Genomic DNA, 144,179 nt, shown 5'->3' with positions numbered 1-144,179 from the left:
GTATTGAGATTCTCCATCACAAGACACAGCAGTGTTAATAAAATCTGTGAAAACTGGTGTGGTGTCTGAATAAATGCGAGATTTCTCGGCCATTAAGAAGTACAGTTCTACTTATTTTAGTTTGTGTTGCCGCTAATGATGATGCATAATGCTATATACCATACATGAGAGTGTGCAGTAAAGAAAACATAATTTAAGTTTGAAACCTAAAGTCAATACATATAAAAGGGCAAGCATCGGGGCACTGCACTAGTCTAACAACGATTGTGGTCATTTTAATTTGCATGGAAACAAGTGTGTGTTTCCTGGTGGAAGATAAGGTGCTGATATTGTGTGTAAGTGGTGGTGATAATGTAACCTGGCTGAGTGCTGGTGTGGGTGAGCTGTTAGCTGGGAGAGGCCGGGATGGGAAGTCTGGGAAAGTCTTAATGACAGACTAGTGGCGAGACGAGACACAGAGCCATAACCATGAATCACATGGTAATTAATGACCAGGTTCCCATGGCCGGGGCTTGTTTGATGGTAAAAAAAAAGCTATCTGGACAACGCAGGCGTTATTTACACACACATTAGACAGATTAAGATAGGGGGAGGTGGGGAGAGGGGAGGGGGGCAAGGTTAAAGAGTGCAGTTTACGTGGTGTTTGCGATAAGAGGAGGGTAGTAACGTGACCAGCAGGTAACGTGGAGATGAGATGGACTGGAGCTAATGAGGGAGTGCAGGACCAGCTGGCTGCCCTGCTGCAGAGTGAAGGGGAGGGCCAAAGGTCCCGCTAATGATAGCCTCTGCCCCTCCAAACTACACCGGGGTCACACAGAGGGGCAATAAAGCAGAGCCCGCCTGCATGAAGACACTAAACACACTGAAAATCATGTGGTCGCTGCATGACTGTTTGTGAATTAACAGTCACCTCTCACTCATTTTCTCACCTTCAAAACAATGAGTCATGAAGTTAACAGAAGGGAGAAATCTGTGATAGAAATGATGAAGCCAAAGATCTTTTAAGTGAAGGATTATGGGGTAATATTAGTGTTGCAATAAAAACAAAACATGGTTATAAATGGCTAATGACACTTTCGATAAAATCCTAAAGTGATGAATTTTTATATTACGAACAGATTTGTACTTATAACGGCATAAAATACCTTTCTGACGCTTGGTGTATTTTAGCCCTCTTGTGCTGCGTTCACACCGGACGCGATGCGAATATTCGCTTCGCTCTAATCGCATCGCTCTAAATGCTCGAGTTTCACCACGGCTGTCAGCTGTTTACTCGCATCATTCAAACAAGACTCGCTGGCCAGTAGGCTACAACTACAACAAAATGAACATATTTTACCATGATTAAATTGTAATACACATTTCTAAATTATGCCGAAGTAACAACATACTGATACCGGTTAGTAAAAAACATTAATTATTGCTTTGACAAGTCTGCAGACAAGACGGCAGGCGAAAAACCTTTTAAAATGCGTGTTTTCTGAATGGAGATTGGGTCGACCAGGCTAAGCTAACGTTGTATATGCTCTGTCCACACTCATAACAACGGCCTACAGACATAAATAAACCAGCGACTGTATTCGCCATGACACAGACAGTCTGTGGTACTTGTTTAGCTTTTGTCCAGTTTCTGAACAGATATGAGTGCTAACAGCTAACGAATGATGTTTTGGTTTTGTGGTTCTACGTCAGTGACAGCAGGCTGAGATCCTCACCGCTGATTGGCTACCGCGATATCGCGTCACGCGAATTTGACGCTCGAGTTGTTTGTCGCGGCCCCCTCCAATCGCCTCATTCGCGCCGCGGCATTCGCATCAATCGCTTCATGCGCGCCGTCGGAGCGAATTCGCGCCTGTCCGCATCTCTGCATTGACTTTACATGTAATCGCGCCGCCCCCACACATCGCATCTCGTCCGGTGTGAACACAGCATTACAATGATTAGCCAAGACTTTTCACCACTGGTTACTGTTATGGATATCAGAAAATGTGCAAGTAAAAGCAAGAACTGAGACCTTTTTATTTTGTGTCCAATACTCTGGTTTATAATTGTATACCCATTACACTTAGTTGTACATTGTGTATAGTGTTATTTGATGTATTTGAGTGGCAAATATTAACATGCTGAGACACTAACAATTAGCAAGATTTAAGCGTGTTAGCATGCTAACGTTATAATTTAGCTACAGGAACTACTAGTACTATGGTCCCAATGCATTTGAACTATTATGGCTATTTGTCAAACAAATAATATTGAGAAGGATGAGTAAATAGATAAAAGTAAAACAATAAAGGTAGGCGATTGTTATTTTCCGTGTAAAAGTAAAATCAAGCCATGCTGCACGATTATGTAATGCAGGGGTGGGGAACCTCCGGCCTCCGGGCCGTATACGGACTGCGAGACCATTTGGTACCTGTGTGTAATTTATAAACACACGCAAAAAAGAAAAAAATTAAAGAAATCTAGACCGCAAAAGAATTAAACAAGCGAGTGCCTGTTTTTCCTGGCCAAGGTCAGGGTCCTTGAACACAACACGAGCCTAAAGGCCCTGACACGAGAAGGGTCTAGCTGCGGCCGCGGACAGTACACGACGGTACACGATGGTACACGACACGCCCACCTGACACGACACTACGGTGGCTGAGAAGGGTCTAGCTGCGGCCGCGAAAGTTGTACTTCCAAATATGGTCAGAAGAGAGCACGCCCAACACGTGAGACGCTGACGCAAGGATATTTAAGGAGACATGGAGGTTTACAGACAACAGACAACAAACAATATGGCGCACCGAGTACAGGTAATTATTAAACGTATTGTGGTTTTAGATATAATTACATACTATTTAGGTTCTCGTTTGTTTGTCGATGTGGCAGTTTAGCGCAGTGTAATTGTGTTTATTTTGCTATTATATATATATATATATATATATATATATATATATATAGGCGCTATATATATCTTATTAATACATCATTGGAACGGTACCTCCAGTATGCCTACATGACAAGCATTTTTATAATATACAGTAAACATATCTTTGACTTATTGCAAAATTATAAAATTAAATTCACCCCTGCTGTCATTCTGGCTTTCACTGTTCAAATGAGATGTCAACCATCAAAATGGGATAAGGGGTTCCAAGGGGTTCTCAAACGGATAGGTTATTAATTTATTTGCCTAATAGTTGCTTAAAATGCTACAATAACATGCCATGTACGGTCTCTCAGCCACCGTAGGCGGTGTAGTAGGGGGTGTGTCGTGTCGTCAATTCGCTTTTCATCTGCCATGCCTCTGCCATGCCTCTCAGCCACCGTAGTGTCGTGTCAGGTGGGCGTGTCGTGTACCGTCGTGTACCTTCGTGTACTGTCCGCGGCCGCAGCTAGACCATATTGCCTGACACACCAAGCAGTCACCAGAGAACTCGCCGACGCCGACTGTTGCGTCGCCGTGTTCTCCTGCGTCTTGGTCATGTGTCGCACTGGAACCTGGAACACACCGCAAAGACTTCAGCCGAGCACGTACGAACTGCGCATGCGTGAGTGGCAATAACTCTCCTTACCAGCAGGCGGTGGTAGTGTGTATTCGTCATTCAAAACAGGCAACAACAGGAAGACAGAGAAGAAGAACAGACAGCGTGATATAAACAAACAACAAATAGCGTGTGCGTTCCATTTTCACTCTCGTCCATCGAAAACATGTTTCATGCGGTAGGCCTACTGGAGCTATCAGCCAGCAACAGTCTCTCAAGAGGCGGAAGTGATCAGAGTGATTTCTTTGGCCGACTGCATGGATGTATAATAAGAACTGGATACAGCGTGGGAGGCGGGGCCTCATGCATTCCTATGAGAGTTGCTCATTAGCGCATGATGATAAAATGGCCCAACTTTTGAGAGAGCGAAACGTCACAGATTACCCGGCATGCCTGAGAAGTACCCGTATGTGCGCTCATAGCGCATGCGCAACTTTAACCAAAATGCTCGTTCACATCAAGCACGTCAATTCGCGTACATGTAACAGCACCGCACGTTCATGACAGCATGGTACTGGATTGTTATTATGATGGATTTGATATGAACGAGGCGGCAGTTAGCAGCTAGCGGCTAGCTAGTAATTATGCTAATTTACACATCATTCGTTATGTACTTTTATATTACGCTGTAACAGGATCTAGTGATATCCAAGCAACAGAGCTTCATTTAGCATGAAATAATTATTGCACTGTATATATATATATATATATATATATATATGTATATATATATACAGTGCAATAAGCTTCTTAGTGCAATAAGAAGCTACAGGGACGTTAATCTACGTCGGTAATATTAACTTTATTTAATACAACATTTAAGGTACAAGATTTAATCATACAGCCCATGAAGTATAATATTTTACAAATGATGAATTACAGCAAACATGTGCAATATATCCATTAGTACAGCTCCGTGGGATGGCAGTAAGGCGATATGGGTCCGTTCTTATTGTGCATCCATGGGTAAAGATAAACTCATGTAGTACTGAACACGTCACATGAACGTGCCGGGCGGCGCGGTCCCGTGGGTTAGATGCGCGTTCATAATGCAGAGGAAAATAACTCTCAGAATAACGTTATTAGCACATTTTTACAACTTGAGGAACGAATGTTTTTAATAAGGGCTATACAAGTGTTCATACTGGGTCGTTTATTTAGTTTAAAAAAAATTATCCAACGATTTACAGACCACTCTTTCCCCATGTAAGTCAAAGGGAAAAAGTGTTTCCGGGCCTGGCAACCAAACGGAAGTGGAGTACCGCCGTTTGGCCACCACGAATATTTTCCTCTGAGTCCGGCGCACTGTGGCCGTCAGCCATGAAAGGCCAAATAAGGCGTGTCACGGCCGACGGTGCGGGACACACCAAATTGAGTTTGGGCGACAGGGCACGCTTCGTCGTCCGACTAACAAAAACGGCTGATATCAGCCTGGTGTGTCAGGGCCTTAACGTGTCATCAAGTGGTATATGTTTCGTCTGACAGGGGTGTAGTGCTTACGGAGAGCACTAGTATGCCGCTCCGGCACTTACGGTACCCATAAGGAGTCGTACACATGCCGCAGTTTTTGCGTGGCTGTGTCTTTAGTTGTAACTAAGCCCAGTGGTGATCTGTTCATCTGTCATACTGATCATACAGTCAATCACTATGTTGTTATTAGCATCTGGTTAGCTAGCTATGCTAACGAATATAAGAAGCTTTTTCTACAACCAGTGAGGTACAGTAAAGGCACACCTTTATATGATCATAATAGTTATCAAAAAATAAGAGAATAAAGCAAACAGGTATAAAATACTATATGACAGTAAAACAAAGTTGTTATTAATAAACAAGAATACAGTTTGAAAGGGGAGTGATTTGTAAAATATCCATAAAGAAAAAGAAAATCTGCTTCTTTTCTGTTTCATATGGATGTTGATGTATCCATAGAGCTCCTAATGTTTCTCAAAGTGCACCAGATTGATGCTTTTAACTTCAACATTTAAAATCTTCCCGGGGCAGCATGCCCCCCGGACCCCCCACACTTAAATCATGTTCACATGGATAGGAAACTAAATACATTTGTACACATCTTGTGTCCATATCTTTCTGTTTTGGTGGTCATGCCACAACCGTGCACGTGCCTGCATGCGCGAGTCATGGTAAGATATCTGGATTAAGAGGTTGCTTTTTCTTTGCACAGAATGAAAGAAAGGCGAAATTAATGGGCTGTAATTTTTGTATTTTTAAGCAGAGGTCAATAATTTGTACGGCCCTCAGAGGATGTTGAAAACATTTAAATGGCCCTTGAGAGGAAAAAGGTTTCCCACCCCTGATGTAATGCATCATAAACCAAATACTTAAAAACACAAGTGTAATTTATTATTCTGTAAATAAACCTGCACCTACAAAGATCTCTGTAGATAATTATAACTCTTTACTTACAGTAGGCTACAGTGTCTTGGTTACCCACAAATGTCAAACTATCCTCTGTCTTACTCACCACCACACTGTGCACAAACACTTACACCGCCTTTTACCATAACATACACCACACACTGTTCATAAAACACGTTTCACAGTGTGTAATGTAAAACAATAAGACACAGGCCAATTAAAGGGGCGGCACAATTAAAGGGAAGGACGTGTTGGCTGCAGTGACAGCGAATGGGCTGTCAGCCGCGCAGAGGGCGGGGCCAGCTGGGCGTGAGCAGGAAGTTCTGACAGCCGTGAGAACAGAAAGATGAAAGACTGGGGGGAGTTTGGATCATGCAGTACAACACCCACACACACGCACGCACGCACACACAGACACACACACACACACACACACACACACACACACACACACACACACAGACAAACTTTCTCACGCTTTAGCAACAATGCTAATCATACTGCTGCTAACTGTAAAACCGCTCTGTGGTGTTCTGTGTTGTGTAAATACACTTTACACCCACACAGGCTTTCATAATAGATAGATGCAGTGCTACTGTTGTTCACATGCTGAAGATATAATTTGTACGTCTTTTATACATGAATATGTGTCCCCGGTGTGTCAGGGAACTCACCAAGTGTCAGAAAACACAACCTTCTCTCTTTTCCTCCATACCCAACATCTCTAAAAACGGGACTACAACGGATCTGATACAGACTGATACAGATTTGAAAATAGTCTGACGTCAGTGAGGAGGAGCTCCGCCTATATGGCCAACTCTCCACCAATCAGGGGAATGAGAGGTTGCCGTGGCATGGTAACAGCATGGTAACATGATGCTGTAACTCGGCCCCCTCCTTTTGAGGGGGGGCGTGGTCAGCTGCAGCGCATGCAAAGACAGGGGTGGAGGAGAGCGAAATGAGGCATGGCTAAAATGCATGATCTGTTTGGCATTTTGAAAAAGAAAACGTATAAATATACCTTGTATAGGTATGGCCCTACAATATATTATTCAAATATAGCATGATAGGTCTCCTTTAAAGGAAAAGTCTACCCTACATTTTTCACACTGGTTAAAAAATGGTGAAGGTGGATGTTCTTAACCTGTTTGTATTTGTTATGTTTAGTTGTGTGTGTTTCCATGGGCAATCACATTCGACCTGTTATCTATTTGTATATTTTCAGCAAATTAATGGAAAAACTTAATTTAAATATCAACAGTGATTACTAAGTGTTGGTGTCAGTTCTTCAAAATCTGAGAATTGAAAACAAAAAATATCCTAAATTCTCAGTTTTACACCATGTGCTAGACAAATATTGTTCATTTGTGCTGTTTTCAGTGCTTATTGAGACTAAAATATCCACAGAGTAGCTTCAATCAACAACAACCTAACTTTACCCACGTACGGCCCACAGCTGAGAATGAGCTTCAACACTTGATGATATCAAAGAGAATTAGTGGGAGGAATTTTCCTTTAAGAGAAGTACCTCCCATGGCGGCGCTCTTGTCACATCCCACTGCCTCACACCGTTTCTCTCTGAGCCACAATCAGCTGTGAGAGCCCGGACACTTCACACAACGAGGAGATGGAGCTATTTTCAGCCAGCGTCAGAGGGGAGATCTCTGGAAAACGTATATTGTGTGTTATGTCTGTGTGTGTATCAGGGGAGTATAGCCCTGAAGGAATGTGTGTGCATACAAATATGTGCATGCATGTGTTTGTGCATGGATGTGCGAATGCATACAGTACGTGTGTGACTTCTGTGTGTGTGCCAAAATTATTGTATTGTGGAGCATGTGTTTGTGCAGGTTAAACCAACTCAATAAAGACCTCAAGGGTTTGAGACAGCAACGACTTCCGATTTGTGCATTAAAACCTTCTTTTTTTTACTAAATAAGAAAATGGTTTATTAATTATGACACACCAGTGTTGGTAAATCAGCTCCCCTGCCTCATGATTTAAAAGCGTTATTGTCATTTGCACAAGAGGTACAGCGTAGTTGTTGGCAATGAAAATCTTAAGGCCCATGCTCCGCCAACAGTGCAACATACAGTATAATAATCTTTGAATGAGCCATGTCCTGACAAGATATGGTGAATATTTAACAAAATACTGAAGGTCCAAGGAAACAAATCTTGCACAAAAAAACAAAATGCGACAAACAAATAAATATACATTTATTGTCAAAGGCATCTGAAACATAGACACATCTGTTAGCTCTGATAAAACTTCCAAGCACATTTTGCAACAACTGTTAGTGTAAACTGAATGAACTTTCATGCTTATTAACAAAAAACACATTGCACTGCTGCCATTGATTTTTTTATTTCCTGTACCAATTCCCGTTGGTTCCATATTTATTCCGTCACAAATGACCATTGTAGCTCTGATTCTGACGAGTTGTATGGCTATTCATATCTTTAGAAAACATTATAACGATGGTGTGTAATGAAACAAAACAAAATGTGGACACCAATGAGCACACTTTTTCCGAAAACAAGGATATTAAAGGTTCCCCCTGTGATTTTGAGCTAAATAGCTGGTGTGAAGCCAGGTCAGCAAGTGCTAACACGCTCACCGTAGCAGCAGCTAACCAGCTACTCTGCAGAAAGCCCCCCCAGTGGCTCTGCTATCAGCAACATCAGCCTGGACGGATCACTACCAGCAGGCAACGGGAGAAATTAACCGTGACAGGGGGAGAAACAAATGCGGTTACTATGACGCTGCCAAACGCACTTCAAGTTTACGTGAAGATCTGCTCGCAAAGTTGTGTTTCCACATGTGGTGTTGTTCAGATGTTGTTTGTCTGTGTGCCGGTAATTGCGTGCATGAATGCATGAATGTGTGAATCAGCTTGTGTTTGGCTCTGCACCATCTGCATCCAAACAAACGGAGGAAGCGCTCCCATCATTCGTTCATCGAGGCGAAGGAACAAACATACACAAACAGCTGCTCCCACATGTCCTAATAAGAGAGTGGCTGACTGGCACAACATCCTTTCCTCTCCGACGCAGATTCGATTTCACTCCTTCAAGGATCCTGACCTTGGCTGGCATCGTCTCGTCATCTGACTTGGCCATTTACTTTGTATTACTATACAGCAACTGCTGCTGCTACTTAATGGTTAAAGGTATACTTAACTGAAAGTCCTTCTATTGTGTTAAAAAAAACACCTGTTCTAGTATGAGTTATGTCCTGTGTTTCTCTCCTATTCTGTTGCTGCTCTAACACCTGAATTTCTCTACAGGGAACATTAAAAGGTCTATTGTATCCTATCTTGTCTTTTGTAAAGATTGTAGCTTGGGAACGGCAGATGTAATCTGCATGTAGTCTGAATTAATAGTTGTAACCACTGATTCTAAAAATGCATGCTCTAAACTTTCAGTGTGTTCTAAACAATTGTAATTAGATAGTAAATTGTCAAATGTACCACAGGTTGAACGTTAATAGATAATAGGAGGCAACCAGGGTTTAAAACAATCAACAAAAAGGTATTTATTAACTATTTGCTGGCAACTGACAAAATCGATGAATAAAACTAAACTCAAGGATTAAAAAAGTATTTCCGGAAAAAAAATTATGAAAACAAGGACGCAACTAAACTCCGTTTTTTTATTGGTTTCTGATACAATTGATTATATACCGTGTCATAATATGCACAAGTATATCATCTCAGATTGCAAATTGCAAAAACTTAACCTCACATAGTTTCAAAGGCAGTAGGTGGAGATGATCTAAGCCCAGGCCTGACTTCTTAAGTCTTCATGCCAACAGCAAGACAAATATCCTCCAAAGATTTCCGAAGAAAAACTGAGTAATTCTTCTGAGGAAATCCTGCATATCTGGATGGGAACCGATCAACAGAAACCCACAGCAGGAATTACTGAGCATTTTGAGCTTTCAATGCTAGAGGGAACATGAAAGAGAGATTAATGGTTTAATACTGTTTAATATTTACAATTAGAACTGAAAGGCATTGATTTAATTAGCAGAAGCCTGAAATACAAATGTACAAATAATACAAATGACGACACCTGTTTGCTCATACGGTGTCTGGTGGGTTGTACAGAGATAATGTTATGTATGTCATACACTGTAAAACTGTCAGTCCCTGCTTTTAAAACTATTTGTAACCGCAATGTTGTTATGCCAGAGACAGATGATATGTTGTCAATGTAATGGACAATAAAGTTGTCAGATTAGCAGGATGGACAAGTGTTTTTTAGAGAACATAGGTGTGTGATGGATTGGAAATGTGGTCCAGCCACATGTTTTTTGGAAAAATAAATAAGAGTGGTATTGATGTATTTTCTTACTGTCAATAATAGGTAAGTAAAATGCTTAGTTATCCAAACGTGACCTTTTACTTTAAAAATCACTCAAAAATCTCTATAACAAACTCAATCAAAGTACTTAGTTTCTAATTCTTTATTTCTAATTCTTGTTTCTTGGAAATACCCAACATTTCCCAACCTAATATTATGAACACTTACAGATAAAAGAGAGTTCATCTAATAACGGCCCGTCCACACAGCGGCGTGCGTTGACGCTTCACCATTCACTTTGAATGGGGTGACGTCACTTTTCGCCGAACTGCATTGTGGGAAGCGACGCGGAGCGTTGCTGGCGTGGCTCGCTGCAAAAGTTGAGCAATGTTCAACTTTTTACGCCTCGGCAGAAGCGTCAGCCAATCGAATCATATGCCAGTACAAGCTCTAGCCAATCAAACCGCTGCTTGTGAGTCAGGGGCGGGAGATTAATGTGATTGGTTGTTGGTCGAGTTTCAGACACGCCCGCCGGCAAACGACAACGCACGCCGCTGTGTGGACGGCCGGAGCCTACACACGGCGGCGTGCGTTGCCGCTTGGCGGTGGGCGTGTCTTGAGCTTGGGGAGTCAACGTGAGCAACGCGACCAACAACCAATCATATGAATGTCCCGCCCCGGACATACAAAGCAAAGCTCATGCTACATCCATGCTGGCTAAATATACTGTCTATGCTTGCTAGCTGTCCATTCAAACGAAGTACACTGGATATAAACTCCCCAAACAGGCGAAAACCTACCAGTTTCACCCACTGTCTCTGCCACCTCCCCCCCATGCCTGGCTCCTCCGGTTTGTATCCCTGTATGTAAAGAGGGACTGGTCATATAGTACCGGGTGATTCCCTACCGCCACGATAATTTTCTCCTCCATTTTTTGACATATGGGAAATAACTGCGGTCTGGCTCTCCCAACATACACGCGGTTTGATTGGCTAGCGCTTGTACTGTCAGATTTGCATACGCGGGATTTGATTGGCTGACGCCTCCGTCGAGGCGGCAAAAGTAGAACATTGCTCTACTTTTGCAGCGAGCACCGCGAGAGAAGCTACAGTGCAGTTCGGCGAATCGTGACGTCACCCCATTCAAAGTGAATGGGCAAAAGCATTGAAGCGGCAACGCACGCCGCCGTGTGTAGGGGCCAGACCCAATTTCTAACAGCAAGGAAATGAAAAGAAAAGAAAAAAAATTCTAGGAAATAGATAATAGTATTATTTTGGTCTTTGGCCTGAAGGCCTAGCTTTGATGGACAATATGACTGAAAATGTCTTGCCATAAGGAATTAACATGCCAACCTCTGTGAAATTCCCAGTATTGCACATATATTTTCCTGCCAAAAATGCATCACATCTTTTGCCATATTCCATCACTGTCTCACTTAAACCTGACGGAAGAAACACATTTTACAAGAAGCTTAAACATTGACAACAAGAAGTTAATTTGCACAATTTTCAACTACTAAGAGTTTAAATTGCCTGAAATAGGATCATCAAGGATCATCTGCCACCATGACAGACTCACAAAAGATGTTAAGCATCAAAGATGTTATTCAAGAGGATGGGAAGCGTTTAGCCAATGCCAATCCTGTGTCAGCGAGCGTAGTATTGATCAGCAGAATAATGGCGCATTTCCACTGCAGCGGGTAGCCCCGTTTAAGCGTCCTTAATCGTCCTCAAGCGGCCAGGCCAGTTTTTGGTGGCCTTTCCATATAGCGTAGCGCCGGCTAGCGGGTACTTTTTCCCTCTTTTTCCGGCCCCATAAAATCGTGGTTCTATCAGGCCAGGGCCAGGGCTGAACTAGTGACGTCAACACTCGCGACTGCTGATTGGTCAGAGAGAATCGTCACAAGATCGCGCGCGAGTTCATCCCTAGCGTCGCATATATATCTAGAAGCAAGCTTGCAGCATTTTTATACACAGCATTTGTGTAAACGGAGGAGCTACAAAAATGGCAACGTCAAAGAAAAGCACACCGTGGTCGACCAAGGAGGTGACAACGTTCCTACATCTCATTGGGGATGATAAAATCCAGCGGGAGCTCGACGGAACAACTCGAAATGTGAAGCCGATCGCCCCGCCTACACTGCGTTGCTACCCCAGGTCCTAAACTGTAATGGAAATGCGCCACGGCCTCGGACGGCCAGCGAGGCAGCCCGAGGCCTGAGCGAGGACGCTTACGGCCCGTCTACACTACAGGCATCGAAAAAGCTTGAAGCTGGGCGTGTCTGAAGCTTGGCGATTTTTTGCGAGCAACGCGACCAACAACCAATCACATGAATCTCCCGCCCCCGACATACAAAGCAATAGCCATGTTAAAACGAAGTAAACTGGATATAAAATCCCCAAACTGTCTCTGCCACCTCCCTCCATGCATGGTTCCTCCGGTTTGTATCCCGGTAAATAGTTCTGGTCGTAAAGAACCGGGTGATTTGCTACCGTAATTTCTCATTTGGAATATGAGGAAATGAACTGCGGTCTGGCTCTCCCAGCTTGCACACGGTTTGATTGGCTAGCGCTTGTACTGGCGGGAATTGCAAAAACGGGATTTGATTGGCCAGCTTCGAGCAAGCATCGAGCCTCAAAAGTTGAACATTGTTCAACTTTTGACGCCGATAGACGCTCGCGATGCTTGCAACGCCTTGCCATGCTACCCACAATGCAGTTCGGCGAAGTTTGAAAATATCCTACGTCACCCCATTCAAATGAATGGGCGAAGCGTTGAAAGCATTTTTTGACGCCTGTAGTGTAGACGGGCCGTGAGGGACGCTTAAACGGGGCTACCCCACTGCATGTGCCATTAGTGTTTTTACTTCAATCTTCAACAAGCGCAGACTCTCGCTCTGTTGCAGTGCAGGAACAAGTTTTCCCTGCCAGCATGCTGCTAACTACTACCCAGGTCAGGAGGACGGTGGATGTGTGTCACCTCTCTGGAGGGTGCTTTTCGGGAGGGTGGGGTCTTGGGTTTTGTTGATGTGCTGTTGACAGTGTGTTCGGGACAGAGGCAGCTGGGAATGCAGAGCCAGCGCTCCTCTGTGTCTCGCTAATCAGGCCTGTCCTGCTGTTAGCCAGTACTGCCACACACACTTTTTATTGGCTTTTGCTACCTCTTTTTCTATTTATTTTATCTTGTCATCTGCTGCCAAAACATGATTTGTGAGTGGCTGGAAACAAGGAAGGATCATTTACCCATCAATGAAAATGTACTAAATGTTAGCCTCTTGAAGTTTCAAAAGGTCGATTTCAACCATTGAAAACGTTATAAATGCGTGTCCCTGATCAGTCAGCTCTTTGACACGCATGCAAGGTCTTTATACGCTACTGAGAAATGTACACATTGCAGATTTTAATTGAGAGTGACTAAACAATCCAAAATAGTGTAAAGAAGGACCACTAATAGTAAAACAACCAATAAGACAATATGTCCTCAGGCCCTTCAAAATAGGGATTTATCCAAAAACGTTTGGTGGTTACTAATGCAGCCATACATATATTAACAGTAGTTACTACAGTGTATGTAGAAAATTCTCTCATTGCCTGTGAATGCAAATGTATGATTCTTCTAATGTCTTTCATATCTCTTGCATAGATACCTATTTGTTACTTGATACAGTACAGAATAATCCTAACCACAACATTTTGCACATTACTAAATAAAGACATACTAACAGAAATGGCACCAATGCATTAATAAGCAAGCCCTTACTGGCCTACATTGTGTTAGAATAAAAATGATGTTAGGGTAAAACATTAAACATGTAACACCAAGGTGCAGCTGAACATGTGATGAGCTCCTACAGTGGAGTTCTTCCATGGTAATTAGTCTGGCTTATAAAAGATCTTAGCTAATGTTCCCAGCAGACACTGCAGTGATTGTTGTACCCAAAAGGCAAAACACAACACAGGTGAACAAACAGGGCTGAACCTCTCCAAAGCACCTTGAGTGCAGAGATATTTTTTTGTTTCGTTCTAAGCCAACGTCAAACATGATCTCGGTGCTTAGAGACCAAAACCAAACACAGTAGTTTCAGAGGGGAGCAGAAGAAGAGAGAAGCTCTCACATACCCACACCTCCATCTGTCTTCATTAATGCATTACAGGGCTATTTATCTTGACGTATCAAGAACAAATTTGTTCTTACTTACAGATATGGGCTGTGGGGTTGGATGAAGAGGAGGCAGGAGATGAAACTGTGAGAAAAAAACAAGTAATTACAGCAACCAAAATAAAAGTACTTTGAGTATGTGCACCAATAAAGAAAAATGTACGATAGCCAAAAATTAATATATAATAAACGATAAAACAACTTGATGAAACAGTTCTAATGTAGTGTTTCTATGAACTTCATATGAAACACTTTACTGTATAAAGTAAGTTTAATAAGGATATGAATAAGATTACATCGATGGATTTTTGTTTTGCACATAGAAGTTACAACTTTAGGCTTTGTTTGAGGATAGTAAACCAAAAAGGTCAATTTCATGGAAAAGAAAAAGTCAGAGGATCAACAAGGTTATTAGGGTTCATTATCTGGGGACCCTGAAGGCCTAAATGATATGCCAATCTCCCCTATAGATATGTATATCACATCCAAAATGGTGGACTGACGGATTGACCATCTGACATTGCCATAATAGAGATAGTATGGCTAAAATAAACAACAATGAACAAGGTCACAAAATATGTTTGTAAGATGTTTATGCAATGGGCCCTTTTCAGGGTTTGAGCCACCGTCCCTTGAATAACAGCCCTTCTGGTTCAAATATGGCCAAGATCATGTGTTAGACGTCTCGTTCCTCTTATTTCCCGTCACTTTTGCACTTAAGTTACACACTAGAATACTACATTTGTATCATTTAACTAGTCTGTAAAAGCCAAAAGGATGGCGAAAAAAGTTGTTGTCTATTGTGTTTGGCCTTAAAATGATTTATTTAAAAAAGAGTGAGACTGGTTGGAAACAATATCAGCATAGAGAGGAAGTACATAATGAAATACTGTGTTTAATAATAGTATATCACCGAACCCACAAGTGGAGTGAACACTCAAAGTTCGCCCACATGTTGACATGGACTGCGATTGAATAGAAAATAGAATAAGTGGCACTGGGAGGAACCTCCTTCTGATGTGTATTTCCTGGTTTATATAAGGGTCCTCCATGTCTCATAATTCTATTAATACTCCGCCACCAATATGAATGCATCGGGTCCTTCAAATGCACCACTCTCCCTGCAATTCAACACAACACAGGCTGTGGTGCACGTACACACAAGGGCTTTATGCGGTTGTTTGTTATCAGCAGGAACCCGGGTCTACATGAGGGAGGAAATGTTACTTGTTCCCACCATAACTCAGTACAGGCCTAATCATTTATGGTAGCTTGATGAATGGACGGCTACAGTACACACGGCATTTGTCGCGAGCCGTAAACAATGAGTCAGACTGGTCTATCTGACAATTATAACCACCCTTCAAGGACTTCTTAACATATCCAAATGTGGTCTTAACCCCCCCTCTGTACACAAATTCCCCTCCTCCTTCCCTTTTTAGCGCCAGTCATGTGGTTTTGTGAAATGACAGGCTCCACGATCTCACACACAGTAAATCAGAAACACACACAGCAGTATATCACTGTTGGCGTTTACACTGTTTGACCTCCACCGGGCAAATGTCAGATTATAGAAAGCAGCGATGCAAAAAAACTACAAAGCAGAAAATGATAACCTCTGTGTTCTCACGCTTTGAACAGAACATTAAACATTGGTCAGGCCTGTTTGACCTACACCAACATCTCACAGAGAAACATTCTGGAGTCAGAGCAGGTCAAAAGCTTTCAAGCAGATACAATATAGTCAGTAGTTAAACCTAGGAGGCTAAGAAATGTGGGCTAAATTAGTTTAGAGTAAGCTAACCTGGGTAAAACAACTTGCCAAGACATAACTATTGTTAAGATATTGACTAAGATATCTGAACTCGCTAGCCAAGACGGTTAGCAAGCATGTGACATTAGTTACGGCTGTCACTTAACACTCATACAAAAAAATTGTTTTTTATTGGTTTTGTTGTTTTGTTTCACCCTTTTTAATTTTGTAGCACTTTGAGTTTTGTTTACGCAAATGAAAAGTGCGCTTATAAATAAAATATATTATTATTATTATTATTAACTTTAAAGTATGACAACTCAAAAGCGATGAATACATTTCTGCCAGCACTGTAACATACTGTACTGTATGTCAGTCTTAAATGTTAAGGTGCTTGATAGCTAATGTGGTTGTTAGTATACCAACTCCTGTTAATGTTAACATGTAGCATATTGGGCTTTATCACATTCAGTTGGTAATGCTAATCAAGCTAATAACTTAACTCTGTAAGCATTGCCACTTAAGGCTCAGGTCATGAAGAAAGAGCTACTTATTGCTTGGAGCACATTTATAAAGAAAAATATCTGTCAGGTGAGAACATCCTTAGAAATTGGAGAAAATTGGACTATAGCAAGAACATCGAATATTTTGATCCATAATGTGATATATTGAAATTCTGCACCACGTGAGACCTATTGAGGTTAAATAGATGCAGCAGTTGTTCATTTAAAAATACTTTAAATAGCCTATGGGATATACTTGCTTCAAGTTCATTTGGAACGGAACAGCCTTTAGAGTCTACAAGAAAATGAGCCTTCGGTGTAATTTCCGGGTGATTTTGGTTCTCCGTTTCTCTCTGCATAACAAATAAAAAATATTTCTCCATTACTAATCAGATTTCAGTGAAAAAGCTCTGAGGCATCAATAATAAATAGTTATTAAGACACACCTTAACTCAGCAACATACCTTTGACTTCAGAAGGATTTGTATTAGTCATGCCACAAATCTTTTTTGTATGTCTTTTTAATCTGTGTCTATTTTGTTGTCAGTGATATGATTTATCTTTTTCAATGCCTTGTGGTGTGCTGCAACCCATTTTCCCCTCGGAGACAAAGAAACGAATACTAATACTACTAAAATAGCATTTCCATAGGAATTGAAATTGGACTCCATGAAATACCTGTGTATTCTCTCTCCAGAGTTTAAAACTGGAATTAAATATAAAACGTTTTTACATTCTGAGACAGTTTTCTCATTGTAACCTGAACATATTACTGAAAAATGCTAAAAGCATTTGTTCTTCCCATTCAATTAGTTATGTGATGTTCCAAGGAACTGTCCATTTAAACATTTATCACCTAAAGCACTTTGGCATTAAAAGCACAGATCCAGATAAATGAAACCTCTGTTTCACTGCTTTGAAAGCAACAAGCATCAACACAGAGTGCTTTGTTTGATCTGTCCTGGTAGCTGATTTTAGTTCACTTAAAAAAAAATGTGTATCTTTGTTAAAAAAAAACTGCACTAGATACTTATTTATCAATTTGGACATTGACTTAAGGAACGGATGTCAGGTTTCAAGAGTTTTTAAGTGAAAATCCTAAAAACATGAAGAGAACAGAATAATATTATAGGTTTAAGATTGAGAACTCAAGTTGATATTGAATATGCCCACTGCTCCTAGTACTAGGATGGGTTTGCAGAGGTCACATTTCACTGTAAGTGCTGTGTAATAAAGAGGGTTTCATCCTCTGATACTATCTACTGCTGAGGTGAAAATAAACGTGCAGAATGATGATGGAAAGTAACAACCAAAATACTGAACTGCAAAATATGACTGTGGGTGTAATTTCCCTGTTTGGAAAGGAAATGGGAAGCTCATTCCCTAAATTGAAACTCAAGTACCTGAGCCTTAAACATTACCTTCTGTAAGTGCACTGCTTAAATAAAAATAATTTTCCTGGCAGGGAGGAGACAATGATATGGTCTGACTGTTATGTGGATTTGGAGGAGGCACTTTTCCCGAGTGCTGATTGAAGAAGATGATTTAGTATTTGGGTTTGTTTTTCTCAAATAAGAAGTCTACAATATAATAAGGACCCTTATGTTCCATGTCTTGTTAAAAAGTTATCTATCAGTGTGTGCAATCTTGTGAAAAAAGAAATGATTACTACAAACCACACAAAATACAAGTACTACAACCAGTGAATAAAAGTAGAAATAAAACATATGATGATAACCTAAAGGATACATTCAAAAGATTCCAAACAATCTTATTAACCATTAACATGCAACTTAAGACATATAAGACATACAACAATACAAATACTGCAAGAAGAAACAGAAATAAACTAGTGACAAGTAAGTAAAGTAAATGCAGAATTAAGTAAACATGTAAAACAGAAAAATATGGAATACATACAAATGAACACTGCTTATTGTAATAAAGAAATATTGTGTGCGCTGTAAGCAGATGAAACACACATGAAGGTGGAGTCTGTGTGACTCTGAGGTCGGGACAGAGACTTAGAGACAAAAGGGACAGATACGTGGTAGTTACTGTATTAGCCTCAGATAGTAAGGAGGGTGCTTTGCTTTGGTCTTCTCTTACCTGGAGTTTGGTGCCAGAGAGCATTGATAATGAGAGGGAGGAAAGGGTGTGTGTCAGTGTGAGTGGGCGCTCTAATGACAGTGAGCTGTGTGTACATGTGTGTGTGAGCGTCTGCATGCAAAGCTGTGATGCAGTTTGGTGAACACTGGTGGGGTCGATACATGTTTGAGGGTTCACATGTACACACAGGAACCCCTGTGTATACATTAGGTGTGTGTGTGTGTGTGTGTGTGTGTGTGTGTGTGTGTGTGTGTGTGTGTGTGTGTGTGTGTGTGTGTGTGTGTGTGTGTGTGTGTGTGTGTGTGTGTGTGTGTGTGTGTGTGTGTGTGTGTGTGTGTGTGTGTGTGTGTGTGTGTGTGTGTGGAAGATGGGAATGTCTAGCATTAGGAGACAGTCTTCAGTCTGCCACTCCCACAGACAGTCTGGAGCGCTACATCACTCGAGCACTTTTTCTTGGCAGGATGTTAAAAAAAATAAAAGGTTAAACAATCTATTGCAAGGCTTCACTGCTCGCAGTTTAGCTTCAGGGCATTACAGAAGGGTTGTTCAAATACTTATTACTAACCACAAATTAAACCAACCACAAATTGGAATTTGAGATTCACACAAAAGCTCCCCACCTACAGTACCTGCACAGAACAGTTTATGGCTATACCAAAAAGCAAACTGCGTCACAGGACATTCCTGATAAATTAACTCCTTCATAGTCATTGCTTCGTCATTTATTCTCCGATATCCCGTCTTATGATTGAAGGAGAAGCTCTTCTAAAATATCTGACTTACTTCACGGACTTTTTAAGTCAACATCTCAATTCCAAATATGTATTCACAAAAATGTTTACTGAAAAACGGGACTGACTGCTCCCTGCACAAGTGTAAATAGATTAGTGTTAGGCCTACTGTACAGTATATACAAAAAGACCAATAAAAAAGCCATTGCAGGATGCCAAAACTCCACTTTGTGTTCTTCTTGGTAGCTGGGTTGCGTTCCGATAATCCAAAAATCAGCTCCTAAATTCTAACCCTATCTCCTATTCCTTGACCTCTGAGTGAAACGTCACTCCCTCCTCTTCTCCTTGTACACAAACTCGCTCGGATCAGTCATTAGCCCGCATGGTTTTTCTTACCACTGCTACGCTGACGACACCCAATTAATTCTGTCCTTTCCCCGCTCAGAGACCCAGGTCGTCGCACGCATCTCTGCTTGTCTAGCTGACATCTCTCAGTGGATGTCTGCTCACCACCTCAAGCTCAACCTTGACAAGACTGAGCTGCTCTTCCTCCCGGGAAAAGATTGTCCAACTCTTGACCTGACAATCAACATCGGCACCTCAGTTGTTTCCCCGACTCAGACTGCAAGGAATCTGGGTGTGACCCTAGATAACAACCTGTCCTTCACTGCAAACATCGCTGCTACAACCCGCTGCTGCAGATACACGCTTTACAACATCAGGAAGATACGTCCCCAGCTGACTCAGAAAGCGACTCAGGTTCTGGTCCAGGCTCTCGTCATCTCACGCCTAGACTACTGCAACTCCCTCCTGGCTGGTCTACCTGCATGTGCCATCCGACCTCTGCAGCTCATCCAGAATGCAGCGGCTCGTCTGGTTTTCAACCTTCCTAAATTCTCCCACACCACTCCGCTCCTCCGCTCCCTTCACTGGCTTCCGGTAACTGCTAGAATCCACTTCAAGACACTGGTACTTGCTTACCGTGCTGCGAATGGATCTGGCCCTTCCTACATCCAGGACATGGTTAAACCGTACACCCCAGCGCGTGCACTACGCTCTGCATCAGCCAAACGACTCGTTGCGCCCCTCGCTGCGAGGGGGACCCAAGTTCCCATCGGCGAAAACACGTGGGTTTGCTATCCTGGCTCCAAGATGGTGGAATGAGCTCCCCATTGACATCAGGACGGCAGATAGCTTGCACATCTTCCGGCGCAAACTGAAAACTCATCTCTTTCGACTCCACTTCGAGCGTTAGAACTATTAACGAAGCACTTTTATACCAATAAAGGACTGGATTACCTAAAGCCAGTTGAGTAGCACTTGAAATGTTTGGCTCTATGAAACCTGATATACTTATATGATTCTGTTTTCTTCAAGGTTGTGTCTTCCTGGTCGAATGTACTTATTGTAAGTCGCTTTGGACAAAAGCGTCAGCTAAATGCAATGTAATGTAATGTAATGTAATGTCACGGGGTTAAGGGATAGTGGATAGGAGAATTCAAAAGGACTTAGGAGAAGAGACCGCGGTACTTTAGAGAATCCGAATGCACTTTCACTATCCGACGTGTTTATGATGCGCCAGCGGACGTCCTGAATGTGCGTCTGCTGCTGTGGGGAAACTATGGAAACTACAGTTTTCTATACAGCGGACTACAACATGGATGTTCAATAAGAACGAGGGACTACTGTAAACTCATCTAGAGACTCTGCACCGTGCTCTGATGCTTTATGCTTTATGAACGTGGACAACAGAGAAACATATTCTTCATGACCAAAGTTGGAATTGAAATAAAAAAGGAAAGTGAAACTTATGCTCCTCACCCTCTCCCTCCGGTCCACATTAATACAAATGATCCCAATACGTATGATTGTATGAAAATATCTTAAAATCAATACAAATGTATTTATTATAAACGTTAGTCCTTAACATCTATCACTGTGTATATCACCATTCAAACAACTTTTAAAAGTTGAACAAACCCCACACAGCTCAGTAAAGACTGTGAGATGTTGACTTTATTTGATCATTTCAGTAAAAACTAACGTTCATATTTCTCTTTGATTATAATACTGATGAACGTTCAGAAAAAAGCACTTTGGCAACTTACCACATACGTTTTAAAATGCTTAATAAGCACCGTAACTTTCATGATATCATTTCTCGGTCATAATCGGTTGTTTCCGTGAACGGCCGACTGTTGTGATGGCAAATGCTGCGGCTGCAATGCATTGTGGGGCAGCATTTTCTCCTCTCCTTTCGGTTAGGGAGGTCCAGTGGTTCCTAAGCTAAAGGAGGTTATAAAGGAAGTTTGAAACCTCCTTTCCTTTCATTTGGAGAATTGGAACGGCACTTATCATGGCTGCCAGTGACGTACTTCCGGGTCATTTCACTCTGTTAGGAAGGGTCCTAAGCTAAATGGACTATTGGAATGCAACCCAGCAATTATATGTTGTTAATCACTCAACGTTGGTTGTGGCAATCATTGACAAATTATGCCAGGATTGTCTGTTAAACTAAAAAGATAGATTAATCATTAACCTGCTAGGTTGTTTCCCAGTCTTCCATTTTGTGTTGGAGAGACATGTCACAACATGTGTATTTTCCCTTTTAGATGATGTTCAAGTGAAGCCGGTCATAAATTAGCATATTTATGACTTCCATAAATCCAATTTGTTTTAAATATAATATACACACTAAAATTAAACCTCTTTGCTTTTAATGTGTTGTCTTTAATTGACAGGTCCCTGGCTAAGGTGTGAAGATAATGTGCGCTTCTCATTTAGCTTTGTTTGTAAGGAATCTTTTGCCTGAACACTTAAAGTTAGAAGAGGTCATAGTACCCAATGGTTGCCACTGCTGCATCAAAACAGAAAGTACCATTTAACAAAGTAACTATGTACAATCCACTAAACACACAGAGTTATCGTGACTCTTTGTATAATTTCTCCTTTCCACCTTGAGATTGCTCTATTCACACAGTGCACTTCCAGTAAGTGTATTATATATTCCCTATCCTCAGGGAATGCATTAAACAATCAAAATGAAAAGCTGAGAAATAGGTTAAAGATGTTAGAGTGACCTTTAAACAGCCTCTTTGGATAATGTTTCGATACAAAAAACACAATGGCAAAGTGTTTCAAATAAGACAAGGTAAAATAACATAAACATCCAACATGTAGATAGAAATCTAAGGAAATAACAAATTAATACAATTATATTATAAGTTACATGATAGTATATATATCCAAACTTTTCCTCACTGTCAAAAAGTTCAATCACACAAATGTTTCAATTTCCTAAAACATTTTCCAGATGGCAGTTGTTTTCCAAAATGTCCTCACTTTTCAATTATGTCCTCATAAAAAATTAAATAAAAAATCTAGAATTTTCTAATTGTCTCCACTTCCAAGATGTATAATGACTGTTCTTACTTTTATTAGAGCCACCTTTATTTATTATGTCTTCATCCCTAAGGTCTATATTTCAAATAGGTCCTCACAAAGATAAGAGTACACAAATGCGCACACACACAGACACACACATACACACACACACATTTCCAAGCAGAACTACTGTATAATAATGTGGATGACATAACAACTTCTACACTAACACTTCCACACTTTTGCTGACACACACACACACACACACACACACACACACACTCACTCACTCACTCACACTCACACTCAACATGCAGAAACAAGTGGACACAGAGTTGCTGAAACATACTGTTCATATGAATAACTCAAGCACTCAAGGTTTCTGACATGGTATGACCCACCCACCCACCCACATACACACACACACCCACGTTTTATTCGACTCCCTCTGGCTCTGCGCCTGCTCCCAAATGTTTGTGAATAAAAAAAATGACAGAGTTTGAACAAATAGCATTAAGTGGTTTTCTAACACAATGCTTAGCAAATCCTTTAAAGCTTAGAGGTGTTGATTACCGAGCAAACCACCGGAAAAAGCAGACACTGCTCTCCACTTTATGTCGAAGAAGTGCCCATTCATTTTCTGAGTTAAACTAAAGACAACATGAGAGAACAAGGGAGGAAGAGGCCATTACAGAGCAGCCACAGCAGAGTGAGGCCTGGGTTGAATCCCCACTGCACAAAGGTGGGAACTGTTTCCTCTGAACCACACGACGGACTGACTTAATCCCTAAAAACAATCCTCATCCTCTGGGAACTTCTGTTCTGGACTGATGACAAGGAGACAGATACAAAAGTGGTTCTGAAAGTGTGATGTTTACCATCTAAACTGACATATATCACATTTTGTGTCAAAGTATAATTAAGCTGGCTAAACCATTTCTGGCCTCTATACCACAATTTAAACTTGGCAGCAGTGAAGTAGATCGTGTGGGGAAACTTCTCAATTGTTACATTTCAAAACGCAGAAAGAGGGCGCTGTTTTGTCAGTGTGAGCAGACCTACAATAAATAAATACTTTCTTCTAATGTCTCGTCAAATCAATCCCACAATATTATCTTAGTATTTAATGAAAATCTTAATATGGTTTCATGTGTTTACAGTAACTACCAGGGTTGCACAATTCATTTGAATGACTGACAATTAAAATCCTGCACATCACTCCATTAAAGTTTATCTGCAAAGTGTGAACATCTCAGCATGGATTCTCATTTTAACCTTAAAAGATGTGCCGATGAAAGAGATGCATTTTGTAAGCTGTCATAAAGATAAATCAAGATATCATAAAGGGAGCACAGATACTTTGAGTGGTGGTAAAACTAAATACTAAAGTTGAGATATACTTCTAAGAGGTGCCTCAATACACTAATCACAGTTAAGTACGAATTATTGAATCCTTCACACTATAATACTATTAATACTCTATTGCTTTGCCCGCTTAAATTCATGTTACACACCAGATGTTGGGTGGATTAGATAACTATGTCATATCATCAGACAGTGGAAGATGTTTTAATTCCAGATCCTAAAACAAATGTGGTTAAATGACAAGACTGTATTAGATTGAGCTGTATCAAAACCTACTTCTGGAACATAGTGACATCACTATGTAACACTAGTAGTGAACAACACGATTCTATTGGCTAGCAATTCAACACATTGTAATCCGTAAGCGGTTGACCAATCACAACAGAGCCGGTCAGCTGACCAATCAGAGCAGACTGGGCTCTGGAGGGTGAAAAGAGGTGCTGCAGCACAGGCAGTATGAGAAAAATAAAGAGCTTTCTGAACATTAAAGCATGGAAACATGTTACAGTAGAGGCACACAAAACAACTATGAACCTGAACATCAGTATAATAGAGCCCCTTTGTACTGATTTTGCACACAAAAACTCTACGGGGAAGTTCTCACTAACACTCTTTGTGCATATGTTATCTTCACCATAAGATAATCTTATGACTTTTCACAGTTGAAAGAAGTTAATCAATCAATCAATCAATCGATGTTTATTTATATAGCCCAATATCACAAATGTTACATTTGTCTCAGTGGACTTTACAGTTTGTACAAAATATCAGTATGACAATACGACACCCTCTGTCCTTAGACCCTCACATCGTACAAGGAAAAACTTCCGAAGAAAACCCACAGTTTAAAGGGAAAAATGGGAGAAACCTCAGGGAGAGCAACAGAGGAGGGATCCCTCTCCCAGGACGGACAGACGTGCAATAGATGCCGTGTGTAAATTGAAAAGATAATACATTTGCAACATAGGTAGTCCAAATGTTTGGAAATGCATGTGTGTATAATAGGAAGATGAATCCACGAGGATATCCATCCAGGACCTATGATCCAGGACCACAGCCACGACTCAAGATCCAGGGCTCGCGATCCAGGACAGAGGAGCGCAGGATCATCCATGACTCCGGATCCCGGCGTATATAGACACCAAAAAGAAAGAAATTTGGGGAAGCTGGGTTAATCGGAACATGAGAGTACACAGGTATAGACAGAGAGAAGGAAGAAGTTAGATGTCCCCCGACAAACTAAGCCTATATCAGCAAAACTAGGGGCTGAATCTAATCAGCCCTAACTATAAGCTTTATCAAAAAGGAAGGTCCTAAGCGCACTCTTAAAAACGGATAGGGTGTCTGCCGCCCGAACACAAACTGGAAGCTGATTCCACAAATGTGGAGCTTGATAAGAAAAGGCTCTGGCTCCCATTGTACTTTTAGAGACTCTAGGAACAACCAACAACCCTGCATTCTTGGAACGCAATGCCCTAGTAGGACAGTAGGGTATAATGAGTTCTTTAAGGTAAGATGGCGCCTGCCCATTAAGGGCTTTGTAGGCGAGAAGAAGAATTTTAAATTATATCCTGTGTTCTATAGGGAGCCAGTGTAAGGCAGCCAGAACAGGAGTAATGTGGTCCCTTTTCCTAACTCTGGTTAGTACACGAGCTGCAGCATTTTGAATCAGCTGAAGCGACTTGACTGACTTCTTGGTACACCCTGATAATAAAGAGTTACAATAATCCAGCCTTGAAGTAACAAATGCATGGACTAGTTTCTCTGCATCGTTTTGAGGCAAGATATGCCTGATTTTTTCAATGTTACGTAGATGGAAGTAGGCGGTCCTTGAAATTGATTTTATGTGGGCGTTAAAGGATAAATCCTGATCAAATATAACACCAAGATTCCTTACAGTCTCACTGGAGGCCAAATTAATGCCATCCATAGTTAGTATATCCTTAGATAATTTGTTTCGTAGATTCTTCGGGCCAAGTACAATAACTTCAGTTTTGGTCGTGTTTAACATCAAAAAGTTTAAGGTCATCCACGTTTTTAAGTCCTTAAGGCAGTCTTGAATTTTATTTAGATGATTAATTTCATCAGGCTTGATTGATAAATATAGTTGAGTATCATCCGCATAACAATGAAAATGTACAGAATGATTCCTTATAATATTGCCTAACGGAAGCATATAGAATGTGAACAAAATAGGTCTGAGCACTGAGCCCTGTGGCACTCCATGGCTAACTTTGGTTTGCGTGGAAGATTCATCATTGACACGTACAAACTGAGAGCGTTCAGATAGATAGGACCTAAACCAGCCTAAAGCAGTTCCCTGTATGCCAACTAAGTGCTCTAGTCTTTGCAATAAGATATCATGGTCGATAGTATCAAATGCAGCACTGAGATCGAGCAAAACAAGAATAGAGACACGTCCCTTGTCAGAGGCTATTAGAATGTCATTTGTGACTTTAACCAGAGCTGTCTCTGTGCTATGATGTGTTCTAAAGCCAGACTGAAAAGCTTCAAATAAATCATTGTTTTTTAAGTAATCACACATGTTAAATGTCCATGGGTCCACATACGCAAATACTATTGACATTTGTTGAATTATTTGACGCAATTCATCATCCAGGAAGATAGCATCTTCGGGAAAGTATTACAGGATTATGTGACCTCATTTGCCTATTATACAGCTAAAACTAAAGTCAAGGCAAAAGAAAGGTCAAAGCATTTAGAGCGCTGTTCTTTTCTTCTCTTCTGTGCAGTCTCAATTCCTGCAGGATCTTTACAGGAAGTTGCCAGGGAAACCTTCAGATAAGGGCGTGCCACCGGTAGCTTCTCCTTACCATCAAAGGCAAAGAGAAAAACCTAAATCGCCCACTCATGCATGTTCTCTTGTTGAGTCACTCAAACAGCTAAAAGGCCCCCGCGGCTATGTTTGAAAAGAGTTTATTCTGTGCCAAAGTATTTCACCCATCGCTGTATCACTCTCAACGCCTGCTGTTTGCCCAGACAAGCACAGGTAGGCTCAGCGAGGGTGGCGTGTTTAGGCAGGGAAGAGGGTTAAGCTAGCTGACAGTAATGTTCAAAAGAGCCACAAAGAAGTACCTCAGAGAATTAATCACTCGTAAGGCTCTATCACACTGAGTTGTCGTCCTCTTTCATTGAGGATAAGCCACCGAGAAAATAAGTGGTTTTGATTTCTGTGCTGTAGTCCATTGGCTGCAGTGGTTTGGTTAGCAGGTATTCAGGAGGTTAATCACCAGATTAATACAGACTCCATAATAATAAGAATATATGCAGCATCTCCCACGCATGCTTCAGTTGTTGACATTCTGGTCTATGTACGTGACAGAAAAAGATGTGACTGGTAGATTTCCAGACTTCTTTATGGCAAACTGACAAGTGTTTTTTTTCTCTTAGACTTTCTCCTAAACGTGCACTCTTTGTTAGGGACAATAGTGAACCTGTTGCATTTCTCTGTTTGGTTTCGGTTAGATGTTGTCCACACAGTCCCAATGCATTTGAAAAACAACATCAAATGAACCAAGAAGGATCAGGTTAGGGTTAGTCGTAAATTAGGGTTAGTCCAAATTCAATAAGGATTATTGTGATTATAGATTACATAGAAATCATGTACTTTTCCTGTCTTTTACATTAACTAAGTCCATAACAAAAGAATAACTTGATTTGAAGCACTGTGCTTTTCAGACAGAGCAATAAAACTGCACTTGCATCAGCTGGCTACCAGATAACCATTTATGTTCATATGTTTGTACCAATCGACGTTTCCATCAGATCGACTCTACCAAAAATGTAAATTCTCAATATCTGCAAATACTTATGTGCTTACAATCACAAACACATAACCTTACAAACTCTGCTGAGTGCAATGATAGAGGGTAACGGGGTACAGAGTCGCTTAGATAAGCGGGTGAGTGCATCTGACGAAGAGATAGGTTGTTGTGCTCCCTATCTCTGTTTCTTATCCTATATCTAATAGAACTGCTCGGGTCTTGATAGATTGAGTGGGGAAGTTCATGAGATCTTTCTAGAGGGTTATCAAGAATAACTTTTATCCAATGACCTTTTCCCTCTCTGTCTGTGTCTGTGTATTCTCTTGTTCCGATTAACCCAGCCAAATCTTTTTTCTTGTTTTCTATCTATATCTACGCCGGGATCCGGAGTCAAGGCTGATCCTCTTGCTGTAGTCCTGTGTCTTGGATCCTCTATCCTGAGTTCTGGATTAAGTCGTGGACTTCGGGTCGTGGCTGAACCTGTCTCTGCGGTCCTGCCTTGGGTCTCGTCATGCTGCTTCCCTGATGGCTTCCACAGGATTGTAGCTGACATCCTCGTGGATTCATCTTCTTATTACAGACACTGTAAAATGTATTATCTCTTCGATTTACACACGGCATCTATTGCACGTCTGTCCGTCCTGGGAGAGGGATCCCTCCTCTGTTGCTCTCCCTGAGATTTCTCCCATTTTTTCCCCTTAAACTGTGGGTTTTCTCTGGAAGTTTTTCCTTGTACGATGTGAGGGTCTAAGGACAGAGGGTGTCGTTTTTCTCATACTGATATTCTGAACAATCTGTGTTGTTGTATTTGCTGTAAAGTGTCTCTACTGTAGGCTATTTTTATTTTATGTACAGCACTTTGGCTCGACCAAAAATCGTTTATAAATGTGCTATATAAATCAAACTTGATTTGATTTGATTAGATGAAAAGGTATGAAAAGGGGTGTGGATTAAGTATAAAGGAGTTATATGACCTTTTTTTGTTATTGCCCACGCACTGCCACACCAGCTTTTTGCCTATACTCGCATCAAAAGCTGATGACGTAACGCTAAATTATAGACTCCTGGGGCGAGAACCCTGGCCAGAAAATGGCAAGGAACTTTTTCATAGAGCTGCTGGTCTTAAATAAATAATTTGAGCCATCAGCGTCCCCTGCCGCCCCAACTAAAACACGTTTTTCTCCTGTTGTTCCAAAGGATCAGTGGTGAATTACACCAAACTCTCACGATAGTGTTGGCAGTCCTCCAGCCTGTTAAAGGGTATCATTAGATCAAGAAGACGATCCATGGTAAAATAAAAAAATACGTCTCCCACGCAGTGGATCAGCTCTGTGTATTTGTGGTGTTGATGTTCCGGTCTGATATTATTTGTGAAGAAAGAATAATTGGTAGATGTAAAGAGACACATAACATTTGGTTTGTTGTTTAAAGATTGAAACTTGACTAATAGGGTCTCCCAAACAATCATTTGGTTTTGGTAAATTCCTTGATAAGGGTTGTGAAGTTTAGCCAGATTCCCCTTGGCAAATTACTGTTGTCTGGAAATGTAATACAGATCAGAAACTGGTTCCCACACAGACTATTGCCAAACGGTGCTTATCTCTGATGTTTTGTATGTTCAGACAACACTTATGAGTAATTAGTAGATAAACAAATGAGAACTTGTCAGAGTAATGACTGTTACCGATAAAAACATGTTCCCAATGACAAACTACGCAAAACTTCACAGTACAAAATAAATCGTGAGCTCATTAAAACGGTGGTTGAGTAGCTTTCTGGCTTGTGACTCTGTAATATGAATCAGTCAGAAATATAGATTATATTACTTATAATAAGCAATTCAATAACAGATGGAAACATCCATTGAACAAAAAAAATGAACATTTAAGATAGACTATGAATTAAAACTACTAGCTAGTGAACCTACTTTGTACACTGAGGAAACTGTATGGAATGGAGACTTAAGCAAACAGCAATGCATACAAACAAAAATTGTTTATAAAAACTGCACAGGGCTGATTTAACATACAAATTATTAACACTTGCCAACCACATCAGGACTGTTTTGGAACATTTTGTGCAAATCAAGTTAAAATCCTTCAGGCTAGGGTTAGGGTTGGCCTTAAGGTTAGTCACAAAATAATGGTTGTGTCTAAAAAAACGTGTTAACATCTAAGTTAAAGAAGTTTCTGAAGATGATCAGCAGATCTGGAGTCAGTGAAAATGTGCTCCGTCATGTTGCCGGGCTACAGATCCAAACAAGACAGACTAATCTGCTCTATGGGAAGTGTGATGTGAGATGGGATTAGTGATGATGCAGCTTTTTGGCATGTTAGCTTGGTTTACTGTATAAAAGGTCACAACACCAAGGTAACATCATAGTCTACAGTAAAGCTGTTTCACACTCATGTTTACTTTAAATTGCCTTTTTTATCCACTATGAACTCATTGCTTTACTTGCTTGTAAGCGCTTTGAGCACCAGGAAAAGCGCTTTATAAATGTAATGTATTATTATGATTATTAGTACGTTCGACTGCAGCCTTTTTCATTCAAGAACAAAGCAAGTTAAAGGTCCCATGTCATGGCCATTTCTAATGATCATAGTTCCATTGTTGAGGTCTACTGGAATAGATTTACATTGTGCAATTTTCCAAACTCATTGGTTTCTCATACAGCATCTCTGTATAGTATGTGTATTCACTCTGTCCTACACGGCTTGTTGGAGCTCCTGCCCACCCCCTCACTGTGAGCCCAGTGGCCGTCTGCGAGACAGCGAGACACAGCGAAACCCAGCCCGAAACACACACACACCCGCAGCCTGGCTGGGAGTTTGTGTTTGTGCTTAGGCTGAGTTCCGCGGTGTCTCGCTGTCTCGCCGACCGCACACCAGTGAGCCAGCTCACACTGTCCGCTCCTCGCAGCAGCGAGCCTCGCAACGTCCCGCCGAGTGTGTGTGTGTGTGTGTGAGGAAGTCCGCTGATTGGTCCGGCTCCGCGGCCGTTACGTCACTATACCCAAATACGTCACTATACCCAAGAAGAAAACAATAGAAAAATATCAATCTCCAACGAGGCGTTCTGGGGCAGCATAGATAGACAGGTATTTTCTGTGTTAGAGTTTTACTCGCTACAGGGTGTACTTTGAGGGTTTGTGACTCTGCAGACCGTTTACATGCAGAAAAAGCTACATAACACACAATGGGACGGGTAATAATAACCAGAAAAGCATGACATGGGACCTTTGAACACATTTTTATGAACAATGCTTTTTATTTTATTTATGGGGTTTGATGTCATGATTAGCATTCTTTTTTTTCTCCAAAAAAACATCTTGAAAACCCAACATTAGGTTGTCCTCAAATGCATCGTGCGTGTTCATTTAGGGTTCTTGCAATTCAAGTTTCACATCTCAGCACATCGTCCTCACATAAATATCAGTAGCATATTTACACATCATGTTCTTCTTTGAGTGTGTCCCACTCCCAGATATAAAACGTTCACCTTTTGGTAGACGTGTGTGATGATGTGATGAGTTGTGTCTCGTCTGTGTCTAGTGAGTCAGGTCAGTCAGACGTTTAAATGTTGTAACTACATGAATATCACCACAGCCTGTGCCATCACTACTTTGTTCTGGGATACAGATATACAGATATACAGATACACACACACACACACACGCACACACACCAGCTGCTACAGACCTCAAGCCCAGCCTCTGTTTTAACAGCACGAATAATCTGGCATGGTATCACACAAGCACATGTAATCAAGGTATCAACTTAAGTACAATTACAAGACAGTTATGAATCCATATTGTACAATTGCTGTGAGAACTGTCCAAGTAAAAAAGAAAATGCAATAATCCATCCATAATCCCGTTACTATGCGACTCTATCCTGTGCAGGTCAATGGGAATTGGAACTGTCCTTTGATTTCAGATAGAAGTACCCAAAAGCATCTTCAAATGTTGTCAGAAAACATCTATTTTGCAAACAGCAGGTGTTCAGATCGTGTACAAACTAAATTCCATCAATGCATTTTCAAACTGCCTTTACTGAATAAACACTGTCAATAATTAAATCAGTAGCAGCTTTCACTAGAGACTAGAGAAATACAAAGTCTGAGCAGTTTCGCTTAGATTTGTACAATTCCATCAAGTAAGAAACCAGAGATACAAGAAGATAAACAAAACGCCGATGTTAAAGGCCTTCCATCTTCCACATTGTCCCGTCCTTTAAGACACATTTTACACAGGTGTGTGTGTGGTGGTGTTGTGACAAAGTGTTGGTGACATATACACATGATCTATTTATATTCGAAACAAATATCTTGCCATGGTTATTCAAATGGTCCAAAGCTGAAGATACTCAAAAGACATGCTTACCAGGGTTATTGTTATCAAGATCATCAAAGGATCAGAAAACCCCTCATCACTTTATAGGAATTTTAGTATCCATCCTATCTGCCTAGCTTTAAATAAAAGTAAATATTTCCTGCGTGGTATAAATTAATAGTCTACGCAAATGTTTGCAAAAAACTAGAAGAAACTATATCAAGGTAAGCTTGCACCAAACACTTGTTTCAAATGCTTTGTTTTTTATTAAACTGCCCAGTAACACAGACACATTAACTCATCTTTACCAATTTAAAGTCTCTTTTGATATGAATGCTGACTAAAAGGACTGCAACCCCTAAATCTGCTCAAATCAGCTGTCAAAGCTCATCGCTGTAAGAACACAGGGGGAATGTAATTGGATCTGCTAAGAGAACTGTTGAGATCAAAGTTTGACACATTATATGATGTAAAAGGAAAGACAGATGATGACACTTGATGCTAACGCTAGGCCTCCAGCTGTTACAGCACCCAGCATCAGAAGAGGTATGCGGCCATCACTGCTTGTAATGTTTTCACTCCTCACCACATGGATCTGGTAGTTATTTCCTGTTTGACGGGATTCAAACATGCAACAATAAAACTTTGAGTTTAAGTCTGTGTGTCACTGAGGTCAGAGCCGTCTGAATCCGATGTATGGACAACCCAAATCCAAGCCAAAATGTATTTATATTAAGAATTACACTTGATATCACCAACTTTCACACGTCTATTTAACCTGTAACCTTTAGCCCTGAGCCTGTTTTTCAGGTCTCAGGCTAGAAAATGACATGCCCAGAACAAATGACTATATCTTCACTTCTAAAAGGGGTAAATTAATAATCTTTTTTCTCAAAGCAATGATACACCTGTGAGTTGGATGTAGAACAGTCAGAATCAATATAGATGTTTTTATTTTAAAGTAAATTCAGATTGAACATGGTAAAACAATTTAAATTATAGTTTCCGTCCAAAAAAAACCCATTACTTATAGTGAAAACCACCCTTCATTTTAAACAAACAGCATGGTCCAATGAATGATGTTAGCTAACATATCATCTTGAAATCATCTGGCCAAAAAAGCCTCAACAGTTGGTAAATATTTCCTCTAGTACCACCACGATAAATCACAGAAACAAGATTAAAGACTTATGCATTCTCTTTCAAATCAGCATCTAAGTATTGAACCGTAGTTTCAAGACAAATAAGAACCAATTCAGTACAACTATTAGCTTCAGGGGATGTCCCTGTTGCTTTCTGAATAAAAAGGCTTTGTTCAACTCCTCTAAAGCAGTAGTAGTTGCACTAGAAGAGCAGTAGTCCCTGGGCTCTCACAGGTCACAATGGTGTATGTGTTAGCTTAACCTATGACCTCAGGAAACCTTTAAATGTCCCTTATACTCTCATTCTAATTCTAGTGGATAAATAGAAATAAAATATAATAGACAGATAGCCCTTGCAGATAGGCGGATTGGACATTCTTGCTCCCAAGAGGATACACCATTTAGAGAAGACCATCTTTACTTTTCCCCACAACTGGTGAGATTGAATATCACTTACAGTACAGTCTCAGAGAAACGTTCCTGTTCAGAATGCCCCGACAATTTGGATTTTAAAAAAAGGGAGAGTTTTCCTAAAAGGGATCTAACATTCTTGCATGGGACGAGACAGGATTTGGACAATCTAACAGGTGTTTTATGATTTTTAGAGACTTTCAGTGTGCATGGAGAACTGCTTAGTTCCACTTTCCAAACCGCCAACATGAGATTCACATTCATTTTTAAAACATTAAACTCACGAGGGTTTTCCTTTTGCCCACCAAACAGTAACATTTTTGGAGCATTTGGTCATCTGCATCTTTGAAGTTTTGACTGACGAATTCCTGAAAAAAGGATTAGGCTTTGAAATAAAAGCCTTCATTTTTCCTCATGAGTGGATCCAGCCTCTCTCTGTTGTGGACGTTTCCCTGGGAGGATGAGCAGACCGACCTGCCAGTGATCATCACTGATGCAGCATGTGTGTGTAAACCAGAAGCAGGTGTGTGTCAGCCTGGCCAAAATAGAGCAGAGCTGGAGTCCAGCTGTATCTGGAAGGGGACAGTCAGGAAACCCGAGCTGCAGATGAACAATGTGCTCATATCAGATGGTGTTCAACAGGTTTTCTTGTTTGCCAAAGATGTCACTGAAAGTAGGGTGAAGCATTATTAAGGCACTAATCACCCAGAATATTGATGACAATCTTTTGGAATAAGAAATGGAGGCACCTGTTTATATTGGCCATGAAACCCAAGCTGGTTAAGTACAACAGTTTTTTGCATGATTGCTTTTACAAGTTAGAAAACAATCAGATACAACAATATCATTTGTAACATGATATGATGACGGGTTTCTTGTAAGGAAAATGCTTCATACATGCAAAAAAAGTTCAGGGGTATACTGTATTTGAGGGTCTAAATATGTCAAGGTCTAAAGGGTGTTATGTAACCACTACAGTAGGTGTTCAAGTATTTAGAAAATGCACGAGTGGGTGTCATACCACCTACGCATTTTAAATAATTCAAGGAAATGTGTTGGTGGGTGGCATGTTGTTTCAGGTATCCCCAAGATGATGAAATCAAATTATGAAAGACAGTGAGGGAAAAATATCCATTAGTTTGAGATCTTATCAGATGTTCAAGCACTGTGCAGTAGATTAATGCAGTGAGTGTATGTATAATGTGTTTATACACAACCCAGGTGCACCATCATAAATCATTAAACTCAAGATCAATCACTAAGTTTAATTTTAGTAAATCGCATAAACTTGATGAAATGGTCGGCTTATATTCACTAGTGATTTAACTGCATGTGTTGTTCCAGTAATTACTTTTAATTGATTGGATCTTTAGCCCTGTTTTCCAAATAGTTATTTAACAGACTGAAACTTGTTTGAGGTGTTTATTAGAACAACCATGACACCAACCAATCACGAATATGTATTTTCCAGACTCATGGCATGCATTATCATTAATTGTGGCATCATTTTCAGTATTTTTGGTCTTCACAACTTTTTTTTATGTTTTCCAACTAATACATACAACTTAGAGTGAAATGTAATAATCCATTTGGCAAAACAAGTTATTGATGTGGAGGCCAAATTTCCCATCTGCATACCTCTGCAGTGAGTGTTCCCTCCTCGTGTTACACGCTCTACATGTCTATCATGGTGTTAAAATAAGAGGAGGTGAGAAGAGTGTCTCGCACCTCGGAGACACTGGAGCGATAAGCAGGATCTGCCTGTCTTCTTCCTGTCTCTCTGTCTGTTTTCCAGGAGGGCAGTTATCTGAGATCCATCGGCTGGACTTCCACAAGAAGCATCTGGGACTCAACCCTCTATGCCGCCGTCAGACTTTGGTTAAAAGCTTTGAAGCACGGGCCAACACACCAACCTGCCTGCAATGGCCAGGCTGAGGTGTAGGATGGCTGCAGGGGGGTGGAGATCACACAGGAAGTACAGAAATATGCCCCGATTTACATACACTGGTGGGCTTTTTCCTTTTGCTTTGCCCATGTCCTGTTACACAGACTTTAGCTACTCTGCACGGGGAACATGGGGATGTTAGGGTTCCACATGTTTCCATGTTAAAGAAGTAAGGTGATTTATGATGATTTGTGATTTATGTCGAATGGATTCATTTATGGAAGGCAATCAAATCCATTACAGTTAAGAGTTGCATCCTAGGTATTTATTTGTGAAAGCAGAAGTGAAGTGCAGCATCATATAAAGTTAAAGGAGTCCTCTGGTATTAAATATGGTGTAAAAAAGTTGGTGCATGTAAATAAAATGTGATTCAACCCTGCCATAGATTTGTACACTTGCATTGTAGGTGAAGCCGGGACACAGAGTTAGTTATTAACAGGGCAATAGCAGAATGATCAAACATTTTGGAGGGTAGAGGTGGAAGAGAATACTATATCAGGCAAAAGATGGACCAAATATCCCCACATGATTCCCTTTAAATAAAGAAAAATCCTTGAAAATAACATACTTTATATTAAAAGATGACTGCCACCTTTCTATTAGGACTGAATAGAAAGTATAGAAAATTGAGTAAAAACTAAATTTTAAATGATAGAAATCCTTATATATGTTAGACTTGTGAGTTTCAATGGATGTTCGATAAACTCCACTCATGATTCTCTGAAATAAAGTTAATTATCTAAATTACATTTGGCTGATTTTGGGTTGAATTTGGTTAAAAGTGCAAACTTTAGTTATCCACCATTAGTTTTTAGTCGTTATCTTAAGTGTTGAAATTGGCTATGTTGTCTCAATTTGAAAAAACCGCTATTTGCCATTTTAAATGCATTCATGGGAAGATGTTGTCTTAGAGGGTTTACCATTCCTGTCTTTAAGAGAAAGGTATCATCTACCCCTCTGGTCTTTAAGAGGGTCGGGGGGTTTGTCTGTGTCACGGAGCTGATGTCTATCTTGAGATCTGACCTGGAAACTCAGAGGTGAAGTGGCCCATTAACCTCCGTCTGGACGTCTGAAGGCCTCTTCACAGGAGCCACTTAGCTGCTGTCCTCTCAGCTCAGCTCCCTCTGGAGAGCAGTGACCCTCTCTTTTCAGGACAAGTCATCCATCCCACCCTCCATCCATCCACCAGCAGCAGCAGTACGCAACAACACGCCTGCTAAGAGGTGTTCAGTTCAAAGGCTTTTTCCAAGTAGAGGTCAGCAGAAACCCGTCCTCGACCACCTCCCCAATATCCGCTCAGGTCTTTGGTTTCACTAGCAGGGTGGAAAAACACAGGTATTTTTGTTGTGGGACATCAAAGCCGAGGAACTGAAGAGAAGATGTATGTGCTGGACGTGTTCCCCTGTCAGGTTAATCCATGTTTATACACGACTTCTCTCTACTTTGACAGCTGCTGTGGTCAGAAGTATAGATTATACAATAGCTTGGCAAACCTACTGTAGAAGTGCGGATGCCATTTTAAATCCTCTCAGAATAAAAAAAACAAAGAGTCGAACCCCACCTTAGTGGTAGCTATTACCACTAATACCAACAATCCAATGAATCATCGGTTAAACTGATGAACAAACATGATGCTTTTCCTGTGGTGAAGATTACAAAGATAGTCTGGCAGACTCAACCTCAGCAATGACGTGTTCAATCATAACGAAGATACAAAATCACAGGACATTCAAGAGGTTTGCCAAACCCATCACCGATCAAACACCATGTTCATACCTGAGCGTCACCGAATCATCGGTACGATTCACCAAAGGTATCACCGAAGTTATGACATGTACGTACGTCTCCACTGCACTGCATTACACAGCGCCCAGTCTGCTCTGATTGGTTAGCTGACCGGCTCTGGTGTGATTGGCCCTATTATGCTTTTTAGGGTTTTCCCTCTGCTGTAGTGTGTTATACAGTAAAGGTGTGTGCATGAATATGGTCTGAAAAATACTAAAATCCCCTAGTTCCCTCTAGGAGTTTTCTCTCTAACACTCCCCCCCCCATAATGTAAATGATAGTTTCCGTCCAAAAAAACCCCATTACTTATAGTGAAAACCCAGTGGCGAACCGTCAGGGCCTTCAAGGTATTCAGAGAATACCCTGGAACACTCAGATAAAACAAACAAAAAATCGATTTAATTATATAAATAAAATGTATGAGATTGTATTGTAAAATGAATACATGAGAATCGTATCTGTGTTGTTGATCTGTAATATTACAGTGTTACGTTGATTTGTTTGTCCTTCTCGGACCATGCACTACGCATTTCAGTGGTTTTGTGTTAGAAAAAAAAAGCAACCAATCAGATCTTGTTCTGGGTAGAATATCCTTCAACCAAGGTATTCTACATCCTTGATAGAATACCCTGGCCGTTACACTGAATTAGAGCGTACATTAGGACCAGAGGTTGCGCTAGACTTTTTCACTGCCCGTCATTTTGTCGGACAGGATCGTAACATTTCCGTCAAAATTCAGTGTTACCCGTCGGCCTTTACACTCTGGGGGGGGAGAGAGAACGGTCGTGAACTGTTAAAGGGGGTGTGGGCGGGGGGAAACCACAGTCGTGAACAGAGGTCGCGTTAACCGAATATTTTCCTCTTTTTTTTAACAATGACGGAAAAATCTGAAAGCAGTCCATCATTTTGACGGATGAGAACAAACTCGGAACAGCGCCAAAGTTTCCCCGCAGCGAGGCTCCGGTGTTATGCATGCCTGCCAAAAAGGAAATGATACCGTTTCCAAACCCAACTTTGCCGTACAAATCATTGCAATGTCTGTGAGTTTTGGCTTTATGCTGTGTGCACTACTGCGAGGTGCAGTGCAGTGGGCCCCCCGGTTGACAGTTCTCTCTCTCTCCCCCCCAGAGTGTAAAGGCCGACGGGTAACACTGAATTTTGACGGAAATTTTACGATCCTGTCCAAAATGACGGGGAGTGAAAAAGTCTCTGGTCGTGAACTGTCAACGGGGGACGGGGCCCACTGCACCTCGCAGGAGTGCGCACAGCGTAAAGCCAAAACTCACAGACATTTCAATGATTTGTACGGCGAAGTTGGGTTTGGAAACGGTATAATTTCCTTTTTGGCAGGCATGCATAACACCGGAGCCTCGCTGCGGGGAAACTTTGGCGCTGTTCCGAGTTTGTTCTAATCGACTGCTTTCAGATTTTTCCGTCATTGTTAAAAAAAATCCGTCATAGACGGAAAATATTCGGTTAACGCGACCTCTGATTAGGACTGACAGTTTGATCAACCAATCATATATTGATTAGTAGGCAATGGGCGTATTCTTTGAGAGTTTCCCTCGGTTCCAGGGTACTCTAGAACAGGGGTTCCCAACCTTTATTGTGCCAAGGTGTGTGTGGTTAACACCTAGTAGCCTGCAGTCACTCGCTGTTCTGATGAAGGTAAACACAGCGAAGGCGGTGCGTAAAAAGGCACCGCTCTCGGCACGCTGGTGCTGCACTTCTCAGAGGCGGAGTATACGTCCCGCTGCCTGCTGATGCTGCAGCCATTTCATGAAGTGAAGGAGGTTTTCCTTCTATAAAACAGCTGCGGGCAGCAGATACCGTGAGAGTCCCGGACACGAATTCATAGATCAAGGCAGACTGGTTTACAGACTCTCCTGTTTTGCCAATCCGGTGCTTAAACAAATAGCTCTACACCCCTGGCCGACATGTCCTTAAAATGAAGTCTGAGTTTGAAATATATCTCAAATAATGTATGCACTGCCATTTCCCATGCACATAAACATAACAGTCTGCAATTAAACGGTTGTCTCCTGTGCGCTCCTCTTCCTACTTGGCGCACCGGTAACTTTCTCGTGCGCACGAGAGGCTGAGACCCTGAGCCGCCGAATCCCTCGGAACATCATAAAAGCCATTTTCAACGGTTTTCTGGTGAAAGATTAACCAGGCTACTGGATGAAATAATATGACTGGTATAGGTGCAAAAATTAAACACTTTTTGAAAAAAATATTATGATAAAATATATATAATTCTGCAAATATTACGATAAACTCACAGCTATTTCGCGGCCCGGCATTAACACCTCCGCGGACCGGTACCGGGCCGCGGACCGGAGGTTGGGAACCCCTGCTCTAGAAGGCCCGCTAGTTAACTGGCTCGAGACAGAGGAACTACAGTAGATGAATGTGACGAAGCAATTCATGCCGTTTTATTGTTTTTAACGTTGAAATGGCAAGTGCAACAGGTGAAGATGAAGTTGTTGCGGAATTGTTGCGAGTACAAGACGACAATTCAGTGAAAAGACCATAGGAAAAGACGGACATTATAACGGTGGGGGGGGGAATCCAAACTATAACATATAATAAGTACCCTGTATCAAGATTGATGCAAAACAAGTGAAATTACCTTTTTAGAAAGGTTTAGAAAAAAGAACCCACCTCTGGGGTCATTTGGGTGTATTTGCCATATCTCTGGAAACCATTGGTCGATTTTGGTGATTGACATCACTATTGAACTGTTAGAGCCAATAGAATCGAGGGGAAGTTCCTAAATCCACCTACACGTTACCATTGAGGAGTGAGAGTGATGCGCACGCAGTTTTCCCAAACCGAAAGCTATGTTACGCTCTGAAAACTAGGCTTATTGCCATAAATATGATGATGGATTATCAGTAATCATTTCAAAGGGACACAGAGACATTGGATTAACCTTCAGCAGTGTTTATATGTGTTTTAATGCCCTTGAACACAAATTTTGATCAGAAAACAGCAAAGGTAAGACGTATTTGCCGTTTTGGCTACGTAAAGTGAAGTTGTGTGTTGTGTTTGCTGGCTTTCGCTGCTGCGAGTTTTGGTCGCACAGTGATGATACTTATACCATTGGAATATGTGGAATCTCAGCTTTCATATGTTAACGAGTTTGTGCATATCCGATGAAGTATAACATATTTATACCGTGAGCTATGTGCTAAGTGCGTTAGCACTCTTTCGCTTAGTGCTCATTCAGAGGCTCGGCGTTAGACTTTTGTTTTGTTTTGGTAAAAATGGTTCATATCGTCAGGTAGCTGAGTTTCTTCCCGTTAAGTGGGTATGACACATTCATAGTTTGTTAAATGTTAACAAGCCCTCAGACGCTGTTTCTTGCAAGATGTTGCTTGTTGCCCCGGGGGCGGGGGCTCCCGGGCTTAACAGGTTAAGGGGCGGGACATCTCTAAGCGGGTAACTAATCACAACAGAGCTGGACAGCAAACCAAGCTTTTAAAGCAGTTAAAACATTAAAGCATGTAAACATGTCAAAGTAGAGGCACAAAATATAATTATGAACCTGAAAATAAGCATTATAGGGCCTCTTTAATACCTCCTGACACTGTACTGTGCTTAGCATGTTTTAGTACTACTCCACTGTGGGTATTAGTGTAGTACAGCATTGGGAGATCTGCCTGTGTGTCACAGATGGACAACAGAGGGACTGCATCTCATATGGTAATCATCGGAAACCTCATGTTTATCATAAAATAAATGTTTGTGTGTGTGTGTTGCATGTGTGCTGACAGTCACATCATGCATGCAAATGGTTAAGACCTCTGTATCATGCTCGGAGGCTTCAGTCAAATGGGATCAGAGAATAAACCTAAATAGAATTAAACATGTGCTGGTGATTAGAAAAATGCCTTTAAGTGTAATCCGGAAGAATCCTCATGTCTATCTTCTCTAGACCTCCTTGTAGTTGAATATACAATTTCTAAACCTGCAATCTGAAGACTTACTTTTGTATTGACAGCCAAACAGTAAAACTGTCAAATATTTGGAAAGAGCTATTAAAAAGGGCTTTACCAGGCCATGGGTTGTGACACTTCCTCAAACCAAAGATGAACTATTAATCCTTCAATTCAAGCAGAAGCATGCTAAAAATCATCAAAACTGCAGGGACAGTGTTGTCAGCTGACAGCGGCTATAAGGTAACTTTCCTCCATTAAAAACTCTCTTTGGTTTCTGTCGGCTCCCTGAAACAGACAGACCTCAACATATTTTATTTCAGCTACTCTAAAATCCCGAGAGTAGTGGAGGAGGATTTTGATGAATGGCCTGGTATCAAATAAATCCCTCACCCTTTCAATATATCAAACTATGGCACTTCAAACATCGCCTATGGAGTCAACTGACGGGTAGCATCAGGTGCTGAAAGTGAAATGTGCCCAGGGAGGAGAGGGCAGAATATAAAGTCTGTCACAAATTGAATCCTGCAGTTTTTGTGGAGAGAGATGGAATGTGAGTAAGTGTGATGTAAGTGTGAGTAAGACAAGAGTGGAGAAGAAGCACAGAAAGACACATCAGAGGCGACTGGTACTACAATCTCTGGGGCCATAGATCTCTGCCTCCGTTATGGGTTGTATAGCTTCATTGTTGTTGATTGTGTTCACCTGGTGCCCTGTGTTGTCTCCTCCCCCCTCACCTGTGTCTTGTTGGTTGATTGGTCTGTGGGTATTTAGGCTCTGTGTTTCCTGTTTGTGTGTGGGAGATCCTTGTTGCTGGTGACTGTGTTCACATGAGACAGTAAGATTGAGGCTGTGCCATGTACCACAAGGAGTAATAAATGCCCACACCGGGTTGTATTTGAACTCTCTGCCTCTGCCTCCTTGCTTGGTCGGGCCGCTCAACGGTCAGTCTCACATACCCCAAGAGGCAAATTCAGGAAGACACAGGCAAGTGTAGTGTTTCACTTTGGAGAAGATTCAATGAGATAAAAGAGAAGAAGCAACACCTCTGATGGGCAAAAAGACGAGACAAGCAGACAGGAAAACTGGTGGTAACAACAAAGTAAAAGATGCAAAGAGACTGAAAGCAGCAGCAGAGCCACTGTGTGAGTTCAAGGGGGGGGGATGCAGGGTTCAGTTTCTGAAAGGGAGCCGCGCTGCACTCACGATTGACATGCTCACTCATAATGAGAGCTGATTCGGGACTTAATCACGCATTAAAGCCTTATTGTTGCACCTCCGGCCGACTGATGACACAGGGCTCCATCACGCTGCCTCACCAAAAGCCTCCACCTCACAGCGTGCTGATGGCATGACGTGAGGCCTGACCCGTGTCGTGTGTGTGTGTGTGTGTGGGGGGGGGGGTCTGTCTGTGAGGGTCTGTGTGTCTGGATCTGTGTGCGTGTGATGTACAAGCTAAAAGAGAGGGGAGTTAAAGGTCAGAAAGTCAGATCTGGTTCACACTGCTGTTCTGAATAATAAATATACTTAAAATATATAATTTAATAATATTGGTATATATTGTATGTACATACACTGTAAATGTTCATACTCTTATAGATATTATTTGACTAATGTTTGACATGCCCATAGAATAATGTAAATGTTTATACTACTTTACCATTTTCTATATTTGTTGTCAATGTGTCAATTTCCTCTAAATACTTTTCATATATTGAAATACATAGATTATGAAATCTAAAGAGCTAAAACTGTTTTTAAAATGCGTTTCATTTGAAATGGTTGTATTAATTAGAAGTCTATATAAAAATAGTACTTAATTCTTTTGGGTTAAATATGTGCATGACATCCTGTAAAGTCAATCTGTATATGTTAAACACACATATACAATTTATATACAGTATAAATATACTAGTATCTCATATGCACATATTTAGTCAAATCTTTAAATCTTGTAAAAATTAACTCTGTTGTGTTTAAATTGCAGTATTTGATTTAGAATGCTTAAAATATAGTAAATATAGAAACCACAGCGAGATTTACGAGAAACAACCCCAGTAAAACCTCTTCTTTCCCTTCAGGCTATCTTTCTAACATAATGAAAAACGTACAGGCCGACATAATTTGATAAATTAAGTGTGTGGCACGCACGGTGTAAACTGTATGAACATAATGCGTTTTACAGCATCACAATGAGCTCCTTCCTGTATATGCGTCTCCACAGCTTTCATTAGGAGTGTGCAGTAAAACTCTGACACGATCCAGTCCATTTGTCGACATGAATGGGTGGATGATGTTGGGATTTACGGCGTTCCTCTCTCAGTTGAGGCTTGTCTATAAATGTGTAGCCTCAGGTGGTGTGCATGCGAGCCAGGTGTGCCGCATCAAACTCTTACGAATTCAAAAGGCAATGAAATGACTCAAAGTATTTCTCTGTATTCTGACTGAACACCATGTGCGTCTTAATGACTTGTTCCTATTGCTTACTTACACAAATATCTTCTGTCTCCATGTTTGGATCAAAAACAGAAGGAGGTCATCAAGGTCAAATCTTACTCTCTGTCTCCTGTTGGAAAACGTCCCTTTGATCAGACAAAAGGTGTGCTGGGCATGTGATTATGCAATAAATTAAATGTGATAACCCATATTTTCTATCAAGCAATTTCATTTTTCATTCTTTCCAAATGAAGAATCATTTTCAATTATTTGACATTACATGTGTTGCAATTAGAAAAAATAGCAATGTGCTGCAAGAAAATCACAATGCAACAAAACCATTTCCAAGGCCTTAGGTTCCTTGAAAGGTGCAGTATAAATGAAAAATATTATTATTGATCAAATGTATATAGGTTCCTTCATCTACATTACTTCCACATTGGTCTTGCAACATAATCTGCACTAATTTATTCTACTCTGTTTCTTCTTACACTATTTATTTTTCTTATTTGTTTTATGTCCTATGCATTGTTGGAGGAGCTCGGGACTTACGTTTTTCATTGCCATGTCTACACTGTAGTTACTGTGGATATTACAATAAAGCCTTTGAGAAGGTATGGTAGTAGAACATGAAAATGCTGCTTACATGTAAATGCATCAGTGACCATAATCTAATATTCTATATCCCACTGAAAGAAAATGACTTTTAGGCCCTACTAAACTTTGCACGCAGGACTTTTACATGTACATCTTTGAATTCACGTTGTGGTATTTTTACTTTTACTTGCAGAAATGAAAACTGTCAACACCACTCTCGTACCGTGTTGACATGAACAGGGAATCAATCACTCATCATGTGTATACAGTACAGTATGTACAGTGAAGCATGTATGGACAGTACAGTATGAATGAAACTGTTAGCAAAAGGATGCCGGTGTTTGCTCAAAGTGTGCGTTGGCCCTTTCTATTCTCTCTGATTACATACCCACAGGACATTAACATCAGCTATTCTGATGAGGCACCCAACTCACTTCTTACCCTCCTAAATCCTTGATTCCCTCTTTCTGCACTCTCACACACACCTTTCTCTCCTTCCCTCTGTGGAAGTGCTCATTGTTTTGAGTCCTCCTCCACACTTTGATGTGCAGGGGTCAGGCGGAGGTCCCTGGTCCCTGGGGAGCAGCGAACAGCAGAATATTCAGTGTCAGGAACATCTGGAAGAGCGGTCCGAAGCAGGGCTTACTTGGCAGGGCTTACTTGGCAGGCGGTTGGTGTTGACACCGACAACCATCCTACCGGGGGCCTTTCATCTCCGTTTGAACATGTGGACTCGGCCCTAACCCCGGGAGGAGGGCGCTCCGCCAGCTGAGAAGCCGAGGCGTGGTCGCTCCGTGGAGGAATCCGGCTCTCCTGCTGTCCTGAGGAGCTCCACAGAGCATTCCTGCCTCCTCCCTGTCTCCTGATCCATGTGCTAGTCCCCCCACCACCCTCCCCTCTTGAAACATGCTCCAGAACGACAGAGGCTTCAACAGCTTCCAACATGTCAGATTGGTTCAATAGGGTCCGGGTGATGAGGGTTTTCGCAAAGATTTATTCTTGTCAGAGTCGCAAATCATCTGCCAACTTCGGAAACCTGAGCAGGTTCAATTATCTAAGGGATAGCACTCCTTAAGGGCAGGTACAAATGTTTGGAGCAATATTGAGCCCACAGGTGCAATCCATTGGTGGATAATTGAGGTGAAAAATGTAATAAATCAAAGTCTTGAATGTCAGTAATGAACATAAAGGAACAGAGTGAAATATGTCAGAACAATATCAAAGCTCGCTTTAGTGCAAAATAAAAATAAAATACTTAAACCGACAGTATCATTTCAGTTTGTGGGGCTGGTAGACACTACAGATAGTCAAATGTGTGCACAAGTTATTCAGTTTATGTCATCATGCTATTACAACAATCATATGTGTGGACATAATCAAAGTACAGTACTGTAAAGATCTGAGTAACTCATATTAGCCACAATATTGCCTGGTACGGAAGCTGCACCGCCCTCAACCTTAAGTCTTTACAGAGGGTGGTGAAAGCTGCACAGCACATCACCAGGACGGAGCTGCCATCCATGGATGACCTTTACTCCCAGCGGCTCAGGAAGAAATCTCTCAGGATTACAAAAGACTCCAGCATCAAAATGTTCTGTCTGCTGCCGTCTGGCAGGCGCTACCGCAGCATCAGGACTAAAACCACCAGACTCAGGGACAGTTTCATCCCACAGGGATCAGGGATTACTTGTATATAGACTATTCTTGCACTATTTCTATTATATTCCGTTTTATTTGTATTTACTTGCACTATTGTATCTGTTTATTGTGTTGCACTGTGACCTAAGATTGTCATTGTCATAACTACACTGTAGCTATGTACAAATGACAATAAAATAACCTTGAAATCATCAACACTTTGATCTGATTCTAGCCTGACTTTATCAAAGAGAAAATGTCTCTGGTTCAGACTCTGAGTTTGTTTAGCATTAGGAAAAACTCGCTGCAGTTTAAAAGAAAACACAAATGTGCCAAAAGAACATGCACATAAAGAAACATCTTCACCAACTTGACAACCCATGCTAACTAAAAGTGCTAATTGAAATTACAATTGACTTTAAGTGGAAACATTATTTGGAGATGTGGTCTCTCCACAGACTCACAGGGAGCTGGACAGCAGCAGAGGTTGCAGCAGTATTTCATCATCGCTCGAGTGTGTGAGACTAAAGCTCACTGCTTGTGATCCAATGAAAACAGGTGTGTGTGGACTGAGGTCTGTGAGTGAGAGAAGCAGGAGGCTGCTGGGGATTCATTGAGCCTCCCAGCTTCATTATATCCTGGTCACTGCGTTTCAAATCTGAGCCGCGACACAGCAGCAGGTCGGGGCATTCCTCAGATTTCGAAAAGGCTATCACTGCTCGGATAGACTCCAACAGATCTATTTCAGTCTAATATTTTAGGTGTAATTATGATATTTGATTTACTCGTATCAAGTCGAGATGCAACAAGGAAAATAGTCAACTAGAAAACTGTTTTTATTCATTTGCAGGACATTTCCTGGTCTTTCTGAACATGTAAAATGATATTTCTGCACGCAAAACTGAAATTCTGGTTAAAGATAGACATTTTTTGTTTTTTAAAACAAACTTCATCTCAGTTTTATCTTACATGGGGTTGAGAAGCTAGTAAATGACTTTGTATTCCTATTTTTGTCTATAAAATAGGACAATAAGTAAGGTGATAGCTTCAGATTTACTATGCAGCCACCAGGATGTTGACCTTAAAAGTCCCTGCTCTGTGAGATCCATCTCAGTGTCTCTGCTCCTCTTACCTGGAACTGATGGCTCCACGGCTCCTGGAGACGGCGGCATGGCAGCCGTCCATCTTCAGCAGATTATCCGCCACAGTGCCTCGTCTGTTTGGAGCCAGAAGATGTGAGACTTTCTGTTAAACATCAAGCTAAACCATCGCATCACCGTGGAGACCGCATTGTGTTGGTCATTCAAATGATCCAAGAGGACGAACATCAAATGGACCGTGAAGCCGTGATGTTCTGTCATGAAGCTTTAGTGCTGTCCGAGCGGGCCGCTGGATTTATGATGGTGACATTTGACATATAGGCGACAGGATACTTAACTGAACAGATCGTAATGTTAAACGTTTGTCTCTAATGCTACACTGTGTTGTAAACTGTGACAAGTCTATTAATAAGACGCTGTGGCTTATTTTAAGCTTACATTGTGGAGTGTCCTTTGGCGGAAATCTTTTCTTTGTCTTTTATTATACCTATACTTAGTCTTTATGTCACATAAAACTCAACATTTTCCTTTACATTTATTATAATTTAGGTCTCAGAAAACAGCACAATCAAGTATTTGGCATCTATGATTTCTTGACAAGTTGAATATCAACAATGTTTACACAATCTTCAGTGTATGTCTGTAAATGATGACAAATACAACAGCAGTCCATCATCAATCAATTTACCTTCTTCATCTTTGGAGGTCAAATCTGCATTGTCTGAGTCCAGGTTTCCAGATGACCGCTACTAAACATTTCAGAAAGACACAAGAGTTGGACATGATTAACATGACTATACAATGAATTCAATTAAACAGTGTCAACAAAGCGGTAGTAGTGTGATTTTTACAGGTGTGTCTAATTCATAATCAAGCTTCACTAAGCTGATAATAAAACTTTAAGTCAATACAAATGGAATTACAAAAGTTTCAGCCAACAGTATCACACATGGACTTTATAAACACATGGCTAAATATAAAGCTTCACGCCAACACTCATCCTCCTTATCTGGAAAAAAATCTCACTACTTCATGCTCTCACACTGAGAAGTTTTCCATGTGGTGGCCTTTTAAAAACAACAAACTATTTGACATTGAAACTCCACCAAAAACTCACTAAAGTGCCGCTGCAGCTTCCTCCACATCTTAGGTGTTAATGCAACCCTCTGCTATGTTGTTTACATTTTTATTTTCGCAAAAAAATCAATAAAAAAGCCACTTCCTGAAAACGTCTCTTGAATGTCACCATTTGGAGAGTTTCTATGCTCATTGGCTAACCATGCCATGTGGCCTAGCCAATGAAAGATGGTGACAGGATTGATTGACAGCTAATGCAGCCAATGACTGACACAAGCATGAGCTAAATGCAGCTTTCAAATTGAGTTCTTGTTTTTTTTACACTCTGTGGCTTGAGACAGAAAGACTGATGGCCCTATTTCTTGTAAAGAATGATGAATTGTGTGTTTTTGCATTCCAACGTCTTGTTTAAAGGTCATGTCATGCTTATCCAGTTATAACCCGTCCCCTTGCGTGTTATGAAGGTGTTTATGCATGTAAACGGTCTGCAAAGTCACAAACTCTCAAAGTACACCTTGTAGCGAGTAAAACTCTAACACAGAAAATACCTGTCTATGCTGCCCCAGAACGCCTCGTTGGAGATTTCTCTTTTTTTTTTCCTCCACCAATCCGTGGAGCCACACACACACACACACACACACACACACACACACACACACACACACACACACACACACACACACACACACACACACACACACACACACACACACACACACTCTCTCTCCAGCGGCGAAACTGTGACGAGCTGGGGGGGGGGGGGGGGTGCTAGTGGAAATGAACCCAGCTCACACTGTCCGCTCCTCGCAGCAGCGAGCCGCGCAACGTCCCGCCAACAAGGCACCCAGACCCATGATGCAGCATTCTCATCTGTTTGTCATTACTGGTGTCATTTTCTGGTTGCTAACGCCATTGTAATGTCACATAATCTGATGTTCCGCTGTAACGGTGGTGGACTGATCAGGGGCCTCATTTATAAAGGGATATACGCTCAAAAAATGGCCTACGCCAGTTTCTACGCTATGTTTGCGATTTATAAAATACTAACTTGACGGGAAAATGTGCGGTCCTCCACGCAAACTCTAACCCATGCGTACGCACTAAGCACAACAACGGGAGAGACGAGAAACTGCGACACCGTTGGCAGAAGGAAGAATGGAGAGAAATATGTGGAAATAATAGGCTACCATAAATAAAACGTTACCTCTCATTTATCATATATGAAGAATTCATTTTCAAACATTGATTAAAGCCAATCTTAAAATGATTTAACAAACGCCTGTTTGAGACTCCTCAGTGCACACAAAAACATAACTTGGAGAAATAAATAAATACGGAAATGTTATTTAAAACCACCTCGAATATGTTGTGTTAATGTTATGAAATGTTTTCTCATAAATGATGCGGTAAGCAGGAGGACAGAATTACGTCTAAACTGACGCCGTTTTGCATTTCTATAGGTTACGAGCATGGTTATACTATCACGTTTAATCGTGTTTTATGCCGTTTGCCAAGACTTGATAAGTCGGTCGTAAAACACAGGAGGTACGGAAACTAAGAACACCATATGTGGTCAATTGTACAGCTAATATAACACAACACATAGTTGTATTTCCTTTAACTGGTGGATATAGAGTTGCTGCGGGGGGGCGGGGTTGAGATGCACAGGCATCCATGGGTGCAACAAGCAGTGAAGTGAAAAGTAATGTACACAATCTACAGAATAAAATATAGAATGAATTGAATGATGAATAAACAGTGAGGGGTATGAATACACTAGATATCAGCCTGTGAGCAGTATGAACAGTGTGTATGAATATGCTAAGATATATAAAGTATGAAAACGGTAAGCAATGCAAGTATAGTATAAAATATATAGATATTAATGTCATGATGATAAACATTGTGGAACAATGATGAAAAATGGGAATAGATGTGGCGACGTAAAACTGACACAAAACAACAACAAACTTTTGCTGAGCCAATTGGAGAGTTTCATCAGCAGCACGGGGTAAAAACCAGCTCGAGATACCAGCGAGTCGTTTCCATGGATGTATAATAAGAACTGGATACAGCGTGGGAGGCGGGGCCTCATTCATTCCTATGAGAGTTGCTCATTAGCCATGATGATAAAATGGCCCAACTTTTTAGAGAGCGAAACGTCACATATTACCCGGCATGCCTGAGAAGTACCCGTATGTGCGCTCATAGCGCATGCGCAACTTTAACCAAAATGCTCGTTCACATCAAGCACGTCAATTTGCGTACACGTAACAGCACCGCACGTTCATGACAGCATGGTAATGATTTGTTATTATGATGGATTTGATATTAACGAGGCGGCAGCTAGCGGCTAGCTAGTAATTATGCTAATGTACACATCAATCAATCAATCAATCAATGTTTATTTATATAGCCCAATATCACAAATGTTACATTTGTCTCATCAATCGTTATGTACTTATATTACGCTGTAACAGGATCTAGTGATATCCAACAGAGCTTCATTTAGCATGAAAGAATGATTGCACTGTATATATATATATATATATACTTATAATAATAAGTAATATTAACTTTATTTAATACAACATTTACGGTACAAGATTTTATCATACAGCCCATGTAGTATGATAATGAATTACAGCAAACATGTGCAATATATCCATTATTACAGCTCCGTGGGATGGCAGTAAGACGATATGGGTCCGTTCGTATTGTGCATCCATGGGTAAAGTTAAACGCAACTCACATTGGTTTCTCAAACAGCATCTCTGTAAACTACGTGTATTGTAGCCTATTCACTGAATTTCACTCTCTGCCTTTAACGGCTCGTTGTAGCTCCAATAGCTCCAGCCCCCACCCTCCCTGTGAGCACAGTGTGCTCTGATTGGTCGGGACACGTAACATGAACGTGCCGGGCGGCGCGGTCCCGTGGGTTAGATGCGCGTTCATAATGCAGAGGGAAATAACTCTCAGAATAACGTTATTAGCACATTATTACAACTTGAGGAACGAATGTTTTTAATAAGGGCTATACAAGTGTTCATACTGGGTAGTTTATTTAGTTTAAAAAAAATTATCCAACGATTTACAGACCACTCTTTCCCAATGTAAGTCAATGGGAAAAAGTGTTTCCGGGCCTGGCAACCAAACGGAAGTGTAGTACCGCCGTTTGGCCAGCACGAATATTTTCATCTGAGTCCGGCGCACTTCCTGGGGGCTTGGGTCGTTTCCCATCAAACATTTCGCTTCCGCAGCCCGTGGAGAGGAACTGCGCCGCCTCGCCACGCCTCGCCACGCCTCGCCACGCCTCGCCACGCCTCGCTCTCAAGGCTGCGGGCGTCTTTGTCCCGCGAAATTTCAACGTCTCATGTAGGCGAGCCTCCAGAGCAAGTCGGACAAAATGACTAACCATCATGCAACGCACTAGCAAGACGTTGATCGCAACTGAGCAGGTCTCGCTTGTCTCAAACAAGCCTACTGCCTGAGGAAGGCTATGTGTATTTTTTTTGTCATTAACCTTTTTCGGACCACTTATTTATTTATTTTGGTGACGATCCGACCTCCATGCTGCTACTCTGGTTCAAACTGCATCCACCAAACAATATGATTTATCTCAACCTCCCCAAAATAACCAAAATCTTGCATGGTGTGTCTTTTTTAGCTGTTCTGTCGTCATTTCCTGCTATCTTCTTCATAAAGTCAGTCAAAATGAATAAATGAATGGGCGTTTCGTGAAGCCCGCAAAAGCTGCACCGCATTTCGAGTCGATTGTGATTTATAAAGGGAAAACGGCGTAGGAAGTGCTGTACGCACTTTCCTCACCGGTACGCAATGTTTGGTGAATCGGAAAATGTCGGAACATTTCTGTACCTATTTTTTGGATTTCTACTACGTAAGCAACCTTCCCACGTGAATCCTATGCACAGCGTTATAAATGAGGCCCCAGAACAGTGGGCAAGCTGACCAATCAGAGCACAGTGAGGGGGGGCAGGAGCTCCAACAAGCGATGGGAGCGAACAACGAGCCCTGATAGATCTCGCGAGAATGTGTATAAATATAGATACATTTTCATAACAAAACAATGGGGTTGCTAAGCCGTTGCTAGGCCAATTGTTGGAGTTGCTATAGCAACTCCAAGCTACCCCCTGGCGCCACACAGTGTGTGGTTAACACGTAGCAGCCTGCAGTCACAAGCTGTTCTGATGAAGGTAAACACAGCGAAGGCGGTGCGTAAAAAGGCACATCTTTACCCGCTGGTGCTTTACTTCTCAGAGGCGGAGTTACACGTCCCGCTGCCTCCTGATGCTGCAGCCATTTCATGAAGTGAATGAGGTTTTCCTTCTATAAAACAGCTGCGGGCAGCAGATACAGTGAGAGTCCCGGACATGAATTCATAGATCAAGGCAGACTGGTTTACTCTCCTGTTTTGCCAATCCGGTGCTTAAACAGATAGCTCTACACCCCTGGCCGACATGTCCTTAAAATGAAGTCCGAGTTTGAAATATATCTCAAATAATGTATGCACTGCCATTTCCCATGCACATAAACATAACAGTCTGCAATTAAACAGTTGTCTCCTGTGCGCTCCTCTTCCTACTTGGCGCACCGGTAACTTTCTCGTGCGCACGAGAGGCTGAGACCCTAGGCTATACAGGATCCGCCGAATCCCTCGGAACATCATAAAAGCCATTTTTAACAGTTTTCTAGTGAAAGTTTAACCAGGCTACTGGATGAAATAATATGACTGGTATAGGTGCAAAAATTAAACGCTTTTTGAAAAAATATTATGATAAAATATTTGTATATATTTATAATTCTGCAAATATTACGATAAACTCACAGCTATTTCGCGGCCCGGCAGTAACACTTCCGCGGCCCGGTACCGGTCCGCGGACCGGGGGTTGGGAACCCCTGCTATACAGAGATGCTGTATGAGAAACGTGAGTTTGGAAAATTGCACAATATAAATATATTCTAGAGATTCTAGATCTCAACAATGGAATTATGATCAGTAGAAATGGCCATGACATTGGGACCTTTAAGAATCAAAGGTAGTCGACCACATGGGTTTAAATAAACGAAGATAAATACAACATAGGCCTATGTTGGTCATTCTGATGGACTGGTAAACACAACACAATTTGAGGCACCAAAAGACCGAAACTGATAACTCACCGACAGGTGAGTTATCAGTTTCTGTCAGAATATGTGTAGACTTTCTGCGCTCCTGATGTCAATGGGGAGCATTTCCCACCATTTTGGAGCCAGGGTAGCAAACTAGTATGTTTTTGTTGACGGAAAGTAATTTTAATAGTTTTCCGAGATTTCATTAAATTGAAGATGCCCCAATACAACATGGAGTTCTTCAAGTGTTCAGAATAAATGGAAATGGAAAGAACGGAAATTCTTTGACAATTGGTTTCACTTGATCTGCTGATGAAGATATTTTGAATTTCCTTCTAAGGTTCAGAATAGCTTCTACCGGAACTTCTATTTTAATGACAAAAAATAAACTTTTCAGACAATGTTTTGCAGCTTCTACTTTATCCAGGACTGTTTCATTGTAACGCTCAGATCCAAAGCCCCCCACACTCTGACCAGGGCTCGCAATTAACGATGTCCCGATGTCCCGGGGACCATAAAAATTCCTACTGGGACACAAATCTATTTTGTCTGGGACTATTTCGGGACAGTGAAAAAAAAATGAAAAGTAAACTTCAAAATGGGTGTTATTTGCAAAGTCATTGGGCTGTCAAATCATAGAATGCATTCTACGTCATCCACTCTGCTGCTGACTGCTGCTAGTAGGGGTGGGCGATACCACAAAATCTGGATTCGATCCGATACCAAGTATTTCAGGGCCAGTATCGCCGATACCGATATCGATACCGATACTTTTTTTTAATGAAAAGCGTCTTATGTACTTTCATATAGGGGAGAGCTGCATGACATGATTTTTGAGCTGAAATCATCATAAATAGACTAAATCTGAATTCATTTTCATGAATAAAGACAGGACAGTTTTTATAGACAAATACACGTTTTACTTTTGCAAATTTAAAGTGCAAACATGAAAAATAACAATACAAAGTGGCCAAAGTAGCGAACTGTCTTCTTGCACACATCACAGTTCGCTAAGTTTTAATTGCCAGTTGTGAAATTGCTCCACACAACGCTGCTCTTTCTCTCAGCCATCATGCGCGTGTGTGTGTTGCACTCGCGAGTCGCTGGCTGCTGCTGCCCTGCCCTGCTGGCTGCTGTCAGTCAGCTTGATAATCGGCGTTCAGGCAGGGAGCCTCGAGGAGAAGTGGAGAGAGAAGAAAAGAGCATATACTTGTGTTCGTCTGCACATAGTTTTTTTGAAGAAATTGACGAGTAGAGGAGACGAGAACAAAAGTATAACAGTATCGATCCTATTGGCTCTAGTATCGATATTTTGAAACGTAACGTAATATCGGAAAGTATCGATATTTTGGGATCGATCCGCCCACCCCTAGCTGCTAGACTCGCGCCAATGCAACGGTCACGACAGTTAAAAAAAGTAGAAAAAAATGCTGAGGTGGTTGAATAAACAGCCCCCTGATGCAAGCCCCAATTCTGTCGACTCCCGAAACAAAAACATCCCAAGTCCTGGTCATGATGCATCGTCTTCCACTGTGGTAAGTTAGTTGTCTTAAGTGTCAATGTTAGTTAGCGCTAACTAACGCTAGCAACTGAAGTGTCCCTTACAATGCATACAAACGTCCTAAAATGCGGTGTCATGTTCTTTTGAAGTTTGTGAAAATGATGTGAAATACAGTTGATCAGAATAAGAGGTGTAGCCGATCATTTTTGTATTTTCTTTGTCAGCCAGTCAGTGACCTGGCTAGAATCTTTAGCTGCAAAAACGTAAGGCATTTAGCTAATCATTTAGCTTTTCATCTTTTTTTAGTGTTTTAGTTTTTTTGGGTCAAGAACGTCAGTCAGATTGGGTGACGATTAGAAAGGGGGTCGCAAGGTAATTTAGTTTGTCAATCACAGGGCTCGACATTAACGACTGCCCGATTGCCCGGGGCCATCTAGTATTTAGCTCGGGCAATGAAGCCTCACCTGCTGGTTGCCCGATCGGGCAATCTATTATGCCAGTATCATGTAGCTCGCGGATCCATTAAGCCCGACAGTAAAACTAAACATATCTATAACTAGTGTAGGTAGTTTGAGAGGTAAGGGGGTGAATGAGTGAGAGCAAGATGATTGACATTCATGAATGAAAATAGAAGATCAATTTATATTCCTATAGTACTACTGACTTGTGAGGATGACTTGTAATTAGAACTGAAAACAGATACATTTATTAAACTGTATTATGGAACTTCTGTTTTTTTATTATCATTCATACCACTTGTATTGCCAGATAGAGGGTTCCGATCATAAAACACAGAGACCATACAGCCATACCATATTGAATTGAAAAATACAAATCAGAATTCTTCAATGTTGACATGACAATGATAAATTAGTCTGGATATTGAGAAACAATAGAAAAACATGTCTTAAAACAACTCTCTTCCCTTCTACTCTAGGAGAGGCAACAGATCAGACTAATATTCATATGTTTAAAAGAATAAGTATTTTAAACTTACATGGTGGACCAGAGTCTATGGTGTGATGATTAAGTGACAAAAAAGTATCAAATTATATGTATTCTGCATAATTGGGGGGGCGACGATACAAATTTAAATTTGGGACACTGCTGGTTATATCCGGGACAATACAAAGTAGAATTCGGGACAGTTGTGGGACACTGAGGAAACAAGTTAATCTCGAGCCCTAACTCTGACACTACGACATGAATCATGATGAAGCCCAACATGCAGCATGGACAACCAGCAGCCTTCACTATAAGCAGCTCCTGGAGGAATCTGGTTTCAGTTTACACGCTGCATTGTAGTATGACAAGCAACCATCATGCCACCATTGGCCCGTCCTCCTTCTACTATACCATCCTTCTCCTTCATTGTACTTCTCTCCAAGTAGGTCAGCAGTCGTGTGTTTTGTTAGTGCATGTGACCCGAGCGGCGATCCGTCCAGGATTCCAGACACGTTTCCAATTCTTCCCAAAACAACTGCCGGGTTAATGAACACACAGCACGGCACATAACGTCCCGCCAAGCATTATGGATGTCCGACACAGCTGCTGGAAGGCCTCCATGCAGAGCGGGCTAATGTTAATCATTTCCCACAGTGTCATTAGAGGGGCAGATGGAGGCCCGCCAAGGACTCACCTCATTGGACTGCCACTAAGCGAGGCGGGAGGCAGAGAGGTGGTGGAGGGGCTTTTAGAGAGTGTAAAGAGTGTTAAGACTACATTTTCAAACAGATACATCTCCATCTTAAAATACAAAAAATACATTATGATCAAATACTAATGAGACTTTTTAAATTTTTTACAAAAGCTGGATATCTCATTTCAAATCCAAAGCCTCTGATATAACGAGTGATTTTTGTGAACAAACATTTCTTAAATCAAACACTTCAAAGTTATCTTCTCTGCTCTTTATTAAATCTGACAGGACGTTGCCAGCCTTATTAGATAATCCTAAAAACCTTCTCTAATGTAAAAGTAATCTGTTGTGACACTACAAATGAACATAAACTAATCTTAGTACTTGTTCATCTAAATTACAATGTTTTCCTTTTTTATTTTCTAAATGCATGCTGAGTTATATCATGTATATGTAACAATTACATTTTTCCTGGGTTTTGATTTTCTTTCAAGTCAGCTGGAGTTTTCCAACACATTGTGGACTTAATGGTAATCATCTAGCGGGCTAACTGGCTATAGCGTACTAGAAAACTAGCTTAAATGTGACCATCTTTGTAGGAAAAAGGTGGTCACACATTTATAAAGATAAATCTGCCACAGTTATCATTGCCATCGGCAATGGCATACAAAGTTCTAGAGAAATCTTGGTCGGAATAGCAACAGTAACTAAGGGGGCGGGCTTTGTGAATGGTCAGTTGCTAAAGAAACATTGTTCTCAAATAAGTTAACACAAAAAACGAGACAAAGCTAAATGAACTTGGTATAAAATACTTTAATAAATAATAGGGTTGTTCTAAGAACAAACAAAAAAAAATTCCACTAACAAACCAAGACTTTTACCAAATTTTGTACAAAATAATTACAATGTTCTGCCCATTCAGAAGTTTTACCAACAGAAAATGAATTTGGGTTTTACGTGATTTGCATCAGATTTGTAACAAAATCATAAAACATAATATAGTGACAACATTTGACTTATTTTAATTTTTAAGTTTCTCTTCTCCTGTGTGTTCTTAGTGCAGAAACAGATTCTTTACAAACATAGGACGACAAGCACAACAGTCAACATCAACAACAACACAACTTGTTCCCTTCATTAAACCATAATACAAACAGAAGGAGAGGCGGGGCTTAACAGGGAGTAACATTAAGGATTCACACTCATCCACTGCGAGTCCATTCAAAACCTCACACCTTCTGATTTGTCAGTGATGGGGGTTCAGTGTCGTGCAATAGGGCACTTAAGTAGGGGGGGGGGGGGCGCGGCACAACAAGGGTTTTCATACTCACTAAACACCCCGCTGCCCTGCGTGGCATCTCCACTGTCAACAGACTGTAAAATAGTGAATTTATAACTGAAGTACGAGCAGGCTTAAGAAGAGAGAGACTGGCAGCAGTGCTTTTACGTTGTGTGGACCCTGTGACCCGTAAGAGTGGATTGAAAACAGAAATCAGATGCATCAGCGCCGGTTTAAGACCTGAATCTCCTGCACAGGGCTACTTTAGTGTTCTCGTGCCATTTGGAGTCCTAAAATGGAAACATGAAATGAAATATGCGACTTGAAGCAGCGCTCTAAGCTTTAAATGGGTGTTAAATGTGTCTCTTGAAAAAAAGAACCGCTTCACACAAAATCAAAAAACGTGTTTGAAATGTGTTCAATATATCACTATGGAACAGTTGGTGTCAAATAATTAAAGGAGGGAGTCATTTTGGACAAAGCTAGTCTCTTTACATCGTAGATTTGGACAAAAAAGTGCAGAAACAAACCAGTTCAATTTCTGCAATTAAGCATAATTTCAAAGCCAAAGAAATGATTGATATTCTACCCTTTTGGAAAGGCCGTTAGCGTTCTTCATTTTAAAATAAAAATAGTTAAAAGAGAACGTGAAATGTGGCCTGTTGGCTGCAGCTGGGTCTGGCTGTTGCTTTGAACCAGATGCTAACAGTGTGTTAATAATTATTTACACACAGTCATAGAATGTGAACATAGCTTGAAATGTGGAAAAGATCAACAGTATTTTCCAAAGAAATCTCAGTGGTAGCAGCTAAAGCATCATTTTTTGACCATTTGAAAAAACGTTGAAATTAGTGACATTTATATTACTTTCTGACGGTTTAATAAGAATGAAATGGTTTAAAGAGGTGGATTATTGCATGAAGGGTGGCCCATAAGACATTTGTAGTTGTAAGGATGATGAAGAAATAGAAAAGTGGATCCTGCAGTTTAAGGGGAATTCTGATTTAAGGGGTTAAAACAAGTTTCTAATGAATTGAAAGGAGTTTCCAAAAGTTGACTGACACCGAGCTTTATCAGCTCTTTAGTGAACCCCACTCAGATCCTGACAACCTCTCACATTGATAGTGACACGCTTAACAAACTCTGTATTTGTGTTCTCAACAGCTGTAACAAATAACCATAACACAGAGACAAACAATCATGATCTGTTTTCTTTTCAGACTGATGCTCTTGATTCAACGGGACCCTGGACACGGTCCGAAAATCTGTATAAAACCTTTCGTAGAGTCAACAGACACTCAGAAACGGAATGACATCATTAAAAAAACAACCACGGAAAAAAAAAAAAGTTAGAATAACTATGATACAAAGCATCACTTAAGTTACTGAATTCAAATATACACAGCCATTTCTTCATATTTACATATGTACATCGCAAAGAAATAACTTTGACTGCGTTAGAGAGTTGTAACTAGGACATCTTTCCCTTTATATGTATTTAAATTCTGCATAACATCTATAGGAGGGGAGAAAAGAAGAAAACAAATAGGGCTGAAGGCACTTTTCTACCAAAGCAAATCATGGAGACCGGCAGAAGCCAATGACATCATTATTAAAAAGGATATACGTAAGAAGTCTTAACAGGAAATGGAAAAGATGTTTATGAATGTAAACAAAGAAATGCTCATGCCAGGTATGATACAGTGGATTCTCTGTGCCAACTTTCAAGGACTTAAAAGTATATAAAATCTTTTTTTTCTTAGTTTTGTTTTATAAAAAGACAATGATATGAAGACAGTGTAGAAAAGGCCCGCAGGTGTGGGCTAAGGCAGACAGGAGCCGAAAGCACCAAACATTAAAACAATGTTAACAGCTGCCAGCCGATGGTCTGTTAAATCTCAGAGGTTTAAACCAAAGAAAAAGGGAAGCGTCACTTCTGATGAGTGGAAAACAGTTTTTCAACAAACAAACAAAATCAGGAGCTGTGAAAATAAAATTCTCCTTGATTCCAACACAGTGGTGACACAATCCAGAAGAAGCTGTGAGTCTTTTTTTGATGGTTTTTCTGTATTTTTTTGGTTTGTTTTTTGGTAAAATAAGCCTCCGTGCGGCAGACAAAGGAGTTAAATAAGGTGTGACAAACAAAAATAGAAAATTAAACATCTGTAATCTTCACTTTTGGTGCTTTTAAGAGTTTAAAAGTCTCTGAAGACATTGCAGTGTTTCCTGGTGTTCATACATAGTGGTCTTTAATGTCCTCGCTGAGCTGTGCTGCGTTCAGGTTTTTACAGCGGTTGTCTTTGGGGCTGTACACTGTCCGGTGCGGCGCCTTGACCGGAGCGCTGCGAGACGTGCAGACGACCCCTCCCTTACCCATCAGCCCCTTGTCCTGCGCCCCCGCTGTGGGGCATTTTAGAGCCGGACACTTCTCCCCCATGCCCAGCTCCTCGTCTTCCTCCTGCTCCCCCTCCTGCTCCCCTTCCTCCTCGCCCTCGGCCCCGTCGCACGGGCCCATCAGTTTCTTGCATTCGTACTGAATGTCTTTGTCGCGGTTGTCCTTGGGGGCGCTGCTCCGCGGCGGCTCCAGCCGGTTGTTGACCGTCGCGTCCTCGGATCGGGACGCTCTCTCGCGCTCTTTCTTCCTCTTGCGCGTCCACCAAACGCAAACAACGATGCAGAAGATCCAGAGGAGGCTGAAGACCACGCACAGCACCGGGACCCAGATAACCTGCAGGACGAAGTCAAAGGACACGTTAGAAGAATATTTCTCTGTAGGAAATAAAGAGTACTTGACCCTGTTTGTCTTCAACAGGCTTGAACACATGCAAACAAATTGCATTTACACCAAGAACCCTCCACCCTCTCTGCAAAGTATTAAAGAGGCACTATTGTGATTTGGGGGTTTCCCTTTCCTCTCGTGTGTTCTATAGGTTTTTGTGCATGTTAATGGTCTGCAAAGGCTAAAATCCCTGTGTTCCCTACAGAGGGAGTTTCTGAGACGCCTCCATTCGACTTATCTGTTTACTTCTGGGACATAGTGACATCAGTATGTAACACTTGGCTTTTATTAGCTAGAGCTCCAACACATTGTACGTGATAGGCAAAGAGGCGGGACATCTCTAAGCGGTTGACCAATCACAACAGAGCCGTCTAGCTAACCAATCAGAACAGACTAGGCTCTGGTTTCAGACAGAGGGTGAAAAGAGGTGCTGCAGCACAGGCAGTGTGAGAATAAATAAAGAGCTGTTTGAACATTAAAGGATGTAAACACGTCACTGTAGAGCAGGGGTGTCAAACTCAAACACACAGTGGGCCAAAATAAGAAAATGGGTACTAGTCGAGGGACTGGTTCAATGTTTATTGCAAAACGTATTGAAATGAACTTATTGCACATATTAAACCTGGGACTAACAAAGCTTAAATTATTGCCTATAAAAACAACATTAAATAATCAGTTGCATTCATTTCTTATGGCTCTATCTGCAGCTTTTCCCGAGTCATTTCTTATGATTACATTTTTCCACAGGCCAACAACAGCTTCAACAAAACTATTTCCCTCAAAGAAAACACCAAACATGCCCTGTTGTCGCAATAAAACAAAGTGCAGAAGGAAACATCCATTGAAACTCAGTGTGCTGCTCTGTGATGCACACTAAGCCAGATACTTGGCATCTCATCTTGGGTGCAAGTTCATCAATGTTTGGGGTCTGAGCTGAGGAGACCCTCAGGATGGAGTGAAGGTGTGCGTGCAATATACCGGAGGGCCAGATCTAATGGTGATTAGAAATTATCCTGCGGGCCGAAATTAAATCCACCAAGGGCCTGATTTGGCCCCCGGGCCTTGAGTTTGACACATGTGCAGTAGAGGCACAAAATGCAAATATGAACCTGGAAATTAGCATTATACGTTAACATTTTTTATTTAAATAATCTTCATATATAAATCAGGGATGTGTGACTCACCAACAGGCGGAGGCTCCACCGGCATCTCCACCTTGACCTCAACCACTGCCATCATGACGGTGCTGTTGTGGCGTTTGGAGAGGGCGCTGATGATGGAGCTGGCTGCCTTCTGGATCTGTCCACGATCAGCGTCACTGGACCGGCCGTCCTGCTCAAAGGACTGCAGAGACAGAAAGATAACGAGATGGAGGTCAGGAACCAATTTGTGTTGCACTGCATTCCACATGGTAAAAAAAAGCTGTTTTCACATTTCTGGGAGAATATGTAGGCAATGTTAATTTGGTGGTTTTGTAGGACCCATTAACATGCAACAAACAATTCTTTCGCTCAGATACACTGCTTGTTTTCAGTTAGTTTGGAGCATCTGATAGTTTGTTACAGTGTGCCACATGTTGCCCTAAAACTGTGTGGTTACTTAAAAAGAACATTTAGCAATAATAAAAAAAATGGCGATTGGGACTAGGTTCAGTGAAGAAACTGACGGCACAGATTGATCAGCTGACAGAAGGGAAAGAAAAAGAACGCCTATTTGCCAAATGGTCAGTGTTGCTTGAGGTTATGGAGAACAACAAGAGAGAGAGAGAAGGAGAAACACACATTCATCCGTCAGAATAAAAGAGATTCCCATCCTAACATCTGGCAGGCTGCGGACCCCCCCCCCCGCTGAGACCACAGAGGGTGGAGTTAATTGCCTAATAAGGTGCTGAGGGTGAGAGCAGGCAGGAGGTGGGGGGCAGAGGGGGATTAGCTGTATGCTGTGCAGTTCAATTAGGACAAACAATAGAGAACAGGCCAGCTGTGCTCCCCGCTCGGCCAGGGACAAACACTCCTCTTTTCTTCTCCTGAGAAAATCCGCAGCTCATTCACACACCTCTAGGCCCGCCCCCTGAGTGATTGACAGGCCACATCATGCTGAGTATCCTACTATACTGCCGACTGTGTGAGTAGCACTGAGGATCAAAATGATCATTAACTAAAGGTTTGCATTGGATACTTTGATACTTACATAGATATTTTTGTATTATTTGTATACTGTATCATATTAGCATAAACAAAAGCAAAAATTAGCTGGCTACTACTTTTTTACTGAACATTTTATTTATTTGTTTGGGACTATTTTCAGCGGCGGATTAATCCACATATGTTGCTCAAGTGTGTATTTGATGCAGCAGGGCATTGTATATGGGATTGAGTTACATACTTAAATATAATGATACTACTCACAGGGATTTAACCTACTGTTTCTAAGACACTTCATGATTCAAGTTTGTTTGTTATTTGATGAACCAGACTTTCATTTGATTAACTTTCATTTAAAATCTTCAGTGAACTTTGAAGACTTAAAAGCTGATACATCTGTATCAAGCCTTGTTAAAGAACATTGTGACAACCTGAATAATGAAAAAGCTCCTCATTCCCCCCCCACACATACACTGAGACATATTGAAGCACTCAAGGCTTTGCAACAGAGCATCTCAGGCATTTACAAACACACAGAGAGCCTTTAGAAGAGAATACATCGACCAAAAATGGCCACAATCTGCGGAGCTGGATTATAAAGATTTCCTCCACACTTTGAAATGAGGGCTGACATTTTGCTGCAACACGAGTCGGCAGCGAGTGGGAGTGAGTTTTTTTCTTATTATATGAAAGCCTTGTTGTGGGGTTTGGGTGGATGTCAGGTTGGCCACTCCTTTTCCTGTATCTGTCACTCAAAACAGGCCAGCAAACATCAGAGGAGCAAGAGCTAATCCCATCCATTAAAAGCTTAGAGCCCCGAGGTGACTGATTCCCCCCCCCCCCCCCCGAGTATGGGTGGCCGAGCGAGGAAGAATAAGGGAAGACAGAGAAAAGAGGAGAAAGAAATTGGAGTGGAAAAGACAGCACCAGAGAAAAAGGTAAGGAGAAACAGAAAACAGAAGAAGAGAGAGACGAAGATCAGCAAGGTATCCCAACAGAATTGCTAAATCTCATCCAGATGTGTTTAGAAAGCTTCAAACGCCTCTCCCTCTTCCTGTTCTTCCTTTCTTGTTTCTTTAACAAAGAAGACAGATTCGGAAGTAGAAAAGCTTTGGTTTTTACTGGAATCCTCTGGAAGCAATTTGCAGTGACAAATAAAGTGTGATTGGAGGTGGGAGAAGAAAAGAGGGAAAGTGACAGGCAGCTTCTAAATCTGTTTGAAAATGGGAACTATGAAAATAAGCCCAACGTTGTAAGACACCAGAAACGATGCTCTTATAAGACGTAGATGAGGGTAAAGATGTTAAAGCGAGGAGGGCTCAACGTGTTGCCTTAAGCTAGCAGCTAATGCTATTTCCAAGGCACATTGTAATTAGCATCCGTCTTGATGCAAGAGTGGAATGTGGAGGACAAACAAGAACAAATAAAGATTCTGTTTTATGTAAAGCTAGGCAAAACTATATTAAGTTCATCTTTAAGTAATATCGTTACAATTAGTAATAGTGTTTCTTTTTTTCAAGGTTGCAAATCGTAGACTTTATATCACTTATTAAATGTACATGAAACCCAGAAAGATCATGGACCATGCATGCAATCCAGAAACCTTCTAAAATAAAAGAGTACCACCAAAGAAAAACCTTTTTTTGGATCAATACCCTATGTCAATGTGTGTGTGTGTGTGTGTGTGTGTGTAATATTCACCATTGCGACCTCCACGGCGTCGCTGTTGGAGTAAGACAGGTCACAGAGGATGAGCAGCGCCCGCTTCTCCGCCAGCGTCTGAGTGACCGGGAGGTACCTCAGCTCCGAGCAGATGTTCTCTACAGTGGTGCCCTGACACACACACACACACACACACACACACACACACACACACACACACACACACACACACACACACACACACACACACACACACACACACCACACACACGACACACACACACACACACACACACACACACACACACACACACACACACACACACAACACACACACACACACACACACACACACACACACACACACACACACACACACACACACACACAACACACACACACACACACACACACACACACACACCCACACACACACACACACACACACACACACACACACACACACACACACACCACACACCACACACACACACACACACACACACACCACACACCACACACACACCACACACACACACACACACACACACACACACACAGAGATAAAACAGATTAGTATCTGCGCTGCTGGCGAGGAACAATCAGCTTCTAATTCCTCCTAAGTCTGTTTCAGATGCAGACGTTTATAATATCCTCCCCGGGGAGACTGTGGCTCAGATCTCAGATCAGTATCTCTTCAGAGGAACCGATTCATTTCCATTCATAAAACTTCATTCAGACCTGCAGGGACGCCATTGAACGTTTCGTGATAGAGTAGTAAACAACAAAAACACCATGTTGACTAACAAGAGAGAGGATCCATTCATGGAAGAGCACATCTGCCACTTTAACTGGAAGTGTATGGACTTTCTCTCTTGCTGCATTTAAAGTCTATTCCCTCCACAAATTGGCACCTTTTTGTATTCTTCAACAACAAAGGAGATCCAGGATCCAAATCTGATACAAATCTGCAGCTTCACAGACTTTTCTTCCCTTAATGATTTGTTTTCTCAGCCTCCAAACATCAATATCTTCACACATGCTGCGTGGTAGGGTTTGATGAGGTGTGGATTTATAAAATGAGACAATCTGTCAACGGAGTCAAAAATAGGCTCTCATCTGAATACAGTGAGGAATGACACGTGTGTGTTTGTGGTTGCAGATTCAAACAAGAACATATCTCAACACATTTTCTACCAATCCAGCAATTATCAAATGTTAACAATGCAGGGTGGGAGGAGAATGATTTCAAATGTGTTGTTATGACATGACACATCAACATGGATGAAAAATGACTTGATTGGATTGTAGGCGCGTTGGTGGTTTTGCAACTGTCTCTTCAGACTTTTCTCTCATTGAGAACTCGCCAAAGTATTTCCATGCACAAAGCGCTATGTCTTTAATGTTATATGGCAGCTGTGGCTTTGAGAGGTCGTATTCCAATCAGAAGGTCAGTGGTTCGATTCCCAGCATACTGTCCTGTACTGTACTTAACCCCAAACTGCTTCATGGCCACCAGTGTGTGAATGAGTATAAATGTTAGTCCCCCTGAGCACAGTGTGTGAATGACTTGTAAATGCTAATAAATGCATTTTGCCATTATTGATGACCGAGCATACTTAATTAATTTGATACATTTTGTGGGGTATAAAATGTAAAAATTGCATGGACTAATCCTCCTCACGATTCACTTGTTAAGTCTGACCCGTAGTCCAAAACCGATCTTACAAGATATTACAATTATAACTTTACTTCTGTATCCAACAAATAGACAGCTCCTTACCTGCGGCACTTTGTCCTTCTTGAAGATGAGGGTGATGCGAGCGCAGCTGTTGTCAAGGTAACCGCTGTTGGGCTCGCACTCTGTGTGTAGGGGTGTCGGGGGGTCGGGTGTAGAACACACACCCCACTGGTGGCAGGGCGGCGAGAAGCAGGTGAGGAACTGATGCTCCACACACTCGTGACTGCCGGGGCAGGGCGGGGGGGTTGAGTCCGCAGGAGGAGGAGGAGGAGCCTTCGGGAGGAGGCAGGGCCGACGGCCACATCGCACCTGGGGGAGCACGGTCAGTCAGACACTGCTTTCACTGGGTTTAAACATCTTTTATAAGTCGATTCTGTACGTCTGTGGGAAGCACTTATGATGCTTATGAGGCTATCGTCAATTGTCAAAGATAGCTGCTGTTTGCTTCAAAGTTAAAGTGGTGAATGTAGATGCTGCATTGAAATGTAAAGCACTGAAAAGCCAAGGAAATCCAAGTGAGAGCCTGCTTCCTGCCACTCATCAGCCTGACAGGACATCGATCCCCTATTGCTTTGAATGTAACTATACATTAACGCCGATCATCGATCTCCAATGACATTGCTTAATTGTTTGCCTGACTGAGCATCATACTTGTGCTCCATGTAGATAAATCATCTTTTGATAGGATTGGCGAATAGCGGAAAGTCCCTGGATGGTTTGCTCTCAATCTATGGGTGTATTGCTAGTTTTTATAACCACATTCAAAAGGTTTATTACAACATTATCACTTTGGTAATAAACAGTCTTTGCTGTGAGCCTTACCTTGGAGCAGTGCACGTTTCCGTTGACACACTGGCAAGCGTTACACTCCTCATCCCAGCGGCTGCCGTGGGGAAACTGCAGACCGGCATGACGACACGACTTCCCGAGTCCGATGACTGGAGAGAACAGAGGAGAGTTTCAGAACAAAAGGAAGAGACTCGGTTGTCAATCCTCTTCTTTATGTACCCAAGGTACTCCAGGAAATCTACCAAACAGTATAAATGGGTGATAGAGACTCATGGTACTCACACTTCTGACAGCGAGGTCCAGCGTATCCTGGAGGACAGACACAGCGGTATCCGTTGATTTCATCCATGCAGGTTGAACCTTCGGCACAAGGAGACGACTGACACTCATCGATGTCTGTAGAAAAAAAACATACATTTAAAAATTCAGTACAAAGAGGATAATGAGACCTTAACGTCAATACACTAGAAGCAAAGTGTCCAGTTGAATCCCTTGATTTACTATTGATGTTAGGTCCAGAATACAGAGTAATGATCCATAAACAGAGCGAAAAAGATGGGGAAGAGTTCTTAGTCCCTATATATCCTATCTTTTACAATTCACACAGGTCTTAATGCATTGATCTCCTTCAAGTATTTCTCTTTAGCCGAGAAAAATCTGAGCTTTGAGAGATTTCAATGTGATATTCAAATATCTTCAATGAGTGATGGAACTCAGAGGATCTTTCTTCGCACAATGGGTTTATTGCAGTTTGGTTTGAAACGCATCAATTGGATGACACTCTGGCTCTGAAAAGGCCTTTCTGAAGAGATTTCTCCCAGAAGGCCGCGGGAGAGCGCACTGACCCGTCTGACGGACCTCAGCTCTGACCCGGGCTCAGCGCAGAGGGGAGAGGTTAAGACCGTCTTCCTAAAAGGCTTCCTAATCTGCCGCCCTGAAACAATCGGCTCACACTCCCCCGCCGCGGCCTTTCACCTCTGACCCCCCGCCCACCTGACCCCTGCACACGCCCCCTCCGGTTCCCAGGGACTCACTGATGCGGCAGTCCGGTCCGGCGAATCCCGGGGCGCACTCGCAGCGAAACCAGTTCACACCGTCCACGCAGAGGCCGCCGTTGTAGCTGCAGAAAGAAACAAAAGACACATGAGTTCACCGCTGCTGCAAAACCTGAGGTTCACAGTGAGCTCAAACAGTAACACTCCTTCTACGTTGCTTCTAATGTCTTCCCTGAGGGGGAAAGCCTTCTCATGCTCCATGCTTTATGTTAAACTTTGAATCAAGTCCATCAGCTGACGTCCTTTCTAGGGAAACACTGAATGTGGTGTTGACGTCTGCCTGGAATTCACTTCAAATAAAAAGATAGCTCACTGCTGACTGATATTTGACATTTAGTAGATTTTATTTTTTACCAAAAGTCCTGCGGACACGTTTTGAACACTTAAATGTAACTATGTCTCTGAGCTGAGTGATATAAAGTCAAAAGTTTACGTTGCCTCATTTCTAATAATCCCTTAAAAGGAGTTCACAAGGAATCGCAAATGTGTCAAAAGTTTCATATGAAGACCAATGTTAAGAATTCACCAAAATAATATCCCTTGGCTTTATAACTATGATCTAATAAAATAGGTTACTTATCATTTGTGCCAGCTCTTGGCCCATTTCCCTATGATAACTTCAGCTTTAAATCCTTAAAAACAAACGTATACAAAAATAACCAGTTTGTAGGAAAAAGAATAAATGTTGATCTCTTTTTCAGTTAAATCTCAAAATACTAACTTTTGGTTCTCAAATTTTTTTAACGTGAGGCCCTAATCCTCTTCCGTAGGAAAGTGAATAAACTGGATATTTATTTTCTTTGGTGAACATCTCCACACTGACCCAGAATGTACTACATTAACATCCACACCACTACAAGCGGCTGTAAAGCCATATTAAGCCTCTGAGGTCAGAAACAGGTGGAGTTAGTCTCACGTTCTTCCCCCTGAGCTACAACATCTACCAGACTTTTCTCCTGCAGAGACTCTGAGTGTCAGCAGCCTGAAGCTGATCCCTGATCAATGTCCAGACTTCATATGTAAATCCCTGCTGACCACATACTGAGACCCCCCCCCAAACACCTCCACTCCTCACAGCTACCCCCAGGTCGAAGCCGGTGAATAGTGAGAGGGGCTCCTCTTCACACTCACTCTACCCCCTCCTTTAAGAACCAAAACCTCCACTAATCCACCTGTCAGTCATTGGAGAGGGGGGTGAGGAGGAGAGAAATGGGGGAGGAAAAGGGTGGCTTTTGTCCTGGCTAGCCTCTCTGATCCAGAGAAGCAGTCAGCAGTTCTCCACTTGGTGATTTTTATCTCGCGAATACAAATACAAATGACAAGCTCTTAAAATTCAAGTTGATGCGTTACCAAAACCCTCAAGAATATGAAAAGAAGTGTCATTTTAAATTGACATTGCCCAAATTTGGAAAGCAAAGATTTGAGACTTTTTTTCGCATTTTAATCGTCGAAGGGAAAATTGGGAGCGTATAATCAGAATGTTAGTAGGTTTTGTGTATGAGTTGATGGGAAAATATGTACTTACTCACATGCTCTCTATTATTTTTCCAAAACAAGACAGTAAATCTCTTAATGTTGGAGTTTAGCCAGACCCAAGCCAGGTGATGTTCCTACATTCATTTACATTAGACAGGAGTTGAGGTGAGGATAAAGCTGCCGCACGCAGCATTGATAAATAGTCACTACGCCTGGGGGCTGCAGTCCAGGCTTCAGATGAATCCATTCCCAGGATCAACTGAGGTCAAGTTTAACTGACATTTAGATAACAGTGGAAACTAAATCGTAATCAATACCAAAACAGGTAATAAGCAATGCATTGCCGATGATTCAAAAGTAGTTTGACATCATGATTTACACACGGCATCTATTGCACGTCTGTCCGTCCTGGGAGAGGGATCCCTCCTCTGTTGCTCTCCCTGAGGTTTCTCCCATGTTCCCTTTAAACTGTGGGTTTTCTCTGGAAGTCTTTCCTTGTATGATGTGAGTGTCCAAGGACAGAGGGTGTCGTATTGTCACACTGATATTCTGTACAAACTGTGAAGTCCACTGAGACAATGTAACATTTGTGATATTGGGCTATATAAATAAACATTGATTGATTGATTGATCATTAAAAGGTTGTTACAGGGCAAATTCTTTTTTTTTTAACCATGCAAGAAAACTCCAGCTAAAAGCCTTCAATGAATGTCTTTCAGACGTCTACATTTCATGATAATCTGCAACCAATACTAGGTGAAAATATTGAATTTCTGCTCTAAAAATCAAGTAAAACAATGAAAAAAAAATAGTCTTACCATAGATGCGGATTGCAGTCGTTGACATCTGCAAAAGAAAGAAGAGAGACCGCATGACAATCAGTTACTTTAACATTTCAATCCAAGCCAAAACCGGCTTGGATCATTTCCTCTAAATCAGACAATAAATCTGTTTTAATTACAAGTTGAAGGTGCATGTGAGGTTGTAAAAACAGAAGCGGTAGCGCATAGAGGAATATTCTCAGGTATTTCTGCTACATTGAGAAGTTAAACAAGCATGTTCGTGTCAGCATCCAATAAATAATAATGACGGGGAAACTACAATTTATTGGAAAGTTGAGAATGATCTAATTTGGCACAAAATGATATGCGGATGAACTTGTCGGTTGACGCTCTCAAGGATAGAAATATTCATCCATGGACTCGAATTTGGACTTTTTCATGTTTCATATTTTCTTTTGTGCTCTTTATTTTCTCATTCTGCCATAAAGGGCCTCTTTAAAAAGGGACATACTCTGTGCACAGGTGGCTCCCTCCCAGCCGTCCTTGCAGATGCAGGTGAAGGCGTCTCCTCCTCCTCCGACACATGTCCCTCCGTTCTCACATGGACGGGAGTCACATGTGCTGTTCTTGGCTAAAAAACAAAAACATTGAAATCCTATGAATTTGTTTTTCATTCTGACCACCTCACAATGGGAGCGCTGCTCTTTTGGCCTGTGTTCACGTAGTCTCACAGATCGTAACTCTGCGGGACCATATATTATTATTACACTACCATTAGCAAAGCCATAACATAATAATGAGAGTGAGATAAGAACACTGAATGCCTACCTGTATTGCAGGTGCTGCCACCCCAGCCTGAGGGACAGCTACACAGGAAAGAGTCTCCGTGGTCGTAACACGTCCCTCCATTACTGCAGGTGGTGGAGTCGCACTGGCTCTCACCTAAAGAAAACAATGGGTATAAATGTCACACTTTTGAAATCGGTGCCAGGGTGATGATTAGTGATTACTTCAGCTTCAAAGTAGAGATCAGAGGCAGGGAGGAGAGAACAAGCCCACACAGCAGCAGGTGACGGCATCATGCATCAGAAAGGAGAAACTGAGGTCATAAAACACTATGAGACCTGACATGTTGGAGAAGATGGTACTGAGGACAAAGATGCATCATAACAGTGTCACAGGCTTTCATTTCCTTTTTGCTGTGATAGTTAAATTGCCTTTTTCCTAAACAGCAGCCATTTTATTTCATAACACACCATTCGGCTAAAATGCCTGTTTAAACTTCATACACATTTTTCTTCATTTTTTTATAACAGCATTTACAAAGAAATATAAAAGAAAACATGTTAGCGAAGTAGCAGTACTTGTTGATTTTAAAAGACTTACGGGAGTGGCAGGTCTTTCCCTTCCAGTTGTCCACACAGTTGCAGTAGAAGTCGTTGAGCAGATCCACACATTGGCCTCCGTTCTGACAGGGGTTCCTGTTGCACTCATTCACATCTGGAACAAAGTCGAGCAATGGGATTATTTTAGTCATTGATCGTATAATGATTGTGTCGGGATTACACGGAGCCTTCATGTCTTGAAGCATGAGATAAACCTGTTCAAAACTTGACAGTTATATTAGTTTGGCTAGTTTTGACAAACAAATAGGTCTCATATAGACCATCTCTAAAAATGAATGTACGTGATGGTGTCATCTGCAAACTGGCACAACTCCATTTCCACTGTATTTAGAATCATTCCGCTGGTTTAGTTACCACACTTTTCTGATTCCTTTCATGCCAAAAAACACTAGGTTGAATCGTCATCCATATTTTTCCCAGACTGCTGATTGTTCCTCTGCTGCTAGAGGCTAGTGAGGCATTTTCCCCAGAGTATTTGACTCACAGGCAGCATGACTTAACAAGGCTCTTTTCCAACGTTCACATGCCTGTACTGTTGCTAACCCCAACAAACCCAGTTCTCACACTAACAGACACACACTCATACTGTACACACACTTACCAACATCACATAGATTACCCTCCCAGCCGTTTGGGCAAACACACTGGAAGGAGTTGATCCCATCGATGCAAGTGCCTCTGTTCTTACAGGGTGAGGACGCACAGTCGTTAATGTCTGCAAGCAGAGAAAGGACAGATATTTACACATGTGAAATTATGAAAACAATTATTTGGCTAAGTTGTTGTATTTTTGAAAAGCATCAATCGAATTTTTGCATTTTGTTGGGTTTTGTCCTGCATTTTCTGTCATTTAAGGTTGACAGCGCTCAGTTTTTAATCATGCTGTCTGAAAAACTGTTATTTTGTTCAAATGATAAATAAGACTCAGCATAAGTCTCAAAAATATATAAATAAAATAACACCCACTACTAACAGCTTTTTTGAGAATAAGAGAAAATAGATGAGTTTGTTGTGTATAAACATACAAAGCATTATGTAATGGTACCAACCGAAAACTGCAATGGAATCAGATGCAAAACCTTTTTCCAGCCTTTTCCTGCATATGTTTTCCTCTTGATTTGCCTTGTGTTTATTGTTTATCTGTATAAAGTAAACTAAGAGTTATAATTACTGAAACCTGAGTAGGATACACCGTAATAATCATGTGGTGCCCTGTGATGGAAACTGATGATAAATATAGTGTGTGTGTGTGTGTGTGTGTGTGTGTGTGTGTGTGTGTGTGTGTGTGTGTGTGTGTGTGTGTGTGTGGCTATTAATGACTCACTCTCGTGGCAGTAGGTGCCTGTGAAGCCCGGCTCACAGGAGCAGCTGAAGTTCCCGGCAGGCAGGCTGATGCAGCGTCCGTGGGGACCGCACACATTGGAGGAGATATGCCACACCCGCTTTTGGGTGTCATTTGTTGCCACAGCAACTGTGCAACTGTCAATCACTTGGTATGAAAGAAGTGATATAAAAGATCAGCAGGGCAAATAGTTTGTGCTTTATTAACACAAATATATTTAGAAATGATGGATAAAGGCTTTTCCAGGTGTATTACCTTGACAGTGGTTGGTCTTGCAGTGGTCCTTACGCTCTGAGCAGGTTTTGCCCTCGTAATCGTCGGGGCAGCTGCAGTAGAAATCTCCCACCAGACTGTGGCACTGAGCCTTATTGTGACAGGGGTTCGGGCTGCAGGGGTCATTCTGCACCTACCGAGGGAAAACAGGAAGGTAGAGGTGTTGTCACAAACAAGGGAAAAATAGCTGTAAGCACAAAACTGTTTTTTCACTAGCTGCATCTAGTCCTCACCTCACAGGTTGCACCAGCGAAGCCCTGCGGGCATTCACACATGAAGCCGTCGATCAGGGCCTGGCAGCGCCCTCCGTTCCTACAGGGACTGCTGGTACAGCGGCTCCTCTGAACCTCACAGTGCCGACCCTCAAACCCCGTCTGGCAAACACACTGGTAGCCTCGGGCCACCTTCTAAAAAACAAAAATAACATGAGAAGTTAACAAACACTGCTGACAAATGTCACTCAGGTGCAGATAATTAAAAGTACACAGATTCAAAAATTAGATATCATTCAAGAAATACGTTCTTGTTTGGTTGAAGCAACAGCAAATGTAAATCCACAAACATTCTTCCAGTTTAGAAATATGGGGATATTGGGAGCTATCACGGCCAAAACAATTCAATTAATACATTTCTGCCCAGTTGCTAGAATTTGACAAATGGCATTACAGAGTTGAAAATAAGCCCACTCACCTCAATGACTCAATTTGTCAATCATAACGATGCCAGTGTGATAATATGGCATTTTAAATCAAAACATCAATTAACTACTTTTTTTGTTGTTGCAATTCTTTAAAATCATCTCGTCAATTCCCTCATCTTATAAACCTATATTAAAAAAGGAAAATCCCTTTAAGGCATTGCAAGTCATATGGCACAATCTTTCAAAACCATTTTACCCTTGAGGATATTCTTCTATGTTCAGGTTATTTGATGATCAACCGATAATCTTGTTCTTACTCCATTACTGCGTTATGTTACGTAACAAACTATATATAGCATAGTTCAACAAAGACCACAGTGTTTTTGAACGCTATAAAAAACTCCACATTTGACATTTGTGAATCTCACCTTGCAGGTCCCTCCATTCTGACACTGACCATGGCAGCTGTTCACATCTGAGAGGAAAACAAACAGAGAAAACGTCAGGTTTCAGTTGGACAAATGGAAGTGCAATAGGTGCTGAAACATGCAGCTGCTACAGAAGAAGTAGTGGAAGATACAACCAAAGTGAGGTGATCCATGCCTGAGGAAATATCAGATGCAGGTAAAGAGTTGCAGCGAGAACATACATGCACTGCAGAAGTTAAAACTACCCCCTCAAGATTTTCTCTTAAAGATCAATCAGGAAAAAGCAAACAGTTAAGTCTTATAGCTTGGAAGAGTAAAGCCAGGGTGTGGCAGGTATAAACAGCCACCTTAGAGCAAAAGAAAGGAGAATTAATAGAGAGCTCATTTACTAACCCCATTGTAATGCACTAGCACTTCCCCATGGGGATGCATTAAAACATGTCTCTGTGGTTGATGAGAACTTAAAATTCTAATTTAACAAGAAAAAGCTACGTTTTGCTAGCGTTCAACAATAATACAGTCTGTGGGTTTTAACCATAAGCTTTATATCAAAATGCCATTACTATACTAGATCAGCATTCAACTACGAATTAGGCTATGTTTTTGGTAGCCGTTGAAGAGCTATATATCATATAAGCAGTAATAAAACATTTGTTTTTGTCCACATTATGAGCCAAATTAGCTTTTTACTAATTAGCATAAAAAGGGTAAGACTAGATCATTTTGCTAGCATTGTTAGCAAAAGGCGATTAGCATTCTGTCAATGCATTATGGAACATGTTCAATTGAACTATGTTCAATGCTGACTAAATAAGAAAGTTATTTTGGTTAAATATATAGTGTTCTCTAGTATAACATGATATGCCTCTAAAACTATAACTATATACTACAAAACAAATCCAGAAACATGATTGTTTTTCAGAGAGAATGAGAAGTGAGAAGAAGCTAGTGCTACAGAAGCTAGCCAGCCAAGAAGACTAGCCTCCTGCTAATGCGCTACAGGTAGGAGGAAAGAGGCTGAAGAGGTATAATTTTCTGGATAGATACTGACTGATTTCACAGTTCTTGCCAACCCATCCAGGAAAGCAGGTACAGTGATATCCACCAATCAAGTTTTTGCAAGAGTTAGCATTGAGGCAAGGCTTCCCCGCACACTCATTAACGTCTGCAAAATGGAGATTAGAGACACAGAGAGAATGAATCAGAGAGCTGAGAGCGTGCTCATAAGCCCCGTCACCAAGCATAGCTCCATGTTGTAAAACACTCTAAAATTACAGGAGAAGAAGGTAGGTCTCTGAACTCTGACTTCAAACTGCTTCTTTTTTTTAGGGGGAGCTTCTTTTGACACCCCTCATAAACACCACATCTTTAATGTTGCTCAACCCTACTTGGAAAATTGCTGCTCATTTTTCATCAAGAATGAATCACAGTTTTTGAAATCATTGTTAGGACTTTCGACATACGATACAATGCAAAAATAATACTTTGACAGGTGTGGTTTACGGAAATTTCACACATGTCCTCCTGTCTTGAAGTAATTCAAAAATAATGTTTTTCTTTCCGGAACTGCTCAATGATTGTTTTGGAAAGAGCCTGCAATGCCTTTACGGTATTTGACTGAAACTATGCATTAGTATAATAACTTTCTTTGCAGCTCAATGAAAGCGTTCTCTTCTTCCTCCTCATAAGGAAAACAATAACCTTTAATGAAGTTACATTAAAAAAATAGCTGACATCAGAAGAACATATTTTCTTGTGCAGTAGAAATGATTATTATGCAATAGCTTTTACAGTTTGGAACATTTCAAGTGTCTAATATGCAAATTCGAGCCTGTGTGTGGTGTGGCCTGTCTGCTGTATCTCAGATTTCTTTCATAACTTTTATAGGTACATTACCCGAGGTCTTTTTCATGTAAAATTGCCAGAACATTTACAGGGTGAACTCTATGTCTCACTGGGTTTCATGTGCCTAGCGCCCCACTGCTCTATCCTCACCCCTCCTTTGGGGTTAATGTCTCTCTATAGCATTCCCTGAAGGCCAACCTGCGGCATTCCAAGTGGTCAGTTTCAGAGGCAGCCATCGCCGCACCCGCCCTGCCGCCTCACTATAAACCGACTCAGTGCATTAATACTACTCCCAGGAGGTAAGCGGCACCTGTTGGCCGGCCTGAAACTAAACACCCCAACCCCTTCCCAAAAACCCAGCCTCGCCCGCTCCCACTACCCCTCCTCCTCATCCCGCTCACCAGAACCTGTAACACAAACCAAAGCATTTCTGTTGCTCCCCGCGTGTGTTTACAGGTTATGAAGTGTTTCCTGGGTGAGGTTTAGAGGGGTAAGGGCTCCACTATGTCGGGGAGTCGCCTCACCGTAGATGCAACCCCGTTACGCCCAGTCTGGAGCCGAATATAACCCCCCCCCCCTCGCGTTTATTTTGTCCCAAGGCTAGCAGTTGCCAGGCTGGAGGTTATTTTTAGCTTTTCTCAAGTCACCTGGCTCGAGTTGCAGATGATACCCAGTGAGTGTGTCCATTGGGCGTGCATATATACAAACACACACTCCCATTTGAAATGAGTGGCCCTCCTGCAGTAATACTACTGGTTAAACGACACAGCGGCATAAACAAACACCCAGATATGCTGTAACTCTGCAAGAAAATGGGACATTCGTTTTACGTGCAACACACACTGAACACATCGGCTTTATTACAGAAAATGACATTAAGCAATGATCAGATGTACACTAACGAGTTACTCAAACTATAAAAGGCTAATCTTATTAATCACTCAGTGAGACGTACCTATCTGGCAGGTCTTGCCCGTCCACTGTTGAGGACAGAGGCATTCGAAGCCGTTCTCCATGTCCACGCAGGTCCCGCCCTGAGCACAGGGGCTGGAGGCACATTCGTCCGTGTCTGAAATATAAACCAGACTCATGTTGAAGCCAATTATCATTTATAAAAGTCACACACCAGCTACCACTGGTGATATTGATTTATGTTTGCATACTCATCAGATAGTTTGGAAGTTCTTAAAATCAGACCACTGGGATGGTGAAACACTGCAAGTCGCTGCTAAATTAGCCTGTTTAGTTCCTCTCCTAACTTTATAAATCCATCATAAAACCACTAAAAGATAAAGGCGTTACCCGCCTACACCCTGCCAGGGATTTAAATCTGGTGGAAAAATACAAATCCCATTATTTAAAAAGAATGTACCGATATTTTTTTACTTAAAAACTTCTTATTTAAAAGCTGTTAGTCAATACCTTTATATATGCCCTAATATCAGAATGAAATTGAAGCCCCAAATTCAAAGAAATACATTTTGATCACCTTAATAATGTCTAAAATTGTAGCTTAGACTCTGATATTTTAAATACTTTGACTTAGTTGAATCCCAAACACAAAGCTCTTTACAAAGAATATTAAGAATCAAAAACCCGATCAAGCAGTGATTGGAGAGAAGTAAATAGATGTTGTAGAACTTGTTGTGCGCAACCGAACAGACCACATATTATTTGTAGGTTATATTTTTGTATTGCCCCCTCACCTTTAGCACAGGTGGGCCCGGACCATCCTGCTGGACAGTGACACTCAAAGCCTGATGGGACTTCATGGCACGTCCCTCCGTTAGCACAGGGGTTGGAAACACAGGCATGCTCCGCTACAGAGAAAAGTTAAGAACAAATTAGCAATGCTTGTAAATCTTCAATTGGATATATCTAACGTTGCCTTGGACGTGACATGGCAAACCAACTTTAATTAATTAGTTAATTTGATTCATAGTCTCACCAATCTCGCAGTTTTTGCCAGAGTAGCCGTCGGGACAGGCGCAGTTATACTCATCGGGCTCTGTGTTCATACACGTCCCTCCGTTCTTACAGGGCCGGTTGGTCCCACAGTAGTTCAGATCTAGATGAAAAAAACCACTTAATTTACCCTCCTGTGTTTTTCTGTGTGAAGCACTCGGGTAACAAATAATAGGCAACTTGACAAAGGGAGAATTAGGGCAGGAGATATCTGACAGCTAAGGAAATGTAAAAGAAAAAACATAAATCTAAATATAGTTTAAATGTTGCACATGTCATCATTCTGCAGCTCTGTGCTCTTTAACAGTTACACACAATTGTTCTTTCAGGCTATATTTCACTTTTTTTCTTGCAGAACATCTGATTGTGGGTTACAAGGAACACAATGTAAGAACATATTTACTGGAAAACATAATTTCTACTTCTGCATCTTGACCAATCACACGGTTACCTCATGCCACTAACGGCATGTGGCGTAACTCAACGCTGTGCAGGTTTAGCCCATTTACTGGAAATTAAAAATACTGTTTGAAAATCATACTGTAGTGTTTCAATGTACTTCTTGGAAGTTGCATGAGTTTTGAAATCTATCACAGTGAGTATGAAGCCTGCATTAATGTTGTTATAGTTATTGTTTAGGGATAACATCTTGAACATGTTTTACATCAATGCAACCAATGCAAATGGAAAATAATTGAAACCAATGTCCGTCTGAAAAGTTCAAAAACTATTTAATACGATCTAAATTCCTTCAGCATGCTTTGGAAAACCTAAGATATAAATTATGAAACATTCAGAGTTAGCGTATATAAAACACTAGAAAAGTATTTTAAATCTACAAACCAAATCAATTTTATACCATAATGAACTCCATCAATTATCCAAATGACCTGAAGAGGCCTTTTAGATCATAAGTGAAACCTCCTTGATAATCCAAAGCAAGTTGCCTCTGACTCAGCACTTATAGTTATCCAAAAGATAGATATACGTAGTTATTGTGCGGCTGAATAATACCTTTGTCACAGAGCAGACCCCCCCAGTTCTTCTCGCAGGTGCACTGCCAGGGCTCGTTGCAGGTCCCGTGCACACAGCCGGGGTACGGCAGGCATTCGTCACACAGCGGACCCTGCCAGCCGTAGTTACACCTGAACACAGCGCGGAGGAGGGTTAGTTTTATAGAGTGAGATATAATGTGCACCTGAGAGGAATCCCTGCAGTTTAATGTACTTCTTCTATCTTTCATTATTTCCTTTTCCTTCCTACTATTAGCACGTTGTTAAATTGTGCTTCAGCCTGAGCGGATATCAGGCACAAAGATGCACTTAATAACACGGGGTGTTGTTCATGAAAAACAATGATAGTGACGTTGCGATAACAAACAAGTCATTTAATACGTTTACAATGTGTGAGCAGCGCATGGTGCCGGGCAGCGTGCCAGTTTAACGTCCCCTGGTAAACATGAGGAATGCTGGAGATGCCAGGAAAAAAGGGAAATGCTTTCAAGTTATGTAGAAAGCGGAAGGCGATTAGATGAAGGAAACATGTTTAGTAGAAAAGTCCAGAATAAAACAGGAGGGTTGACTTGGCAGTGATTTGTCGGACAGAACATCTTCATCAAGGTGAATGACATGTTTGCTGCGGCTCCTAATCTTAGGACACACAGCGCCAGGGACATTCCTGAGTGTGTGTGTGTGTGTGTCCTAACATGCTATCAAGTGCTATCATTCATGTTCATTTTTTACTTTATTTGCTGATAGTTATGAAGTCATTATGTCCTTAAGTGAACTCTAATAATTTTCTCAGGAAGAGCAACTCTCTCTTCAAAGACTTTGTAGAAATAAGTGCACTACCAAGAATAAGACCCTGCACCAGAATCAAGTGAGTTGCTAAGATGCCAGTTATTCACTAGTTATATAACATAGGGCTGAAGCTGATGAATGTACTTATTATTGATTATTCTCTCTATTATCTTAATGCCTGTAACAATATTTCTCTCACAAGTCCATCATCTTTAAATTGTAAAAACTGTATTTTGTTGTTTTTCTTTTATTTAATTGATTATCAATACACTTATATTGTTTCAGCAATGTTCAGAAAATATGTTAAGCATTCAATTATGGACAAAAATGACTTGCTAAGATGCTGTTTTTGTGTCATGTGTTGCATATCTTCTCTCAGCCCTCTTCCTGAGTGTATCTGTGTGGGGGGGGGGCCACACTTGGAATGAGTGTGGGGTTTGTGGAACGAGGGTTCGACGTCTCGAAGGGGAGGCCAGTGCAGGGTTAGCTAATCTGTTGGTTTATGGCAGCACTCTGTTATTCCAAGGCCAGTGGTAACCTTGCCCCACCTGTCCTGTCATTTCTCCGTCGGGGAGCTATTTAGGGAACAAACGCCCCCCCCCCCCCCCCCCCCCACACTACCAATGTCCATCCACAAACACTTCAAAATGGATGCCGACCAAACACTTGGGGTCCTGCTCTGTAGTGAGCTGTAATGTATTGCAGCATGCTGGGTATTGTCCGGTATCAGTCCCTTTCTTTATGCTCTATATATAGGTCCAGTGCAACTCACTACTTCTATCAGGATTGTTGTTATTTTTATTTGGTTTTACCTGGTGTAATGACAATAAAGGAAGTCTATTCTACTTTAAATCCAGGCTGAAGACTTTTATGTGTGCATAATAAATCAAATAACCACTCATATCGCACTGTCACTTTTATTCTTGCATTGTATACCTGTATTATTCTATCTTACCTTGTTTTATTTGTATTCTCTTGGCTTTTAATGACTGTTTTTATATGTATGTTAATGTCGCTTGGTAATGTGTTACTTTTGCACTATATATCTTAATGTTGTTAATGATTTTTGGAAAGCTTTTTAAATGACCTTTTGTTGAAATGTGTCATGAACATAAACTTGCCTTGTCTTGCCTAGTTTATTAATCCAGGTTTTAAAATATATCTTCTTCTATAACTGGGAACCTAATATTACCCTGTCAATAGCTGGGAATCTCTATGTAGGTGGAGTTCCTTTATAAAGAACTCATTATCAATAAATCACATAATAAAAATGCAACCATGACAAAGATCTGTTTATGTCAAAGCATGCACGACCAGTTTAGCTGCATGCACAATTTGTAAGCTGAAACTCTCTTAACTGCAGTTTGACCGCAGCGTGAGTAAAAGCCCAGTTATGTGTGTGTGTGTGTGTGTGTGTGTGTGTGTGTGTGTGTGTGTGTGTGCGTGTGTGTGTGTGAGAGCCAGAGCCGTACATTGTTTATGTGTGCGGCTGTCCGGCACTGTGGTCAGCGGTGGTGCCCTGCACACTGTCAGGGTGCAGCAGCGTGGACAGTCTGTCTGGCTGCATTGTGGGAGTGCAGGGAAATGGTTTGGAGCAAAGGGTGGCATTACCCCAAGCCCCGTCGCTGGGCTGCTGCCATCCCATCAATGAGAGGGGCCTCGAGGGGCCAGCAGGAGCCCAAAATATCCCGCCTGCCCACAAACCCCTGCTCCGCTGCTGCCCCTCAGACAAACCACACCCAGAGGACGGGACGGTGGGCAGGGGTAGAGGGGCCTGTGGGTGTGTGTGTGTGTGTGTGTTTGTGTGCTGAATAATTTACAGGAAAGCCTCGCGCCCAAATCCAGCGGACGGACTTAGCCCGCTGTTGCCTAGCTACATGTTTAGTAGTGTCACATGAGGGAGCGTAGGTTGTGAATGCGCTGTGTGTAAGAAACAAGATACCAAACACACACTTTTAGTTTTCCTCTGCCAGGCTGCTGCTCTGCCTTTCTGTTTCTCACTGCTTTCTCTTTCTTTAGCCCTTCTGTCGCTTTATTTTTCTCTCTTTCACTTTCACATAATTTGTTTGGAAAATGTGACAAAAGGATGATTGTTTTGTTTACCCAACGGCTAATTTAAGCCTTATTTTTTTTAGTTTTGCTCATAATTGAAGTGTGATATCAGTCTTATATACTTTTATATTGAGTTAGAAACAAGCCAAGTTGTGGGAATCTTTTTCTGGAGCTTGCCACAAAAATTCACGTCAGAACCGCATTTGTTTCAAAATGTTATTTTAGTGATGACTCTGAAATGTAGCTGAAAGCTAAATAACGACGCAGTAAGTACACTATAAATTATTTGTTAATATTTAGGGTACATCAGGTTAGAAGTTACATTAGAAATGTATAATAGTTTCAGCATCATCCTTGTTGTTTGAAATGTTTTTGATATACATGTATGCTAACTAGCTTTTGCGCTTACAGCTGTTCTCCTACACTGATGTCACGTTGTGATTGACATGGACTCTCATAACTAACAACAAACTTTTGTACCCTTATATTGGATGGATGTTTGCTTCTCTTTTTCTCAGCTATGTGTATACGTGTGTGTGTGTCTGTGTGTGTGTGTGTGTGTGTGTGTGTGTGTGTGTGTGTGTGTGTGTGTTACTGGTTGTGATAAAGCTCTAAAATCACATGTTGACACATGTTCCTCTCTCTTCAAATCCTCCGGCCATTTCCGATGAAAATGTCAGCGTCACTTTTTCTTTTTCTTTACGAGATCTTAACTAAATCAAACCTGCCTCGATATATAAATGTCCTCCACCCCCTCCCCTCTGCCATCTCGCCTCTTCCCAAATACTTGCTACTGTGTGTGTGAGTGTGTGTGAGCAGTTGGGCTTTTTAAAGCTCTCATGCTCCGCTGTGTCTAAATGCACAGCTCAGTTTCTCATGTAATCAAATCTAAATGTCCCTCTGCTGCCTTTCCTCTTTACATAACTGCACAACAAGCGCCTGGTCAGCCTTTTTTTAAATGTCATAATACTGTATCTAACTTCACTCCATCTACGATAGAAATGGCCTGTTTCTCATTCAGTTTCCACCTATTTGTCATTGTTTGTCAGTTTCAATCTCGACTTATAATTCTCAAAATCAGTTATTTCTTCATGAGCTATTTTTGACACTAGAGAAGATAATACAAACACATGAGTGGCCATTATCCGGCTATCAGTCACCAGACTAACTTTTGGTTATTGTGATGACTACTTCCTTTTTTATGTTTTTTATGTTCTTGACTATGAAAGTAGTCCCTTCAGCTGATATATCCCTCCATCCTCTCTGCATCCCTGCCTGTTGCCTGTAGCCTATTATTGGGTGGAATGCATCGAGTGCCAGCCATAACAAGACCCGGGATAGGAGGAGGTGATGCGGGCTGCAGACATTACAGGGGGGGGGGGGGAGGCACCGTGCCTCTCTAATGCTGGAGGTGGACGAGGGAGGAAGTGTATAACAAAAAAAACAGAGCTTTTGTGTGTGTGTGTGTGTCTGTGTGTGTGTGTGTGTGTGTGTGTGTGTGTGTGTGTGTGTGTGTGTGTGTCTGTGTGTGTGTCAGCTTTAAAACAGGAAGCAGAACAATGGCTTCTGAATCAGAGTGGAGCTGAGGGATGGAGGTGGAGGGACGGGGTGGGGGGGGGGCACCCATACAACTTGGATGGGGGAGGTAGGGGGTGAGGCTGCTTGCTATGTTACCAGCAACAGACCCTCCCCCCCCCGTTCCTCATCATCACCACTCCTCATTAAACTCTTCCCATCCAAACAAAAGCATGTTCGACATCACTTAACAACAAGTGGAACAAAGGTGAACTAAGTGGAATAAACAAACAAACAAACAATTACAAATGGGGGAGGGGGGGTGACTCACTTGCATTCTCCCGGCACGCTGCATGTCCCGTGTTCGAGGCTGCATCCCTGTTTGCAGATGGCTTTTGGAAAAGGAAACAGAAAGTGACAAGTTAGTGTTAGTTTCAAATCAGATATCAGCATTCTTTACACCATCACTTCAAATGATTTCAATGGAAGAGTCTTTGCATGGCTGGCACTTTGTTTTGCAGGTGGTCAAATCACTACAATCTAATTTCCTGTGTTTTTTCTTTTTTGTGAAATGCAAGAGAGTCTCTGCAGCGTTAACAATGGATGGCAGAGTCAATGTCGGAAAATTGAAGGTGTCTACAGCGCTGACGAGAGTTTCCTAACATTCTTTGAATTCTTACAAAGTGACACTTGACATGAACATCAGTGGACTTCCAAGTGTTTTTATGAAAAAGGGCAGTGAGGAGGTAGAGACTAAGAAAGCTTCGTCCATGTCTAGACCAGGTACTTAAGGAATGCAAATATCTGATCAGATTTCAAATGCTATAGGAGTACAAGCACAATAAAGTGTTATCATTTATTGTTTTCCTTCTTCATTTGATAAAATCTGTTAAATGTACCATATTTTTGTATTTATTGATTAAGTTTGTGTTTAAAAATTAAATTAATGTCAATGTCCAAAATTGTGATTTCCATTAATAATGTTGGTTTAAAAGAAATTGAAAATATTTGCTAAAAATATATAAAAATAATAAATAATATAAATAATAATAAATGAACGAATACATTTTTTGATGTATTTAATCTGATTTCTGGCAGGAAATGAAAACATAAAAAAAAAATGTCCACCAACTCACTAGAGGTTGGGCTTTATGTATACTTTCATACTCTTGATTTAATAATAAGGCTTTGATAATTGGTTACAGCTCTACTAAATAGTAACAAATCTCTTATAATTCAATATAAATCAGTTCTAATTAAACCCCATCCCCCTGTATCCTGTGTTCTGCTGCAGACCCCCCTTGTACCTGTATTGCAATCAGGCCCTGTCCAGCCCTCCATGCAGCCTCTGTTCCCCAGCTGGTCGCACACGTAATGCCCGAAGTAGTCGTCACGGGGACGGCAGACTTTGTTGCACTTGACGCCGTAGTAGTTTTCATCGCAGCGGACCCGGATGGTGTACTCGAGGCTGGTGAAGGAGCTCTTATACTCTACCACCTGCTTCTCTTCGCCGGGGTTTATCATCCCTTTGTGGATGCTGCGCTCAATCAGAAGCTCCTCATCTGGAAACAAGACAAATAAATCAGTGTTAGAGCAGAAAATAGTTGTTTTACTAAAAGGGGCTTAGTATTAGTCTGGCTTTGATGTAGTGTTTTATAATTATATGGTTTTATTATTTATGTCACTGTAATGTATAGACACTATACAGTTGAACAATATAAATTGTTACATTTATTTTATTTTTAACATTTTACAACTTGTTAGCATGGTAGTTTTGTCAAAAGCATTTTGAAGTGCATTTAATTCGCTAGAATGTTTTGTATAAATAAAGTTTTGCTTGAAATTGAATAACCAACTATTTTTTGTAATATTAGGTCTCTACAATAGTAGCCTACTTATTTTCATTATCATCTTTACCATTTATCTCAATGTAATTTTTTTAAACTTTTGAGCATTATGACTTAAATTAAAAAACACATTAATGTTATTTTTAACATTTTACTACTTGTATCGTCCTATTTTTCGTCAGTTGCTTGTAAAGCACTTTGAAGTGTATTTGATTTGCTCGAAAGCTGCTCTTTAAATCCTGGTTGACTTGATGCATATAAGCACTGAATAAATTAAAAACACTCAACAGGTCAAGTATTTGGGTCGGTTTGATAGCATGGTCTAAACAACACAAATTCTGAATGACATTCCAAGAAGCAGCACTGATTCCGGTAATGGGATTTGACCCAACAACCCGGTGTTTAGTGATATAAGACGATCCAAGATGGCTGTTGTGAGCACAGATCAGAAGGAAGGACTCACATCCGTTAAACATCACTCTGTTGCACCAAATATGTTGCAAAAGAAAGAAGGAGGAGAAAATAGGAGAATAAAGCGAGCTCAAACCGAGGGTGTAGCGAGGTCTGCAAGAACTTGATAACCCAAAATGCTTTTCTGCCCACCCCCACTCTCAGGATATCCACCCCTGACTCCATTGGAGCCAGGCCGGAAATAATAAGAGAAGTGGAGCAGACGAGGAAAAGCGACATAGGAAAGAGCTCATCGTACCAACTCAGCTCTGTCTTCAGTGGGAGGAGCTAAGTGGAAAACTGCTAGCAAATGTCTTAAAGGGGCCCTATTGTGCTTTTTGTTATATAGGTTTTTTTGCATGTAAATTGTCTGCCTGAAATCCCTCTATTGCACTATTTGCTTTACTTTTGGAACATAATGACATCACTATGTTAACACTCGCACGTCTATTGTTTGTAGCCTTTATTTAACCAGGTGAAAGCCCCTTGAGATCAAAAGATCTCTTTTTCAAGGGTGACCTGCAGGACATTAGTTACACATGTAACATAAAAACAACAGAACAACAATAAGGATGACATACAACATAATGTACAGGGTACAGTTTACAAACTCTATTTACAGAGACAGGTACCATGAGTATCAAACAGCATGTCACCCAGCTGAGTTTTAAAATGATGCAGGGGAACCAAAGTGCTCAGTTTTAAACATGTTTGCAGACTGTTCCAATTTAGTGGAGCTGCACAACTAAAAGCTTTCTTCCCTAAGACAGTCCTAGCACTTGGCACATTTAATAAAACAACATCATGAGATCTCAGGCAATATGTACTTTCAATTCGTCGAGAGATCAGAGAGCAGATATAAAAAGGTAGTTTCCCCAACATGGCTTTGTAAATGAACATGTACCAGTGACTGAGCCTCCGTACAGTTAGTGAAGGCAGACCTGCCTTGGCCTACAGGGTACAGTGATGAGTAAGTGCTTTATAGTTAGTAACAAATCTCAGGGCACTGTGATAGGCGGCATCTAACTTTTCCAGGCAATGGGCAGGTGCATTCATATAGATCAAATCACCATAGTCCATCACAGGTAAAAAGGTCACAGTGACTAGCCTTTTCCTGGCTTCAAAAGAGAAACAGGACTTGTTTCTGAAAAAGAAACCTAGTCTAACCCTCAGCTTTTTAAGCAGGTTATTGACATGAAGTTTAAAAGTAAGACAATCATCAAGCCAGATACCTAGGTATTTATAACTGGTAACCACTTCAAGTACTTGTCCTTGCATAGTAACAATATCCAAAACAGGCTCTGGTGTCTTTTTAGCTTTTGAAAATAGCATTACCTTGGTTTTATCAACATTTAAAATAAGCTTAAGTTCAGCAAGCTGAGTCTGAATAATGTTAAAAACAGCCTGCAATTTAACACCAGCCTCCTTAATGGAGGGACCTGCACAGTACATCACGGTATCATCCGCATAAAAATGTAAAGTAGCTTCATCCACATTTTCACCTAAACTGTTGATATGGAGAATAAAAGTGGACCTAAAACAGAACCTTGAGGAACACCATTAGCAATGTTTAACCACTCAGAAGACAGCTCATCAAAGTGTTCACAAACCAACCCACTGCATGGCTGGATATGCCGATACTGAGTAGCCTCTGCTTTAAGATGCGATGATCGACGGTATCAAACGCTTTTGAAAGGTCAATAAATAGAGCTGCACATCTCTGCTTATTGTCTAAAATACTCGTAATGTCATTCACCACTTTCATTGTGGCAGTGATGGTGCTGTGTTGTTTTCTGAAGCCTGACTGATGTTTAGACAGGATATCATTTTTACATAAAAACTCCTTTACCTGTTCACTCACTAGGCGTTCGAGCACCTTCGCCAGAACTGACAATTTAGAGATTGGCCTATAGTTATTTAAAATAGTTGCCTCCCCTCCTTTTAGCAAAGGCAAGACATAAGCTGACTTCCATACTTTTGGAATTGCATTTGTGCTGAGGGAGAGGTTAAAAAGAGTAGTGAGAGGAAGAGCAATACAATCTGCAGCTATCTTTAAAAAGAAAGGTTCTACGTTGTCCGGGCCAGCCGGTTTCTTAGGATCTAGCTTAGATAAGGCTTCATGAACAACATTGACAGTAAAAGGAGTAAAACTGAAAGGGTTTTCCAGACCACATTGTTCAGAGTCACGGATTGGGGTGTTCACAGAAGCAGAGTTAGAAACAGAATAAAACAGAACCGCAGGACACAAAATGCTCATTAAAGCAATTTAACATAGTGGCCCTGTCCGATATAGTGCCAGATGCTGTGGTAAGGCACGGAGGTAGCTCATTACGGATCTCACCGGTGGATATCAATTTTATTGCATTCCAACATTTCCTAGGATTATTTGGCTAGCGCTCCAACACATTGTACGTAATAAGCTGAGGGGCGGGACATCTCTTAGTGGTTGAAGAAGGAGAAGGAGAATGTTGTTGACTCATAAACAAATGGGAAATGGGGATTCAATTAGGTTAGTTTGACTTTATTGATCCTAAATTGGGAAATGTATGCAAATTCTGAATATGGGATCAATAAGGTAAATAGAATAAATCAATTTAAAGTAAATTAATTAAACTTTTGTCACTTAAGATTAACATAAAGATGTATTGTTTTACCTGAACTCTAACAATTAATTCTGAAATAATAGTTTACCATTAAAAAAGTAAGTTTCCTCTTTTATACCCTATCAGCTGGATTAGACTTGCTACATTTAAATGTTGCCACATTTATTAGGGATAACTTTAAATTTGTTCTGACATTTACCTTGTATAAAATGTTATGTTTTCATCGCATAAACTGTGTAAAACTTGAGACATATCCCTTTGCTTTTCTAAAATCATCTCCATAGCTGCTGAAGTTTGACACTGTATAGAGAAAGGATCCATTTCCAGGCTGTCCTGATTTACTGAGTTTCTGTGCGAGCTAACCAACTGCCACAGTTTCCAGTCCCACACCCACCACCTGAAACACTCGCTGCTGCTCTTCTCCAGCAATTAGATATAAAAATATAGACCAATGAGCTCCCTCTGTAGTGAGGAGACACACTAAGAGAGGCCGCTGTTACTAGGGAGAGCAGGAGAGAGTGGGCCATTACAAAAAACACGTTACATAAACAACAGGGGGCTTCAGATCCGAGAAGCTGATCGTGTCCAGAGAAAACTGAGGAGAAGATTCATTTCAGAGACAAAGCGTGACTTTTTTCTACTTGAATGCAACAAGCCACCTGTAACTGGACTGTTTTGTTAGGGGGCTGTGACACTTTTACTTTGACCTCTTGACAGCTTGTCACTTGTAACTGTGGTGATCTTTGAACTGAAGACAGGGCTGTGTTTATGATGCTAGTTAAAATAAGTTTATTTTGTTTTCCTTCACCGGACATTTGATGGTTTTCGGAAAAAAAGTCACATTTTCCCCATCTGGCCCACATGAGTGTGTCTTAAATGCTCAAAAATAAAACCCCAGCAGTTGATTATTAGTGGCTTAATTTGAGGAATACACGCACTCATATACAAAGCCCCCTTTCTATTTCATTTTACAAAAGAAACCAACGTCGTAAAATGTTGGCTAAACACATGCCGTTGTTAGTGTTTTGCAAAAATAAAATGAACATTGTAAACGGTTCACAGAAGTCACGGTTCGGTATGTACCTGGGTTTGGGGGTCACGTACAACAAGAAAAAGCAAAAAAAAGTCCCAAATGCATAATTCCAGGTTTGTTGTTATTTATTTTGAACAGCAGTGCAAGTTTCAGTTTAAAAATAAGCAACTCTAACATTTTGAATAATTAACTATATTACAGTTAAAAACAAACCACTAACAGTACCACACACACTCAGATGGCCATATTATCTATAATGGCTGATGTCAAACAAAAAGGTTCAATAAGCTGTAAAACTCAAAAGAATGTCTTGAAAATATTACAAAATAAATAAGTGTTTCAATCACAATCAATAAAAGCCGGGGTCCTCCACTATTGCATAGCCGTTGAAAAGTATATGCCAAAAGCTTCTGTTATTTATTTTGGTCTCTCGGCTTTCTTGTCTATTGGCTTCTTAAAAACAGCGGGGATGAGCTGTTGAACTGCTGTTGTCTTTTGCCGGGCTCCGGTGATGCCTTCTGATATGATTTAGTGGTTCTTATTATACATCCATGGTCCGATCCACCACTCGCACTCCATCGTTATTGTAGTCCAAAGGGAACCCGAAATGTTCCCACACGGCTGATTTAAAAGAAGCAGGTGGGTCTTTTAGCTCCTGTGTGTTATCTGAACTGTGTCAGTTGCGAACGAGCCGCTCTTTTAAGTGAACGATGGGAGCCGGCTCGCGCCCGTGAACGAGCCATTTTAAAAAAAAAAAAGTAATACAAGACAGAATGATATGATGATCTCCGCGCTACGGGTGCTCCGTGCATGCATGCAGTGACATGTAATATCCAAGGATTAGAGACTGTTGGATGCTGCTGTTTTGAGCATTGCAATATATTTATTTTCATTATGTTATTTATTTATGATTATTTTTAGGCTCAGCAAAGATTTGTTGTCAGTTTGTATAGGTATTGCTATCTGCTTTTTTTTTTGCGTGGTTCTACAATCAGAGTCAGAGAGTTACAAGGGTCTGTAAATGCAATGAAAACAATTGGCCACAGCAAATCATTTATATTAAAAATGTAATTTTTACTTTTGAATACTTCAGTACAAAGGATGTATTGAATAATTTAAGTGATATATGTGTACACATATAAATCATTAGTCAAAACTGGGCTACATTTGATTGAATTATAAAAGGTATATTTCGCAGGTAAACCTATTAACCCCGCCCCCTTTAAAAAAATGGCTCTTTTGAACGGCTCTCGCAAAGGAACGGAGCCATAAGATCCAGCTCCCTTCAAAGAGCCATAATTCCTATCACTAATCTGAACTCCCAATACTAACTTCTCTTCTTCTTGTATTTTGTTTGTTTTGTTGTGTTTTCTTCTTCTTCTTCATTTGTTGTTTAAGTGTGGCTGGCAAACAGCTTTTAGGCGCAATACCACCCCCTGGATTATACATATTGTAGTCTTCCCTGAATGACAGACTTTTTTCCCACTCGTAAAAAAAAGACGTATTCGTCGTGTGACTGCATGCACCGAACCGTGACGTCCGAACCGTGATGGTACGGGACGAATACCGTTACACCCCTACATTGTACGTGATAGGTTAAGGGTCGGGAAATATATAGGCGGTTGACTAACCACAACAGAGCCGGTCAGCTAACCAATCACATCGTTTCAGGTTCACATATTCACAAATATGAACCTGAAAATGAGCAGAATAGATCCCCTTTAAATTAAATTGTCTTCCAGTATTTATTTTTCAGTGAAAACCATGATCATTGGATTTAAAAAAATATGTAAATGTTGAATTTCCATCACATATGCCAAGAGAACAAAAATCTCCTACAACTAGAAACTATAAATAAAACCTGCAATCATTTCGTGAGCCCTTAGTCTTATGTTGGTTGTAGATAATGGCTGCATATGAAAGCACAACAGGCCATGCCCGAACAACCCTCTCACTCTGAAAGTGATTCAGCGATGATAACCCGGTTGTCAAGCAGTTATTTTGTTTTGGAAAGCATCTTCCTGCAGGCGGTTCAGTGTGGCACCAACAAACTGTTACATACATTTGTGATCAGTAAAAGAGGTGGATATACCTCTCTTCTCTCTCTTTGCTGATTTGTTTTAACCTGCTTGTTGCTTCAGCTGGGTGGAGTTCAAATTATAAGGTACAGAAATTGCACTTAATCAACTTTGAAATGGTTTCGTGTAATTGCAAAAACATTATAATGCATCTTATTATTGCAGCATACAGCTTGCGGCACACTCCCACGTCAGGAAATATGAAAATTACCTTAAGTTCATTGCTCACATAATGCTTGATCATTATATCAGTAGGGTACCACTTATTGATACCATAGATATTTAAATTGTTAGTTTGTGGTAATGTGACATGAATTAGTACAGTTTCGTTACAAATACCTCATCTATCACCTTAGTTGTTTTCATTTATCTGAATATAACGTACAAAACCATCAGTGCATCAGTGTTGTGCGATAAGATTGGCAATACTTTTATCATATAAATTGTTTTTATTGTCAACAAATCCCATTAAAATATCAGTTCAAGGCTTTCGAAATATGTGATGACTTCCTGTCTGTAGCTCTCATTCCCACTGGTTTATGATAAAGACGTTAATCTTTTAAATCTACCAAATATATTATTTTGTTTTAAGCAAACTTTACTCAACAAGGAGGAACAAGTAAATGTGTTGGTGACTGTTTTCAGCAGCAGAATAATCCACACAATAAACTACAGTGTGTGTGTGTGTGTGTGTGTGTGTGTGTGTGTGTGTGCGTTCATGGTGTGTGAATCAATTAACTGTATTTAACAGTTGATGGATAACAATAGAGCTTTATGGAAAAGAGGAAGAAGATTAACAGAAGGAAGCTATCTCAACTGAATTCTCCCCTGGTTTATGATGGAGGGGATTACCCATCCTTACCCACTGTAAACAAAATAATGTGTACCCTCCACACCAGCCAACAATCCACCGACACAGAGTTAACTTCATCATCATCATCATCCTCTCCTGCGCTTTCTATTTTGTATTTAAAACAGGCGGGGGCTTCCTGAAGCCCAAACAGCTTCCACACAGACTTCATTTTCTGAGAACTCTCCAACCTGCTGCCCAGACCTGTTCACACAACGCTCACTGGAGTAACCTCGCTTCTTTTATAATTGCCATCATAACCTCTCACAGAGTTCATCAATGAAAACATTTTGAATCTAGCGTCTCAAATGTTAACATTGTACGTCTTCTTTGACAGTGAATGCAATACCTAGGATTTCGACCAATCGTCAGAAAAAATAAATCGTATGTCAATATCGGCTCTAGGAAATTTGGATGAACTATTTTCAGTATTTTCTGACATTTACAGGAGAGAATCAATGGTGAACAACAGAACTGAGAAAAGCAGCACATTCTCAAACTTCAGAAGATAAGACCATTGGAGGCTTATGGCCCGTCCACACAGCGGCGTGCGTTGAAGCTTTCAACGCTTCTGCCCATGGGGTGACGTCACTTTTAGCCGAACTGCATTTTGGGAAGCGACGTGGAGCGTTGCTGGCGTTGCTGGCTTCAAAAGTTGAGCAATGTTCAACTTTTGACGCCTCGACGGAGGCGTCAGCCAATGAAATCCCGTTTATGCAAATCTGCCAGTACAAGCGCTAGCCAATCAAACCGCGTGTATGCTGGGAGAGACTACGCAGGTCATTTCCTCATATTCAAAAAAATTGAGGGAAAATGCATTATAGCGGTAGTGAAGCACCCGGTGCTGTATGATCAGTCTCTGTTCATCTACCGGGATACAAACCGGAGGAGCGAGGCATGGAGGGAGGTGGCAGAGACAGTGGATGAAACTGGTAGGTTTTCGCCTGTTTGGGGATTTTATATCCAGTTTACTTCGTTTTAACATTGCTATTGCTTTTTATGTCGGGGGCGGGAGATTCATGTGATTGGTTGTTGGTCGCGTTGCTCGCAAAAAATCCCCAAGCTTCAGACACGCCCACCTCCAAGCGTCAACGCACGCTGCTGTGTGGACGCTCCGTTAGGCCTTTTTCTTAATATATGCAGTAAACTTTTGTAAATACTGTTGTCCAACTGACAATCCTCCCCCATTAATAATAATCAAAATACTTTTGAAAAAAACCAAATATGGGCTACTTTGTGTTTTCAGAAAGCTCACACGATGTCACACTTAGTTTTCTATTTTAAATTTACTGTGGGTCCACTTTAGATTAAACCTGTATTACGTACAGAAATATAAGACAGTGTTGAGGAATGGGCTCTTGGGCCAAAAAATCTTGGTCGTGACATCTTTCCATTCTTATTCCTGTTCACACCTGGCCTGCTGTACATGACGATTCTCTAGCACTCTCTTTAATTATGCAACAGTTTCAGTAATGCTAGATGCAACATGTTTATCCCTGCTCTCTGACGTTTGTCGAAAGCAACTCCCAACAATGTAGGAATTCCCAAAGTGAAGTTTCGAGTGAAAGTAGATACGCAGAGAAGTAAATAATAACAATTTAAGCCCAAATACCTGCTAAAATAAATCTGAGCATCACATCCATGGAGGAATGTTTCTTATTATTACATTTATATTCCTAACTTGTGTAGTATTTGATACAAAGAAATTGTTATGTTTGAATTTGACACTTGGCTTCTGACAGACTCACTGACAGATTTAAGAATCAAACTTGATCGCGAATGAGAAAAATCTCCAAGTATTCAAGATAAGACACGGCGCCCCCAGCCTGCCTCACCACGATGAGGATTATTAAAGAGGACATATTATGCTAATTTTCAGGTTCATATTAGTATTTTGTTCCTCTACTGCTACATGTTTCCACGCTTTAATGTTCAAAAAGCTCTTTACTTTTCTCTTACTGTCTGTGCTGCAGCATCTCTTTTCACCCTCTGTCTGAAACCAGAGCCCAGTCTGCTCTGATTGGTTAGCTGGCCGGCTCTGTTGTGATTGGTCAACCACTTAGAGATGTCCCGCCTCTTAGCCTATCACGTACAATGTGTTGGAGCGCTAGCCAATAGAGCGCTAGTGTTACGTAGTGGTGTCACTATGTTCCGTAAACTTTGGGATTTAAGCCTTTGCAGACCAATTACATGCACACAAACCTATACAACACACTACAGGGAAGGAAAAAGCCCCAAAAGCCTAATAAAGCCCCTTTAAAGCATCCCTCCACCCATGACACTGCACCATCGACAGGTGGTGGAGTGATCAGAAACCAAAGTGTCGCTCCACGAGAGCTGCTGTCCAGGCCGGGGCATGGCAGCCTAGATGGCAGCGTGTCACAGCGCTTCAGGATAATGAAGTGCTTGCAGTAGCCGGACAGCTGTCGGGATGCTAATTAGGAGACAGACATCAGAGGAAAGAGGGGCAAAGAAAAGCTGCTGCGGTCCGTAATTAATGGCTTAACGATGCAATGCTCTCACAGGCTTTATATAGAGATGGCCAAAAACAGTCAGAGTGACCGTGAAGAGGGCGAGAAATGGGAAACGGTGGTGGAGGAGCGTTAGGAAACTCAATGACAAATCAGATTGGTGCATGAGGAAGTCAATGCCTCACTTTGAAGGTGCAGCGTTGATGGGTAAACTTGACATTCCCGCACAGATTCACAAATCTCACAACATGGCACACGTCTCCCATTCCTTTCATGTTAGTCAACAGATTGCAGGTGTCTCATATGAGTGGGTGAGTTGGCTTTCTTTCCATTCTGCTTACCAAATAGACCTCGGGCGTACAGGTGTGAGTAAGCATGACATAATGGCCCATTTTTGCTAGTTCTTGTTAATACTCATCACTTTCACTGTGAACCATTTGATGGGAATAAAACTGTAGATTACTAGCAAGAAATCAAAGCCAAAGAAACGGATGAGTTGAGCCAGAATGTGACACAAACACCATGACCTAAGAATAATCACATTAACTAGAGCTATGATATACAAAGACAAAATTAAAGGACGGACATCAGAAAAATGTTTAAATTGGTGAAATGATGCTTACCATTGCTGTGTGTGCCATTGTCCCTGTCCCACGCCTCCAATATCACAGTGTACGCTCGCTGAAACACAGAAGGGGGGGCAGAGGTTATTACAGTGCACGCTAATACAGAAACACACACACACAGAAACTCAGATATGCCCACTTCAAGACATGCACATGATGTGGAGTTTACACAGAAACCTAGATACGAGATGCCGTAACTCATAAACAGAAACACATGAGTCTACACACACACACACACACACACACACACACACACACACACACACACACACACACACACACACACACACACACACACACACACACACACACACACACACACACACACACACACACACACACACACACACACACACACACACACACACACACACACACACACAACACACACACACACACACACACACACACCACACACACACACACACACACACACACACACACACACACACACACACACACACACACACACACACACACACACACACACACACACACACACACACACACACACACACACACACACACACACACACACACACACACACACACACACACACACACACACACACACACACACACACACACACACACACACGGTGGGAAAATAATTATTGTTCCCACACTGCTGTAACTGATTAGCCTCCATCAACCCGAGGCTAGTTAAAGAGTGCAGCCACTGTTATGATGAAAGACAAAACATTCACCCGAGAATAAGCTGTCTTTTCCATATTTCACCTGACAGGTCTTGTTTATTAAAATGATTTTTGTTTTAGAACCAAACATTAAATCCAGTTTTCCTTTGTCACTTCTGGATCTCGATGATCTTTTTCCATGACACCGTATCGATATCAGAGGGCGTACGTTCGTCTTCTCCTCGATCCACCGGGAGGTCAGCGCCCCGGGAAATCGTAGGGATTTGATGACTTTGAGTGGTAATGTATTGATTTCCAAAAAGGGAAATTCATTTTTCCTTGCCTTCTTCCACATAGATCTGGTAAGGGCTTGGTGTGTCTTTTAATTCAGGTGTCAGGGGAGACTCTTTGGGTGATGGGATCGATACCATTCAGGGTTTCTTATAACACATTGTAGACTAAAGTAAAAGCAAATGCTAGAAGAAATTATAATGATTTCATGATGACATTTTTTCTAGATTATATTAGATTTAGCTTTATTGTCATTGCACAGAATACCAATAACAAGAATGATTGAAATGCAGTGCGATGTACAGATATAACATATAAAATGTAAATACAATACACAGCTTTTACGTAGAGTTTGCATGAGCATTCTTACTGCCGTGCATCATTTATTGGCATTTATTGTACGCTTCCTCAGAGCGTAACACTTGAGTGTGAGTCAGAATGAGGAAAAAGGCAGCAAGTGACAACACAACCTTTTGAAATAATTTAAAATGCGATCAATTGTCGCAATGTTTGGATATATTCACCGCATGTTTTAACTGTAAGTTTAAATTCATTATAGTAGTGAGACATGTAGTGAAGTAGAAGTATAAAGTAGCATCAAATACTCAAATAAAAACTGAGCAGCAGGCTTTTAAATATTCCTCAAGTCGCCGAAAATATTTTTCATATTGTTCAATTTATTTATAATTTGTTATAAATGTTTTGTATTCATTCACTTTTCCTTATGTCTATGCAACTTTTACTAAGTGGATAATCTGTTGTAAACGTTTTGATTATGTTTATTTATTTTTATTCTCTCGACTTGCATCCTGCGAATGAAAAGTGCTTTACAAATAAAGCTTTATCATTAATATTATTAAAGTACATGGATGTCAAAATAGTACTTAAGTGCAAATGTACTTAGTAACATTCCATCACTGGTGTTGTGTATATTTCACATCAATATTAGATTAGACCATTTAGTGCTGCGATACGGTTTTCTGTGGACATTCTGAGAGAAAGCGCAGCATGCCTGCACACTATGCCTGCACACTATGCCTGCACACTATGCTTGCACACTATGGCCTACTTCCCAGAGGAGACGCGCTCCGCCATCCCACAGCAACAAACTCACACTCTGGATTGTTTCAGGTGCAAGGCTATTTTTTTCCTTTTTTTTCACGGGCATCTGCAAACAAACCAAAATGGAGCTCACTGTCCGTCAACTGCATGAGGCCGGACGAGCAGCTGTGAGTTCCCATGACCCAAGTGTGACTCGCAGCGACTGAGGCTGCAGGGAAGATTACAGGGGAGGCAGCAAAGTGGTGCTGGGGGAGATTAGAGACAGAGGGACGACAGAGACATGAAACAAGAAGGTAGAGGGGTAAAGTGCTTTACAGCGCTTTAAAAGTGATTTTACGGTGCTTACATTTAGTTCACAGAGGGACAGAAAAGACGCAAGGGAGGAACAATCTTGACTCAGATGTGACACCATGTTGTTACAAGTATTTGGTAGTTACTTTAGGGTGTATTCACAACAAGCAAGTTCAGAGCTGCAATTCAAATTAGACATAATTTACTTGGCTTGCAATAAAAGAGGATAACCACATTAAAAACATAGGGCAGGAGTTCAGAATCAGAAACGGGTTTAAACACATACGAGGAATTTGACTTGATGTCATGGTGCATACATAAAATGTAAAATGTGTCTGACATCATCTACAAGAGACTACCTCACAATGGAAAGTGTTATGCTCATTATAGTGGCAACTCATTTAATACATTTTCTTTTTGACAAATTGTTGAGTCTTTGTCAGACGTGAAAAATAAATAAAAGAAGCCCACCAAGTTAGTGACGGGTCTTGAGTTAAGATTGTTTTGTTAAATGCTATTTTCATAGTAGACAGAAATGTTCAAAAATCGTCACTGGTTGTGCCATTCATAATTTCAATGATTGCATTTTACTGCTGATTGCTGGCATTATATTTCACGTAAGCAGCCCTAAAACATGATATAAGATCTCATATGAAAGTAAACTGATCTGATGACAGTTATGCTGTATGTGCAGCTAAATTAGAGTGCAGAGTTGCAACTAGACTGATGTCTCCCTTTCCCTGTATGACTTAACAGAAACTAATCAAAGTGTTTAGTATTATAAGAGACTTGAAGCAAATGATGACCTCTGACTATGAGGCAGACGATTCAAAGCCAAATGTGGGCAGTTACATCACTACACTTATCGAATAAATCTTATTAAATTGCTCTCAAACAGGGTGTAAGCAGGTTCTCTGTTTCCGCTCACATGATCAGGGCACAGCATGACATAAGGTCATATCAATTGGGGAGGTTAAGGGCAATGTTAAGTATCAGTCCTTTCTAACAGACCGCTCAACGTCTGGTTCAGGTGTGGAACTGAATGTTTAAACTACACTCAGATTAGATAAAATCAGTAAAAATCTAAAAACGATGACCCTCAGTCTGCAGAGGATCATGCTGTTAATACCACACTCCTCTTCATCATCTCCAGATGACACAGCAGTGATTTATGAGCAGCCATAACTCCGTAATGAGTGAATATAAGTGAACATTATCATAATCAATCTTTCCCTTTGTAATCAATTTTAAATGTCACCGCCGCTGGCTCCCAAACAGATGGGGCTGTCCCACGGCCTCAGAGCAGCCTGACTCTGGTGTGTGTGTGTGTGTGTGTGTGTGTGTGTACATATTTTAGAGTGTGTGACTGCTCTAGAGTGTGTCCTTGAAGGACAGGAGCTGGAGAGTCACGTCCCCGCTGTCTGCATTGAGACGACCAACCTTATGAGTCGTAGTGTGTGTGCTCTTTAAGTGTGTGTGTGTGATATGGGAGGGGGGATATTGGGACGGTGGGGACGTGCTGGGAGACACTTGACACCGCCTAACCAATTTACAGGAGTCAGAGGGATTTGAGTTTTCATTAGGCGAGGAGAAACCGACCCACTCCTCGCCGCCTTCACCTGTTCAATGAATAAATTACAGCTCCACCACGGCAGGAACAGCCGCCAGCAGCAGCACACCACCCTACTGAGAATACAGCGCACAGTCTGGAGCGGCTCTGTGAATTCATGATTTCTATACACACTAATTAGATGTAATCTTCAGTACTGCTACCACACACTTCTCAGAGTCATTTTACTTCCTTACTCCAAAAACTCTTTTCGGCATTGGTGAAGTGTCTCTGAAAACGTGCAGTGTTTTTTTTGATAGTACAACTGGTTGTTGCTACATTGGGCGGAAAACTAATATTTTCCTCATGATTTGGAGAACTACTGCACAGGAAGCACTGATTGATTAAACACAATATAAGTCACAAAAGTCAATAGTCAATTATTTCTTTAGTCACTTGACCAAAAGTCGATAACACTTTAAAAAATATGTATTGTACATAATCGTCCGTTGCAGCCTGGCGTTGGCATGTCTTCACTCTATGTTTGAACTACAATTGGACACATAAGCATCGATTTTCACAAAAGTGAAGCAGGTGCATATGGTCCATGTGTGTAGGAGAGCAGTCTTAAGTTTTGGATGTCCAAACACACATCCTTGAGGAACGCCAGGACTGACGAGGACAGATTACTAAAAAAATTCTCACAAGGCTCCCCTAGCAGTTAGGGCATGCTCATAATTCCCTATTTTACAAATAATCTTCATTTGGGGGTGATAAAGAGAGATATAATAATTGTTGATTAGATCAACTTACAGTATGTTTATTTGTCTATTATTCAGTTGTGGGAAACGGAATTGTTGACAACAAAAACAGTGATAGTGCCAATATAAATAACATGTATGGTTTGTCTATAATTAACAGAAGAAGAGCTGGGCAGCTGACAACCTGGCAACAAAAGAAGAACTGGAACTTCAACACTGATAAGATCCAGTGAACACACAACTGGATCGATGAGATGCACAGTTAAAAACTCCACAATGTGTGCTCTGCTATATGAATTTTCCACCTTAAAATGGAGTTCAAATCGAGAGGAATGTTCCTTTAATTAAAAGTTCACAGCAGCATTTTTGTTAAAAAAAAGAAAAAGAGAAATCCCGAGACCCAATTAACAACTTTTCCCGAGTTGTGATCAGAGGGAGAGAAAAAAAACAGCAGCAACACCTGTCACGTCACACCTGTTAAGTCTATTGACATGAATAAAACATGTCGCTCCAGGCAGAGAGAAGCTGAGATGGTTAATTTAGCACATTATTAACAGAACAAGCCCACCGCCCCTCCACCACCACCTCTCCTCTCTAAGGAGGCCTCACCGCAGCCCCTCCTCGTTCAGACAGCAAATCTAATCAAAGCTAATCTAATCAGGTCTTTATACTGAGCTGCAGAATAGAAAATGACCCAATTCACTTTTCCCACACCAAATGCATGAAAGTTATTTCTGTCGCTCCAGGTTACGCAGGCTGCTCCAGCGACTGAGGAATTCTGGGAATTTGTCTTTTATAGTAAATCGATGCCGCGTATGATCTGTAAAGGGAGAACATACCGCCTTAAAACCATTAGTTAGTCCTCTGATTCAGTCAAATACTTGAAAAGAAATATGTCTTTCAGTTCCCTTACATAAACATTATGCGTCTCTATTTTCTAATGCATTAAGGGACTACTTCCGCTGCAAATTTGATTTGTTCATTATCAAATCAAGGTGCCAAAGACTTCAAACAAAGTCTCAATAAGTCACAGCGCGTACCCAACACTGAGCTCAGTTTTCTATTATCTCCCCGTCAAATCGTCTGTAATCAGATGCTGCCGCTGGGAATCCGGCGGCACTGTCTCAACCTACACATACACACTGAGAATACACAGTACAGTATAGTGTGTGTACTGCAACCACAAGCAGGGGCAGAGATGATTTGTTATCCTTTCAAACTTGACCTTGTATCACAACCACAATTGCATATCACTCATCACATAACACTTATAATAGAATCCAAGGCAATTATGAATGAACTGTATCCTTGAATACAGTATAATACGTATTGTGCATTTAATCCTGGCAACTGTGCTGAAATAACAAGGTCACAAGGTTCTCAGAACAGGTAAAGAAAAACGATATATTAGACAGAAAACTGAGAAAACAACACAATACCAAAGTTATGAGCAAAATTGGACCGATCAAAATCAATAAAAGGTTTTAACTAGAGGATTCATTCTAAGGAAAAGCTACATTTGGTATCTTTATTTGGGACTTGCGCAATACTGGGAATGTGTCAGAGACCAGTTCAAATGCTTGGCTGAAGCTATTCATGCGATAAGAGGCTGTAAACAGAGTGAAGTGGAAAAAAAAGATTTAAGAGAGACTGAGAGAAGAGAGTCCAATGCACACCAAACATGACCATAAAAGTCTGCAGTGACTCACTAAAGAACATTTTTACATTTTCAGAATCTTGTTAAGACTTTGACATTTCATGATTGAAAAGATTGTTGATGTGTCCCAGTGTGAAGCATGGTAGCTTTGAGTCCACATGTCTAAAGAGTTACGAGGATCACAGGTGTAAAGATGCTATGTGGCACAAAGTGGTGCATCAATAAGAAGTTAAAAAAGTAGTAGTCTCTCCATAGAAACACAACAGGAACGCCAGCACAGAGCCGCTTTACCATTTGTCTGGTCACCAAAATCAAGCAGGACTTACATGTGATGCTTGAAAATGTATAACGTAGGCTCTTAGACAGCGCTAGTTTCTCAAACGCTGTGAAATATCTGTAAATCAGGTGGATGGCACTCTCTTGGAGGTCCAGCAGACGATACAAGAATGGCTTCAGTCGCTGACATGGATCCTAAATGTGACTATTTTGGTCTGCTAACAACTGGATGCAGCTATTTATTCAGAGCCCTGTGTGAAGCGAGGAGCCAACACCTGAAGCAGGCGTGAATACCAGATCCAGCATGTTGCACTCTGGAGAGCAGCACAAGAGAGGGCTTATGTAAACGCTCTCGAATCCACTCCTGACATTTTGCCCAGTGCAGCTGCCCTTCTCTATCTCCGCTTCTCTCTGTTTCCATCTCTCTCCTTTACCCTCTGTTTCCCCCCTCCTTCCACTCGTCGTGATAACTCAATATGTGGGCACAAAGGCAGAGGTATAAAGTCATTGTTCCCACTGAAAGGTGCGCTGACAAAAAGGTTAAGGCAGCCCTCGATTCCGCAGCGCTGCTGGGAAAGTGATATTCACGCCGTGGGAAAACCCCATTGGCTCCTTCATCATTGATCCACCTGATGTGACGAATAAACGGCCGACAGCAAACACAAATCAAACCCTTTCATGTCGAGGCAAAGTAGACAAACTGTTGCTTTTACATCAATTCTTCAATAGGAGGTTAACAGTTTGTTGTAAAGTTGTAGTTTCGTCGAAACCACGTAGGATTCATTTAAGCGTGAGCACAACAACAGGAAATACAGACATATCAGGCCAAAGAGGATTGCCGTAACCTATAAAGAAATGCTTATTCATAAAGTTTAGTTAATTTACCTAAAGATTATTTGCGAGTGACAAATCATGGTCAACTTAATCACTTCTTCTGGAGCTTTTGACCAAATCAAAACCATTCTCATCTCATCAGCAGACTGTTATTGTTGAACTTCTCTGTACAGATGTTGCAGTTTTGAGATGTTTCTAAATTGGATATGCACAATATAATCAAAGCTGACAGAAATAACTCCAAAAATATGACCCTATTTAAAATAAAAAAAGAATGATCCTTTAAGGCCATATTACCGCAGAACCTTTACTTTATTAAATCTGACACACAACTCCTCTAAGGAGCATTTCAGATATGTTGTGTACTGATAAGTGTGTGAGAGTGTTAGAGGGGTTTCTCCATTGAGTGGGAGGTTTGGTAACTGACAGAGATTTGGGCCCAGATGTGTTGAGAAACCCTGCTGAACCTTCAGCCAATCCCTCTGGAGAGGACCGTTAGGACAGGCTGCACGACATCCATGTTGCAGCAACATGCAGCAGAAGAAGAAGACGAAGAAGACTGTAGTAACACTTGTCAGGCACGGTTTGTATAAGAGTGCCCTTTTGAGTTCATGAGCATACTTTAAGAAAGCCAAATCATGAGACAGGGTGTGTTCATAACAAGCGTGTTTGCAGCGGTTTACTTGAACTCACTTAACTCAGTTTAAAGAATGACACTTGCGTAAAGAAGTCATTCTTTTTAAGAGCACTGCACTGTACTTCAATTAGATAAACATTAGAGAGGAGGAATAACCCAGACAGAAATCTCTCACAGACTGCAACAAAATCCCCTTCAAACACAAGGAATGCCAATTTGGTGCGCAAGAATTACTTTGTGAAACTACCATAAAAATCGGGCCATGCATACTGTACAGTCTCCTGCATGATGAGAACAAATCTTCTCACTCCATGTAACTTTGGATCATAAGCTGGTTCACAATGTGAGCCTGAATGAGCCACATATAAAAATACAACACTAGAACGTTTCCCACTCCGTTCCGGACCAAAGAAAGCAAACTGTCTGTGCGATCACACCCTCAAAGCTAGCAAAACAAGCTAACAAAACTGGAACATGGGAGCCAAGTAGTGTCTAACGCACAAAACATGTAGCTACAGGGTTTTCCCCTGGTAGGTGCTCCGAGAGGGAAAGGGGAAGATGGACAAGATAAACAAAAGATATCAGGAGATAAACAAATACGGCAACAATGGAGGGTTTGGTCAGCTCTCTTTTTATTTCCCACCTTGTCCTCAGTGAGGTCCAGCTGAGCTGCATTAGCCCTGTGAACAACTCCTGGGAGTCAAGTGGGAAATTAAGCTGAGTTTGTCTCATGCTTTAATCACCACTGCTGCTCACAACGCATGCATTTCATTACCTCTGCCCCGCCTACGTATCCTGTAGTGTTTCTCTCCCAATCTCTCATCCATTAAAAATGTCTTTGTTCTCTCTACTTCCCTACTTTAAACTATATACACAAACGCATGGCAGATGATACAATATTACATCAATGCTTCTTTACTCACAATGCTTATGTCTCTTATCTAAAATAAATCAAATATCATGAAACTCATACAATTGTACATCTAATGCTTGTTAAGAGCTAGTGCACTTGCAGGATTACTTGATGTTGTGAATTTACATACATTATAACGATACAAACATACAGTAGGCCACATTTACATAGTATCAGGATGAATCAGTGAGCAGCTATCTGATGTGGATAAGGAGGAATAGGTGTTAAAACAAGGTGTTAATGCACACATTGCAATTGGAAGATATCGGACGAGTAAAACCATATCCGGAGGTGGACTGTGAGTGGATCTCAGCAGGCGTAACACACATCTAGAATGAGACTTATTCTTAAGAAACTAATGCACCTACCAAGCTAAAAGCAAAATCATCAAATCAATAAACAAGGATCCTAAATACTAAATTAAAATGGATGCATCTAAGTCATAAATAGATGCATAATAAAGGTCATGTAAACAAACACACATGCATGAAACTGATCTGCACATACTGTACACACATGCACACTGTGCTTGGCAGAGATTCAATAATATACCATGGCTGGCTATGGAAGAAATACTCCTTCCTGATTGGCTGGCAGGTGTCCATTGACACTGTATATGAGAACATCTTAAAACTAGAGCAAGATTAATCACGGCGTCTAAATCAGTTCTCAGTGTATGATGAAATATAGGTAACCATAGAAACGGTATTAACACTATCCACTACATTAGGTAAGAGGTCATGATATAAAGGTTGATATGGGGTAGGTCAAAGCACTTAAGATATTCATTGCTATCGGGATGTTAAGAGCATTCCATGGAATATAACAAAAAGTGTATCTCGAGCCGGTTTCTCAAACTTACCTACCCCACCTTTAAGTATTTGACTGTGGAAGAAACGCTGATTTGTTGTTTTATTTATATATGGTCACTTTATTTTCCTTGTATAGACATATACTCATATAGATGCTTAAAGTCATTATATAAATGTAGGTCAAAAGTAACCAATGACCAACAAACAATCCCAGCATAAAATGATATAAGGATAATGTGTGATAAGGTTGAATATTGGTTTATAATATCCTTGTTGAATTACAACAATAGAAAGGAAATTATTTCCAACTAAACAACAATTCACCTTGATCAATCTAATGAATATTGTTTCAACTATTGCAATATCTCAGACTCTGCGTTGATTGTGCAAATTACCACATGGTTGACATTAAATCAATTATATTTTGTACATCCAAGTTTCCAACCCTCATCACGTGTTGAATCAAGAATGAACTTTAATGATTACATTGACAAAGCTTTTGATTCGCCTGGATGAAGGTGAATCTGGCTTTTCATCATGTCATTTTGACTCCTGGTAAATATCATAATTTTATCAACATAATGCATATGTCAAGATCACCGTCATGGGTATCTTCATCCCCATAATGTGGGATCTATGTCCACACACAAGTAAACAAAGCTGCCACTGTACACTCATCAGTCACACATGAGACCAGGTCCAGCAGCGGCATCAACAATCGATCAGAGGAACAGACGGAGCAGCTAATCGCACTTTTCTACACCTCGGAACCGGGTCAGCTGACATGAGAGCAGCGACAGCGTGGGAAAGATGAGCAGGATCCGTCTGACCGCAGTTAACCCAGCAGAGAGCTTTCAAACGCCTCGCCGGGCCGGCACACACCACGTGACGGAGCCCCGCTGTGGCCTGCTGCGGGCTTTTAGGCTTATTAGTACTGACACTGAGCAGAGGGGGGGTGCAGAGGGAGCGTTCGGTGGTCTGAGTTTGTTACTTAACGGAGAGAAGCATGTTCCAGATTCCCCTACATGCTGCACCAGACAAAACCTTTGTAGTTGTAATGTTCCAAAGTCAGATTAACATGGAGAAAAGGAGATCCTTGCACTAATCTTTAGTCTTACTACTCTGTAAGAAAGTATTTTCTGGTAACAGTGCTACGGAAGCTAAAGCCACAGCACACGCATTAAGTTACTACAATATGCACTCAAAAAGTAGATGGGAGTTGAAGGCATTAGCTCTTTTGAACTAGGACAGTCCTAGACAATGACAAGGACAATTCAAGAATAAGTGCACCTGCTGCAGCCCTCTGACAAGCTTGTAGCTAAACTAGATATCACACATTTACAAAGAATAGACCGATATTGATAATGAAAAAAGTTTTTGTTTTTTGTTGCAATATAATCTCTGATTATGCGAGAGGAGAGTGGACTGAGTCGTGTGCAGATTTGAGCGAGGAAGCTAACGCTAACTAGCCGGCAATCTGTCTGTCAGATTAATGCGAAGAAATGCCAAGAGCATGGGGAGAATTACTGAGCGGACTTCACAAAGCTGGATTTCATGGTTTTCCATTGTTGCAGCATCTGGTAGTGTTATTGCACAACTGTTTTGCATGTGTGAACCTGAAGAAATGAAAGAATTGTAGTCTTTTTAAATGTTGCAGGATCACCACTGCTCCACATCATCTCTCCTACAGCTAACCACAGCTCACCTATATCCAAGTTTGTGTTCTTCTCCTCTTTTCGCCAAATTAATCAACCGCAAAGCATCACCAAACCAAGAGTAGCTCCTGAAGGAAGCAGCCAGGGATGCACTCGGCAAATGAGCCAAACGAGCCAATGCCGGCAGTGACGCCATCGAGGAAACCAGCGAAGAAGACTCGCCTTCATCCAACACTGCACTTTGTGATTGCTCACTGATACTTCCTCCGAGCGAGGTGATCTTCTGCTCTGTCATCATAGCCTGTTTTCCTAATGCTATTTCAATAAAACATGTATTCTAGGAGGAGGAGGAGGAGGAGGAGGAGGAGGAGGAGGAGGAGGAGGAGGTCTCCAAACAACAGCTGTTCCACCTCTGTCCTCTCAGATCTGCCAGGCTCAGGGGGGAATTCTGACAGGAGTGGGGGGCAGAGGAGAGGAAAGAAAACCGGGCCATGAAACTGAAGGAGTACACACCCTTGATCCTTGATTTACTCACAGAGGGGTGAGGGGAGGACATGCAGCTCTAAAAATACCCCCATAAGGAGATGGGGAGGTTTGGGTGAGAGGGGGAAACGGGGGAGGAAGAGGAGAAGAAGTGAATGCTTGTTTCTGCTCCACTCACTACTGTATAAAAACATCTTAAGTTTCTGCATCCCTTAAAACACACCTCCCTCGTGACCTTAAGCTTGATGGATTCATTTTTATTTTCAACAAGGGGGTCTGCTTCCTCTCTTCCCCATCATCTCTCGGTCAATCCCTCCCCCCATCCTCTTTCATAAAAAAGATGCCACTAAAGACCCGCTGAACAGCCAGAGGGGTTAACATGAAGGGGAAATGATCGGCAGAGGGCAGAACAATGTCCTTCTTTTTTATTTTTTTCTGCAGCTTATTCATGTCAGCACCAGTGGCCCAGATACCGGGGCCGACTGAGGGAGTCCACTATAGCAGCACCAGAGGCTACAGGCCACCGTACACACACACACACACACACACACACACACACACACACACACACACACACAACACACACAACACACACACACACCACACACACACACACACACACACAACACACACACACACACACACACACACACACACAACACACACACACACACACAACACATCACACACACACACACACACACACACACACACACACACACCACACACACACACACACACACACACACACACACACACACACACACACACACACACACACACACACACACACACACACACACCACACACACACACACACCCACAAACACAACACACACACACCACAACACCACACAAACACAGCAATGAAAAGACACTTTTTTTTTGTTGAGGATTTCCTAATAGGGCTCTACAATCTGCAATTTATACAACCCCTTCCGCTTTTTGTAAAGACGGGAAACCTCAGGACGAGCAACAGAGAAAGGATCCCTCTTCAAGGCTCGAAGAGGCCATAGAATAAGTAAAGCTGGAAAATTCTTACAATTATGATTAATTGATTCAATTAAATTCATCCATTGAGAAAGAATGCCAACAATTCCAAGCTTTCTCCAATCCAGCTCCTCAACTATGAGAAAGTGCAGCTTTTAGTTGTTTTAAATCAATGTAAATGTAATATATTTGACTCTGAGATTAGTCTGATAATGAATGGCAGATTTCCTTATTTATAGAAATGGTTTAGCCCAACTGGATAATTTGTTCTCAAATCACAATTTAATATTTTGTATTAAAACTTAAGTGCAGCTGTTTTGTTGTATAATGCACAAGGGTCCACACCACATATCTAACGACCAATTCAAACAACCTGCGAAAACGTTATGGTATGTCCGATTTGAAAGCATGAGGTGTGATGACATTTTTAAAGAGCCTGCTATAACCTTGACAGCCTCATCAGAAGAAGCTGCTGAACACTGATACCCTCCTTCCTTTGTACCCCCTCACATACACACACTCCTCCCGGGTAGATAGTGGAAAATACTGACCCCACACACGCCGAGTGAGACAATGACCCAATAGCGGATAGAGCGTGAACCTGAGAGGCGGCGAGGCAAAGGCGTCCCCCGGCCCAGATTGACCGAGGATCTTCACTTGTTTGAGTAGTTGGTGACACTGATATCCACCGCCTGTGTCACACACAACTTAGTGGTAACCGTATCCGCCTGCAGGGCCCCAACTTACTACTTCCATCTTCCCCTCCGCTGACAGCTGACCATGAGGAGTGATGAATGGAGAGGTCACGTAGCACCGAGCACACAAAGCACCCGATATGTACTATATGTACATTCTGACATGGACACACACACTGCTTCTCCAAAGCAAGAATGTCTGAAATGAGGATCAAAGTTGAATGATTGCAAGCTTGGAGCAATTTATATCAATATAGTACACAGTTTCACCTCCGGAGCCTGCAGAAGATTCAGGAAATATCATCCGAACTATCTCACCATCTCAACGCTGCATCTTCACTAAAGGCACTCTGGCAAATGTCGATCCCACATTACAGGAGCACAAGCCAAGTCTTCAAACAGCCTATTTCATCAGAGCAACCATGAAAAGCACTCAAACTATTCAATTTACAGTAATATAAAGGAAATAGGAAAATAAATCGAGATTTGCAAATGCAAGGAACAAGATTGGTGATGGATATTTTCTTCATAGAGTCTAAAAGTCCATGTCTCTAAATAGTTTAAGATCATTCAAATGTTTTTTCTCAAACTGATCGTCAGTATCACTTCAAATGACACAACAATCAACATAAAAGAAATGCAAAATTGTAAAAAAAATACTTTAAACAAGCCAGTAAATGTTTTTTAAATCTTACTTGTTTTAAGAAGAAGTTACTTTTTATAACTAAATAAAAGCTAAACATGACTCGCACTAAGATGGAAAGTCTCACAGAGTAACTAACTTACTAAAAGTAATCACCTAAAGACTCAACAATATTGACACGTCGGTTAAAGGACTAATCACTTCAGCACAAACTATTAATGGACAGATGGTCAGTTTTAACTTTCATCCTCTGTGTTACCAGTTTGCCTCACAATGAGCAGGACTCTTGTTTGACAGCTCACTCAGCTGTTGAGGGAATCGAACCTGTGACGTTTCCTGCACAGGACTTCACTCTCACCATTACACCTCTCTGAGATCTCTGAGTGTTACAGCAGCTTTCATAACTCTCTGATTGTCACCACTGTTCCTGTTTCCCACGCTTGCTCTCCAAATAAGGAGCAGGGTAGTTTGGATAAGATAATGAGTTACCTGCCACTTCTTAATCAGCACTCACTTGGAAATCCTTATTTCCCCACTTCAAACACTCCCACCGCAGACCTCCCCTCGCCACACACACACGCGCGCGCACACACACACGCGCGCGCACACACACACGCACGCTTGTTTGGTAACTCATCAAACCGAGACACCACTGCTGTGCGTAAAAGTCATGCCTCATGCATGCTCAGGGCTTTAGCTTGGTCAGAAACGCACAGACATTCACAACAAAAACTCCAAGACAGGAAAGTGATATCCCTTCACGAGATGACTGATCATGTAGAGACGCCAAAGGTTGCAGGCGGAGGGAAGAATGAGCGGCACGCAGAAACCCAGACAGCTCTGACAGACTTGTTACAGAAAATAGTGCCAAACTGTGCCAAATAACAGTATGGAAGAGCGCTTTTAGCCTGTGCCATGATTCAACTCCAAAACATACAAACTCCCTTTGATAAGTCAACTTTATCACATAACATGAAGGATCATTCACATTAAATCACGTTGTATGTAAATGATAAACTTTGAGGTGCATCCAGGTGAATAGTTTGAGACTTTTACGCAATCATTCCTCTTAAAATCCAACAGCAACTCGCTATATTTGTGCGATTTAAAAAAAACACGTGTCTGCTCTCCACCTGCACATACGTGACATTAAGATCCACTTACCGGCCACGCGAACTGGAAGGGAATTAGGATCTTCCCGGTGTCATGGTTCCGGTTCTGTCCGGTTTTCTGCCCCCCCTTGAACTGAAAAGTATTCCCACCGATAACCTTAGTAGTTTCCGAGCCGTACGTGCACGTTCCTTTGGTCGCGACCTCCGTTTGGTATTCCTTTAAACACACTTTGAAGTACGTGTCGCACTCGTCCGCGTCGCAGTGGCCGTCCGCCGCGCTCGGCTCCGCGTCGCAGCAGTCCCCGTTAAGGAGCTGACCTGTGGGGTTTTCCACCGAAATCAACTGCAGCTCGAAGTAACCAGTGGAGTGAGACACCTGAGGAGAAGAAACGACAGTGAGAAAGGCTGAAAAAACCCTGAACGAGGTATTTGCACTGCAATCATGTCATTTTTTTCTTTCTTAAAATGCCAATTACCGACTCTAAACTGACATGTTATACTCTTATGTTATTCTTTTTTTATAGAAAGGTATATAATAAGGTGTTAAGTCGCAATAAGAATCTGTTTAGAACATTGTTATGATGAATCAATTATTTAAATGGTAATGTATGTTCTTATCAATGGAAGTAATCTCCCCATGCGCAACTTGAAGGAAGAAATAGGACTTTTTTTGGCAGTGTGCAGACTGCCTGCAGCCCACACTACAGTACCGTTTGGCACAGTTGAACTTCATGGCTACTCAAAGACCTATACTCCAATTTAGCCCACTCTGCATTTCAGGCTGCAGCTGTAGTGCAAACATGTACACCTAGTTCACGAATTTACTATTCTTATCCACCCCTAAATCATGAAACTCTAGACATAAATACAACACTTTCTCCAGATAGTAAACACTCTAAGATGTGCATTGCTTTGAAGCAGCCAATGCCTGTATTACCTGTACCGTAACCTATTTGACAGATGCTTTTTGCGTTGCCTGTGAATCAAACTTAAATGTATCCCCCCCAAAGGAATTTAGACATTCCGAGAACACATGATCGGACTGTAGAGAAGCAAATTCAATTAAAGGCTGGAATCTAACCCCCTACAAAACTTCCAGTGGATTGGTAAATTAAACACCGTCAGAAACACCATCTTCCTCTCAGATCAACGCGATAAAGTTCTCACCTCAGTGCACAGCGTCAGGAGAAGACACACTAGTGAGAAGCGGTGCAGTTTCCCCAGATTATTCCACATGTCTCCGGCTGCCCAGTGATAGTTACCATTAGGGAAATGAAAAAGATGTATGTCTCAATCAGTCAAAAATAATATTAAAGAAGTATCCTCCTTCTGGTGTGGGAGGCATTCACGGCGCAGTGCTCCCTGGGATGCCTGCAGGTTCTGGAGGATGAAGCGCGCGCTGCTACTGCTGCTTGGTCCTCTGACAAGACGCGCGAACAACACTTCCCTCAGCCGCTCGACGCACTAAACAGCAGAGAAGCAGAGCAGCGGTGCGTCTCTGTTGCCAAAATCCAGAGCCGGGCGCTCCCCCTGGTGATGGACAGCCGGCGGACCAATCACAGGCCGCCTGGGTGGAACGTTCGTCAGCGGAGAGCCAATCAGGAAAAGTGGGCGGGATCAGGAGTGTAGGGGAGGACCGCTGATGGATTTATTATGGAAGTTTTCTCACACAGGAGCTTGTATTTTTATTATATATACACACAAACACACAGTAAAATGTAATTGTATTGAACATGGGGATATATATGGTAATACATGTTTGTTCCATACAAATCAATCTCATAATATGTTTATGGTAAAGAATTTCTGCAGAATTATAATTCAGAGGGTTCTACTCAAACCATAAAACAAACACACAGTATAAAGCTATAAATCAGACTCATAAATAATGTGTAAAAGTATGTAGAGTGCAGCACATGTTGTGTTTATTGGAGGATACCTGAGTTGCTCCTCACTGACCTGCAGGCAGAAGAAACATGGCTGTTAGCGCCCTCTACTGACCGCCTGCAACACATCACTACAGGGAAAAGTGATGACAGCTGGAGAAGCCTCTACATTTATCAGATACTGGAGGTTTTTTTTGTATTTACATTTGAAACACTTTCTCTTCTTACTTCAAAGCATTTCAGGTGAGACATGTTGATTTCTCTTTGCCGGCGGCGGTATCACACAAAATGTGCAGTTCCGTTTTCAAGTGATTTCAAAGAGTAAAGATATGATTCCTTGTTGTTCTATTGGTCTACTCTACAATATCCATACATCACCGTTTGATTTTGTTTCTGTCTTACAAGTTCAAAGATAGTGTAGCAACTTTCAGGTAATATATATATGGACGTTTAGATGCTAAAATGTGAAGACCTTTCTCACCTAATCTTTACGTAATAGATTCAGCATGAACATCAGTGAGGGCCTCAGCCTGGAACACCATCTAATCTTTATTAGCATTATTGATTACCCTCGTGTCCTCCATCAGAACGCTTTATAATGAGAACAAGCAGCTAAAGAGGCACTGGAGGCAGCTGGGACGATTTACTGCCTCTGTAAAAGAAGTGCTCGTGAGTTTCCAGTGGTGGAGAGTAACAAAGTTTACTTTAAGTGCCATCTTTAAGACATAATTGTACTTGACTTGAGTATTTCCATCCTATGCTACTCTATACTTCCGAGGCAAATGTGGTACTTTTACTCTACTAGATTTATTAAACACTACTTTTTACATTTCAAAACATGTGATTTGCTTATGCTTTTTAAAGCATCTAAAATTGGCTCCACATTGACAAACTACAACATTATACAATGAATATTATTGTGAACAGAGCAATGGTGCACATTGAATACTGAAACTTTTGATACTGTACATCTAGCTGACATTACTTCTGTACTTCTACTTAAGTAACAATTTGGACTTTTACTTCTAATGGAGTATTTTCGGACCTTAGTATTTCTACTTAAGTAAAGCATCTTCCACCTCTGTCAGTTTCCCTATGATAAACTGTCATTAGCTGCAGATACAAGAAGATAAAAAAAGACTTAAAGTTGATTCAAACCCATTAGACGGAAAATAAATTAAGGTTTTGAGGAACATCTAATCACAAAGGTAATCTCCAATATATCTGGTACTACAGTATGTGTAATCAATGATGAGCACATTGGTATTAAACACATTTACTAACATAATATAACTGTGGTTTTTTTATACAAAATGAAAAGAGGTACCTGCCTTCTTCAGCTGTCGAAAGAAAAAAAACATGAAACACTGGAGGAGAATCTGGGCATCTCAACAAAAACACATCAGTTAGAATCTGAAAGACAAGTTGATGACACATATTACTTTTTAATTAAAACATAAAAGACCCAAGTTAATCAAGTTATATTTCTGGAATCGGTACAACAGTGGGACATTTATGGGAAGTATAGCAGCTATCCTGAAATGCACAGGAATTGGGACACCTTACGTTCTGAACAATGGTGCTCTGTTTGCCAACACTCTGGGGTTTTAAAGTAACAAATCTTAATGTCAGAGCCATCCTAAACAAGTCTTTATTTACGTGCAGTCTTCCATGAACTCATGTTTACACAGCAGGTTTCTGCACAGCATATTCTACATCTTAGGCTGCGTTCAGTACCAATAAATAAAGTGTTGTGTTGACAAGTGGTTAAGAAATAATGATGCATTCGTGGAAGTGAACTGGTAAATAAAGCAAACTTTGATGAAAAGCTGCGGTCGGGTTCATTGAAAACAATTGCAGGCAAACCACCATAAGGTATTTGAAGAGAATAAAAAGTATCACACTGCCTTGGGCGTTTTGATGTCCTATTAAAGGTTCTGACGTTTAATTCATGAAAGCCATTTTTGGATGTCACTTCCTCTCGCTCTACCGTCAACCCTCTAATAAAGGCATAACATGTCCAAAAAAAAGACTTCAAAAGCATCAACGAGACAGCTAACACTTCAATGTGGTTGCACTACTGCTTCATCTATTCAAATGCTCTACAAACATATTACATCAACATGCCAGTCACAAAGCTGTTGATGGCTGTATGTTAAAAGTTAGTGGATCACCAAAGTTATTATGGTATCATATTAAGAGAATGAACAGTCAGTCACATTTCATGATAATGCATACAATGTTTCGATAGAAATATTAACCCTATGTTAGAGCAAAAGGTCATTCAGTAGGATTCATCCTCTGGGAACCATGAGCACGTACACAATTGTGCGTGCCAATACTTCTGACAGGGATTTTGTCATTCCTATAGCCATGCAAAATACAGCTAAATATTAATATAAGTCGTTATTAATCTGTATATGTACATGCTTGTCTGGTAATAATCTTGTTTTTATCAATTGAGTTGTGCCATTGAGGATTTATTTTACCATGTTCCTGATGATTTCCAAATTCAAACCTTTTTATTCAAGAAGTCTGTGCCCTCTAATACGTATGAAAACCCTGTAATTGTGTAACTTCCAGCACGCCGACAAGATTTCCTGTTGCTTTCATATTCATTCGACCTCTCAGATGGCAGGCCACGGGGCGGTCTTATTGGACAGCTGTTTCTCCACATTTACATCACCCTGCTGCAGCTTTAGCCCGCGCACAGTGGATCAGTTCTGCAGGCCGCTCAGTGGGGACGGAGTCAGACAGGTGGCCTCTGACACCCTGCAGCAGATGTTTCCTCCCAGGGAAGCAGGTGCAGACACAGGACACACACACATTTTGCCATTTGCACATACTTGTGTACATATGACTCATTGACATGCCTGCACACAGACACAAATGTCTTGTCTTCGTCTCTTTAAAGCGGGTCTTATCAGCAGGGATAAGGAAGTAGGGGAAACAGATAAACTAGGAAGTAATGAGGCTAGCATGAAGCTCACTCCTCTGCTCCGGGTATAACACAGAATCAATGGTAACTTCACAATGTAACAGTTTAGTTAATAAACCTGCATTTACTTGAATGTACAAGACCTGTCCTGAAGTAAGATTTTAAAATACTTTGCTTTTTCGAGGGATGTCAATGTTAACGCTGGGGATTTCTCTGAAAACACACCACATTCAATCAAACCTGACTTTGTCCCTTCATTCCAGCGTGGATGTTTACCCTGAATTGCATGGCAGTAAAAGGCAAACAAATTGGAGGAACTGGCACAAGAGACATATACTGCACCGACAGTAAAAACCATCTCTACATCGCTGTAACGTCACACCTATTCAATGACAAATGGTATGCACTCATCCTTTAGGTGTGGTGAGAATGAAGAAAAGGCCTTTTGTTAAACCATGCTAAGTGGGTAAATGATTGAACTTCAAATCAATAAACCAGAAATCATCAAAACTAAGCTGAGATGTTTTAATAATGTTAAAAAAAACTCTGATTTCTCTTACCAGTGGGTCATGCGTTTCTTTATTAGATCACACGTTTTCCAAGCAGAACACAAGGAAACACTAGTCTTTGAAACATTTGTCACTAATCATGAGACTTACCCTACACAGCATTTCAGATGAAAGAAATGTACCATTTCCTCTTGAGATGGTTGGATTAACATTGCAGAACAAAGGCCCATTTGCCATTTATATAGAGATAAGCTCATAAAATAACAATAACACCATCACTCACGTTTGATTTCTTCATTTCCTAATAGACACAGCATGCCACTGACAACACCAGCGTTGTGCAATCATCTGTTTGGAGAGCCAAGCTCGTGTTTCAATAAAGTTCTAGATGACAGAAAGTTGGCTTCTTTCTACGAATGCAATAATTGAACAGTGTCTTTAAAAATATCCCCTGTGCACAGGTGTGATGGGCATTTTTTTACCCAACAGTGTTTTCATAGCAACAAGTTATATTGGCTACATGCCAACATGAGAACAATAGCGTGTTAACGTGCATACAGTAATGTTTATGTGTTAATAATTAGAGTGAACACTGGACACTTAAGTTTAACTACTTAGAGAAATGTTGATCTAAGCATTACTCTCAAAGTCCATACTGCTGTGCCAACTTAAATTCAGAAGTATCCTTTTAGAGTTAGAAAGTCCGAAAAAAAAAAAAGTCAATAGAATCATTGTCTGGGAACCATGGATGTTTACTGTATGTAGAAAACTACAAAGGAATCGATGCATTGTTGTTGAGTTATCGCACTAATTAAAGTGCTGGAGAGACTGAGCAACCAACTAAAATGACCATTTATAGGGCCACACAGTAACTAGCACTCTAAAAAACAGCAGCTGAATGTACTGTAGTTGAAAGGATAGATGAAGGATTTAACGATTTCATCAGGTGCATTAACACATCCATGCTCGCAGCTCTCCGAACCTGTACTAAAGAACTGCTGACTTTTGAGCTAAATGCTAGAATCAATAATTGTTGGGGTATTTCACTCAAAACCAGCAATGTCAATCACCAATGAGACCATTTTGAAATAGTAATTTTAGTGAGTAGGTTTTATCGTTAAGGGATCATAAATGGCAGTACCAAATGTGTTGCCATTGCATCAAGTAGATCACAAAAGTTATAAGAATGCATCCTCTGGGGACCATGAATGTCAACATGGCAAAATGTATGCCAATCCATCCAGTGTCATTGAGATATTTCACTCTGCAATGAAGGGTGAACAATGCGTTAATTTGAAACTACTTATCACAAAATCTTTTAAGTCATTTAAGCCATCAAATTCATCCTCTGGGGACCATGAACTTCATATTGTACACACATTCATGGCAATGCATCCAGAGCCATTGAGATATTTGGTTAAGAACCAAATTGCGGACCAACAGAGTACATGAGTTCCCATTGGCACATTTGGTAAACCCCACTGTAAAGTACAGTATGTATAGATCTATTGTACTAGTTCACTTTTGTTTTTAAGATGCATGAGTACAACTTGGAAAAAAACTGTTTTCATATTCTGCAGCTGAATGTCTGAAGGATCAAGAAATATGGCAAGAGATAAAGAACCATCTCACATTGCTGGGGCCTCTAATGCGGAGCAAAGACTAAACAAGAGCCTGCAGCTGAAGTCTACACAAGCTGATCTGATCGGTCTGAAGGGAAGATATGATGCTGCTGTTTACCAGCACCATACCACCTCCAATACTACAGCTGCCATCCACAAGGGTTTTCTGAAGCGTTATTGGTATTAAGATATTTAGGGTTGGAACATAATGATATAAAGGAGTATTGAGACTCAAAATGTGCCGAAAGAGGACTTTAGAGTTGCTTTCCCTTTTGGTTTCTATTTTGAACTTTTGCTGTCTACATTACATTACATGTTACTTGTTAGACACTTTTATCCAAAGCGACTTACATACTCAATACTGTGGGCAATCCCCACAGGAGCAATTTGGGGTGAAGTGTCTTGCCCAGGGACACAACGACATGCGGACTGCAGTGGGACTCGAACTTGCTATCCCCTGATTAAAAGTCCAGCACACTATTCAATCTATTTATAGTTAGATGAACAGTTAACTATCTTTGGATAATCTCTGCCGACTGCCAAGGACGTTGTGTTTTTTTGGTTTGGTTTGTTTGATTGTCAGCAGGATTAAGAAGAAAATACCGGCCCGATATTCATTAAACTTGGTGTAATGGTGTAGCATTGGACGATGAAGAACCCATTACATTTTGAAATGGATCCAAATCATTGAGGTGGACACACACATTACTTTTTGTTCTTGTTAACGTTGCAAGATGTGACGTTTGGCCTTGGCGGATGCTCTCCAGTTGCTCTCTGTTTTGCACGGCATGTGTCCTGCACTGCTTTACAAGCTCAGGTCTGTCTCTGCACCCATCCCATTGATATACATTCCTGCACATTAATCATACCTGGCGTTAAAAGTAAGTGGGGCATTTATGACTTTACATCTACAGTAGGTGGACATGAAACATTCAGACATTCTACGTTCTGAGTCAGCGCTGGAGGTGAGTAGACGTGTGCCTGCCTGCTGAATAAAGAGTCATTTTTGTACTCCCTTTTACTTTTTGTTGCTCAATTTAAAGTGGGTATGATGACTTTAAATAGCAATGACTCACTCTGCTCAAACTCTGTCTATCTTTTTGAAATATAAACCATCTAAATGTGAAATGATTCATTTCATAACTCGGGTTAAGAGGTCAAAACTGAGTCTGGTGCTTTCTTTCAGCATTGCTGATGAAGAAGAGATATCATCTGAGATCCTTATGCAGGAAAAAGGTTTTCATATCACAAAAATGTGAAACTTGTGTGTTTTATTATAAGGATTGTAATAGGATTAATTTAGTTAAAGATCTTAAAAGTGTTTTTAACATTGTAAAATCTTGAAGGAGATTTGCATATGATTGTGACTTGTTTAATTGTCTCTATTATTTGTCCAACCCCAAACTGCCAGATAATTCCTTTATTGAATCAATGTTTTTTCTAGATCAATAATAACATTTTAAATCAATGATCACAAAAACAAAACTGCTTTGTTTTACATGTTCTTCTGTAGTCTTTTTACTCTATAGTTGCAAGTTATGTAATATCAGGGGTTTTTCTAGAAATATTTAATATGAGGGCACTGATCTTGTATATAAGATTTATCAATTCTCGCGAGAACATGACGCCCATATACAAGATGATGGCGCGGACCTAAACAACAACACGATTCGGGACTCGGCACGATTTTCTTATTTTTGGAGTCATTACACCGTTTTGGACGCACAGAAATATTGTTTTCTGGCATAACCTTAACATTTTATGGGGAAAATCTGCATTTTGGTATGAGGGCGCATGCCCAAAGTAAGAGGGCGCAGCGACCCCGTTTAGACAAAACCATGATAATATTTCTAAATGAACCGTAATCATTTCTATAAACACACTTTCTAGAATGAAGGCTGAACAATGCATTCATTCCAAACTTTTATTTTAAATCAACTAGGGCTGCACGATATTGAAAAAAACTGACATTGCGATTTTTTTTCTTCTCTGCGATATATATCGCGATATGAAAACATACAGGAATTGAAGAAAATACCGTTTGTCTTTTTCCGCAAACCATCCTTTCTTGAACTTTAATGCTATACAATTGTTATTTTTTTTTAACTATATTTCACCGGATGAAGGATTTTAGTCACGGACGTCTGGATCTTAAGTTATCAGAGCAACAAGCTGAGCTAGCCCGGTTAGCAGCGCCGAACTGCCCTGGAGAAACACATGAAAATACTTTATTCAGTGTTTTACCTTTAATCACGGGGTCCGTTTGCTTTGGAGATTTGATTTTGGTTTGCTGTGCATGCAGAGCCTGCATGTCACTCACTCAAGTATCCCTGACATGAGAGCCGCGCAAGTTTTCCTTTTTAAAAATCGCACGTCCACGAGATGTGAATATCGCGCATGCGCATATCGCGATTATCGTCACGATATATCGTGCGGCCCTAAAATCAACACACCAGGGCCGGCCCTTCCCACTGGCGAACTAGGCGGGTGCCTAGGGCGCCAGATCTGGAGGGGCGCTGCGCTAAAAAAGGTTTTTTATTTAAAAACAAATAATAAAAAAGGTTTTTTATTTTTAAAATTTTTTTTTTTATTCTGCCTAATTGTATGCCCTTGATGCAATACGTTTACATTAATAATTGAATAAAGTAAACACCCTTTGTACCCCGGGCCGGCGGCAACATTTAGCATTTGCCCTGTAACTGTAAGTGATGAAAGGGGGGGATGGTCGCTTATCTGGCACCCACGGGCCGCGACTCACAGCCAAAGTGACGCGGCAGCTCCAGCTGAAAGTGTCAGAGATTGCAACGATGCAACAGCAAGAGGCAAACAATTAGAATTATGAAAAGGTCCAAGCCTTCAGGGGCAACGGGAAGGAAACGGAAAAAAGAACAGGAGGGATCGAAAGTCAAAGACAGAGGTACATCGGCTTGTGTAAAAAAGAAAAAAGTCAGTATGTACTGTACCGTTAGACATTTGATTTTAAGCTAGCTAGCTAGCTAAGGAGGTAGCCTGCCCATGATACAGCTTTGATGCCATGCTAGCCGCGAGCCTCTGATACAGAATGATAAATCCAAATGATTTAAAGTTTTTATTTATGTGTTATTATTCTTATATAATCTTTTTGTAAATAATATACTACTTTTCTATTGTGATAGCTGTAAATTGATCCTCCAATAAGCCCCACGGACCCGAGCTCGGGTCCGAAAATGCTATATATGTAGCAACAGTGCTATATCTGAAGTGTCATTCATGAAACTATTAATATTTCATACCCATCTGACCGGAGGAAACTTGGCTTACTGACTATACGAAAAAAAAAAATTCGAAAAAGAAGTCTCACAAGAAGCCTCTAAATGACCCCATGTCAAAAACGGGCAATTGCTATGTCTGCTCATAACTCACAAAAACGATCATTTATAATTCATCCTTTCCGCACAAACAACACATTTTCTGAAAGCTGAGATTCCACAGATTCCATGGGTGTACACCCCATCACTACAGGCACAACATTAACCGAGCTGGCAGCCACAACATAGCAAGTAAACAATATCAGTTTTCAAATCCCTGACAATAATTAGGTCTTACCTTGGCTGTTTTGTGATCAAAAGTTGTGTTCAAAGGAATAAAAACGCTGCTCAGGGTTAATCCAATGTCTCTTGTCACTTTAAAATGATTACTGAGAATCAATCCTTTCATTCACGGCAGAAGAGTAGGTCCAACGATTAACAGTCCGTGGATTCAGCTGCGGGAGCTGCTTTTTACGCATAGCTCCCCCTCCGCAGGCATGACGTATTTACGTAATTTGAAACTGCTACTCGATTCGATTGGCTCTAACGATTCAAAAAAGGTGTCAATCACCCAAATCGACCAATGGGTTCCAGAGATAGGAGTTTGCGTAAGGATAAATAAAGGCTGTATCAGCTGATTTACGCACGACCCAGTCTTTGTACGCTGCATACTAGGCTATAGCGTAGCATAGCATGTCCCGCGGCGACAGGAGAGCAGAGAACGGCAGATCGATCAGCGAAACAGCAGGATTTGTTTTCTTTGTCTTCATTGTAACAATGGCAGCCAGAAAGAAGACTTTTTTGTCCGTCGAGGAGGCATTTGACATCGTATTTCAGGACTCTCCGTCGGAAGATAGTGATCTCGTCACGCACAAAGGGGACAGTAATGACTCTGATTATGAACCTCCGTCACCGGAAAGGTAATCTCTCTGTTTGTATCTATTACTTATTTATTTGGTGTAAGAGTATTCATCTGTTTTTATCTTTTTGTTATTTATTTGGTGTAAGAGTGTATTCATCTATAGTAATTGCACACACGTGACAATAACACGACGGCATCCATCTTGTGATATAATGTTCTTTCACACACTCAACAACAACAAAGAAGATGGATGCCGTTTCTTGTTCTTGTTGTTGAAATAAACAAGACATATACATGTTGAATTTAACACGGTATTACATTTCATTTAGCTGACGCTTTTATCCAAAGTGACTTACAACTATATATATACACACGCATATATATATATATATACATACACACGTGTGTGTATATATATATATATACATACACATATATATATATACATACACACATATATATACATATATATATATACATACACACATATATATATACATATATATATATATATATACATACATACATACATATATACATACACATATATATATATATATATACATACATATACATATATATATATATACACACACATATATATGACAGACAGAATATTAATATGAAATATTGAACAGATTATATGAACCCCGTCTCACATAATTTACACGGTATACATTTTGAGTGATATAATGTTATTTCACACACTCAAAATTGATGTTCTGCTGTTGTTGTAGAGAAATTATTTCTGATTTGAGTTACATTTTTGAAAGTACAAGCCAGAGAATTAATCTATTTGTTTTTTCCACATTTGTTTTCACAGTGAGGAAGGCGATGAGGATATGGCTTCTGGATGCCCGAGTATTATGGGGAAGATGCCACCAAGGTCAGGAGGTACTGCAGGAGGTGCTCTGATGCTGGCAACTGAAGGGTGAAGACACCTGTGTACTGCAGGAAGTGTCAGGTCCCTCTGTGCTTCACTACCAAAAATAACTTTTACAGGGCATGGCATGACTTACTGGAGTAATACTGTAACATTCAGGGTTTGTATAAAGTTTTTTTTTTACCCAAAAAATGCTTGTTGTATAGTGTGTTGCTAATTTTTTTTAATAAATCTGCTCCAGTTGGAGTCAAATGTTTCCTAAGTTTCCTCATTTTTATTGTGCAAGTAACATGCATCTCATGCAAAGAGGGAACTTCCCACACACACCACACACACACACCCACTTAATTTTTATTTATTTTTTTAACAATTATTATTTTTATTTTTTTATGGAATGAATACCTATAGTGATAATTAAATGTTGTACAATGATTTTTACAGTCTGGTACCTGAAAAAGGTTAAATGGCACTGATGGAACCAAATGTACCCAAATGTGCCCAAAGCTTAGTCCGCTTGGACTTTTTTTTGCTAAATCTCTCTAAAAAGGTCAATTCTCACTTGTTTTGCCTCAATCTTGATACAGGGTACTTATTATATGTTATACTTTGGATTCCTAAAGCTTTTAGGCTACTAACCCATCATTCAAGGGTGGTTTTCCACTATAAGTAATGGGTTTTATTTGGGCGGAGACAAAAATGTACACTTTTTGACTATGTTCCATCTGGATTTACTCTGACACTGAAACATCTTTATTGATTCTGACACTTCTACATCCAACTCACAGATGTGACCTTGCTTTGATAAAAGAAATTATTCATATAACCCTTTTAGAAGTTAAGTTATAGTCCTTTGTTTTGGGCATGTCATTTTCGAGCCTGAAACCTGAAAAACAGGCTTGGGGCTTAAGAGGTTAATTTGTCAGATAGTTTATTTTCACGGTCAACTTGTGTGTAGGCCTATATATATATATATATATTTATTTTTCTGTTTATTTTCTATTATATTTTAGAATTTGTTTATTTTCTGCTCTTTTTAATGTCTAATCATTGTGCAATGCTTTGTTTTATATGCTTCTGTAACGAAATTATGTGAATGTTAGCCAGAAGAAAGCTATCTGGATAACTGCTCCTTTGTATAAAGTGAGGCTGACCAACCAATATGGGCATGTGTTATTATTTACATTACATGTCATTTGTTAGACGCTTTTATCCAAAGCGACTTACATACATTCAGTACTGTGGACAATCCCCACAGGAGCAATTTGGGGTGAAGTGTCTTGCCCAGGGACACAACGACATGCTGACTGCAGTGGGACTCGAACTCGCTACCCACTGATTCAAAGTCCAGACCCATCTTTTATATAGGCCAGTTGTGAACTTGCATACAGCTGAGGCAGATTGCAGCAGTTATTTTTGCCTGACTGTATATACATGTTTTTGCTTGTAATGCGCTAATATCTACCCTATAATTTTCCAGCTGCACTTGAGAAATACCTCAAAAGGCCCCCAGTTGCTGGAGAAGGAACATCTGAATTCCTAAATTCTCCCACACCACTCCGCTCCTCCGCTGCCTTCACTGGCTTCCGATAACTGCTAGAATCCACTTCAAGACAATGGTACTTGCGTACCATGCTGCGAATGGATCTGGCCCTTCCTACATCCAGGACATGGTTAAACCGTACACCCCAGCACGTGCACTCCGCTCTGCATCAGCCAAACGACTCGCTGCACCATCGCTGCGAAGGGGACCCAAGTTCCCATCAGCAAAAACACGTGGGTTTGCTGTCCTGGCTCCTAAATGGTGGAATGAGCTCCCCATTGACATCAGGACAGCAGATAGCTTACACACCTTCCGGCGCAAACTGAAAACTCATCTCTTTCGACTCCACTTCGAGCGATAGAACTATTAACAAAGCACTTATATACTAATAAAGGGCTGGCTTATCTAAAGCCAGTTGAGTAGCACTTGAAATGTTTTTGCTCTATGAAGCCTGATGTACTTATATGATTCTGTTTTCTTCAAGTTTGTATTTTGTTGGTCGAACGCACTTATTGTAAGTCGCTTTGGATAAAAGCGTCAGCTAAATGCAATGTAATGTAATGTAATGATTTCCCATGTACATCACACTCTGAAGAATGTAAGTTTTACCAAAATGTATGGTCTCTGTGTAATCGTTAATACACTACTTTTTGTCATTATTATTATTATTGTTATTATTATGATAAATAAGGAAAACTGAAGCATGAATAACTTCTTTGCATGTTTGGATTGCCTGCCTGCAGGTGAAGGAATAACGAGCACAGTATGTGAGTCCACCATTGCAGCCCTCTCAGATTCTGCTGATACCAGATGGGAGAGTCGGATCAACAGCATAGAGGCTGTAAGGTATCAGGCTGCAGAAGTCAGAGATGCACTTCTAGAGGTGAGGGATAAAGCCACAGATGGAGTTGTAAAAATGGAGGCACAATCTTTGGCTGAAGAGGTTGGATCATACCGCTTTGCAATATGCACTGTGGTATGGTATGACATCCTGACCAACATCAAACATGTCAGCAAAATGTTGCAATCAATGTCAATGCAGCTGGATATTGCTGTTGACCTCCTGAGAAAAACAGAAGTTTCTTTGGTCAGCTACAGAAGCAATGGATTTGCTTCTGCCCAAGCATCTGCCAAAAGACATCTGTGGCCAAATGAATGTGGAAGCTGTTCTCAAGCAGAAGAGGCTGAGAACAACCAAGAGACAGTTCTCCTATGAGTCCCCGGAGGAGCAAGTGAGTGATGCACTAAAGAAACTCGAAGTTTCTTTTTTCAATATGGTGGTGGATGTTTCCATTGCATCACTGCAGGAGAGATTCAAGGCCTTAGGTGAAGTAGAGGAAAAGTTTGGGGTGCTACTCAACTTCCCTGACCTGCCAAAGGAAGATCTGACGAAGCAGTGTGAAACACTCAGCAACACCCTGAGCTGGGGTGGACAGTCAGACCTGGATAAGAGGGAACTTGCACTGGAGATGCAGAATTTCCCAGCTTTGCCAAAAGCCAACATGACCACCCTGGAACTTCTGACTTTCCTACAGGAGAAGAAAATGAACGAAGTGTATCCAAATATGTGGGTGGCCCTCAGGATCGCTGTCACTATTCCAGTGACAGTTGCTGCTGGGGAGAGGAGCTTCTCCAAATTGAAGCTCATTAAAACATACCTGAGGTCGTCAATGGCTCAAGAACGCCTCAATGGATTAGCTTTAATAAGCATCAATCGCGAGGTTTCGGGGCAAATATCATTTGACGATACAATAAATGAATTTGCAGCAAGGAAGTCCAGACGGATGTGGACTAATTAAAGGACACAATAACATAGCAGAGACTTGTTGTTCTGATTGCCTGTTTCATTTGATTTATAGTGTGTGTAATGTTGTTCATTATCTTAATTTATTTGCAATAACCTCAGTTGTAAGAGCTCCGTTGGCTATATTTGTGTCCACGTTTGCACTTTCTTTTCTTAAAGTTTTAAGAGAAGCTACTTTTGTTTGATGAGTGATTTTCATTTAATAACTACAATATTAATAATAAGGATAAAATAAATAAATATGTTACATTTATTTGTTATTGTCTGTGGGTTATTGGTTATGTTCACATACTTATTTGGTTATTAAAATGTAAACCGATCTTTTTCATATGGGTGTTTTAGAGTTGTACCTCCTATCAGGTCTCTAGTAATTGTGTGCTCAAAGTGCACCAGATTGAAGCATTTTACTTTAAAATGTTAAAAAAAATCTTTCTGGGGGGGCATACCCCCAGACCCCCCTAGAGGATGTGACATCCACCCCCCAATTAAAACATGTTCATACAAAGAATACATTTGAAACCTTTATGTATATTACCTATGTCAATACGTTTCTGTTTTTGTAGTGTATTGGTTTTTTGTAGAGATTTTTCATTTATTCTTTATATATTCTATTGTGTATTGCTTGGAGAGGGGGGGCACCAAATCATAATCCCGCCTAGGGCACCAAAATGTCTAGGGCCGGCCCTGAACACACCTGCATTGTTTTTAACCAACAAAGTGAATCTGTTGTTTAAAATATGTTTTCATGGTTGCCACAACAACTGACCTTACCGCATACCAAAAAAACGTCTTCTGATTATCTGGAAAAACACAAGACTACGACCAAAATCGACTCCATCTTTTCACTGAAGGCTTATCACAATATCATGTTCTTATTTTTGGCACAGAACAAACTTCATAGATTTCAGTCAAATACACTTTTTCTGAATGTCAATGAGTGAAGACCAACCTTTGGAAAATAAAGGAGTGTGTGATTTCCATTTGTCATGCCATACATTTCTTTGACAGAATATCAACTGGCACAAGATTTAACAAGAAACAGTTTAAATGCTGAAAGAAAATCACTTCTAATTAGTCAAACTATATCACTTTCTATGACTGTGTAGCACTTTATCTAATATTTGTATTCATGTGACTTCATCTTTATGACTCAGGAGCTACGGTTTTTCAAGGGTTTCGTTGAAAATCAAAGGCGTGCGTCTTTTCAGGAAGGGATAACGCAGAAAACACAATGGCTTTCACCTTTACCCACAGCTTCTGCACACAATGTTCAGAGCACACAAACAGGCTGAGGGCTGAGCGAGCTGCCATAGAAACGTTTACAAGTCCCGTCCTGAAGAATGCAAACACAACTGAAGGGGCTCTTATCTGACAAAAGAGTCAACTTTTGACAGTCCTGTTGTGGCTTGCCTGTGTGGTCTCTCCACTACAATACGGCCCCATTGGAGGATTATTTTCTCAGAATGGGTGATTGTCTTAGTTTTACGAATTTACAGCGAATTGGATGGTAATTTTTTCTTTTTTTAAAGTATTTTTTTCAAGGCATATGCTAATGTTTCTTTGTTTGGTTCTATTTATTCTGCCCGTAAAGAGATGAGTTTGAGCAAAGAACATGATGGACTAACCAATTTAATAAGTTTGGAAATGGAAATACATTTTTGTTTACAGGAAAACACAAATGCACACACTCAGTGCATTCCTCAGGGGCATGTGACACTGGTGATGATATTAGGGAGTGGATCATTACTGATTCACTCTCAGTTCCCAGCAGGGATTCAAACGTATGATGCTCAACCTGTACTGGACTATGGTGATCTGATCTATATGAATGCACCTGCCCATTACCTGATCAAGTTAGATGCCGCCTATCACAGTGCACTGAGATTTGTGACTGACTGTAAAGCATTAACCCATCACTGTACCCTGTATGCAAGGGCAGGTTTGCCTTCACTAACTGTACGGAGGCTCAGTCACTGGTACATTTTCATATACAAAGCCATGTTAGGGAAACTTCCATCCTACATCTGCTCCCTGATCTCACGGCGAATTGTAAGTGGCTACTGCCTGAGATCGCATGCTGTGGTTTTATTAAATGTGCCAACTGCTAGGACTGTCTTAGGGAAGACAGCTTTTAGATGCGCAGCTCCTCTGTCTTGGAACAGTATGCAAAAGGAATGGAAGCTGAGCAATCTAGTTCCACTAAATGTTTTTAAAGCAAGGATAGATGCTATCCAATCGGAAACTGTTGGAACCTGTAAATGTTACTAGCTATGTAAACTGTAGTCGCTGTAAATATGCTGTATGATGTCCTTTTTGTTTTTCTGTTATGTTTATATGTATTCATGTGGAACCTACTTGCAGCAGGTCACCCTTGAAAAAGAGATCAATGATCTCAATGGGATTCACCTGCATAAATAAAGGTTTGAAATGAAATGAATTCCCAAATCTGCAAATATTCCTGCGATGGATCAGTGTTGCTCATCACGGGGTGGGGTTAACCCTTAGATGCACGAGTGACTGGACCCTACACTCTACCATAAGTGGGTCAAAAAGGACCCGTATTCGAATAATATGTGTTTTATGCCATTTTCATTTTGGTTAAGAAAAATCACTTGTATAATATTTAGTATTATATTTTGGTTCACACTAAATATTTTACTAGAAATATTTTATATTAAATGTTTCACTATTTATAATTTCACATTTTTTTTACATTTTGAAAATTCCATAGGAAATGCATGTGGGTCATTTTTGACCCACTTATGGAAGCTTGGGGTAGTAATACAAAAACTACAATTTCTTAAAATGTAAATTAAAAATTTGAATGGCATGATATCTAAAACATGTTTTTTGAGGAATAGCTGGGATATGAAATGATAAAAAAATGTAATTACACAGATACTCTAATAGAAAACCACCTCACCGGGTCAAAAAAGACCCACTTATGCATCTAATGGCGCGTTTCCACTGCAGGCCTCGTTCGGCCTCGCTCGGTTTGGTTAGGCCTTATTAGGCCCGGCTCACTTTAATGCTGCGTTTCCATTACAGTTTAGGAACTGGGGCAGTTACTATAGTAACGCAGTGTAGGCGGAGCCGTGACGCCATCTTCAATGAGAGCCCCAGAAAAACAACACAGCCGTTAGCTCTTAGCACTCAGAGCTCACAGCTCTTCATATCTGTTCAGAAACTTGACAAAAGTTAAACAAGTACAAACCACAGACTGCCTGTGTCATGGCGAATACAGTCGCTGGTTTATTTATGTCTGTATAGGCCGTTGTTGTGAGTGTGGACGGTCGGAGCATATATAACGTTAGCTTAGCCAAGCTACATTTAGAAAACACGCATTTTAAAAGGGTTTTTCGCCTGCTGTCTGTCTGCAGACTTGTCAAAGCATTAATTCATGGTTTTTACTAAACGGTATCAGTATGTTGTTACTTCGGCATCATTTTGAAACGTGTATTACAATTAATTCACGGTCAAATATGTTCATCGTGTTGTAGTTGTAGCCCCCTTGCCAGCGATTCTCTCTCTAGTTTAGCATACTCAGCCCGACTCAGCCTGGTTGTTCCTGGCCCTAGAACCACGATTTAGTCGGGCCAGAAAAAAGGTGAAAAAGTAGCCCCGGGCCAAAACTAGGCCAAGTGGAAACGCAACCAAAAACGGGCCCCGCACGGCTCGGCACGCTTAAAGCGAGCTACCCGCTGCAGTGGAAACGCGCCATAAAGGTTACAGGCCTGGGTCAAATGAAGCCCTGCAGGTTGTGTTTTTGACGAGGCAGTCTGAGACGAGCATGACATACTGTACCCAGAGGTGATCAGCGTCTGGAAGAAAAGCTTGAGTAATCGTGAATGTTTTCCGATAATGGAAACGCTGTCTGCTCCACGACCGTCTGTCTGTGGTGCATGAGTGTTTCAACAGGAAGCAGCTTGAAGTCACAACGTGATTTTTTGGCTAATGTTCATCAGCAGTCTGTCAGTTAGGGGGAGTTTAAGGTTTCTGCATCACTTCAATGCAGAGAATATTGGGAAAAGATGTTGAAAAATGGTTAGGCAATGGTTAGCGTAAAATGGTTAGCGTAAGTTAGACTTTAGCAGCACTAGAAGAAGAAAAGGGCAATATTTGCCCAACAAAAAGAAAATACATAAATCCATGTCTGCCCGTTGTTTTACAATATATCTGCTTAAATACTTTCCCATTTATGCATTGCATAAAAGGGAACGGCAATCTGTTAGGATGACATTATAAAAAGGTAAATAAAAGTAAGCTTGGAGGAGTAGAATCAGAGTGCTGCATTATGCCAAAGGTGACACAGCTGCAAGGTTTGTTTCATCACGTTTTTCATAAATCCTGACTCAAGCAGGCAGTATCCAGAGTCATGGTCCACAGGTAATATGGTATGCCAAATTGAGTGCTATTAATTGATGATGCAAAGTGCAGTCACAACTCTGAGTGATGTGCCGTTCTCTAGACGGGTGACAAGAGAGTTTAAAAAGAAAAGGGTATTTGACCTCAGTCTGCACCTCCTCTCACCTCTGCTTTAAAAAGGCTCACACCTTCAGGGGAAACTGTTTGATCAGCTGAAAGCTCGCTGACAGGCTGAAGCCCACTCTCCACCTCTGCACATACCGAGCAGGCAACACACACACGCACACACACACTTATGTATAACTGAGTGCACTGTTGGAACAGGCATGCCAAATGAAGCATTATTCTCCACTTAAACCATCCTTGTGTCACGCCCCCACACACATATTTCCTCTGTTGACGTAGTTGTAGTTCATCCTGTGGAGTCATTCCTTATAATGCGTGCCAAAAACTGGGATTAATGACAGTGGGTTTGTCCACAGGCTTCAGATTCATATCACGCAACATTTAGAATGAAAAGTTAAAAAGGACATTTGTAGTGATGCTCCAATACGAGCACTGTGTCAAGGGCCACAATATAACCAGTTTGTCTTTTACATCAATTTGACTTAGTTTTATACTTAATTGTTAGGTTAAAGGTTTCGTAGGAAGTATGGTCCCAAAAGTTATAAAGATAATCAGTAAGTGAAAGTATTTTATACTATGTTAAAATCTATTTTGTTATAAAGTTAAAATGAGACATACACACATATCACACACACAGGGGCGCCGCCAGGGATTTTGGGCCCCCTGAAAATATATCACATTGGGCCCCACCACCAGGCACAGGCCACTTTGTTTATAAATTACCTCGAGGGCCGTACCAAATGGTCTAGCGGTCCGTATATATGGCCCGGGGGCCGGAGGTTCCCCACCCCTGCTTTAATATAATAACGTTTAGTATTAATATCATAGCCAAAATGTCGGTGATTAACATTTTGTTTACAGACTGATCACTCAATGCTTCAAACTGTCCATCATCCTAAATAGACTAAAAGCAGTTTTTTGTTTTATATAGATCATTGGCTATGTGGGAAAATACTGTGTTTGAAATGTATAATTTAAATTAGATGTTAGCTTTTTGTTATATATATATTTTTTGTATTCCAGTCTCCCTTCAGATATGTTAAGTGGCATTCAACACAATGCTGCTCACCTCCTTCAGTTTGGAGAAAAGCTGGTTCAGGTTCAGCCTTATGGGGGTACAGGGCTGCTGAGCCTAAAGATGGATCTGTTGGACCTGGCACCAGGGGGAGGGACAACTGATTTAGTATGAATAGGCTCTAAAAATGTGCCTGCATTTATTAAAGGTAGGTAGGTAAGAATGGAGAAACCAGCTCGCCTCGAAGCGCTAGAATTTGAAAGTACACAACCGTAAAAAAGCTGCCCCTTCCTTCAGAGTTCCTTACAGAGCCCCTCCTCCAACACACACAAACGCGCACATGACCAATGAGGGCACGAGATAAGCTTGTGCACAGATGGAAGGCTGACAGGCAGGTAGGCCATCCAGTCATTTTAGCCGGGCCGGCTCAGATGATTGGTCGTGCTTTTTACAGCGCCACGGCTTACACAGATGACATTTTTGTACGTATTTATTGTCAAAGCATTTAAGATATTCATTGCTATCGGATGTTAAGAGCATTCCATGGAAATAACAACAAGTGTATCTGAAGTGAATTACCTACCATACCTTACATGTCAGCTAAAAGAGCAGTGAAATTAAAGACCTCTGAATTTTCTGTAAAGATATTAACAGTACTTGATGTCAGCTTAGTAAACAAAAAACATTAGCTAACAGACTAATTTCCACCACTCATGGACCACACCCACCTTTTCTTGTGAAAAACTGGGTGACATACTGTCGCCCTTTAGTCCCTCTCTCTTGTCTTTCTCTCCTTTCTCTTCTTTTCTTAGAGCCTGACTTTGTTGGTCGTTGAAACATGGTACAACACACGTATGTAGGCTAAGTACTAGCATCCCTCCTCACATGCTTTCACTCTCTGCAAGTGCCGGTGCCGCACCGCGTTTGGAGGCAGGACCAAACCATTACATGCAAATAGAAGGGGGTGTACAGAGGCTTTGGGTAATTAACTTTTGGAAGACAATAAGTTAAATGAATCGTAAGTTTAGTGAGTAATTTATCAATATAACGTTCTATTAATGTTAATTATTGAGGATTGATGAAAGGTTACTTACATTTTTTTTCTTAATGTTCTGAACATTTTGGGACCCTGTCATTCACGGGCCCTTAGAATCGTCCTAACTTTTCACCCCCTTACGGCGCCCCTGCACACACACCTCCTCATACATACACAACACACTCCGACATGCCTTAAGTCTAAGATGCAAACAAAAAGCTCAACTTAGACCAGCACACACCTTTCCACGCACACGCACACCTACACACACTTGATCCAGACGCCCACACAGGGCAGGTGGCAGGCGAGCAGGTGTGTGTTGTCGGGTGGTTTTAGTTCCTCTGAGCTGAGGTCAGTGTGTGAGCAGGTGCAGCTGCTTTAAAGCAAAGGTGTGTGTGTGTCTGATAACACTGGAGACATGATGGTTTACTGCCTTTATCAGCAGCAGAGTTAAACCTTTACACCTGCTTGTCCATCTGTCTGTCTGTCTGTCCACCTGCCTGTCTGTCGGTCTCTGTCTGTCTGTCCACCTGCCTGTCCGTCTCTGTCTGTCCGTCTGTCTGTCTGTCCACCTGCCTGTCTGTCCGTCTCGGTCTGTCTGTCTGTCCACCTGCCTGTCTGTCCGTCTCTGTCTGTCTGTCTGTCCACATGTCCGTCCGTCTGTCTGTCTGTCTGTCCATCTGTCTGTCTGTCCACCTGCCTGTCTGTCCGTCTCTGTCTGTCTGTCTGCCTGTCTGTCCACCTGCCTGTCCATCCGTCTGTCTGTCTGTCCACCTGTCCGTCCGTCTCTGTCTGTCTGTCTGTCCACCTGCCTGTCTGTCCGTCTGCCTGTCTGTCTGTCCACCTGCCTGTCCATCCGTCTGTCTGTCTGTCCACCTGTCCGTCCATCTCTGTCTGTCTGTCCACCTGCCTGTCCGTCTGTCTGTCTGTCCACCTATCCGTCCGTCCGTCCGTCTCTGTATGTCTGTCTGTCCACCTGCCCGTCCGTCCGTCTCTGTCTGTCTGTCTGTCCGTCTCTGTCTGTCTGTCTGTCCACCTACCTGTCTGTCCGTCTCTGTCTGTCTGTCCACATGTCCGTCCGTCCGTCTCTGTCTGTCTGTCCATCTGTCCACCTGCCTGTCTGTCCGTCTCTGTCTGTCTGTCTGCCTGTCTGTCTGTGTTACGGTTTGTCTGCTCCTTAATCTGTCTGGGATTGTTTGCAGCTGTGTGCGTGTGTGTGATTATGCAAATGAGCTGTGTGGTAGCCCCAACATCATTGGCTGCCCATCTCCTGGTCCGCCTCTGAAGATGGTGATTGGATCGACGTCGTCCAATCGCAGCGCACAGCCGGCGCACACCTGCTGGGAGGAGTACAAAGGCTGGGGACTATCACCACTCTGCAGGCTCTGACATGCCTCTCGCTACTTGCCCTTATAGAATTATGTTAACTGTGGTTAAACTTGTGTGATTAGTAGTGTCTAGAGTAGCTTAGTTAGCCTAGTTAGCCCTCTGGAGTCGGTGGACGCGCCAGCGCGTCCAAGTGCACATTTATTTACGTATTTAATCATAGATTTTCGCTTGTAAGGAGTAGAAATATGATTCAGATATCTGCGGAATCGCTAGAATCGTAGTTTTTCAAGAGTATCTCCTGTGAGACTGTACCCAGGGCACAGCAGCCAATATTGCCGCTCAAAGCAGCTTGATTCGGCGTTACACTGTGTGTGATTGGTGGATTTGTGTGTCAGTCAAGGAAATCTCGGCCGGCCGGCAGCCATGTCCGTCTGAAATGACCAATGGACACTCTAGAAATCTAAGGACCTACCCACCAATAAAAAAATATATAGAGTCCCATCAGTTTCAGTCTTTTAGTCTGTGAAGAAGATAGAGAAAATGGCTCAAAGGAACTTGATTCCTATACCGGATCTCCTCTCTGGTAAACAAAAACACCCTGAAAACTCTGGCAGGAGCACTCATTCAAGGGTACTATGACTATGCTTGCACGTCATGGTACCATAGCACCTCCAAGGCGCTAAAAATAAAACTTCAAACATCGCAAAATAAACTGGTCAGACTACTGCTTGACCTTTCATCTAGAACCCACCTCACCTCTGCCCACTTTGACAACCTAGGATGGCTTAGAGTAGACGACAGAGTACAGCTACTTGCAATGGGCCTGGTCTACAAGATCCACTACACCTCTATGGTACCCATGTACATGTCAAAATTCTTCCCAAAGGTCAAGGAATACCATGATCATAACACCAGAGGGAGCTCCACAAATCATGTGAAACCCAGATTTGGCACAAAAAAGGGGGAATACACGTTTCGCAATTATGCCACATCAAGGTGGAACGCTCTTCCCACAACTGTAAAGGAAAGTAAAACTATACTTACCTTCAAAACCTCTCTTAAAGAGCACCTTCGGGGGAGAGCATTGCAAAACTGGCCCCGGTAATGGTACAAATCTCAACCTGTCGTTCAATGGACAGCTTCCCCCCCCCCCCCATCTATGTATATACTCGCATTTTAGACTCTGTTACTAACTGTATATCTGTAGACTTGGTATGTTTTAAATGTCCGGTTAGGATGTATTAGAACGAAATCTAAAATGAAAATTGTAAACAAGCAATCTGTATGTAAAAAACCACCTGTATGTAAATTGTAAATAAGCCATCTGTATGTCAAATATGTCTTATATGTCTTAAATGACATGATGAATTGGAAATGGGGGACCCTGATGTAAACAAGACGAAAGTCTTTCTCTGGTCTGCATCCCCTTAACAATTGTATGTTTTGAGCTGTACTGTACTGTACCCAATATACAAGCTGTTAATAAACTTTTCAATCAATCAATCAATCAATCAAACCTTTGCGGACGCGCTGGATTTTATTTTCGCGAGCGGTAGTGAAGAAGATGGCTCATCAGAACCTGAAGGCTTCGACTCTTCTTCTTCTGAAGAATACAGGGACAGCAGGGATCCATTTGAGGATGGGTAAGTGTAAATATAACTTGTAGTGCATTTGCCATTTTGTGAGGAGTACCGCGAAAATGAACAATGGATTTATCAACCTTTTTATTTTCCCCTCATGAACTTTTTCTCGGGACAAAATAGACTCTTGATTAGTAAACGTTTACTCTGTGTAAATGTTATTTATGTGTAAACGTTATTTTGGCATGTATAACTAAGGTTACATGTGTAGATGAATAAAAAGAATCCTTTATTCGTCCCACAACGGAGACATTTATAGACATGTATTTTATTTGATCATACTGTTCTGTACAGATGAGACTTTGTCATAGACTTATTTACATGTGTGTCTGTGCTAAACTTTATGTGTAAACGTTATTTTGGTGTGTATAAGTAAGGTTACATGTGTAGATGCATGAGATAATCCTTTATTTGTCCCACAACGGAGATATTTAATTTATTTATATGTGTGCCTGCCATTTGTGGGGAGTGCTATGTAGTAATGGGGAGTACAATGTGTGTGTGTGTGTGTGTGTGTGTGTGTGTGTGTGTGTGTGTGTGTGTGTGTGTGTGTGTGTGTGTGTGTGTGTGTGTGTGTGTGTGTGTGTGTGTGTGTGTGTGTGTGTGTGTGTGTGTGTGTGTGTGTGTGTGTGTGTGTGTGTGTGTGTGTGTGTGTGTGTGTGTGTGTGTGTGTAACTTCGTAATAATTATTGTCCCACAATTTTTATTTGTTTTACAGAGAGGTTTCACAGCTGCCTGGGATCAAGGGCCTTCACCACTGCCATCCCCACCAAGCACTAGCGGACCAGCATCACGACAGCTGCCTCCATCTCTGCCTGCGACGAGGTCAAGATACACCTCAGCTCCACCACAGCCACAGCCATCACCATCAACCCGGACAGCAAAGAGGTCTCGTAGAGCACACGTACCTCCCACACAGCCACCAGCTGCCCATGCACCATCACCCCCACCTGCACAGCAGCCAGCTCCACTGTCTTGGAAGACAGGCGAAGACCCTGACACTGCTCCCCCTGTCTCCAGGTTTCAACCTGCTCGCACACCCGGGCCACAGCTCAGCTCAACAGTATCAAACAAACCCCTTGACCTGTTCAAGCTGTTCTTCAGTGCACTAACAGTACAGACACTCTGTACCAACACAAACAAGCGGGCTGCACAGGAGATGGGAGAAGGTCATACCTACAAATGGACTGACTTGACTGTAGAGGATTTCTATAAATACATGGGGCTGCTGAAACTGGACAATGTATTGGACTACTGGAGGAAGGATCATTTTGTCAGTGTATAATGAATAGTTGGTTGAAGGAAAAAAAGTTCTGATGTTCAATATTGTAAATAGTGAGATTTTGCAGTTATATTTATATACATTGTTGGTATTATAATAAATTGTTGGTTGAAAAAAAAAGTTCTAATGCTCAATTCTTTTTTTTTTACACATCACATGAACCTTGTTATGTAATATGAAGTCATTATTCAGTCCTGATATATCTCAGACCCTGCTGTGGTGAAAGTAGAGTGATTGACAGCTGTTTTACTCAGAATGCGAATTTATAAAATTTCATTTTAGACATGAATAACACATTTATATACAGTGTAATTCAAATATTTCACTACTTTTGTAATCCTAAGACTTTGGTAACCAAATCTAAAACACCAAAACAATTCGATCACATGAGTAAATTTGTGTTTTCACAAGAGTTTTGAAGATTTTCCGAAAATCGGATGTCAAATTTTAAGCTTTTGAGCTACTTATCTCATCAAACAGTGCTCTAAGGTGAGTAATTTGCATATATAGCAATACTAGAGATTGTCCTGACCATTTTGATATGTAACACATGGGTGCCATTTTAGAAGAAATACATTTAAAAGGTGATTTAAGAAAACATCTAAAAATCGAGAAAATACCCTTAGACTCCAGAGGGTTAGAGTGTAGAGTAGTTTAGGATTTTGTGACTGTTGCCTTTTAGTTTAGCTGTGTGTTTATTTCCTGTGTTAGTCTGTACCACTTTTAAAGTGAGGTTTTGTTTCGTTCTTTATTTAGCATATTAGTATTTATTTTCCCTGTATGCCTTTAGACTCCTTTTGAGTCCTCCCTGTTATCTGTCAACCTGTGCCCTTTTGGCCCCTTTTGTTTGTTTCAGGCTGCACGCCTTCCATTTTGTTTACCGCTGCTATTTAAAATAAACCATTTATAATTAATACCAATTCTACTCTGGTCGTGTCGTTTCCCTTTTGTCCCCCTAGCCAATTGGGGACGTAACAGTCTGTCTGCCCGTCTCTGTCTGTCTGTCTGTCCACCTGCCTGTCCATCCGTCTCTGTCTGTCTGTCCACCTGCCTGTCCGTCCATGTCTGTCTGTCTCTCCAGGTATCTTCTTCTCAATGCAATGCAGGTTTTACAAGTTGTAGAGGAGGAGCTAGAATCAGCACCTCATGGTTGCATTTCTTCACCAACATGTCCAAATGTATATATTAATAAATATATATATCTTATACACAATAATATATGTATTGTTAGGATATCTCTGCAGCTTGGCAATACTTGAAAACATTTATTTTAACACATATTTAGCCTTCACAAATATTGCTACCTACGATTTTGATAATGAGAGCCAAAAACGTGTTTTCTGACGTCACCTTGAACATTGACCACAAATGACTGTGCAACATTTGAAGAAATTCGCTCAAGAGAAGATATCACGTTCAAAACAGACAAACAATAAACACAACTTTTAGCCGACGGGAAGATATAAAAGCAGCAAAAGTAGCAGCAGGAATTGGGTTTCTTTGGATGGCAGTTCGGCTGATTCATAGCAAAAGAGTGACTTTTAGACACCTCAGAGGTCTTCCTCCAAAACAAGTCAGTTGAAGTGTTTCAAGCATGTGATAGGGATGCCTCATTGACACCTCCTGTAGACGGTTTTCAGGCAGTTCCAGGCCCGTATACTAGGGCTGCACGGTATTGAAAAAAAACTGACATCGCGATTTTTCCCCCCCCTGCGGTATATATTGCGTTTTTTTTAACCTGTTAAACCCCAAAGTCCCGGCGGGTACTTTACTTTTTTTTCACGACAGTGTCTCAGGGGATCGTAATATTTAAGAACCTATTAATGTGTTATACCAGATTAACGGAAATAATCTCAGCTAACTGACGATACAAATCATTTTTACCAAAACAAAACACAAGTCTCATAAGAAGCATCTAAATGACCCCTGAGCGAAAAATGCTAACGCACTTTGGCACAGAACTCAAGATAAAAGTACCCTTACTATTACTTATCGTAGCTGCATTTACAAGATATCCGATTAAAGCTGAGGTTCCACAGATTATTTAGGTATATAGTATCATCACTGAGTTATCTGAACTCGGACAGGGGAAGCAAACACAGACATCACAACACGTACCTTTACGTAGCTTCTAGGGGAGATGTCTCAGCTGTCAATCTGATCAAAAGATGTGTTCAATGGCATTAAAACGAGAAAGAAAAAACGCGGCTGAATCGGTTAATCCATAGGTTTTTTCCATAGGCCAAAATAGTTCCAGATGGCAGATGTTGCTTTTCTTCTTGGAAGTAAATCTTCATTCTCTCCGGTATTGTCCTCCTGTGCCTCGCTCATTTTTTACCAGTGTTTTGATGGTCTGCAAACTAGCGGGGCGGGGCCTGCTGTGATCTGATCAAGAATGATTGTGATTGGTGTTTGCTATGCATGCAGGGGAAGTTCTACACACACCAACACATGAACAAATAAGGAGTGAGAGTGACGACGCGTAGCCAAAACCGGAAGCTGCATACACTCTGGTGGCTACCATTAGCAGTTAACTTTTGTGCTCCGATTTTTACATACAAATTGAATTATGGATTATAAACAATTGCTTCAAAGCCACAGATACATTATCAACCTATGGATCAACCGATTCAGCCGCGTTTTTTCTTTCTCGTTTTAATGCCATTGAACACGTATTTTGATCAGATTGACAGCTACGGTGAGACGATCTCCCGTAAAAGCTCCGTAAAAGGTACGTGTTGTGATGTCTGTGTTTGCTTCCCCTGTTGCGAGATCGGATCGCTTAGATACTATACTTAAATAATCTGTGGAGTCTCAGCTTTAATCGGATATATTGTATGTGCAGTTTCGATAAGTAATAAGGGTATCTTTATTTTGAATTCTGTGCTAAAGTGCGTTAGCATTTTTTTTTAAAAATGAATAAAACCGCACGTCCCTGCGGTGTGAATACCGCGCATGCGCATACCGCGATTATCGCCATGACACAGTATATCGTTCAGCCCTACCGTATACACTTTCAAAACTGTTGTCGGACAGTTTTGATTAGCTTTGGAAAACGACCCCTCTTACTCTTTTGTTTGTATAATCCTCAAATTAAGGTATTGAAAAATGCACTATTTTGCATCACGAGGCCAGGTCGGTTTCTGAGTCGCCCTACATCCTAAAAGCCAGGTTTGAATCCATTTTTAGTGGGTTTTAACTTAAACAATTTAATTGAGAGAGAATGGTGTTCTTTTGTTCTGGTTTAGCACTTTGACTGACATCAGTTAGTTCTCTCACCTCGCTGCAGGTCGATGGAGGCAGAAGTCTCTGATTTCAGCCCTCAAACATCTTAACAATGCCAAAACCACAAAGCAGGTCCCTGTCATCTCACACAGCAGCATATGGGCCCCGGTTCCCACACACAGCTCCATGTAAACATCTCATTAAGCCGTGCAGGGAGGGGAGCCCTCAGCCATAAAAGGAGGGGACATAACAACAGCGCCCCCCCCCCTCCCCACAGACAGTGTCAATTAGGCCCCTGTTTGAGGTGTGCCGGTCCTGTGAAGCTGCAGGTAACCACTGCAAATTAATAACCGTGCGAGCTCAAGGGCTGTCTGTGAACTCTGTGAAAGCTTTTAAAAGGTAAAGACGAGGCTCCCTGCACTCTGCACAGCCGAGGAGTCACAGGAGTGAGCATGTGGATTAAACAGTAAGGTGCTAAACATCTTATCACAAGCATTCTACAATGAGTATATAACTGCAAACATGAAAGACAAAGAAGTAGACACTAGAAAATAGGGAAATAGATGTATTTTGTGAATTTTCAAAGCAGTTATAAGTTTGAGGGGTCAAAGGGTCACCTGAGATCAGGACTTTGGTCTCTGCTGGAATCTCAGAGGAGGATCAGCGTTGAACACAAATACCTAAGGGTGTAAGGGCCTGTGTCCACATAGCTACCTTTTCTGGCAGAAAATAATGTTATCAATGATATGCTAGTTTGTATCTTATATGTTTGTTTGTATGGATAGTATCATATTTAGGTGTGGAGAGCTGAGTGTAAGCATTTCATTGTACATTGAAAATGCCTGTTATAATGTACATATGTCAATTCATATCTTGAATCTGAAGAAAGGCGCTAGTAGTGCGCTAGGGAGATATGTTGACAATGTATCACCACTGGTGTATGACAGACGAGCTTCGCCCCCCCTGGATTGTATTTTCAACCATGACTCCCGCCAAAAAATGCTTCCTCTTACACTTTGTAGGAATGAGCTTCTCACCGCTCAGTCTGACATCTGTAGAGCGAGGTAGACGATTAGCGTAAAAGACTCAACATCAGCAACTTCACACGTCCTCCGGCCAATCTGCTCCCAGAAATTTGCTTTTCGGTCTTGCTATATTTTCTTTAAAAGAAAAATGGCTCCTCGTCCAAATTCTACAGTGACGTCAACGGCTCTTTCATAAGAAAATTGTTTGTCACCCGAAGCGTTTGGAAAGGTCGCACAAAAAAGGTGAAGTGTTTGGAAAGGTCACACAAAAAAGGTGTTTGGAAAAAAGATGCGTTTTGTCGGGTCGACCAAGTCCTTCAGCATTCGCTCACTATGTGGAAACAGGCCCTAAAAGAGGGTTTTGTTGTGTTTCCATCTTTTACCACCTGAATGGATGGCAGGTATCATCCGTATCTCTCTCCGATCGGAGGCTTATTTGCACTCGGCCTTTGTGTTGTTCATCTGATGGTCTTCTGCAGATAGAGGAGGCAGAAACCACAACTTTCTCTGTTTGGTTCCACACGCTGCCACGGACACCGAGTGTGAATGAACACTTTACATTCTTTGATGAAAAGATGAAGATTTCAGCCCGGCTGTGGGTAACCTCACAGGTGAAAAACAACGTCTTTGTGGATTGTGCTCAAACGAGTGGTCAGTTTTCTTTGAGACTAATAAGCTTTACTAAATAAAGATTACTCATGGATTTCAAGTAGTTTCCCCACTACACTAAAAAGACTGTGGTCATAAAGGTTTATAGTTAAGAAGAATATAGTCTAAAACAAGCTGATTGAATGAACATTTTTAAAAAAGTAGATAAAAGTCTCTTGCAAACCTAATTTTCGATTAGTTTAAATAATAATAAGTGTTTGTGGTGGTTTTTGATTTGGTGATTTTCACCTGAATTGTTCTATAGAGGTACTTTTTTTGAACACTTGAAATAGTCACATAAGTATGGTAGGAGTTAGGAACATTTTATGGACTTTTACCCGACAATGAGCTTCATGAGCTAAACTCAAGAGTGCAAGTTAATGCGCTTAAATTAAATACATCTATAAAAATATGGATTCCCAGAAGGAAATACTTAACTAAAATACCAATAATTTATTCCTGTTTTTAGCCACTTGAGCACATGTACTGAGTTACTGGACTTTCCATTTGTGTCCTGCAGCGGCAGGAGCAGCAACATGTCGGAGCCTAATAAAGACACTTCCTGACCTGAAGAATGCCACTCGGTCAAAACATGTTGCATCGGCCTTCATTTTGCTTTGATTCCTTCTCTTTATTTTGTCTTCCCCTTTTACTTTGCACAACATCCTCGGTGGGAGGTGAGCTGCATGCGGGAGAGGCTTCACTTTCACCACCATCACCACAACCACAACCAGGAGCGACAAGTGTGTGCTTGACTGCATATTTGTGGAGGTGGGCATGTTTGCCTTGGCTCACATGAATATTTTTAGTAGAGCACAGTATGGTGATACCCACACTGGGTGAATTCACAGGAAATAAGACTATTTAATAGCTTTTGTGACACCAGAAGAAGACATAAATCTGCTCTTTTGACTGGGAATATACATTGGCGGTGCACTATCTCTGAAAAGATCACAAATGGGTTTAGAGAGTTGGCGCCATGACGGAGAACTCTGTGAACACCATTTGTAGTTTGTATTGTTTTAGATGTTATAGAAGGAAAAAAAATCAGGGCTATGCTCATATCTTAATTATGATTCATAACGTCGGCTGTCAGCTCAGGCTACATTCAAGTAACGGCACAGAGGGGGAAAATACATATTGTCCGTATAGGTCTGCGTTTACGGCCTAGTGGTAAAAGATTGAGGTGCCTTTCTAGGCGAAACACTCCATTGTTTTGCTAACAATCCACAATCTGACGCAGGAAGTGATACACAGGACACAAATACAATGACCAGCGCGGCTGCGGCTTAGCGACAACAGAACGGCGGCTCCACGGAGCAGTGGGAACATTTTCCACACACACAAATACACAAAGCATACAATACAAACTTGTGTTCGAGCCTACAGATACTGTAAAATTGCAGCCTTTTAGATAATACATGGAAAAAGCCTCCTGAGTAATGGATTTTCATGCTATTAGTGAAAAGAAAAACATAATTACATAGGTAAACCAACAGTCATCGCGGATATGTTTCAATATTGCTTTGAATAATATCATAGACTTGATTCTTGGAGCCAATCAGGGGCCTTTTCCATGACACACTTGACGTTCCCTCTGTTCAACCTTCCTCCTGAACTCAGACCTGATCCGGCTCTTGTCTTATGAAATATAATTGCTTTTCCTGTCAGCTTTCTATTTCTTTATTTAGGTTTTTTTTTATTATTTATGAAGGGCACAGGAACAATAAGGTGGTAGTCTAAGAGCTGCATTGCTTACTAGAAATGTTCTCATGTAATCGGGTGAAGTTTAATTTTGGACGCAGGATAGGGTCGTTTAAGGCGTAAAATGAAATGTCCGAACTTACTGTTGAACCCGATGACTGATTATAACTCTACGTGGCAACTACATTTGGTTTGGTGCCAAACTTAGATCAAAAACATATTTAAATCAAACAATTATTGAAATTAGAGCAGCTTTAAACTCCATGATTTTGAGTTGTATCTATCCTCTACTGACTATAAGAGCAGCTAACGAAGATGAAAGTAGATACAAAATATATAATAATAATAATATATATTTTTTAAGATTTTAAGGAACTCAAAGACACTCGAAGAATACATTTAAAAAAAAAAAATTTCAACATGTCAAATGTTAGTAAGCTAGCCTGTTTATTGTCAAAAGCTGATGTGATGTTATTTCATGGTGTTGTAAAGGATGTAACACTATTGATGTTATTACAGTCCGATTGCTGGATTTGACTAAAGTTCAAAGC

The 144,179-nt window shown here is 41.1% G+C and overlaps 1 protein-coding gene and 1 long non-coding RNA gene across 5 annotated transcripts; both read right to left on the bottom strand.

The window, feature by feature from the left end:
* Nucleotides 1–47,129: 47,129 nt before the first annotated feature.
* On the bottom strand, nt 47,130–48,568 carry LOC117558833. The gene is made up of 3 exons (XR_004570881.1): nt 48,447–48,568; nt 48,018–48,078; nt 47,130–47,445 (listed from the first exon to the last, which is right to left on the bottom strand). It is a non-coding gene; the product is annotated as an uncharacterized LOC117558833 (long non-coding RNA).
* Nucleotides 48,569–57,469: 8,901 nt separating this feature from the next.
* LOC117558884 (protein jagged-2-like) lies at nt 57,470–112,382 on the bottom strand. Of its 4 annotated transcripts, none has more exons than XM_034235360.1 (26): nt 112,070–112,382; nt 110,955–111,278; nt 95,604–95,661; nt 84,956–85,210; nt 83,980–84,040; nt 79,297–79,427; nt 78,266–78,385; nt 78,024–78,137; nt 77,273–77,386; nt 75,524–75,637; nt 74,473–74,519; nt 73,638–73,811; nt 73,387–73,537; nt 73,114–73,278; nt 72,391–72,504; nt 71,770–71,883; nt 71,212–71,325; nt 70,895–71,014; nt 70,420–70,447; nt 68,105–68,190; nt 67,353–67,466; nt 67,104–67,219; nt 66,324–66,590; nt 64,580–64,711; nt 61,923–62,078; nt 57,470–60,683 (listed from the first exon to the last, which is right to left on the bottom strand). In XM_034235360.1, the coding sequence occupies exons 1-26, from the start codon at nt 112,136–112,138 to the stop codon at nt 60,189–60,191; spliced, it is 3,753 nt and encodes a 1,250-aa protein (XP_034091251.1). In that variant the 5' UTR covers nt 112,139–112,382; the 3' UTR covers nt 57,470–60,188. The 4 variants fall into 4 exon arrangements, with proteins under 4 accessions (XP_034091251.1, XP_034091249.1, XP_034091250.1 ...); XM_034235358.1 differs by having other exon boundaries at nt 61,919–62,078; nt 112,070–112,381; XM_034235359.1 differs by lacking the exon at nt 75,524–75,637 and having other exon boundaries at nt 61,919–62,078; nt 112,070–112,381.
* Nucleotides 112,383–144,179: the final 31,797 nt, after the last annotated feature.

This window comes from Gymnodraco acuticeps, unplaced genomic scaffold (assembly GCF_902827175.1).
Source record: "Gymnodraco acuticeps unplaced genomic scaffold, fGymAcu1.1, whole genome shotgun sequence".
Classification (NCBI taxonomy): domain Eukaryota; kingdom Metazoa; phylum Chordata; class Actinopteri; order Perciformes; family Bathydraconidae; genus Gymnodraco; species Gymnodraco acuticeps.
Note: the sequence above shows the minus strand (reverse complement) of the source record. Positions and strands in the feature narration are given on the sequence as shown.

Excerpts from the sequence above, each read along its gene's own strand:
- LOC117558884 (XM_034235360.1), bottom strand. The coding sequence starts at position 112,138 with ATGTGGAATAATCTGGGGAAACTGCACCGCTTCTCACTAGTGTGTCTT. Across the intron at positions 78,386-79,296 it reads GGGTCTGCTCTGTGACAAAG|ATCTGAACTACTGTGGGACC; the intron begins GTATTATTCAGC and ends TTTTTCATCTAG. Across the intron at positions 66,591-67,103 it reads GAAACGTGCACTGCTCCAAG|GTGCGATGTGGCCGTCGGCC; the intron begins GTAAGGCTCACA and ends GTGCTCCCCCAG.